Raw genomic sequence first — 108,690 nt, forward strand, 5'->3', positions numbered from 1 at the left:
AGTTTATTAATCGTGGACGAGTTAAAGCTTCTCGTTTCATGTTTCCTCGTACATGTGACTTTTAATCAGCAGGATTTTCTCAGTCAGGAAGCCCTGTGTCGATTCGTGTTCTGCTGACAGATATCGTGTCGAACTAATATGTCGCCTTAAATCTGCCGCCGCTCACGTTTTTCCATCAGCGAACGCTCAGACTCTCGTCTCCTCAAACGAGGGCACGTTTCCCAGCTTCAGTGTTGATGGAGGGATTTCCAGCCAAATGTTTCCTCTGCAGCAGCCGGAGCAAACACTCTGAAACCTAATCACATCATCCCAATGTTGATTTCCATCAGACCAGGCCGCCGTTTCTATCCCGTATTTATTTGTTTTATTCCCTGAAACTCCAAATCCTGTCCACAGAGGAGGCCGACTGCCGGATCAGGTTTTATTTGTTCTCCTGGTTTCTGGGCTTTAAATCTCATGTGGTTGTTTCTGCTCGGTGGCCTTCAGTCGGCCGGCGGCTCGTGTTCCTCCACGCTGCATGTCCGCTATTATTTGTAATCTTTTGATCTGCAGAGATGATAATAATCCTGCCACATGCCTCCCTGATTACCAATGCATAATGCTGAGGCTTTATTCTGGAGCCTCTCAGCTCCTTTATGCAGCAGATGAAACCACAGGAAGATGTCCTTATAGGAGGTGATTCTGACATATTTAAGTTTAGGGTCTTATTGGTTCTTTTCTTTAAACGTTAAACTGCACAAACTGAAAATGTTCCTCTGGAAAAAAAAAAAAAAAGAATTCAGATTTCCCTCCTTTATATTTACCAATAGATATTTGTTTAGAAAAAAAGTTTTAGTTTTCTACCCAATCAATGCCTTTTGGTTGGAACATTTTAGTTGCAGTACCACATGTGACCACTGGAGGTAAATATTAGCAGCTTTCCAGAACTGAATCCAAAATACCTCAGACATGGAAGCAGCCATCTTGTTTCTATGACGTCATTTCCAGCGTCCATGAAAGTTCATGCCAGCCAATATGGAGGTGAAGGTTTAGGTCAAAGACTGTGCTCGTGTTTTTTCCAGAACTGCAGTTCCTCCTTCGTCCACTAGTGGCTCCACTTATGAGTAAATCAACATCTTTATATCCTGGTGCTAAAAGCGTTCTGGTCTCTAGAGATATGTTTTTCTCTGGAAGCCGGTGAATTTTGGTACTTTAGGCTAACATAGCAGCTAGCATTATCTTGTTTAGGCTAATAGTTTGCTTTGTCATCTTTAGCTTGTGTCTGGCTTCAAGTAGCTTCTTCTAAAATGTCTAAAAGTTTGACTAGTGTCCAGGTTCTGCTCAGATCAGAGGGAATAAACACAGTTATTCTAAAACTACAGTGATGCCATCCTTAAAAACACCTCATATCCACATATTTAAATTTTAATCCTGTTGGTGTCGATCTTCATTTGAATCAGAAGTTGAGAGTTTCCTCCATAGACCGTATATAAATATGGGCCACGTCTCCACGTCTAGACCGTATAGACCATCTGTTTGGAGCCAGAGCCTGATAAGAGCCTCAATATTGATGCCCCGCCCACAATTAATTAATCCTACGCTCTGCTCTGCCTCCATCAGCTACAAGGAAATGTTGGATTATACACTGAATTTATTATTAACTACCTAAATGACAGAAACCATCCTTGAAAAAAAAGTATTTAATGTGTATTTTAATGTTTTAATTTGTCCCAAATCACACACAACATGGAGGAGGTGGAGCTTATGATCTATATTGCAGCCTCCTGCCACCAGGGGGAGCTCTACTAGCTTTGGCATCACTTTAAAGGAGCAGTTCGTCCTCTATGTTTATTTACAGTCTGTGGTTTCTACAGGTTCTGTAGTTACGACACTTAAACTCAGATGTGTTGAGTTTGTTTAGTGAAATCACTGCAACAGAAAAGAAGGACGATGAGGAGATCATTTCAGACCAATCACAGTTGTGGAGGTTTTGTGTTGGGAGGTGGACGTCTAAATAAAACCTAACTTTATTTTAGGCAGCAGAACACTTGTCATGGTAACGAGGGAACGTGTGAAGATTGTGTGTCTCGGTTTGTGATATTTCCTGCTTTTTGTTGTCAACAGGTTCCTTCTTTATTCACACTCTCTCCTCCGCCGGCGAAGGAAAGAGAGGAATCAATACGTTAGTCACCTCATTGATCATCTGATCCTCGGAGGCTGCTTTGAATTACTGGTCGCATCTTTAACACCAATCACACTCTGCTTGTTCTGTCTTTGAGACGACGTTCCCCATCCCTAGAACCTAAAACCCAGGTCTGAACGAGGACAACGTGTCCCGGAGGCATTGGTATTCCTCAACGGTTCAGTCCACTCACACTTTAAAATGTAAACCTGAGAGAATAAAAACCAAATCCAAACAAAAACCAAATAACTTCAAACTACTGCAAATAGAAAGAACAGAACGGTTGTTTCCCCAAACTTAACTTTCCTATTTCTTGCCTGTGTGGATGAAACAATTGATTTTATTGTTTTATTTATTTATTTATTTACTTATCTGCATCCATTTAATGGAGTTGCTGGCTTTTTTTATATTCAGATTGTTTATCATTTTGTTGTGGGAAAACATCTAAAAGTAAACTCGGAATAGTTTCAAAATGAGGCCATGAATTTGATTTTATTTATCAAGTTATTTCTTACAAAGAATAATAAGAATAGAAGAAACTTTAAAACGGCATCTTGAAGATTCAGCAACTTGTTAAGAGGAGCTACTGTTAGCTGGGAGGCTAGGAAGAGCTACTGGTAGCTGGGAGGCTAGGAGGAGCTACTGTTAGCTGGGAGGCTAGGAGGAGCTACTGGTAGCTGGGAGGCTAGGAGGAGCTACTGTTAGCTGGGAGGCTAGGAGGAGCTACTGTTAGCTGGGAGGCTAGGAAGAGCTACTGTTAGCTGGGAGGCTAGGAGGAGCTACTGTTAGCTGGGAGGCTAGGAGGAGCTACTGTTAGCTGGGAGGCTAGGAGGAGTTACTATTAGTCGTCCAAATAATTGTGGTTACTTTAAATCGCTGGACTTTTAAAACCAAGTACATAAACAGAGACTGGTTCACTAGAAGTTTGGTTAATGAATCAACGTGCAGTGACTCCTTGATTGCTGCCGTCGTGGTCCTGGTGCGGAGGTAAACGTGGTGTCCAGAGAAGCAGAGTGACGTCTCTGCTAAGAGGCTTATCTCATGCAGCTTGTAACAGAGAACAACAAGCAGCCAGAGGCAAAATGAAACACCAATCTGGACTGAGTCAGAGTCAGAGACACAGAAACCATGGAAACGTGGACACATGGCACGTAAACACAGGCTGCACCACATCGCCACAAGTTTATGGACACCTGAGCCACAGATTCTGCTCTGGTTCTCTCAGGCTTTCATGGGCTGACAGGTGTTCACGCTATCATTAGCTTCATTAGGCTAACGTAGCTGCGTATGTTTTGCTTTCCGGGATTATTTAGGCTACTTGTTGAAGTTTAGGCGACTTGCTTAGTTTAATTAGGCCAGTTGCTTGTGTTTAGTCTTTCAGGCTATCGTTAGCTTATTAATGCTAGTTCCTTGTGTTTAGTTTTGCAGGCTATCGTTAGCTTATTAATGCTAGTTGCTTAAGTTCAGTCTTTCAGGCTATCGTTAGCTTATTAATGCTAGTTGCTTGTGTTTAGTTTTGCAGGCTATCGTTAGCTTATTAATGCTAGTTGCTTAAGTTCAGTCTTTCAGGCTATCGTTAGCTTATTAATGCTAGTTACTTGTGTTTAGTTTTGCAGGCTATCGTTAGCTTATTAATGCTAGTTGTTAGGCAAGTTTAGTTAGTTTTCAGGCTATCGTTAGCTTGTGGAGGCTAATATCGCTGAAAAATAAAACTTAAACTTAATAAAACTACATTAGCCGTTATTGTTCTTGTCGATCTTTAATTTAAAAGCAATTTCCAGGATAGAATTTAATTAAAGGGAAGCAGTTAGTTTTAATAGCAGGATGTTAAACATTTAACATAATAATAATAATTGTTATTATTATTATAATTGTTATTACAATTTTACATAACCGAAGACAGAGAACTCAATAATAATAATAATAATAATAATAATAATAATAATAATAATAATAATAGATCCATGAGGTGAGATGCAGGGAGGGAGGAGGGAGGAGGGAGATGAACCAGACTGAGGCAGAAATCAGCCGCTGGTTAAACTCCTCTCACTTTCTGAGCAGCAGGAGATCAGCCTCCTCCTCCTCCTCCTCCTCCTCCGCCTCCTCCTGCATCCATCCATCCTCCGGTCCTCCTCTCCATGCCGGCGGAGGTCCGCTCGGGGCTGCCATGGCGAAAATCCGGGTGTCGTACGAGTACTCCGAGGCCGAGGACAAGAGCATCAGACTGGGCTTGTTCCTGATCGCCTGCGGGATCCTCAGCCTCTTCATCCTGGGCTTCTGCTGGCTCAGCCCGACCCTGCAGAGCCTCCAGAGCAAACCGGCCAACTGCACGGTAAGAGCCCCGGGGACGAGCTCCGAGCGCCGGCTGCAGGAGGCAGCGCGGTCCGGGAGGTGGTGGTGGGACCGGACAGGGTCAGAACCGCTGCATCGGTCCACTTTCATTTTACATTTACAGTGTTTTAAACTCCCGGGGAACTTATTACAAGGATGCATCTGTGTCTGTGGCTCTAACATAAGAAGATTTGCCAACAATAAAACACAGTTAATGCACCAGATATTATTAAAGCATGAAAGTAAATCCACTTATGTTTTAATATTTAGACCAACATCTATAAATATTAGTATTTTTTGGATGTTTATGAGGTAAAATGAGTTAATCAGCAGATAATTCATTGAAATTTGTTTGTTTTTTTGCCTCTAGGACTTTTTATCATTATTATTATTATTATTATTATTATTATTATTATTATTTGTCACATTCACACATTTATTTGCGTTTTTCAGATAAATTTAGACAAACTGCATCTTTGGTTTAATCTTCTAGTGTTTTAAAGTGTCGTGGAACTTATTTCATCCATTTGTGTCTTTAACGTCAGAATAAACTCATATTTCTAAACCAAACATACTATTAGAGTGTAGCATTAAAACAAAATTTGTGAGTGTTAGTATTTTTTTGGATGTTTATGAGTAAAAAAATGTTGATTAGTGATGAAACTATCAGATAATCAGTGGTTAATTAATCGGTTCTTGCCTCTAGCACCGATGTTTTTATTATATTTATTATTATTATTTCTCACATTGAACTTTTCTCACACTTTAGACCAAACTCAATTTTCATGTATAAATAACAGTAATGATGAGCTCTTATGATGTGAAGTTATTGAATTATTTGTTCTAAATGAGTTCCTCTAAACTTTGATTCTTTTACAATCAATAATAATAATTTATTTAAACCCAGACGGTGCTTTTAAAAACACATTATGCTGCAGAAACAGTCGATCGATACTGAGAGTTGAGAATGAGCTCGTCTGTGTTTATCTCCTCCGAAGGTTAAAGTGTTCGCTCATAAATCAGGATGGACGTTAAAGCAGATCAGTCCCAGATCAGCTGATCTGATCTGATCTGATGAGACAGGATCAATCATCTGTCACCGAAACGTCAGTTCAGACTTTATTTTAGTTATAGTTTTCATCCATGATGACAAAAGAACCACAAAGTGTTTAGACTAGACGAAAATCATACGAACGTTATATAGTTTGACTTCAACAGGAGGTCCGTCGCCCCTAAGGGGCCATGCAGGTACTGCAGGAGGGTCGTAAAGTCTTTGGTTGATTAGACATTTTTTATACAGTTTTCCTGTGTATCATTTGAATAGCTTAGCATTGAATGCAAAAGGATAATAAGAGTGTGGAGTTTAATATAGACACATATAGCAGGTGCGGGGAAAGACGCTGTTGATTGTTGAATGAGATGCTAAAGTTAGCACTTAAAACTTCAACACATGAGAAAATTTACTATTTATTTATGTTTAAGTTTTACTTCACCCACACTCATACAAACCGATGCACTTTGCTAATTACAGTTAGTTAATTATGTGGCTAGTTAGCCAGAAATGCTAATGATTATATTGTATGAATTTGTCTTTGTTTGTTGTTTCATTCCTGGGATTCGCGCCACTTTAGGTTTTTATTTATAGTTGTGATCTCATTTCACCTCTAAACACTGGAGGGGAACTGGTCCTGCAGGTTTTTGGAGAGAATCTGCTCCTAAATTAAGACGTGGGAGATGTAGAGAAACAGTTTCTTTGCAGGATTTTCACAGCTACCATTTCCTAAAACCTGCAGCTGCAGAGAAACTGAACCGTGAACAAAGTCCTGGTTTTGTGAAACTCTGTCGACTCATTTGTGACGATGCTCTGCAGACGAAGGTTAATGTTTTGTAGCGTTGCAGTGAATTAATTAAACCTGAATTCATTGGCAGCTGTTTGGAAAAATCAGAACACGTGACTGGATGAGCTCTAGATGGTCAAATGTAGCTGTATCTTATTGTATTTGGAGCTGCTGTACAAAACTACACATGTATAACATTTAAACCACTGCAGGAGCATTTTGCAAAGAGTGAAATCGTGGCAGAAGAAAAACACGACCTTTATTTTCTGACAGAACGTCCAGCAGCTTAGTAGGAATCTGAAACAGACCTCGGGCCGATCTCTGGTTCCCTCATTTATTTAAATCTTGGTGTGTTTTGGTTGTGATTATGAAGCAGATTTGTCCGACTCCAGCTCCTTCGCCTCCTTCCCAACGTTGTGCATCATTAAAAGTGTCTGCACAGCGTTTTGAAGCCACCGAGAGTTTTCATGATTTAAATTACGCTCGGCCGCAGCCCGTTCACTGCGGATGATGAATTCATACCGGCCTGATTTATTCGGCTGTTAGCTTATTGCATCATCTTGAAATAACGTTCATGCATTAAAGAGAGTGGAAGCTTTCTGGGTTATTTTGTTTTTTGTTTTTTTTTTTAAGTCACAGTCCAGAGTCATGTGGCTGAGTCTAATCCACGGCTCCAGAAAACATAAATCACACGACTCTGACTTTATTGCATCTCACCAACCTCTTGACTGATGAAGGAAAGTTTGACTCTGATCTAATCATCATGGATTGATTGTGTATTTTCCACCTATTCATATTTATTCACTTGCCGGCGGTTGTAATTTCAGTCTAATAATGAGCAGTCGTCACTCGACGCCCACTCACCACGTTATGACTCATGACTCCTGGGAAACAACGTAGTCGAGACTGTTGCTAATCCAGTTTGAACATATATGATGTATAATAATAATACTGGCAGGTTTACTTTGGAAATACATTTATTTTTATTCCAAATACATAAAAACAACTTTTTATTTCCATCCAGCAACTGTTACTGTCACATTTTACGAGCTATAGCTAGCTCATTAAGCTAACGTTAGCTTAAACTGGATTTATTTTTTTTTTTTTAATGAAAACTTTTTGTTTTATTATTTACTTTATTTCTTACAGGAACTATGTACGAAACACTTCAATAACACGGTTCAAAGAGATCATTTCCTGTTAGTACTTATTAAAACATTTCAAAAGAGTTTAAATGTGCAGCTACATGTAATCATGCTAAAAACAAGAAGCCAGGAGCTAATATTTTATAGTCACATTTATGTGTGTTTTTATTTTTAACATCACCAGGAAAAAATGCGTTTAAGATGTGATATTATATTGAGTTAATTTTAGCTGCTGGGGTGGTTGTAGCATCAATTAGCTGCTAATGTTAGCATCCAGAGCCGAATGTACTTTATTGTGGAAGTACTTTGTGTATTTTTTTAATAATGCCTCCTCCTCCTGCAGGTGGTGTCGGTGCTGCGTCCTGAGGAGATGTTTGAATGTGTCTTTACCTGCGGTGCTGACTGTAAGGGGACGTCTCTCTATCCTTGTCTCCAGATCTTCGTCAACAACTCAGAGTCCAACTCAGTAGCTCTGCTGCATTTTGATGAGCAGCAGCTGGTCCTCAACCCCAAGGTACAAATTTTTTTAATGAGGGTTTCTGCCATTTCAGGTAGTTAATATAATGTTGATGAATGTTCAAGTCAGTTTTTTGGGTAAATTTAGTTTTAGCTCGTTATTTGACGCTATAGAAACAGGATGTGACACACCGCTACGTAAAAACGTACTGTGGAACCGTGAGAGCTGAAAATTAAATTCAGTTTATAATCCAACTTGTCCTTGTAGCAGGTGGAGGTAGAGCAAATTAATTAAAAACACCAGTGAGTCTGGGGGAAGTGTGGGTGGGGCATAGATATCCTGGCTCCGCCCTCAGATCGCACTGATCAGGCTCCAAACTCACAAGATGGCCCCGCCCACATCCCCAGGAAAATAGCTTCACTTGTGACCAAAATAGCTTCAGTTTGAAAATATCGCAGGACCACCAGCGATATTTTCTTTTCCAATAGAAGAAGAGCTAGCTCCGCCCACACACACCAGACATATTCATGATTCACTAAAGCAGCTCCACAACATGATGCTGTCACCTCCATGCTTCACCATGGAGACGGAGATGAGTCGACTCTGCTCCAAACGTGACAAACCAAGATTTATACGTACTGCTTGTTTCACAAAATATATGGTAGGGTTACCGTAGCAACCAGGGTCTGGGATGTCCACTAGAGGCTGGACAATAAATGTTGAGGGTAGATACGTCAAAATAAGAGATCATCACTGACAGGTTCAGCTACGCGATGAAACAGGGTCATGTGTGAACTCAGAAGTTAAATGGTTGAAATATGCAAAGATAAAAATGGAAGCATCAATTATGTCAATTGCCCTTTGCTGCTTTATTTATTTATTTTTTTTTTTCCGTCTGAGCGTCGGCAGAGTTTGAGTGAGACCGGTTTTTGTATCGCAGCTGTCTGAAGTCATGAGTCCAACAGGAATAGATGTAGTGGGACACAACACACCATTAAGAAGCAGCTGATGGTAAACACTCCACAGCTGTGAGCGTCCAAGAGTCTCTATAAAACCACAAGCATGGCCAAAAGTTTGTAGACACGTGAAGACTCCTGTTTCTTCCTCATGGTTTGTTTGGGTCTCGTAGCTTCAGTGTTATATTTGATATGGGCTTTAAGGGTTTAAGAGAAGATTCATTTGGTGTTTCTCTACAAACTGCATGTGTTAGTAGTGTTAAAAGGCTTCCCTACACTAGCCTCCATGCTAATATCACCTCTTCCTGTTGAAGAACCTTTAGTTTTCTACTCTTTTCTCTCAGTAAGTCGCAACCCTTTACAGACACAGTCATTAAAATACTTCAGATGTCAGCTCTAGAGTGTTATTGTGTTATTGTAGGACATCAGAAGACTTTAAGGACACTTGTTCTTCTTCGTGGTTCCTAATAAACCAGTTCAGAGGGGGGACCTTGTAGACCACATTAGACCCTGATTAGACCTGACAATGTTTCCTTGATCTTCTCTGATTGGCTGAATGAAAACCACATGACGATAAACCTCACTGAGAGGAACCAGGAACCAAGTTACCACACATGGTTCCTGGGCCCTATAAAGGGTTAATTATCTGTATAACTAATAAACACTTGACCTTATTTTTCAAACTGGACACTGACACAGAGCAGATGATGCTGTTAAAACAATCACACATGGGTGTAATGTTCAGTTGTCCACATACTTTTGACCAGAAGGAGGAGATTAATGGTTCAAAATAATAGAAAAAAGGCAGAGACAAACCCAGATGTCCACTCCTCCTCCTCCTCCTCCTCTTCTTCTTCTTCTTCTTCTTCTTAAGTGCACATCTGAGTCGTCGCTACAGCAACAGAGTAAATATAGAGGAGAGAGTCAGGAGGCGTGTCATCGATGCCGCTGCGTCGCCATGGTGACAGATGATGTGGAGACTGAAGCAGAGAGAGAGAAACGAGTCACGCTTCATTCAGAAATCCTTTTAATGTCTCGCAGGAGTAGGGTTGAACTATGTGTTGATGGATGATGGATGATGGATGATGGATGGATGGTATGAGGATGAATGGATGATGGATGGAGGATGGATGGATGGATGGCATGGATGCCGTGTGCGTGCCATGGTGACAGATGATGATGGAGATGAAGATGGAGATGAGAAACGAGATCATGCTGATGATGCATGGAATGGTTTAATGTTCGCATGAGATGGTGTGATAACTGATGGAATGGATGGATGGATGATGGATGGATGGATGGATGGATGGATGGATGGATGGATGGATGGATGGATGGATGGATGGATGGATGGATGGATGGATGGATGGATGACACCGGGTGTCGCTCGTTGGCTCTGTGACCTTTTATATATACGACCAATGGAATGGATTCAAAAAGAAAAGATTTATCAACCGGGTGGAAACGAGATATGATCCTCAGCATGTCTCAAATAAAGAGACTATAGAAGATTTAAAAACATATAAAATACATTTTCTAATAATGTTCATTACGACTGATATGGACAAAGACAGAAAACTGGGTGGTCTGGATAATCTACCAACAAATCAGACATTTTAGTTGCAGTACCACAAGTGACCACTGGGGAAGTGATGCCAAAATATCTCAGCAATGGAAGCGGCCATCTTCTTTTTGTGATGTCATTTCCAGAGTGTTCAGGTGCAGAGTCCTCAGCCATGGAGACTAGCAGCAGGCAGGACATTGATACCAGGTCTCTACACCTGGACACTGTGGAAATGACATCACAAAAAGAAGATGGCCGCTTCCATGGCTGAGATGTTTTGGCTTCACTTCTGGAAAGCTGATAGTTTTCCCTGAGTCGTCAATAGAAATCAGACTATTTGTTGTGGAAAATGACATTTAGAACAATTTAGTTGCAGTACGAAAGTTTACAACAACCAAGATGGAGGTGAAGGTTTAGTCCAAAGAGTGTTTTCTAGAACTGCAGCTCCTCTATTGTCCACTAGAGGCTCCACTAGTGAGTCAATCCCCATAGATCTCCATGTTAAATGAACAACTCTACATCCTGGTACTAAAACAGTTCAGTTCTCTGGAGATAATTTCTTGCCTGAAAGCCAGTGAACTTTGGGACTCAGTTTAGGCTAACATAGCAGCTAACATTATATCATTTAAACTAATAGAGTTTCTTCGTTTTCTCATCATTAGTTTGTTTCTGCTTCTTCTGGTTTCATTGATAAAGTGATTATAGGATTCAACCAACACATTTTTTTCAGGTGAACCCAACAACTGACACATTAATTTATATACAGCAACAACTTTTTAGCTAAAGTGTCTTTAGCTTTTTGAACCAATCAGAGCTAAATGAGTAAATGCTGCATGATGTAATACGTCCTTTTCTTCTGGTTTCACTGATAAAAGTCATTTATAGGATTCAACCAACACATTTTCTTCAGGTGAACCCAACAACTTGTTATTTTTTAACTGTGTTCCAACTTTGATTCTTCCAGAACTAAACCACTTAGAGAGATTCTGACTTTTGTGATAGAAACTTCAGAGTTTTGTCTTTAAAAAGAGACCGAGACCATGAATGAGCTCCAACATGTTCATGAGCAGCGTTCAGTTACTTATGAATACTTACTTTATGTCCTATAAAGGAATGATGAGAGGTTAATTCATATAACTGAGAGGCATCATGAACCATTTGCGTTACAGACCAAGTGGTAAATTGAACTAATAATTATCAGCTGTGTGAACTCCTGGGATCTGACCTCCTGACTCTGTAGATAACGGACGCCAGGTTATAAAAACATATCATTTTCCTTCCAAGCAGCTCAAAGCGCTGGTAACCTTTTAGGGACTCGTGAGGGATGTTAATTGCAGTTGTGTCTAAACTTGACGTTGAGGCAACAGAACAGCTGACAGAGAGACAGATGAAGAGAGAGCTCTGAGTTAATTGGTGTTGTGTCTATAGGGGGCGATTAGTTAATGGAGCCGCCTGTGGACCAGATGACTGACATGACATTAAGATCAACAGCAGCATGACTAACTGTCTGTTTATGAACGTCTCTGAGCTGAAGCACCAACGCTCTTATTCATCATGTAATCCAGACTAAAGGATCTCAAACGAACTCGTTGGATTCTTAAAGATAAATCCACATTTCATCAAATCCCAAAATAATTCAGAATAAATCCACCTGACATTGTTTGTTGTTCTTTTTTTCACACAGTGCTTCTTCTATCAGCTGTGAACCACGTGGTGACTGGACTGATAGAATCTGAACCCTCTGCCTCAGTGTTATACATGGTTGCATCCACCTAGTGGACTAATGGTGCTACTACAGATAATAAACTGTCATCCTGTAGTGAAAGGTAGCTTAGCATTGCTATGTAGCATGTAGCCTTGGTGGCTGGTAGCTTAGCATTGCTATGTAGCATGTAGCCTTGGTGGCTGGGGTCCTGGGGAGTTCCATGTGTAAATCTCCATCTTCTTCTGGATCGTATAATGAGCTCAATGGTAGAATGTGATGACGTCCGGGAGAAATAAAATGTCCAAAGGTTGAATTGTGTGAACGTTGCCTCCTGTAGTGAATCAGTAGCATTTTGGAGCCAGATTCACTTTAAAAGGTAAAAACCCAACGTGGAGGAACTTTGGTTCTTTGGTTTGATCCTAATGTCCAGATGGAGAGGGACCTGGTTTGTTTCACTAGAACCTTGGAGAACAGTGACTCTGTGGTGTTCTAAGACTCTGGTCCAGGTCTGTCGGTCTGGTCCAGGTTTAGGTCTGTCAGGTCTGGTCCAGGTCTGGTCCAGGTCTGGTCCAGGTTTAGGTCTGGTCCAGGTCTAGTCCAGGTCTGGTCCAAGTCTGGGTCCAGGTCTGGTCCAGGTCTGGTCCAGGTTTAGGTCTGGTCCAAGTCTAGTCCAGGTCTGGTCCAGGTCTGGTCCAGGTTTAGGTCTGGTCCAGGTCTGGTCCAGGTCTGGTCCAGGTCTGGTCCAGGTCTGGTCCAGGTTTAGGTCTGGTCCAGGTCTAGTCCAGGTCTGGTCCAGGGGCTGGTGGATAATCAGGATGATGTCGTTACTATCAGGGTGGTTTCTAGCCTCTGATCTAGAAGATATTTTAATTCATCACTGATTAATCAGACACTGTGTTACTGACCTATACACAGAGACCAGGATCCATAGAGACCAGGATCAGGAACATGGGTCAGATGGTTCTGGTTTATTTGGTCCTTTTTGTTGAGTTTCACCGTGGACCTGACAGAGGTTGAGAAAATGTCCTCACAAACATAGACGTCCCTCCACGGCTCAGCCATGTGTAAAAACTCTCTCTGGTCCATTTATTACGTTATTTTTTTTTCTCAAAGCAATTTTCTTTACTCTTGTCTCCACACCTTCATTTTTGTTCCTGCAAAAATGAATTGAACTCCTGACCCCAATAAACCCGGGTGGTTCAGGAGGCGTGAGGGAGGAGGCGATGAAACATGTTGACGTGTCCATGTGACTCGTCTCAGGTCCAGCAAACGAATGTGTTTCTTATTAAAAGACTGGTTAATTGGCTAATTAGTTTTTAAAGATGATTTACAGAATCTGCCTCGTATAGTTTAGTTTTGTCTGATGGTCTATTCATCCAGGACCATCTGAGGTGGGTTCAGGTCTGGAGGTGATTGTTTTAACTATATTTCTTTAATGTCTGAAACAAACTCATCTTCAGAGATTTTTAGTTGCTCACATCCAGGAAGGTGGAATATTTCCGTCTCATTTATCACATACATCCACCTCCACACTGTTCCAGGATCCAAATAGAAGCAAAACGTGGTGATAAGTTCCCAGAATGCAACGTTTCTGACCACCTACAGACAAGTAGCCTCTGTTGATGAATCTGAGGCCAAAGATAAAAACGTGTGTTGGACTAGTTTAGTTTCCAAACAGAAAACTGATCAGGTCACAGGAGAATGATGTTTATCTAGTTCCCAGGTCATTAACAGAAATATGACGCCACGTCTCTACTTCCTGTCATTGGCCAAACTAACGTTATTTAGGGGCCGTGATGTTGATGCCCCGCCCACACTTCCTCTAGATCACGACTCTGTTCTACCTGCACCAGTCAGAAGCAAGTGTTGGATTATACACTGAGTTCACACGTGACCCTGTTTCATCACTGAACTTATTTTTTAAAAATTGTTTTCACAACTGACACACTTTACAACGCGGTTGTCATGGCAACTGGCGGTCGCCATTATGTCACATCCCGTTTCCATAGCGTCAAATAATGAAATAAAACGAAACGTATCCAAAAACATTATATTAACTACCTGAAATGACTGAAACCATCCTTGAAAATAAACGATTCAATGTGTATTTTAGTGTTTTAGCTTGGTTCAAGCCCCGCCCACTACCATGGAGGAGGTGGAGCTTATGAGCTGTACTGCAGCCTCCAGTCACCAGGGGGAGCTCTGCTGGCTTTGACTTAGAACCAGTTCCATCTTTATAAACCGTCTACGGATGAAACGTCTTGAAGGAACCAGACAGAAACACGTCGTCCAGTTGTTTCGGTTTTATGTTTTGTTCTCGGTCGTGTTTGAACCACATGAGTTTGTGTTTGTTTGTTGAAGCTGAAACTCAAACCGACGCCTCCAGACTGAAAAGTTCACGGAGCCATAAGTCATCAGGCGGTGACGCCGATTAATGGACATGTTGGATTCACGTCTCTGTTTAGTCTCTGTTTGCTCTTTATTGGTCTGAGATCATGACGCTGCTCTTGGCTTCTTATCAGAATAACTCACCGGTTCACACACACTTTAATGTTTCCTGGCTCCATTAAAGCGTCTGCTCTCACTGTCGCTTTTTCCCAAAGTGCATCTCAGCCCAAAGGTGTGTGCTCTGGTTTTTATCGATGTCTGCTGAGGGGAAAAGCCTTGGCTTCAGTTTGGATCAGAGTTTCCATCTTATTATTTATTCCATAAGAGCTGAAATCCTCAGAACTCAGAATAACAAACTAAAGCTGCTTTGGCAGAGATCTGGAATATCTCCGGATTAATCGACATGTTTTTATGAGCCGCTTGAAACGTCCCAGACGTCCGTGTCCACACTTAACTCAAATAAAACCGTTTTCCAAAATAACAGCGCGTCCGACCATGATATAATCGACGATGAGTCTGTGAAATCTGCCTCTGATTTATCCCCGACTCGTTCCTCCCCTTCCTGTTGACGGGTGATCTGGAGTAAAGAGACGGAGATGGAGGGCAGGTGGGTGGCGTCAATTACCCGGCCAGTAATTTCCTCGTTTATGACTTAATTAGATTTAAATGTAAACGACAGGAGGAACCAGAAGGCAACGCCGAGCAACACACACTCACACACTCTGCATTAACTTGCCCTGGTTTTAATATTAACGACGACCTTAAACCCCAGACTAATCTGTTACAGACGGATCTTATTAGTTTCAGGGCGATTAAATGTGAGCATCGATCCGTGCGGTTTAAAAATGAATCACTGAGTCGAAGCGTGAACCGGTTCCTCAGAGGAAACGTCTTTAAATGTACGTTTTGTTGTTGAAGAGCAGATAGAGGAGCCGTGATGTCTCCGTCCCCGCAATGTCTCCGTCCCCGTGAGGTCTCTGTCCCCGCGATGTCTCCGTCCCCGTGAGGACGTCGCCAGCTCGTTAGTTTAGAGAAGCAGCCGCAGCCAGAAAGGTCAGACGTGGGGAACCAGAACTATTCATTTATAAAAGCTTCAGGCAGCGAGAAGAGAAAAAGCTCCTAATGTAATCACAGAGGAATGACGACAGCAGTAATGATGTGTGTGTGTCATGCTAACTTTAGCTAATTAACAGTGATGAAGAAGAGTGGAGCAGGGAGGGGGGGGGGGATCAGAGACTCTCTACCCAGCCAGGAGCCTCCATCTCTGGGGACGATGCTGCCTCCCTCCCTCCTCCCTCTGGAGCTCAGATTCACCTGGAGATATTTCACGTTTTAGATCGTCCTGTTATTTGTGGAGCGTTCGGATGAAGATGAAGAATGAAGACGTCCTCTCTGTGACCTTTGCTGTTTTGTTTACATTCATCACTTCCTCCTTCTCTGATCTCATCGGCCAATAACAAACGAGAACAAAAGTCACAGACGTCACCAGGCACCTTGAAGCTGAGTTAATATACATATATACATATAAATATATATACAGGAGGACAGACTGTGTGTGTATATATATATATATATATACACATATATATATATATATATATATATATATAAGTCTGGATAAATACAGATGAACATGGACGCCTCCTCCATAGACTGTATATAAATATGGACGCCACATCTCCACTTCCCCTCATTGGTCCAAACTGATGCTATTTTCCCGGTGGCACCATCTTGTGAGTTTGATCTGGAGTCTGATCAGTACGAGTCCGAGGGCGGAGCCACAATATTGATGCCCCGCCCACACTTCCTCTATTTAAATTCGCGCTAAGTTGCTTCTAAGTTTTTAAACCGTGGTGTGTTTCGTTAGATTTGATGGATGGTTCTGTAACATTTAATTAATTCTGAGTTATGATCACGTCATCTCTTCCTCAGCCCTGGATACACGAAGGTCACTTCCTCATTAACAACCAATCAAAGAACACTTTGACAGATCCAATCAGGATGGACGGTGTTTGTCAGGTTGTCAGGACGTGATTGATGAACTCGCTCTTAATTATTTGTGGGGAGGTGGGAAGGTCTCGTTGGGACACTTTGAATCATTAATTAAACCAAAGCAGAAAAACTGCAGTTCCTCTAACGTCCACTAGAGACAGTTGGACATATAGACACGGTGTTAGCGTCGCGTTAGCTGTTAGCAGACTGTTAACAGCAACTTTATGAGTTTGTCACTGTCTTTTAGCTCTGTGGTGTTTTAGTCTCCACCTAGCATGGAAGCTAACACAGCAACACATGCTGTAGTGGAACTAGCTGTTTTTTGTTTGCAGCTGCTAAATGATGCTAATGCTTTATTAACTGACATTTATCCCATCAGGGCAAGTCATCACTCACAGTCAGCGAGACCAGGAAACAATAATAATAATCAATAACACAATCAGTGCTCATTAAGATCAATCCAATAAATAATAGATAAATAGATTCAATAAATTAATTGATAAAACATGAAAAAGTTTCATCTAAAATCAGCGTCTGTGTTTAAAAGCTTATTAGCAGAAGGAATAATAGCTACGTTAGCTTTGGGTCATGTTATTGGACTAAGTGGATTAAAGCTCTTTTATTAGCATGCTAATGTTGTGCTAATTTTATGCCAGACCTTTAATCTATTATCTAAGTTACAGGTTTTGTTCATGAGAGTTTGAATTTGCTCAGAAAAACACAGAAAAGACTAAACTGAGACGTAGAACATCTTCAAATCGACATTAAATCACGTAAACCAGAAACAAGGTTTAAATGCATCGTTTTCATCCTGCAGACACGACATCACATACACACACACACACACACACACATCCAGCTCATTCAGTTTACTCGTTTACTGCAAACACACTCAGGTTTAATTGTAACCTCGGCCCGTTGGCATGGCAACCGCAATCATCCAGCCTGTGGGATGAATGAATGAATGGACGGAGTTCATTAGCTGCACTATTCTAACAGATATACTGTATATATCTATTATTAGTGGAGTTGACCAAAGGGATATTCTGCTGTGATGGAGACCACCTCCCTCCCCTCGCCTCCCCTCGCCTCCCTCGCCTCAGTACCAATCACGCCGTCGTCACGGCAACCGTCTGATCCACAGTTACCAGCCAAGGCACCAATCAACCTCCTGCTATTCAGATCTGTGTGTCTGTGTGTGAGGTTAATCCCGGCCTCTGAAACTGAGACCCAGCATTTAGCAGAGAGCTCGTCACAGCACCCCCTGCTGGACAGTCAACGAATCCCATCATTTATTTCATTATTTATTTATTTGATCCTTGTTTTGGAATAAAAACACTCGTGAGACTCGTGGGTTATGGATTATTACAGCTAATGAATAATTTACTCTAGACTTTTTAAACCTGGAACACTGACGTTAAAATCAGATTAGTCTCAGAGTTGCTGTGGATTAATTTCGATTAATCGCGATTAAATCTCATTAATTTTTTTCATTAATGATGATGTTGGATTAATTAATGTTAACAAGTTAATTTTGACAGTTGTAATTGGCAGCACCATCACTAGCGCTGGTTAGATTTCACCCGATAAAAAATAATTCTCATCAAAATAAACTGAAGTGCAACGATAAATGGTGAATCCAGCTACTTTTCTTTCATTTCTAAGTATAAAACATCTCATACAACAAATGAAGAGACCACACGGAGCTCATATAAAAAGGCTCTAAAACTTGAGACATGTGAAGACCAAATAAATTCCGTTGGAAATTACCACTAAATGATATTTATTACACTAAATAAGATTTACATGCAGCAGCAACAGCTCTAGTGTCAAAGAATAAATATGTGTAGCTGAAGCTTTAGTTGTGTTTTATTGACTTATTGACCAGAAACCTGTGGCGTTATGTTGACATGTGTCCGTCCTCTGTGTGTCTCAGTGCTCGTACGTCCCCCCCTGTGAGAGGGACAACCAGAAGAACAAGGACAGCGTTCTGTGGTGGGAGGATTATTTCACCAGGGAGGTCAGCAGCCAGCCCTTCACTTGCTTCTTCAACCAGCAGAGGAGGTGAGACTTCCCTCCACAGCCGACTCCATCTCCAGGTGTTAAATTGGAAAAAGCTGAGACGTGTGATGCTGTGAAGTTTCCACCGTGTCTCTGTCTCCTTCTGATTGGTTTCCTGTTGACCTCTGACCTTCGTTTAATGGTCCTCGAGCTACGTTTACTGACGTACGATCAGGTTTCAGAGATGATGATCCAGATGAAGAATAGCATCTAAGCTAACTTTTACATTTATACCAACTGATAAAAGTTCAGGTCACATTAGACCAAATAACCTGCTGCTATGAAGAAAACCAGGAGGTTATTTGGTCTTTGTTCTGCGTTCAAGAGCAACTGTTTGATCCAGAGCGTTTTATGTTTTTCAGTTTGATGTGACTTTAATAGTAGTTCTTCATAGCTTCCTAGCCTTCCAGCTAACAATAGCTCATCCTAGCCTCCTAGCTAATAGTAGCTCTTCCTAGTCTTAAAACTAATAGTAGCTCTTCTTAGCCTCCTAGCTACTAGCAGTTCTACCTAGCATTCCAGCTAACAATAGCTCATCCCAGTCTCCCAGCTAATAGCAGCTCTTCCTAGCCTCCCAGCTGATGGTTGTTGGGTCAGAGCATCACTAACGTTATTAAAGAGGAACATAAAAATAAATAAATCAGGTCAAACGAGATCAAACTCTGTTCATTACAACATAATTCTGACTAATTCAAACGTGTCAGTTTCATCATATCAGACTAGATTTATTTATTTATTTATTTAAAACCAGACACTGTGACTTTCTCTAAGAAGCTGTTCTCTCCTTTCTGTTCTTGTCCAGAGCTTATTTTTATGCTGTAACCAAAATAAAAAAATAAAAAAATAAAAATTGATGAGACAAAGAAAAGCGTCTCGGTGGTGTCAGCGTATAATCCTCCTGTTACTCAGAGACAGTGCTTACCTGTGACCTTGGATGCTTTTATTTTTACCTCAGAACGAGGAAACTCTGGTTGTTAAATGAGGACCCAGAGGGAGCTCAGCACATTCACAGGAGGAGGGAATTAAAACTGGAGCAGTCACATAAAATACTGGCTCATGAACACAGATGGTCTCTGGGTTCAAACCCGGTGTCAGGGGACTGAAACCAAGAAGTTGGTTTATACACGTCTGATATAGTCATGAAAATACCCAGCGTGGTTCAACCAGAGGTTCCTGTTCTGTTCTGGAAACTTCTTCATGAATCAGGATCCATGAAGATCCGTCTTGGCTTCCGTTCGTTTCCATTCATGCTGCTCATTGTTTCATCGTTGCTCTTCATCCATGTGGTATTAACCAGGTAAAATGATTCCTGCTCCATCCAATCATTCAGTGTTTGGAGAATATCTCTCCTCCTCTTCTTTCCACCATGTTCTCCTCTCTAAGCCTCTTAAAGTTCTCCTCCCTGCTCTCAGCACATCTCACTGCAGAACCTTCTTTAGGAACCTTTCACCTCTGCCTCCATCCAGGAACAACTCTGAGGAAACATCTGAGCCCAGGTTTATTTCTTCTTCTTCTTCTTCTTGTGTTTTCAGACCTGACGACGTGTTGTGGCGCCGTTCCCATGACACCAGCGTCCTGCTTCACTGCGTCCTCTGGCCAATGGTGTCGCTGCTTCTGGGCACGCTCATTGTGCTGCTGACGGTGTGCGCCCGCTCGCTGGCCGTCCGGGCCGAGGCGCTCCAGAAGAGGAAGTGCTCCTACGAGGTTTGCCAGGACCTGTCCGCCTCGTCCTCCGATCGCCGCGGCAACAAGGCCGGCGACCCCCTGGCGACGAACTCTGACCCCGAGCTGTCGTCGCCGTCAAGGACCCTGCCGCTGTTCGCGGTGCCGGTGCGACGCCGCGATCGGGAACATTAGGACAGAAAAACTGTTTCCACGACGACGCGAAGTCGGAGAAGACGTCGACGAAGCCGGTGGTCGACTGACGAACTGGAGGCGCCACTGACGAACCGCGGTGGAGAGGAGGGTTGATGAGGCGAAACCCGGACGGATGCCTGTAGATTTCAGCAGAAACTGTAGAGAAACTTTCCTGATTTTATCGTAAACAGATCAGAAACGAAGGATCGTCCGGACCGATCTGGTTCTTAGCAGATTTACTAACTCCACAAATCTCTTATTGGACCTATATTCTTTATCTTTATTAGAGGGACTTTAAACCTGCAGCTTACGGTAGCATCTAACGGTAGCAGGAGTTGCTAACATTAGGCGGTCATTAGGCGCGGCTAACATAAGCAGCTGTTAGCCAGTGCTAACTTTAGGCGGTTGTTGGGCGTCACTAACGTGTTTACAACTTTCTGTTTTGTACATTAAGCTAGCTTCTTGTTAGCTTGCTGTTAGCCTTGGAGGCGTCTAGATGCTAACAGTCGCTTAGCATCTGTGTTCTTTTACAGACTCAGTACGTAGTTTACGTTGGTGTGAGTCTATGTTCTACGTGCGTCAGTAACTCCACCCAAACACTAGGTGGCGCTGTGTGTTTTTACCACTTTTTTTTTCTACTTTCTGACTGAAACTTTTGGCCAAACTAGAGTCGTACAAACGTCTGTGTGTCCAAACCTCAGTTGCCGATTCTTGATTGATCCAAAATAATCGATTAGAAAATGGTGGCGATGAGGAATCAGCTGGAAACACGTTACTATTAGACGTCGTAACCAAGATCTCTTTGACTGAACGGATCAAAGTTTTTACTGAGATTCAGTCAGAGATTCCAGAGCCAATAAAACGCCGCCACATCCCGACAGGACGACAGGATGATGGGACGATGGGATGATGGGATGATGGGACGATGCTCCTTCTTCACCATAGCGCTTCACGTCGTGTCGTTTCCAGTAGCCACAGATGTTTCTGAGCAGAGATCAGCCAACAGACTAAACTAAAGATTAAGATTAATAAAACCTTTATTTGTAGCTCAATGGGGAAATTGCAGTTTACAAAAGAAGAGAGTAAAAAAAAGAAGAGAGTATAGAAAATAATTAATAAAATAAAATAAAAACACAGAACTCAACTCAATCTTTATTTATAAAGCTCCTTTAGGACGATCAGGTCTCTGTACGGAGGACGACTCAGGAGACAGACAGAGACAGACAGAGACATATATACAGAGACATATATACAGAGACATATATAAAGAGACAGACAGAGACATATAGACAGAGACATATATACAGAGACATATATAAAGAGACATATATACAGAGACATATATAAAGAGACATACAGAGACATATATACAGAGACATATAGACAGAGACATATAGAGACATATATACCGGGAGGAGGACGGTTCTCATAACGTTGGTCTCACAGCAGAATGGAAAGTTTTCAGAAAACAACATTTGTCCCAAACACGTTGATATTTTTATTGGTGAAATGACGACGTAGGTAATTATCAGACTAACGATGTCACACAGTGTTAAAGTGTTCAGCTTTAAAAACAGTGTAATAAGTATGAAGAGTGTTGATTTAAAGTGTACGACCTGATAAATGTGGAGGATCTTTATAAAACACGTAACTGGAGGTGAATTTAAATAATTGAACCCGACTTTTATTATTTATTTATTAGTCATTAGTGGCTCCTGCTGCTCCTGGAGCCTCCTCCTCGTTAGCGCCGCTCTTTGATCCGAGGAGGCGTCGGCAAATGTTACGAGGAGGAAGAAGGATGTTTTCATCTGAATGTGAACGGATGAGAAAAGGAGGTGAAACAGGAAGGAAGCAAAGAGTTTCACTGATGTTGATGGTTTCCTGCCTCCGGTCTGAGTCCTGGTTCACTCATTTCACCTTTTAACTCCTTCCTTCCTTCCTTCCTTCCTTCCTTCCCTTTTTCTTTCCTTCCTTCCTTCCTTCCTTCCCTTTTTCTTTCCTTCCTTCCTTCCTTCCTTCCTGACTCTTCCTTTTCTCATCAGGTTGATTTAGTTCATGTTTCTGTGTTTGATTTGAGTTTGATGATATTTTTAGGACGAACTACAGTCGTTATTAATTCCTCTCTAGACGTCGTTTACAGAAACACAGATTTCAGACTTTATAGAAGTTTTTTTTGTTCAAACCTGCGACAGATTGAAGATGAACCGGTGTTTCCTGACGCTCTTTGAAACGTCGTCTGTAGCCGCTAAAGGAGGCGACGTCGTCCAGTTTCATTTTAGACGCTAACGTCGTCTCTAGATGAGACGTCGAGATGTAGCTTCTCACAAACACTGTCAGTGCCTGAATCAAACTCAGTCCACTGTCCTCCTCCTCCTCCTCCTCCTCCTCCTTCCTCCTCCTCCTCCCCCTCCTCCTCTCCTCCTCCTCCTCCTCCTCCTCTCTCCTCCTCCTCCTCCTCCTCCTCCTCCTCCTCCTCTCCTCCTCCTCCTCCTCCTCCTCCTCCTCCTCCTCTCCTCCTCCTCCTCTCCTCCTCCTCCTCTCCTCCTCCTCCTCCTCCTCTTCCTCCTCCTCCTCCTGCTTCTCCTCCTCCTCTTCCTCCTGCTCCTCCTCCTCCTGTTTTGTCAGTTGTGTTTTTCAGTCAGTTCTCTCCAAAGAAACAAAGCGTAGCATCATCGTAGCATTTCTGAGCTGTCGGTGTCTTTCAGATTTCTAGATGTTTCTATCTGAAGCCATAACGAGCTGAACAGTAGCAAATAAACGGGGCCTGTTTTACTGCTTTTATTTTATTGTATTTTATGTTTTCATCTCTGGTGTGTTTGCAGTGTCTGAGCTAATTGTGTTTCCTCTCGTCTCTGAATTGTTCCGTCCTCCTTTCGTTTGTTTCTGATCCTCAGCTCTGCTCCATGTAGCCGCTTCACCGAGTTTTAGACATGAAACTATTGTGCCTGATAGAGTTTAAATAAAAAATACTTTTATCTTCAAACTCAGAGTCCTTCCATCCTTCCTTCCTTCCTTCCTTCCTTCCTAATATTGTTGAAGCCATGTTTTCCTCACTTCATGTTCATCCAAAAATTAAATCTGCCGCGAGTCTCAACTATTTCATTTAACGTCATTAAAGCTAATTCACTGTCATACCAGCTGTGGCCACCAGAGGGCGCTGTGTTAAAATCTAATATCTGGTCTATGATTAAACTCTTCTGGCCTGAACCACAGATCGTGGCAGTTTCAATAATTAAAAAAAATAAAGTGATATTACAAAGTGTGAAAATTATTTTGTGAGCAAACGGAGCTAAAACACGACCCAGAGAAGAAAAGAAGAAACGAAGGTAGATTTAAATGCGTGTCCTTCCTTTCATCCTTCATGTCCTCATTTCATTCAGGGATCCCATCAACGTGGAGGCGGATGAAGAGCGTCTGAATATTCAATGACTCGTAGTGACACGCGTTGACCCGACTCACCTTGGACGTTAATAACAAACCTCTCATGTCCCTGGAGCTTCGCTGGAATAAATCAAATGTTCAGGATCAAAATAGACGAATGTGATCGTTTCTAACGTGAGATGAACAGGAAGTCTCTAATGTTAAAACCCATTCATCCACCCCAACATCCTCCCAGTTGTAACTACCATTTACTGCCATTTTGTCATAATTACTAGTGAGTTTCCCAGAGAACGGCCGCGTCTTCTCATTGGCTAAACTGACGCTATCGAACTAAATTAAACTTATCCAAAAAAACTGACACTTGAACATTCATCAACATTATTAACCAGCTAAAATGACAGAGACCGTCACTGAAAAAAGAAAATATTTGACGTTTATTTTAGTGTTTTAGTTTAGAGGAGCAGTTAGACCATATTTATATACGTTCTATGGTCTAAAGACATGAAGAAGTTTTCTGACATTTACATTAATAGAGTTTTTACAGAAATGTGAACGAGATGTAAAGTTTTTTTGTTTTTTTTTTGGTTTTAAATAAGAAAGAGTACATTGGTGTTTCTGTTTCCAACAGCGCCCTCTGGATTGTTAACGTGATTCATACTAGCTAATCTGCGGTCAAACTAGGTATTACACTTACGTACAGTTTCTTGTGAATATACATTTGTATTTTAGTTTTATTTCTTTTTCATTCCACTCTCGATTTTTAGCGTTTAATGAGCATAAAGAGGCTTTTAAGAGTAATTTAATTGAGTGTTTTATTTTATTATTAGAATCCGTTTCGGTCCAGGAAGCGCCGGTTTGTTGAACAGGTGCAGGTTGTTACTTGTTAATTAGGATGTTTTCAGTCAGTTTGTGGATATTTTCTCCTGGAGACCGAGGAATAAATCACCGAAATGAATTTAATACATCGGGATGTTTTAACGGAGAGTTTTACGGAACATTTTGAGCTAGTTTTTCCAGCTTTGCTAACGTAACATGTTTAGCTAACGGCTGGAAAACAACAACAAAAACGTGTCTTTTACGATAAAACTATGTTTGACATCGATGAGGAAATAACCGATGGACTTTATCTTCAACCTCGGTGAGTAAAGTAAAAAGTCTTTCTTTGTGTTTGTCTCTTTGAGTCTGTGTTTGGTGTGAAGCTTAAATCGAGTGATTTCTGAATGGAGTTTGGTTCAGTAAAAGTTTGTTGTTTAAGTTTATGTCAGAAAACCGCGCAGTAAAGATCGTATCAGATTTGACTGTTTTTAAGCATTTGAACATATACAAAAACTAAAAACACAATAATTTATTTAAAACAATGAAAAACGTAAAATAAATCCTGTTTCATCCATTAAACCTGTTTGATGAATAAAGCGCCAGTTACTCATTTTAAGTCCCATTAAAAACCAGAGGAAACGCTGAAAACTTTTAAAATTAATCATTAAAATAATTCTGTTAATGTGAAGTTTATTTCTAAAATCCATTTAACAACAACACATGAAAAACTACACAAACAGGAAGTTAGAATTAAAAACATTTAATTTGTTAGTTTAGATCTGAAAGATAAAACTTTAAATATTTAAAGTATTTCTCTTGTTTCAGACTCAGATTCTTCTTCTTTTTCTCGTCCTCGTGGAGTTTTTAGAGGAAATCAAAGAGGTTTTTGTCTCTTTCCAGTTTTCCTCTTAATCTACAGCCTCATGTTTTCAGTGTTTTCTCCTTCTGTCTCTGCCTCATTCATTCATTCATTCATTCATTCATTCATTTATTCATATATTCATTCATTCATTCATTCATCGCTGTAAAGATCATTTGTTGGAGTTAAATGTGTCAGAAGTCAAAGAACTGAACTCCTCTAAATAACTCACAGCTCAGATGATGTAATGAGTGAAGTTCTTTTACCGTCTCATTCTGTTCATTTATCTTTATCTTTATCGCTGGTTAGTTCTCAGAGAACAAAAATCAACCAGGTCACATTTAATCCACTTAAGGTTTTATTGCTGATATAAAGTCTTTTATTCAGTTTCACTCTTAAACACAAACCCACTCATTTTACACGTTTTAAGGCTTCATGTATTTATTTATTGGATTTTAATCATGTTTCCTTGACGCCTTTATTTATTTATTTATTTGATGAATGTGGAAAAACTGCACATATATTATCGTCCTGTCGATCTGATCTTCTTCCTCTTTTCCTCTTCTCGTTTTATTTCTTCTTTGATTCAGTTTCCATGGAAACAGTTGAGATAAAATATAAATAAAACAGTTTAGTCTTAAATTAAATGGAATGAATTAACTGCATTGATATAAATGTTCACGTTATAAATTACAGTTAATTAAATGAAAAGTTATTTATTATAAATATTAGTGTTTATAATAAATAAAGGTTTAATTTTAAACAATTTATTTCCATAAAAAACTTCTTAACATTTAAAACTTTAAAGAGAAGAAACAAACAAACAAATGTGGTTTATTGAGTTTTTATTAAAACTTTGGGGTAGAAACGAGTCACAAATCTAAAAATATATTCCTGAATATTTCACAATATCACAAATTAAATAATTCAACAGTTTTTATGTGTCGGGGCAAAAAGACTCATTCATCAATCAGCTGATAATTAATAAACCAATGAAACGTGATTAAACAGAAACAAACATCAGGTAAATACTCAGATTTTAAAGCTGTGAAAGTTTAAATGTTTATTATAAAACTGAAATGTCACCAGCATGAAACGTGTTGATATTTATATTCATATATTCATATATATATATAAAGAGTATTACATCAATATTTACATACAGCATATGTGGAAGGTTTTAAATAAACAGTTTAATATGAGCAGTGACAGTGGAGGCTAGAAAAATAGAGTCATTTATAACGGAAATGTGGTTTATATTTGATCCATTTATTCACCTTCTCAGTCTGTAGTTTAGCTTTATTAGCTCGCTGCGTTGGAAGTGTTGGATGCTACTGTACGTGGCTAATGCTAACTAGCGTCTGTCTGTTTGTGTCCAGAAAGAAAACGACGACGTTGGAGGACGAGTCAGATTTTCATTGGCTCTAAATCAGGATGAAGATCTGGAGTCGGTTCAACGTCCGGGGAAGATGAAATCTGAGGAGGAGACGAAGGAGAGTTTAATACAACACGTAAAAATATAAGAGGAGGAGGAGGAGGAGCAGTGCTAACGCTAACGCTACCTGAGCCGAACTCTCTGGGGCTGAAGTTCTCGTAGATGGGGTACAGCGGGTTCTCCTGCTCTCTGAGGTGTTTCCTGGCTCTGAGGACGTCTCGGACGCACTGATGGAGGAACGAGTACTGGCACTGGAACACAGACACACCAGGACCAGGTTACAGGAGGTCTGCAGGTCCAGACCAGGTTACAGGGGGTCTACAGGGTGGGTCTGGGTGTTGTGGGGGGGGGCGTACCCCGGTCTAGGGTCAGGTCTGGGTGTTGTGTTGTGTTGTGTTGTGGGGAGGGGGGGGGTTACCTCGGTCTGGACCATGTGCTGGCGGTGCAGGCGGAGGTCGAAGACGCAGCCGTACAGGTCGATGGTTCCTTTAGAGTCCAGCTGCTGCAGGACCCGGTCCAGCGCGATGAAGGTCCCCGTACGTCCCACTCCAGCACTGCAGAGGACCAGAACCAATCAGTGGACTGGAGGTCAGACCCCCTACCCCCCTACCCCCCCACCCCACCCCCCCCCACCCCACCCCGCCCCGCCCCGCCCCGTCTCTGACTAAGGGTCCTACCTGCAGTGGACCACCGTGGCCCCCGTACTCGGAGACCGGTCCACGTAGTCCCGCACGGTCCTGACGAACTGGATCAGGGACTGGGAGCTTTCTGGGACCCCGTGGTCCGGCCACACGGTGTAATGGAAGTGACGCAAGACCCGGGGGTAAGAACGGCTGCTCTCCTGGGGGGTGATGGAGAGGGATGAAGAGTTATGAAGAGTAGTAAAGTGGAGGAGGTGATGAAGAGTTATGAAGAGTGATGAAGAGTGAGGAGGAGGAGGAGGAGGAGGAGGAGGAGGCGGCGGAGGAGGCGGTGGCGGTGGCGGCGGCGGCGGCGGTTACCGAGGTGATCCTGAACTCTCTGATGGTCCACTCCGGGAGGACGGACTCTGACATCATCTGCAGGACCAGGTCTCCGTAGTAGAGCGGTTCTCTGTCTGGAGGCCAGTACTGGTCACACTTCACCTGGCAACACAATTAATTAACCAATTCATTAATCAAAGCTCGTTAACGTCCAACCAATCAGCATCAGTCATTAGAAGAAGAAGAATTATAATTAATCCATTTGATTTATTGTTCACATGTTTAGAGTCTAAACCAACGGAGGAAGAGGAGGCAAAGGATGAAGATTCCTCACCCGTCCTTTCTCCACACACTGCGTCACCATGACGACGTTGTGGACGCCATGCTCCCAGACCATCCTCCAGAAGTCGTCCTTGGTGCCGGGCAGCGGCCCCTGGGTGGCGATGTACTCCCTCCTGAAGTTGTTACCCTGGTGACGGAGAAGAGGAGGAGGAGTCAGAGGGTCCGGGACCAACCCGGCAACTGTCGTCAATGGTAACCGTCACCACGTCACATTATAAGGTCTGATATGCAGCCTCCAGACACCAGGGGGAGCCGTCCTGGCTGAGGTTTAGTAATGTTAGCGTTAGCGTTAGCTCTTACAGGGACGTAGCTGGCGTTGATGTAGTCGGAGCAGGGGTCGTCCTCCAGGTACGACAGCTTGACTCTGGTGGAATCATCTGGAAAAGGAAACGAAGCAGGAAGTGATGTAATACTTTAAAAACAAAACGGAGTTTCTAAATGTCTCTGGTTGAATGTGACAAAGAGGGAAATCAAATTCTCACTGATTTATTTTCATCTGTTCAAAACTTTAATTATGTTCTGAAGCGTTTTATTAAACTCAACAGGGAAAAAAAATAATTATTTAAAAAAACAAATTATTGTTTCAGTGCAACTGCTGATAAATGAAAAATAAGATTTAAAGTAGATTAAATTTAAAATGATTTGTTTCTATCAATTAATATTTGTGTGTTTTCCAGCAATTAGTGTCTAATATGTGGATGTTTAATATTTATTTATGATAATAAGGACGTCTGAGTCACAGTAAAAACAGATAAACTTAATTAGGTTTTTAGAGTTTAACTAAAGTCATTAAGGAGTTTGTAGCTGACGCCAGATATTTTAAAACAGACGTTTAAGTTACATAGAAAGATAATGATGCGTTTTGAACTTTTAGGTCAAATATGTCGAGACATTTTTTATAAAATAATGATAAATAGCTAAAGTCACAGGATGAAGCTCAGAGACTCTGTTTCGTTTGGTTTCATGTGTGTGAACACGTTGGAGCTAAAACCAGACTAGAACCATCAGATCCAGGAGGAACCAGTTAGAAAACCACAAACATGTTGAACCAACCATTTCTAGAACTTAGAATGTAAATCTAACCTGGACATTTCTAAAGCTCATCAACACATTTAGTTATTTACAACTATTTCCACTAAAACTATTTAGGACCATGTCCACAACTATCAGGTGTCCAACCAGTAATAATGTCTGAATGTCTCTAAACTGTCTCCTGTCTCCTCCTCTTAGCGTTTTCCTCCATGAACCAGGTCGTCCAGATACTCACATGGGAGGATGTTGTTGTATCGGTTCTTCCCTCGGTTCTCTGGGACTCGGGCCACGTCCATCGTCTGGTTGCGTCCCACGTCCTTCAAGTCCTGAAACACCAGAGAGATTCATTCAGAGCCTCCTGGTTCCTGGTTCTAGCCTCATTGTTCTTCACTACTGGTTCTAGGTTCCTGGTTCCTGGTTCTTACCTCAAACTCCTCAGAGAGCAGGTAGTTGGAGTCGGCCTGGAGTTTACTGAGGTGGGACTCGAAGTGAGCGGCTTTGACGGGACTGAACAGAGAAACAGACTCATCAGTTCTTCTGTTCGTATTAACCCGACGTTAGATCGATAAATGCGATAAACTCACCTGGTGATGCGACGGTTGCTGCAACAAAAGAAAGAGACACAGTGAATAAAAGCGTCTCAGGGTCTTTGTGTCTCCGGGTTCTAGTCAAACCTGAACCTGAAATATTCCTGATTCGTTCTAACTGAGCTTTAACTTCCTGGATGACGTCTTTATATTTTGTGCTTCCTGGTTCTGACTGAGGCTACGAGTTATTTATTCATCCTGTGGATTTAATGTAGATTTACTTCTGGCTCTATTTCTTAGTAAAAGCAAAAAATACACAGATTTTACAGTATTTATTTAATTGTCCCTTGTGGCAGTTTCATGGTGTGTGAACTAGTTGTTTAGTCGTAAACTGTCTCCGGCCGTTTTTCCTCCTCGATGGTTTTAATGTGACAAACTGTTCGTGGGAGTTTATTGGAAACTGATCCTCTCTTTCGGTGTGAACAGGACTAATTTTAGATCTCACCTCCTGACGCCCATGTACATCCCTGCAGCCGGGACTTCTTTCCACATGCTCATCCTGGCCACCGGGTTTTCCTGCACCGCTCTGCAAACACAACACAACACAACACAACACAAAGCAGCGTTTACACCTTCAGACCTCACACCTCATTCTGAACCCACTACAAACACAACCTGTCACAGGATCTTTAATCCACTTCAGCCCTGATGAGAAATATTACAAGTTTCATACAGTGTAAACATGGAGGTTTAAATGGTTTGAGTTTTAACAGAATATATAATATAAACCTTTGACAAATATTAAAAATAAAACTTTATTTTCTAATAACAGACGTGTTGTTCAGTTTAATCAAAATAAAACTAAATGTCTGTGTTTGTGGACGAGGAGCTGAGGGACGTGTCCAAACAAGTTGGACTGTGTATTTATCTATTTATTTATTTATCTTAGTTTTTCTCTTATTGCATGAAATATAAGAGCATTTATTTATAAGTACTATTTAAAATTTATTCTACCGGAGTTTTATTCTAGATTTTTTTACTCACTGTTTCTACTATTTTATGTTACTGGATTTTTATCATTTTTATTTAATTTAATTGTATTTTATTTTATTCTACTGGACTTTTCCAATATTAATTTTATATTACTCAGTTTGTACTGACAGTTTTTTTAAGTAATAATTATTCTGACAATTTTTACTGAGGAAGCTGATAACTAATTAAATTCTATTATTTATGGAGATTAAATATGTTTTTAACTTTAGTCCTTTTCAGGCATGTGAACTTAAACCTGCAGGATTTAGTTTTATTTATATTTGTGTACATGTTGATTTTCCTTGTTTCTTTACTCTTAACATGTTTGAAATAAAGTCTCAATCATTTCAGGTGTGTTTTTATTTTGTAGTTAATTATTATTAATTTTTATTATTAATTATTATTAATAATTAACTGGATCTCCATCAGTTTTAAACACGTCGATAATCTTTTAATATAAAAAGTAACTCACACTTTTCTGAGCCGCTGCCTGTAGACGAGCAGCGAGACGACGGCCACCATCATCCCGATGAGGAACATGCCGGCGCTCAGACCCTCCACTACGCCACCTAGAGGCTCTGACACAGAACAACACCTCACTTTATTTTTCACGGACGTCGTCACATTCTAACATTAGTCCAAAGAGCCAAAGAACCACGGATGAAACTGAGGCTCAGATTCTATCAGTCCAGTCACCGTGTGGTTCATAGCGGATGGATCGACTCAAAAAAAGGAAATAAAAACATTCTAAAACACAGCTGATCACACTTGTTTCCACACTGACGCGTCTTAATGAACCAAAATCAGGACCCGAACACAAGGAAATGACGTCATTAATTACTGGTTAAAGGTTTTAAAGGTTCGTTAGCTGCAGGTGTGTGGACGCTCTCACCTGAGTGAGTCCTGAGCGGTGACGACAGGAAGGTGTCGGTGAAGAGCGGCTCAGAAAACTCTCTGTGGTTTTCATCCAACAACTTGGTAAAAGCTCTCACACTCAACCTTCACACAAAGAAGCAAACACATACAATCAGTGTTAAACACCAGAGATGAAACACAACTATTTCACAACTCAACCTTTTTAATTCATCCTGGACATCGTCACATTCTACCACTGAGCTCATTATTCGATCCAGAAGAAGATGGAGATTTTTCTTTTTGGAAAAAGTGTCGCTGTAGTTCCACCACTAGACCACCAGGTGGACAGATTAGTGTTTGTTACCTGTAGGACGTCTTAGCTTTCAGAGGCCCGTCACAGAAGCCGCCATATCTGTCACTCAGGAAGAGGTCGTCGTCATGGTAATGGTCGCAGGCTCCGCCCAGCCGGTCTCCTCCCGCCCCCAGGTTCATCTCCATCACCTGGTCGGTTTGAAACACATTCATGTTGTCAACGTCTGCTATTGGTCAGAAACAAGTAGCGTTAGCGTTAGCACCAGCTGATCCGGTAGTGACAGGCAGCAGAACCAACCCATAAAGATGGAAGACGCTAAACAGCACGTTGGTCCTCTCCATGGGACATTTGAGGACAAAGACACCAAGAGGGACCAGTGGAAACACATAAAGTATCATCACAGTTTTCTTTCCAGCTTCAAACAGCACATGAACCAAGCCAAGCATACGTTAGCCGGGGATTCTGCTAGCACTTGGGCTAACGCGGCTAACAGCTGGAGACAAACCAAGACAAACCAAGACAAAGACAAGCTGCCAATGCTGCTGCTAATATGTGTCCACTCCTGCAGCCACTGTTCACTGGGAGAGACTGTTCTCAATAAGAAGCGTCAGCTCTCCTCTGGTTGGACAATGTCCACAAGTTAGTTTGTCTCCGTAGCAACAGGGACACACTCATGTGGACACATGGTGGACAAAGAAAGACACTAAAAGTTCAGATATATTTCCTTCTTCCTGGAGTCTGTGTGTAAACTGAAATGTGATTAACCTAGATTAAAATCGCGATTAATCGAAATTAATCCAGAGATTAATGTGATAACCAATTTTAATCATTTGACACCACTAATAGTTTTTATCATCCGGTAAAACGTAGTAAATACGAACAAATAATAGAGAAATAAGTTAAATATTAAGATGAATATTTATTGATTAATTCTTTATTTTTAAACCCACCTGCCCCGCTGAGCTCTCTGTGTCCTGACGACATCGGCTGGGGAAGTAGGCGGTCTGGTAGGCCCGGACCGAGGAGTTACTGATGTAGTCGCGGTACGAGGGCAGAGGGTGGCGCTGTTCCGGCTGCAGCATCTCATTGGCTGCAGGACGAGAAATGACGGTTTAACTTCCTGGTTTCCCCTGGTTACCTGTGTGTTGTTGTTGTTTGTGTTTGTGTTTGTGTTTGTGTCGTACCGTCGGACTCGGTCACGATGATGGCGAAGTATCGCACGGCTCCGTTAGCGTCGCTGAACCAGGAGCAGTTGAAGCGAAACAAGATGGAGGACGCTGTGACCTTTGACCTCTCACTGACACGTACGCTGGGAGGAGGGACGGGAGGACCTGACGGGACGAGGACACGTTAAACATCAACACTCAAGAAAGACAACATCATTGTTTTCAGGATTTTTGCCAATTAAGTTTTTTTTTTTTACTATAATTTTTTTAAAAAAATAGGTTTAGAACGTCATAATTATGACTAATTATCCTTTTCATCTCCTAAATTAAAATGCCCAGTTTTAGATTTTACTCATTTTTTAAATGTACATCAAGTTTTTAATTGTTTTGATTTTATTTGAGATGAAAATCAAAGGCGTTATTATAAGTTTTGAGATTAAAGTAAAGTCGGAAAATGTGGTTTTATAATTATTAAAGTATCTCATCATTTATTATTTTAAAACTATGAGACAAAGAAGAATTATGACAAACTAGGACAAAATTTAAATATCACAATAAGGTCAAAATTCAGACTTATTGTCTGACATCTTAGGTAATTGTAATTAATTAATTACATAATACAAGAAAAAGAACATTTTAGATAAGTATGAGGTTGTGTATAAATATTGTCGTTAATGAGCCTCCACAGAAACAGACCTGAGGAGAATATTTCCTTCTTGGGGATTTTCCAGAGTCATCGTCTCATTTTATTTATTTTTATTCTTGGTCTTTTTCCAGTCTGCTCGTGTCAGGATGATTTATTACGTAACGCTGGCAGAGAGAGGAGCAACGGGAAAGGTTGAAGAAGAAGAAAGTTTTCAGACTGAGTTCTGGGTCACGCCGACTTTTTCAAAAAGTGACATCAAAGATTAAGAGACGGGAGAGTTTCACTTCAGCAGCTGTTAAACGTGACCTGGTTAGAAGGAAGCGGAGGATTCAGGGAACCAGTGGCGCCCTCCAGTGGTGAGAACCACACAGAACTTCTAAGTCGTAAAGAATTTTGTAGAAGATGTCGATACCTCAAAGAACTCGTCCTCTCATGACTTGTAATCAGCCGTCGTTTTAAAGGTTTCATGATTAGTTCCATTTGAAAACGAGAGAATAAAAACGTGTGTTGCATTGTGGGAATTTTAGCAGGATAGAAACTACTACTGACTCAAATACACACAAATGAACCTGGACATCAACACATTCTATCATTGAGCTCATCATAGGATCCAGGAGAAGATGGAGATTCACACATGGAACTCCCCAGAGACACGAGGCCTGTTAGATGTCAATGCTAAGCTAACGTTCGCTACAACATGGCTACGATTAGTAACTTTAGTACCAACGTTAATCCACTAGAACCAAAGGCTCAGATTCTATCAGGTGTCACCGTGTGGTGAATAGATGATGGATCGACTCCAAAGTTCATTGAAACTCCATAAAGATTTAAAACGCGATGTATAAACATCGAGGGACGAAACCAATGACACAGTTTGAGTGTTTTTTTTTCTCAGCGTGTGAGATGAACGTTTATAGATGCAAATATATCTGTGGTGAAGTTTAGTTGAGTCGCTGCGGAGGAGGAGGAGGAGGAGGAGGAGGAGGAGTTAAAGATGAATCTGCTCCTGGTCGTTTCCCTGGTGTTGAGTCCTATTTAAACCTGTTTCCTTCAGTTACACTTTTTATTATATGTGTGAAATGTAAATGTGACAATTTAAAGATGTGTCGGGTTCTTTGTGTTTCTTTGCTGACTACATAAATAGCTCTTTAAAGAAATAAAGGGGGGGCTGTGTGGGTGGAGGGGTTGCTATGGGGGGGGCTATGGGGGGGCTATGGGGGTGGAGGAGGTCCAGACTCACGGTCGATCATGGTGGTGGTGGCGTGCGTGGTCGGAGGACTCGTCTGTCCGGCCGACGACACCCTGACGGTGACCCGGTACTTCCTGAAGGCCTCCAGGTGGTCCAGCGTTACCCTGGTGACGCCCCCCATCAGCCTCAGCGCCGAGGTCAGCTCCCCGTCGTCGTGGCGACGGCACTCGACCTCGTAGGAGTCGAAGTCGGCGAGCGGCGGCGACCAGGAGCAGGAGAGGGAGGACGAGGAGAGGGGGAAGCAGTGGATGGACTTCAGGGGGGACGGACCTGGAGGAGGAGGAGGAGGAGGAGGAGGAAGGAGGAGGAAGGAAAGGAGGAGGAGGAAGGAGGAGAAGTTAGAGGAAACAGTTGTGTCTGTTTCTCCTCTGAGTTAAGGATAAATATAAACTTCATGAATAGTTCAGAGGCTGTGATCAGAAACTGGGTCGTTCTCATAAATATGTGCGACCTGGATTTATTTTAATCCTTTTTTTTTTTTTATTAGAGTCGATCAGTTCTGATCCAAATAAATAAATAAATAAAACCTGATGAACTGATTAAAACTTGACACATGGAGCCCTAGTTTTTATATTCAGGGCCTTTGTTCTGCTGCCACCTAGTGGTTCAAATGATGAATGCATCTAAAATATCCCCTTTAACTAAACTTTATTAGTCGCTGTGCAGGACAAACAGAGGAGAGAGAGGAACCAGGTGGTGAGTAGAAAATAGGTGGTAAATAGTTTTGCAGCTTAAATGTGTCACCTTCTAAAATTCTGATAAGAACTTGTCAAACGAATTAATCATCTTGACGTTTTAGGCTCCACCTACTTGTCCTGACGCTCCTCTGGATTGGCTGGCTCCTGGCCGTGGGTGCGGCCTTGGCCCCGCCCCCTCCTCCGCTCACGGTCGTCACGGTGAAGTTGTACAGTCGCCCTGGAAACATCCCGCCCACGATGCGGCTGGTGGTCCTGGTCTCTCTGACCGTCAGCTGATCCGTCGGCGTCCACTCCAGGCTGAAGCTGTCGAAGTCTCCGGAGGCGGGGCCAGACCACAGCAGCTCTATCGTGTCATTGGTCGGGCCCTGTTTGACGGACAGGTGGGTGGGCGGCTCCGGGGCTGGAAGACGACGGGTTAATTTAATAAAAATTTAAATTTAATGTGTTTATTTGTGTTTTTTTCTGTACTTACAGGTGCGTCCAAATGCTGCGACGGCATTGGTCAGCTCGCCGCTGTGTGTGATGACCTCAGCGCGGTACCGCCTACCAGCCGTCAGCCTGGGGAAGGCGTGGTCTGTGCTCCCCTCCCCCAGCGTCTGAGACCCCAGGACGGCTCCAGAGACATTGTACAATACCACCTTAAATCACGGGGGGAAAACCATTCAAAACTCCATTCACATTCCGTCTAAATTAAGAAGGAGATTAATTTGCATCCTGTCGCAGTGGGTGGTGACGGCGTTTTACCTGGTAGCCGCTGTAGTGTCCCTCCCCCGGCTGCCAGCTGATCACCAGACGGTCCGTCCATCCTGAACTCTGGACCTGAAGGGACGAGACAGGAGACGGGACTGGACGGAGAGAAAAGACGTAGTTTAATGATAAATAAGGAGAAGATTTCTTTAACCTCATTATGTTACTATGAAAAGACGAGTCTCCTCTTTTACATAAATGTTTTAAATAAATACAGTGATTCATGTCTGACTTTTAACTCTTTCTATGCCAGTGTTCTTTATTTGTGAAGTTTAAATGTTTTCAATAATCTAAACAGTGGATTTTTCTTTGGGGGATTGTTAGAAACTTGGACGTGTTCACGATTACAACCAACATTGATTTTGATGAATTTTAGTTTTGTTTGTGTCAGATTTTCAAAAATTGTTTAACATTAAGGGACAAAAGTGTCCTCCCTAAAAATACCACATGTTCATGTTTTTCTTCTTCTTTTATAGAATAGAATAGAATAGAAGGTCTTTATTGTCCAGTATTTACAGAGAAGTGCAAAAGGTTCTAGTATTTACAAGATAAAGTTAAAACAATAAATACTAAAAAATATTGAAAATATACAAAAAAATATATAAATATATAGAAATAGTTCCATTAAAGGAACAACTATAACATAACTGTATCATTTATTATTATTGAATGTAAGTTTTAAATATAGATAAAGAATCAGTCAGAATATGTCACAGGCTTCACTAAGCTGCTCTTTATGTAGACGGTTACATTATTACTGCTGCATTATTTACATTTTTTAATATTTTTATTTATTTATAAGTGTTTTATTTAAATGTCTGTGTATTATTATGTTTTGATTCTTAAAAATTTGTTTAAAAAAACGTTATCAAGAAGAATAATCCTGTTTGTCTGTGCCTGGTTTTGTTATGGTCTGTTGTGTGATTTGTAGTTGTGAGGTCTTAAAGTCGTCTGTTTGTGCTGTTTGTGCTGTTTGTGCTGTTTGTGTTGTTTGTGTTGTTTGTGTTGTGTACCTGCCTCGGGACTAAGTGTTGATTAATGTGCATTGTCTGTATTCAATAGATATATAAAATAAATGAACTAAAGATGCGGACTGACCGGTTCTGGCCAGCACTGAGGAGTTGCTGCTCATCCGTCGGCTCCGGCTCACGACCTGCAGCCGGTACAGGAATCCTGGCGTGAGGCCGGAGAAAACGGCGCCGTCTGCAGTCGAGCCGACTTCCTGGACGTCCACCCGCTGCTCTTTAGCCTGGAGGGACAGAGCGACGTTACAGAGACAACACGGTTCATCAGAGGCACCGTCACTCGTCTGGACGTCGATCAAACAACCTGCTGCTTCTCTGTGGCCTCGGTGACTCTGAAGAGCGACAGGTTGTAGGCGTCGACGTGGCCGTCGGACGGACGCCAGGAGAAGGAGATGGACGAGGTGTTGACCCGCGTGACCGTTAGGTTACTGACTGCAGCCGGACCTGGACCACAGAGGAAGAACTAACAGGTTAAATGACCACACGGAGGCGCTATAGACTCTTTATGAGAGACTAACAGGATGTTCAAACTACGACCGACTGCATCGTACTATTTTGGTCCTGTTCACACAGGGACTAGTTTAGTCTGAGGTCAGAGGTCGTCTGTGTCCATGTCTGTGACTAATAAAGGAAATATTAGACCATAAATGAGCTGAACTCTGGTTCTGGTACCACACAGGTCCTGGATAAACCATTAAATCCACCATTAATGTGTTCATCTGGCTTAAATACTGACAGGTCCTTGGATCAATAGACTCAAATGTAGATTTATTTTTCTCCATTAGAATTTGCAAAGTAACTAAAACTGTCAGAAACTGTAAATTGTCTTCAGGCACTAGAGGACAACACAGAGTTTTTATCCCGTGTGAATACATGAACCTCAGCGGGAGGAGGTAACATCTGAATCACAGGTAAAACTAGTCCCGTGTGAACAGGGGCTGTGGTTTTACTGGTAGGAGGAGCTAATGATGAACAATATTAATGAAGAAGACTTCAAGCACTGGTGAAACCAAATATATCAAATGTGAAGAAACTAAAGAAAGTCTGTATTTGTTTGTTAATAACTGGAGTTACTTGATGAACTCAGTTGAGGAGGGCGGTGCCCCGGCTATCACCATGTTTTAGGACCAGGACTCACGTGTTTGACCCTCTGCTGTGACGGCGAGCGACGGGACGCCGCCGCTCAGCGTGACCAGCTTCACCTGAAACCACTTCCCAGAGGTCAGGCCCTCCAGCCGCTCGCTTTGACTGTCGGCGGCGACCGACCGGTTCTTCAGAACGACGCCGGCCTCGTCCAGCAGCTGCAGCCTGAAGCCGTCGTACTCGCCCATCGGCCTCTCCCAGGTCACGCTCAGGCTGTGGGTGGTGCGGCCGTTGTCGGCCTGCAGGGCCGTGACTCTGGCCGGAGCTGGACACAAACACAGCGATTAGTTACACAAACCTCCGTCAGGTCTGAAGTTAAACGAGTCGCCCGGAGTCTCACCTGTCCTGCCGGTGGCTGTGATGTTATTGGTCAGCTTCCCGCTCAGTGACTGGACTGTGATGACGTAGGATTTGCCAGGACATAGACTGATAAAGTCCAAGGAGGTGACGTGTTTGGGGACGGGGCGAGTCTCGATGACGGCTCCGTCCTAAAGACAGGAAGTGACGGCAGAATTCTCAAACATCCATCATTTAACCAAATTAATGTCACCAAACCAAAGCCAGCAACCAGCTCCTAGTTGAATATAAGTAGAAATATTTGAATTGAGGTCAGTAATTATTCATCGGACACTGTGTGTGGCGGTGTACCTCAGGGATATGTTCTGGGTCCTCTTATATTTCACATTTAACCACTGATCCTGAGTGAATAATTGACTTGTAGTGAAATAAATGGATTTTAAATGATTTTTATATTTATATAAAATACTGCAGGTGAGCTTTAGAATAGAACATAGAATATAATACAAATGAAGACAGACTTTATCTCAGCATACAACAAAATCGTGTAAGAACAAGAACAAGAATCTAGAATATATAAATAAAGTAGATTTAAAAAAACAATAACTAAGTGGTTAAACTTGTATTTGTAGCGTAGAAGCTGCTAATAGTTCTTGGCTGTAGGAGGCTGGATTTACATGAACGTGAGAAAGAATTGGCATTTTCTACTAAAATGTTGCACAGAATTGGAATATGTGAATACATGTAGTAGCTGGACCTACCGCGGTGGACAGGGACACGGCGTACATGTCCAGGTCTCCGTCTCCAGGCGTCCAGAAGACCGTCAGCTGACCAGCGGAGTCCATCGCACCGGGCGGAGGAGCCAGACGGAGGTTTCTTACAGTGCTGGGAACTGGAGACGAGACGGGATGTGAAACTGTGAAGCCTATAAAATCCTATAAAATCTCTAAAAGCTGAAGCCTGACGCATGTTCGTCCTACCTGTCCGTCCCTCGATGTACTGGGCCCTCTGGTTCGTGCCGCTGAACGACGAAACCACAATCTTATAAAGGCGGCCGGGAGTCAGAGAGGTGAGCTGGTGATGACGAACTTCGCTGCCCAACGTGACCGGAGGGAAAACACGAGTGTCGTTGAAGAGCAGAGTGACCTGGAAGTTAAATACAAATGAATCAAAGGAAACGGATCCAGGACTGAAATCCAGATGTTTATATGCAAACAGTCAAAAATAAACTTCTGGTTGATGTTTAGCGAGCCTTTACCACCCACAAAATATTTAAGGTTGAAATTCATGTGGACCATTTAAATCATGGCTTTAATTGGTGCTAACAATGAAACGATGTCGTCGTCAGGAGAGAGTGGCCGGTTCTTAAATGATCCTCGACTTTGTCTAAATACGTAAAACAACCCTAGAACAAGGTTAATATCTGAGCTGAAACACACCTCGTAGTGGTCCACGTCTCCAGGGGCGGGGCTCCAGGTCACATTCAGATCACCTGTTCCTGCGTTGCCAAGCGACAGATTGCGCACAGCTGCAGGAACTGTTAAAATAAATTAATTAATTAATTAAAATATACAGATCAAGACACCAAATTGCAACTAAAAACCTGTTTTGATAGCTAACGGTGGTACACAGTAGTAGTTTAGTTTAGTTCTTCTTCAACATTATTTTATTTCTGCTCCAGGGAGGAGACAGTTGTATCAACCAGAGGGGACGAGGCAAATCCTTTTAAAGAACCGGTTCTCGATGCCCATCCATAGCCATACGCTTATTAGGAGCATTTTAAATTGACAAAAGAAAAGTGTAAAAATGCCAGAAAGCTAAGATTTGCTTTCACCCACAGGTTCGTCCGTTGGTGGAGATGCTGCTGATTAAGTCTCCGCTCCAGGTTTCCACGGTGACCGTGTACAGCCTCCCCGGAGTCAGGGACGAGAAGACGCACTCGTTGTGTCCGGCGGAGACGTTCTTGCTCTGGAGGACGCTGTTGTTGTAGCTGATCAAAACCACGTAGCGGTCCAGGTCTCCGGCCGCGTGGCGCCAGTACACCTGAACACAACACCGATAAATAACACTTAACTTAATATTAATACACCTGAACACAACACCGATAAATAACACTTAACTTAATATTAATACACCTGAACACAACACCGATAAATAACACTTAACTTAATATTAATACACCTGAACACCTGAGGTCTGCTCATAATGTCGGTATTTTTCACTGCAGCATTCCCACAATTTTATTACATTACTCCTTTTAATCATTCTAATTTTTCCACTATTCTCAATGTGCTTTCAGCTTCATTTTAAATTTGAACTTTGTGAAGCACTTTGAATTGCCTTGTGTATGAATGGAGCTATAAATGAATAAACAAGGACAAATACAAAACAGACCCTGCTTGAAATAAAAAAAATAAAATAAAATAAATAAATAAATGAAAACAAACAAAAAAAACAATAGAAATGTCTGAAATGTTCTGATGATTTATTTTTGTTCTAAATTAATATTAAGGTCAGCATATTTATATTTAAAGGTCATACAAACACTTATATTTCAAAATACTATAGGGCACAAACCAACACCATCCCACTGGAAACGTTTTTATTGTTGTATATACACACACATATATATATATATATATATATATATATATATATATATATATATATATATATATATAATATATATATATACATTATATGTATACATATATATAATATATATATATATATATATATATATATATATATATATATATATATACATATATATATATACATAGTGGATATAGTTTTTGTACATGTATTTTACTTTATTTGTATCTCTTATGCAACAAACACCAGGCAAAGTATTTTCTGATTCTAATATAATTTTCTGATAATCATCTCATTGTTCAGATAATTTTTAATGCTACACATCAGTATCTGCCTCTACGCAGACGATACACAACTCTAGTTCTGACTCCAACACTTTTAATTAGATTTTCTCAGCATTTTATAAATCTAGGTTTTATTTGTGTTTTAACCCGTTTTACAGACTCACCCTGAGGAAGTCGTCTCTTGCCGAGTGAACAGCTGTTGGATTTTGCACGGTGGCAGGTTCTGCCAGGAGAAAAACAAACAAACAAAAAAATATATGAATATTGATTAAACATTTTTATATTGACAGCACTGATTTGATCATGATATGTGAAGTGGAGCATCCTTACGTGTCCGGGCCTGGACCGTGGTGGCGTTCTCCAGGCTGCCGCTCCTCGTTACTATGACGACCGAGTAGAGGTGGCCGGCGACCAGCGAGCTGAAGGAGCATTCGAGCGGCGACGAGTGAGGCACCGCCAGCGTGTCGATGATTTTCGTCCCGTCCTGGAGGCGGACCAGGTAGCTGTCGACCACGCCCTCCACCGGTCGCCATGACACCCGCAGAGTGTCCGTCCTCCTGCCGTTAGTGACGGTTACCTCGGAGACCGAGGCCGGGGCTGAAAGTGGAGGATAGTTGTGGTTATAGAACCAGGTTATTTTGTTACTGGTGGCGTTAAAGATCCAGGTTAACGTCCAGGTGTGAACTCAGAGGTGAACAGGTGAGAGTTCAACAGGTTCATGAAGATTTTATTTACCTTCATATTTCACCTTAAAAATGGTTTTCATTGCCTTGTTTGGTTTCATTATTTTCAGCACAACTTTATCTATATCATTTTACAGTTATTTTTTCATTCTGACAAACTGCACTAACAAATTGGACCTGACCAGACGAAAACCATCAAATCCCAGGAGGAAAAAATTAGAAAACCACAAACACGTTGAACCAACCATTTTTAGAACTTAGAATGTAAATCTAACCTGGACATTTCAAAAGCTTTATTTTTTTTTTTGGGTGGTGGATTTTTTTTGGGGATGCATTTTCCCATGAGGAAAGGGTCTGTCATGTTTTTATTTTTTTATTTGTCTTTCTGTTTTTGAGCATTTGAAGCTGGGTAGCAATCTCCGCTAGCACTTTGCTTTTCACAGTTTCTCCCGTGCACCAGACGTGCATCAACATGACGACGTTATAGGCAATATTCAGGAAGAAATGCTCCATCAATTATTTAAAATAAGTCTAAGTCTTAAAATAAGACTTGGCCTATCAACACAATTTAAAAACTGGTCAAAAGTTTGAAGTCAGCACTCTACAAAAGCTGAAACAGAGTTTCAGTGATGCTGTGTCTTGCTGCTACGTGGTTTTAGTTCATTAACAGCAGGTAGATGATATTAATAGACGTTAATGTGAAGTCTGGTTCTCTCAGGGTTGTGGTTTGTTTTTAATTTTGAACTGAATTCTGATTGGTCGGCGGTGGAATAACACACACGGTGTCCTGAAAATAACTTACACAATAGGTGGTCTGAACAGGATGTGTGTACGTGTTGGTGTTTCTAGCGTTGTGAGGACAAGTGAGGTTTGAACCTAACGAGGACATTTCTTGTCTCATCTTCAGAGGCTCATTTAAGGAGTCGAGTTTAGTTTTTTTTTTGGTGTTTTTATTTTTGTGGTGGTCTGAGAACCTGGCGAGTCTCAATACGTGTCCTCAGAAAGTTGGACGTCCAGATGTGTGTGTGCTCAGGAAGCCTTTGAGGACTGGGAGTGTCTTTGTGGCATTTCAGCCATTGTTCTAGAAAATATGCGATGTTATCACACACCTAGCGACCCCCCGACCCCCCGAGCTCAACAATGAGTCCCAACACCAGGACCAGACGAAATGTTCTCACAGTCTAGAAATGTCATCAATGCTCCAGAAAAAAAAAAAAAGCAATCTTAACGTTCAAGGGTTTTAGAGACTTATCATCAGATCAGATTTTTTTTTACTTCTGCATTACATTCTTGCTTAAATGTAAAATGTTGAGTTTTTCTTTTAGAAGCTGAAGGTAGGAGGACTAAACTGTGGCGACCGTACATAAAGACATACAGAATGTCTTTATATTAATATTTCTCTTTATTTTTGTAATATTCTTGTCAAATTCTGCACGACTGTGACAAAGAAATGTCCCATATGTGGGATAAATGAATTACGTGTCATGTCTTATGTAAGTATCTGGTAATTAACCTCTCATCATTCCATCTTATTTAGGTCACAGCCAAAGTAACTGAAGCTGTTGAACATGTTGGAGCTCATTCATGGTCTCGTCTCTTTTTAAAGACGAGACTCTGAAGTTTCTATCACTACAGTCAGAATCTCTCTAAGTGGTTTAGTTCTGAAGGAAACAAAGTTGGAACACAGTTAAAAACTAACAAATAGTTGAGTTTATCAGTGAAACCAGAAGAAAATGACATATTGCATCATTGTGTCCAGAGCTCTGATTGGTTCATGAAGCTGCCGCTGTCCCATAAACCACCAGAGAAACGATGGAGGCTTAAAAAAAACAAGTCAACTTTCTGATGGTTTCACCCACAGAGTTTACAAAGCTCATTTCATTGGTAGGAATTTGAATTAATGGTTATTTATTTGATTGTTGCTGTAGAATAAGAAGTGAAAGGACTCGTGATTCGTGTCCAACGTTGTCGGCTGTGATTGACGTCCCGAGACATATTTCTAAAAATTGTCCTGAGAACGTCTCCAGACACTTTGTGAATGTTCCTGTTGTGTTTCAGGTCACTGAGTTTGTTCCTGTTAACAGGAGCTGAATGAATCCTCTGTGGGAATAATCATCTTTACACAATAAGACCGGCGATCAAACACTCACACACAAACTTACATAAGACGTGTGTTTGTGTGGCGCAACAGTTTTTTGGCCTCTTGAACAAAAACAACAGTTCAGTCTCTGCAGAAACAATCAAGTTTGTCAATCCCCTTGTTCTCGAAACACAAAGAAGAAGAAGCGGAGAAACCAGAACAACTTCCTCCGACTGCTGATGTTTATCTGACGGGCCAATCAGATCATTTGGGGGCGGAGTTTAATGTGGTGATGGATGTTAATTAATTAAATAATGTGAGCTTCACTTCTATAACAAAGAACAACGTTAACACGTGAGAGACTTTCCAGATTGTTCCTAAATCGGGATCAGCTCCCCTAGTAGAGCTCCCCCTGGTGGCAGGAGACTGTATTATAGGTCCTAAGCTCCACCCCCCTCCATGTTAGTGGGTGGGACTTGGCCCAAACTAAAACACTACAATATCAATACATCACATATTTTATAATTTTAGGTCGTTAAAATAATGTTGATGAATCTTCAAGCATCAATGTTTTGATAATTTCATTTTATTCCGTTATTTGTCTCCATAGAAACAGGATGGGACATAAGGGCGGACAACAGTTGCCATGCCAACCGCTACGTAAAGCTAAGTTGTAAAAACTATTTTTTTAAAATAAGTTCACCAGAAAAACCCCCGTGAGTCTGGAGGAAGTGTGGGCGGGGCATCAATATCTTGGCTCCGCCCTCAGACCACACTGATCAGACTCTGGCTCCTTATCCCCGAGTGAGAGGAAGTGGAGACGTGATGTTCATATTTATATACGGTCTATGGACGAAATACTAGAAGAAACTAGATTCAGGTTAAAGACAGAAGTCTTAAACTAACATGTGGCGCTTTCAGCTGTAACAAATAATAAAACGTTTACAGATGAAGAGATGACTTTAGGTTTTATTATCTGACCTGTTCCCGTCTCCAGACTGGTAACTTTAGACTGAAGCTCCCCGCTGACAGTGACGGCCTGCAGGCTGTAGAGGGCGCCAGGAGTCAAACCAGTCATCAGCAGAGAAGAAGAAGAAGCCGGGACACTGTGGTTCTGGACGAGGACACTGCGGAAAGAAAAGGAGACGACTCATCCTGTCAAAATAAAAGCCTCTGAGGAAAAACTGGATGGATGGATGAATCACCAGCTAACAGCGTTTATGCTAAGCTAGGCTAACCGTGTCCACACCTGTCTCTCAGCAGGGTCAGAGTGTACGAGTCCACGTCTCCTGGAGGTTTTTCCCATGATGCCTTGAGGCTGTCGACCCCTGAGCTGCTCAGGTTGATGGTGCCCAGCGCCATCGGGACTACGGACGAAAAAACATTCCTCGTTTAGTTTTTATTCCTTAACGTCTGACTCATGAGACGCTGAGCTCAAAACAATGAAACCACAGAAGAGTCAGACTGTGGAGGGTGAAACAAACAGACCTGTCCTCCCCTCTATGGACACTGATGTGTTCAGTGTCCCGCTCCTGGTCGTCACGGTGATGGTGTAGCGTCTCCCGGGGGTCAGGACGTTGAAGGTGCACTCCCTCATGTTCGGCTCCACCTCCCTCGTGTCCTCGGTGACGTCATCTGTGAAAATAAAAACCGTTTCACCCTCAGCTCTTCTGGTTTTAATAAAACACAGAAACCCACAGACCGACCATTTCATCTGTTCATTTATTTATTAAACTCTTTTATTGTTTTAGCCGTCGTCATTTTTATTAATGTCACCTTTTCAGTTTAAGTCTTTGTGTTTTTTTCTTTTTCTGTTGTGCTATTACATTTTATTGACTGATTTTACCTTTGATAACTCTTCCACAGTAGTGGCTCTTGTTTTAATGAATTGTGTGTCTGTGTTGGAGGAGGGGGAAGGTTAGGGAGGGATGGATGGATGGATGGATGATGGATGGATGATGGATGGATGGATGGGTGGATGGATGGATGGATGGATGGATGGATGGATGATGGATGGATGATGGATGGAGGATGGAGGATGGATGGATGGATGGATGGATGATGGATGATGGATGGATGATGGATGGATGGATGGATGATGGATGGATGGATGGATGGATGGATGATGGATGGATGATGGATGGAGGATGGAGGATGGATGGATGGATGATGGATGGACTGTTACCGTGGCTGATGGTGAGGAAGTAGCTGTCACGTGACCCGGAGGGGGCGTGGCTCCACATGGCGCTGAGTGAGGTCTCGTCTGAGTGTCGGATGTGGAGGTCCATCACTGGGGCGGGAGCTGAGGGAGGAACCAAAGGGGGCGGGGTTAACTGAGGTGAGGTCATTTTTACTAATATAAGATCAACATTATTTTAACTTAGATTTCTGTTTAACCCTCAGACCCTGACAGGGACAGAGGTAGATGGTAGAGTCCTTTTCCAGTTTACTTTTCAAATCAACGTTGACATGTTCAACACTCTTTTTTTCTTAATGTTATGTAATATGTATTTTATTCTGACCTGTGGATCCGTCACAGCTGCTCTCAGCCGTCATTCCTCCGCTCTCCACTCTCAGCACAGCTCTGTACATCGTCCCAGGAGTTAGTCCCGTCCCAGGGAAGCTGTAGTTCACAGCCCCCGGGTCCAGAGCGGTTCTGACTAACTCCTGGGAGCCGTCAAACAGGAGCAGGGTGTAGTTCTCCCAGCGGCCACCGGGGGGAGACCAGGTGAGGAGCAGGCCCCCGGACGAGGAAGGGGACAAAGAGAGGTGGGACGCCGGCAATGGAGCTGGAGACGAGATGAAGACATGATGAAGGAAAGACAAAAAAGAGAGAAAAAGATAAAGAGAGAATGATGTGTCTTCATCTCACCGGTCCTGACAGTGATCTCCTCTGATTGGTTCCTCAGGACGCCGCTCCGGGTCGTCACTGTGACCTGATAGGACGAGCCGGGAGTCAGCTGATGGACGGGGACCTCTGTGGCGTCCTGGGGCAGCGTCGTCTCCTGGAGGCGGGAGCCGGAGGACGAGAGGACGAAGACGATCTCGTCCAGGTCGCCCTCGGGCCGTTGCCATGACAACAGCAAGCTGGTGGCGTTGCTGAAGTCGACGGTGACGTTGGAGACAGACGAAGGCGCTAGATAAGATAATATTATAAAAATGAACTCATTAATGTGGATTAATCCATCATCGTGATTAATCTTATTAATAATTTGAACCCAGTGAACAAACATAAACAAATGTGCAGCTGATCCGGTAGTGACAGGCAGCAGAACCAACCCATAAAGATGGAAGACGCTAAACAGCACGTTGGTCCTCTCCATGGGACATTTGAGGACAAAGACACCAAGAGGGACCAGTGGAGACACATAAAGTATCATCACACTCTGCAGGAAGGAGTTTTCTTTCCAGGTTCAAACAGCACATTAACCAAGCCAAGCATACGTTAGCCGGGGATTCTGCTAGCACTTGGGCTAACGCGGCTAACAGCTGGAGACAAACCAAGACAAACCAAGACAAAGACAAGCTGCCAATGCTGCTGCTAATATGTGTCCACTCCTGCAGCCACTGTTCACTGGGAGAGACTGTTCTCAGCTGCAGCAACATTGGAAATAAATGAAACAGCATTGATCTAGATTAAAAATTAATGATATTTAATCGCGATTAATCAAAATTAATCAACATCAACCCTGAGATTAATCTGATTAAAGGTTTCAATCATTTAATAGCACTATTAATAGCAACAATAATAATCAGATGACATCCTTCTTCTTCTTCTTCTTTATTTTTACCTGTCTGAGCCTCGATGCTGCTGCTGTTCTCCAGGTTACCAGACTCTGTCACCACGGTAACGTCATACATCCGCCCGGGCGTCAGACCATCGAGTTTGCGTTGTGTTGTTGTGCTTTCCAGCGTCTCGTTCTTCAAGAGTCCTGCAGGACAGAAAGACCACGTGACCTCTGACGTTCTCATCTTATGGAGCTAGATCACTGCAAGCTAACAAGCTAACATGCTAACAGGCTAATATTTGTAAACAAACGATTAAAAGAAAAACTCTTCTCCTGTGACTCTGAAGTTCAAACATTTCCAGAAGCTGCTCGTGTTGTTGGAGATAAACTGTTCGTACCGTTTGACCCGTTGGGACTCTGGGCTCGTTCCCAGACCTGCAGCCTGAAACGCTGCGTCCTCCCGGGGCCGGCCTGCCAGGAAAGGCCCAGGCTGCTGCAGGTCCTGGAGGTTAAGGCCAGGTCCAGAACAGCCGACGGTCCTGAGACAGAGACACACACAAGGACACACAAAAAAAGACACAATTAAGACTCGACTGGAGGTTAAAAACAACCATCACAAACCCAGTCAATAATGTTAAAAATAAAATATTTAAATAAAAATATTTATTTTGCAACAGCATAAATAAACCAACAACAGCTGTTGATATACAATAAATACGAGCTAAAATATGCAATAAAACATCAAATGAAGCAAATTAAAACAGTTTGCAGAGTAAAACCCAAGAAGAAATGCCCGGCCATTCAGATCCTTAAAAACTAATACATTTTTAACTTCACTGCTTCACTAATACATTTGCTTTATTTATTTAGGTTTCTAAATGATCTGAAGTGTCTGAGTGTGGAACGGCTGTAACAGCCTGATAATATAGTTTGACCTCAGACACTTAACCCTTAGAGAGAGGAATTGTGGGAAACCCAACCCAGCGAACCCCCCTTATCCCCCATCTACCCCTCCTACCCCCCCATAGCGCTAAGATCCTCTTCCTGCTGACCCCGATACATCAATCACCTCAAAGGAACAATCCCACTCTTTGGTTTATGAACCGAGGCTTCATGAATCCTTATGCTGCTCGTGAATTCTTTTGGTCTTATTTTACAAACAAACACCCAAAAAAACTTTCAGTTTAAAGTGCTGAGTTGGAAAAACTCATTATTTTCAAAAACACCTGGTTCTGCTCGTCCTCCACTATCTGCTTTCATTAATTTTAAATCTACTGCCATAAAAATGGTTTAAAGTTAATGTGAACGAATGACTTCATACCCAAAAATGTCAATAGTGTTTGAGTGTGGATTCATTTTATTGTTACCGCAGCAGGTAATTAATAATTTTATTGTTGTCTTGTGTGAATGATATAGGTTAGTTATGTTATTTTTATTTATTCTGAAGTGACTGCAGATTTATGTCGTCAAATATGCAAAGAAAGAAAGGATTCAAATCGAAGATCTGGAAGATTTTCAGCCAAAAACACCCAAAAAGGGGGCGGAGCTAGCAGCGCTCCATAGAACACAGCTGGACACTGATTGGATGATAAGAAACCAGCACATAAGTGGAACATTTAGCAGCTAAACGACCAAATATTTCCCTCGGGAGCTGGTGGAGACCAAACCTGGAGCTAAAAGAGTCTGATAACATTTCTGCGTCAGAAAACTTAGGATGAAACATGAATGTTTGTTTTTAAAAATGCTATTTATTATTTAATTATTATCGACCTGAGACCTTTTGAGGGATGTGACCCAGACTCTTTGACTATATGAGGTGGTTTTTAAATGAGGTAAAAACATGTAACTGTGAAACTAAAGGTCAGTGTGGATGCAGCAGCCAGCGTGCCGCCTAAGATAAGAAACCACAAACAGTACAAGTGTTTTGCGTTGCTGAGAAGGTTACTGTCGGGACTCGGCTAACACAAATACGCATGTACACATATGTAGATGTACACACCTTCACGCCCTTTCCCAGAGCTTCCCACAGAACAAAGAAACAATGGAGGCAGGAAATGGCTGAACCCTGAGCTCTGCCCGCGATGGAAATACACACCGAGGGTCCAACTTCTGTTCTGGACGCCCGCCAGCGTTGGAGACACAACACAACACCACATAAATGTAGCTTAGCGGCTCTATCACTCTCTCTCAGCAGGGTCGAGGTTCCTGTAGCTAATCACAGAGAGGGGAAGCTTCACCACATTAACTCTGAGACACACAAACACTTGGAGGTCACGTCGTTGTTCCTTCACTTCAAACGGCGAGAGGTCAGAGGAGACGGAAACAACACAACACGACACAAGAGAGGACATGTTCGACTTGATGAGAGTCACTAAGAGCCTGAGAGAAGGTGCTACAGCAGCTAGCTTGAGCTAAACTAGCTGATTAAAGCTAAAGCATCCTGACGTCTTTATTCATGTTATAATTCTAAATGCATTCATTGGCGGACGTCTCCTCTGTTTTTAGCCTATGCTATGCTAAGCTAAGCTACATATTCACTAAATTGGGTATCTGGGTTAGCATGCTGTGCCAACCAGTGTTCTTTGTTTTAAACTTTGGAGAGAAATCTAAAAAAACAAGCATCTTACACAAAAATGCAATGTTCAAACTGATTCTTTAAAACTCTACAATGCTAAAGGTTCGGCCAAACAGAAAGAGGCTAGTAGCAACAAGAGACGCTGATGCTAATGTCATAGATCCAGTCCCCAAAACGTTTCCCTGAAGGAAACATCGTCCGCCATTTTAGTTCATACCATCACATCCACCATGTTGGTAGCGACTAGGAAGAAGAAAAGCTAGCTAACCCTCTAAAGCCGGATTTCCATACACGGTCTATGTCTACGCTCTGCACCGTCCACTTTAAACCTTATTTCCATCGCTAGAAGGGGGACGAAGCCAAAGGGAAACTTTTCTGGGGGGTCACTCCTAAGCAATGGAAAATGTAGTTAAAATAAGCTGGGGCAGTGTAGAGGTAGGACGTCTATGGAAATCCACCTTAAATAAACCCTCTATAGGAACCAGGAACCATATTTGGTAACTTGGTGTCCTGGTTTCTCTCAGTGAGGTTTATTGTCATGTGGTTTTCATTGAGCCAATCAGAGAAGATCCAGGAAACATTGTCAGGTCTAATCAGGGTCTAATGTGGTCTACAAGGTCCCCCCTCTGATCTGGTTTATTAGGGACCATGAAGAAGAACAAGTGTCCTCATGTTTCTAATGTGATGATGTTGATGATGTTCTAATGTGACAAATACATGTTTACATTAGTTTAAGGACCAGGAACCAGATATGAGACCAGGAACCAGATATAAGACATTCATTCATCTGAATTTAACTCAGGAACATAAAAGATATTTGAATCATTTCACACAAGCCTTATAAAGGTTTAAAACAGCCCAAGGAACATTAATTACTTAGCTTACTACTTAGCCTCAGCTTTAGCTTAAGTTTGCTTTAACAGTCCAGATAACATTAGCACTTATCGTCACAACTGATCTGGTTTGAAACAAGTCATTAAAAAACAAGATGGCTGCCTCCAGAACAATCTTTCAGAACACAGTAGGATTTTTCCTCATTAGCAACGCTAGCGCTATTTTCTTTTCCGGTTCAAGAAGAGCTAGCTCCGCCCACACATTAGACATATTCATGATTCACTAAAGCAGCTCCACAACATGATGCTGTTACCTCCGTGCTTCACCTGGAGATCGAGTTCTTTTCTTGCCTTATAGGTTTTATTTTCATGTATTTATAGTTGTTTGGTGAGGTTTTATTGTGTGTGGGCTGTGTTTGTTACTTACTGGTGTGGATGGTGACGTTTTCTGACTCGTTGCCTCTTTGTGACTGAACCTGGAGCTCGTAGACGCTCCCGGCCTCCAGCTGATCCAACACACAGCTGAAAACATCTGGCGCATCCTTTTTTCTTCCATCCTCGACTCCGAGCTGGTTGCTTCCCAGATAGTTTGTTCCTCTCTCCTCCTTCCCTTCCTCATGACTTTCTTCTTCTCCTCCTCTTGCTTTTCCTCCAATCTCATTCGTCTCCAGCTCCTCCTCTCCTCTTATTCTTCGTGTACAGTTGGTGGCGTCTATTTCACCGTCCAATGGCGTCACAGTGAAGGAGCAGCCCTGTCCAGGTGTGGTCACAGTAAATGATATGGAGTCCAGACTGGAGACAGGGTCTGAGACGGAGATGCTACATGGGACGGATGCTAGGTGGTCTTCAGAGAGAGGGACAGCGCTCACATCCTGATGGGGAGATAAACCGAGAAACCAATAAACCACTTCATTTCATTTCTATTTATTTTTTTGGTTTGAATTGTATCTTGGGAATTTTATTCATTTATTATTATTATTTAATTATTTTATTTTAGTTTATTATTTAATTTAATTTAATTATTTTATTTTAATTTATTATTTTATTTTATTTTATTATTTTATTTTATTTTATTATTTTATTTTATTTTATTATTTTATTTTAGTTTATTATTTTATTTTATTATTAGCACTATCATTATTTTACTGCTCATTGTGTTGGTGGCTGCTGTTTTTTTAATTTAAATTCTTTGTAAATTGATTCTTGGGGTAAAGGTTGAGATTATATCAGGTTCTTCTTCTTTCTCCACCTTTTCATTCAGATGTGGGAATGTTTGTGTTTACATTGAAATGTTTTGTTTTTAGTCAGTGATCATTTTCTGCAGCGCCCCCTACTGAGTGAGTATCAGATCAAACATTAACATCCTTCCTTCTTAATCTCACCTGGTCCAGATGCTGGCTGAGGACCAGGTGAGACCAGATCTGGACTCGCTGGTTTTGTTAGAGACGCTGGACGTGTCCCTATAAGAGGTGAGTTGTCCTTGTCTCAGACACTGTTGGCTTCTGTTTTTTGTTTTTTCATGACAAGGAGGAAACAACTCTTAAAGCTTTCAAGTCGACAGGAGACACGAGTCCTAAAATCTGGAGTCCGGGTGGAGCTGCACTTTGATGCTATTGTCCTAAAAACTGTTTCCTGACTCAAAGGACTCCCCCTGGTTTAGTTTGACCAGCTGCTAAAGAATCGTTAGGTCTTTATTCAAATGTTCATGCATTCAGACGTCTTAAATCTTTACCAAACTCAAAGAATGTCAGTGCATCTTAAGGACTAACTGTTTACTCCTCTGCTTATAACCTATGTTAAGCTAAGCTAAGCTAAGCTAAGCTAAGCTAAGCTACATATTTACTAAACTGGGTAATTGGGTTAGATTGTTGTACCAACAAGTCGAGTTTTCTTTGTTTTAAACTTATTTTTTTTTAGATTTCTTTCCAAACGTCTAACGAAAAGGAATTATTTAAAACTCTACGACTCAGTCAGAAATCTGTCTTTATAGTTTAGTCAGGTCATATTTATAATATAATAACTATAAATATTTTATCTCCTCAGAACAGTTCATCTGTTGAGACGTTTCCTCGGCTGCAGATACTGAAGGAGGGAAAACACTCGGCTGAACTCTGACCTCTGACCTCTGACTCGGGCCCAAATCAAACTTTTTGTGACTGATAACGAAGTTGAGTGAGTTCAGCGAGAGCCGGGCGGACAGGAAGAGCAGGAAGTGAGGCTGTATAAATATAAACGTCCACATGTCTCTTCCAGCTCGTTATTCTGTGGATGGAGACCTGGACGAACATTCAGACAAACTTGATCCAATTTAAATATGAACCCAACCCTTTTATATTTGGCAAAGATGTGTATTTTTCTTTTTAGTAAATTTCAAATCCACATAATATTTCAAACTCAAATCCCATAATTCTCCATGTTTAGAGTGTGTAACCTAAATATTTGTTACCAAAAAAACTCCCTAAAAAGAGCAAATGTTTCCATCTAGTCCAAATGTGCATTAATGCTTTAAAAGATTTATGTAAAAAGTAAAATATTAACGCATCGTTAGCATAATAGCATCATTGCTGAAGTCGTTTGAAGTTTTTTGACTGTTCACATTATCAGTAAAATACCAACGTGTGGTTTTCCAAAAAACATTGAAATGTGATTTAGGTGATGATGCTACGAGGCTAATAAAATGCTATTTTAGGGGTTTTAGAAGAGGTGGTAACAACGTAGCCATTTTAAAATGTGGCATGAGAATTAAATGATGATATAAACATAGAAAACAGCAGTTTCTTCTTCTTTATTTTTGGTTTAGTTAAAAAAAAAAAAAAAAAAAGACGTGTCATAATTTCTGCAGAGCTTCCGTTAAAATCTTTGTCTGCAGACATGAAGCCTCTAATGAACAAGCTGTAAGATGAGCAGACTGAAAAACGAAAACGTGTTTGAGTTCTAGAAATAAGTGACATGAAAGGCTGAACAGCCTTGTTCAGGTGTCTCTTGAAGACCTGATGAAACGTCTTGTGAAAACACAACAAGGCCAGATGTCGTCGTCTCAGACGAGTTATTCGGGGTAAAGTGAGTGAAGACATCAAAGCGGAACTGAGACCAGTTGATGCAAAGCTGAGCTAAACATAGACGCAAAGATCTGAACTTTAAATAAAACTCAACATGGCACAGTGAGCAGAGACGTCAAACTAGGTTTTATCTCTTCATCTTCATCTGAATCTAAAATAAAAGTGAAACAATAGTGTGACCACAGTATCCTGATGCAGTCATTTTAATCTCAGGCCCAACATCTAAACCAGATATTACACATTTAATGCTGATTTTTATCATTTAATCCAGATATATTAGACATTTAATGCTGATTTTAACCATTTAATCCAGATATATTACACATTTAATGCTGATTTTAACCATTTAAGCCAGATATTAGACATTTAATGCTGATTTTAACCATTTAATCCAGATATATTAGACATTTAATGCTGATTTTAACCATTTAATCCAGATATATTAGACATTTAATGCAGATTTTAACCATTTTATCCAGATATTAGACATTTAATGCTGATTTTAACCTGTGACTGACCTGGAGCAGCAGCAGCATGGAGGTGAACCACAGGGTCCAGACGCAAACGTCCACTTTATATTTCAGCATTTTGATCCACATTCAGATCCTCAGGGGAAACATGCACCAACATAATCCTGAGGCTGAGGTAGGGGGCGTCGCTCGATGCTTCGCTTCAGAAGACGATGTCCTCCACGTCGCTTCGTCTGAAGAATTAAAAGTCTCTAAAGTCTCTGGGTTTGAATTGGTCGTCTCCGCTCGGTCTCACGTCCATCCTCCACTCAGACCTCTTCAAACTGAGCCCGTCCTCTGTTTCCTCCCCGTCTCACCAACTCCTCCCCCCCCGCCTCTCTTTTCCTGTCCAACTTCCTCCATCGAGACGGCGATGTAACAAATGCTGGATGGATGGATGGATGGATGGATGGATGGATGGATGGATGAACGGATGGATACTACACCTACCTACAACAGAACAGGTGAAGGAAACTAAAGTACTTGGTGTAACAGTACTGAGCCCTCATTTGATCAGACCTTGGTTTCATGTCATCTGTGACTCTGTTCAGGGATAATTGTGGTTCTGCAGCAGCTAAGAAACAAAGACATGAATTGGACCTGGTTAGAAACAGAGCAGTCAGACTGGACTTCACCACTCTCATATTCTCATATTATATTGATTTCCTAACTAATCTGCTCAAACGCTCTGTTACCTACCGTTCAATAACATCCTGGAACTCTTCACCTTCTCACATATCTCACTCACAAAACAAATGAACTCTTAAAAAAGACTGAGCTCATGCAGCCGACTGGAAATTCATTATAATAATTATTATTATTATGTATGTACATGTATTGGATCAGTGTAATTGCGTGTTGAAACTTTTTGTGCTGCCATTCTTGGCCTGGTCTCATTGGGACAAACCTGTTAAATAAAGGTTATAATGATAAAAAGTGAGAGTAGTCGACCAGCGTATGGTTAAAATCTGGTGCTACTGTGGTAGAATTATACAACTCTAATGTTAATGTGTTATATTATGCACATACAGTGTGTGTGCATGTAGGTGCATCATTATAATTGTTATTATTCTTATGTGAGGAATGTAGATGTTTTAAAATTAAGTTTTTTCTGAACCTGTAGCTCTTTGAGATGTTTGGATGAAAATGGCACCATAAATGACATTTATTTATTTATTATTAGTGAGCGCAACAGCTAATGGGGATCCATCCAGTAAATGATAAACATAGCTAGCCACGCTAACAGCCTGGTTAATGCCATTTAAAAGTTTGGAGACAGTTTCTCATGGAACTGGATGAGGAGTTGTCTCCAAACCTTTGTACGTCCAGACTTCCTTTCTGGAGGGGGTCACTCTGTATCCTGGTAAACCACTTTTTACTGACTCCTTTTATTTACTTATTTATTCTTTGTCTCTTTTCTTTCCCTCCTCCCTTTTCTTAAATAAATGCATCTTGTTCCTAAATCTGGATGTTGATGTTTCTGATCCAGTTGTTGGTAGATATAGATGGTAATATACTGTGTATATATATTTACTCTACTACAGTATCTTGTCCTGTTGCTGTAAGTCTCATGACTAATGTGATTAACTAGTATTTCTTAATTAATACAGGTTATGTATTAATAGGAGCACAGGTCAGGTCCTGTGAGCAGTGAAAGGCCAGAACCGACTCTTCTATGCAGCGACATTAGCAGTTAAAGGCCAAACTGCTTTTGTTTGAGTTGGTCTGAGCCACATTTAGTCGTCCACACCTCTTCCTTCCTTCCTTTCTCTCGTTCTCTTTGTCTCATAGTTTCTAGGAACAAAAGTTTCGCCCTGACATTATCTCACCGTCCAGTCACTACGAGTATGAGCAGCCTGACGCTTTAACCAGATCACTGACGAGGCGTCACCGCGTCACATTCATCATGTCCAGTGTTTTTAATGTACAGGTTAACAGGTAACAGTAAATATGCAGGTAGAGTAGATAAGGAGGTTACAGCACTACTCAGTGGCTAAGTCTGGACTATTACAACATTCAAGTTGATAAGTAGCACATTAAAAACCCACTAACATATGTAGAATATGTCGTACACCGGCGTTAGCATCGAGCGCACTCAATGATCTGTGATGTTCACCCTGGAGGAGCTTAAAGGAACCTTTAGAACTTTAACACCGTTTCCTTCTTCTCGATCGGGACCTCCTGTTATAATTAGGATCCAGTTGTGTTCTGAGTCAGTTTTCTTATTTTAGCTCAGGAAGTTTAATGTGGACACTCATTTCTATCCTTTGTTGAGCCTCCTTCTCCTTAATCTGCTGACATCACTGTAAAACAGGTGAAAAAACTCCATTTCCAAGTTAATTAATTAAGTTCTAAGTACAAAGACTGGAGGACCTTCATCAGAAAGTTCTCATCATTAACCCTCCAGGAACCAGGAGCCATATGTGGTAACTTGGTTCCTGGTTCCTCTCAACCATGAAGAAAAACAAGTGTCCTAATGTTTCTAATGTGATGATGTTGACAAGTGTCTGAATCAGCTCTTATGTTCTAATGTGACAAATACATGTTTACATTAGTTTAAGGACCAGGAACCAGATATGAGACCAGGAACCAGATATGAGACCAAGAACCAGATATGAGACATTCATTCATCTGGATTCTATATGAGGAACACTCTGGGGTTTATGTTTAGAGGGTATGAAAATGAGTACGAATCCCAAACCAGCCTAATTGAGAAACTCTGAGAAGATGAAAATGCTATAATAAACATGATGTCATCCTGGTCTAATGAGTCAGAGACGTCTCCACTTTACTCCCTAACATCTGTCCACACTTTGATTCATCAAACATCCTTCATGATTCTGAAGAGGCGGAAAAACGCCGGATAACCAACGCGTTTTGACTCATGAACACATTAATCAAGAATGAATGTGTTCATGAGTGAAGGCGGAGCTGGTTTAAATACTGACCGGTCTTTGGTCATTTCCTCCCTGGGATCAATAGACTCATTTATATATATTTTATGATTCATTATAATTTGGAAAGTAATTAGAGCTGGGTCTGACACAAAGTGAATTGAGTTGGAAAGTAGCAGAGCCATAACTATGGATCATAAATTAGTTTATCTGTTCCAGGTAAAACTCGTCCAGTGTGAATAGTGTTGATGTGTCTAATAAAAAGTGAATGAGAAGATATATAAAGATAAAAAGGTCCCTTTAAGCTCCACCAACGATAAAGTACATGAACCACATCCCACTGTTGATACACAATACGACGTCAGAGGCAGTCTGTGTGTGTGTGTGTGTGTGTGTGTGTGTGTGTGTGTGTGTGTGTGTTGTCGTAGCTGTTGCAGCAGAGGGAATGAGGCTAAACTTTTCACTTCCTATAACATATTATCACCAGTGAACTCTGGTGTGTTGACAATGGTCCCGAGTCCCATGGGTTGAACCATGTGTAGAAAATAAAAACTTCTCGGTGCGTAGAAAAAGTCGTGTCGTTTATTGTCCGTCGACGCTCTCCCGGCTCGTAGCAGCAAGGTTTGTGTTTGTGGCGTGGACATTAATAGCACTTTGAACATGTCGCGTACGCTGTTCATTCACATGGAGATGATTGGGGGAGGAGTTCAATGTTCTTCGTTACTGGCATCGCCTCTACAACACTGGACACAGGAACTAAAGAAAAATAAAAACACCTCCGCGTTTAAACTTCCATTTTATTCTAAAATATTTATACGAAATATAAAAACCAACCTTCTTCCTCCTCTTCTTGACTCGCACGTTTCGTTTGATTTGTTTTTGTTTTGAGGCAGTTATTGCTCCAGCGTTTAGTTCGAGAAGCTTGAACGGGGCTCAGTTTAGAGGTCACATCCGAATGTTCTTCAAACTACGATTTTTCTGTCAACTAAAAGCCAATTATTGATTCTGCTAAAAGACACTGAAACCATGTAAAAAACACTATAAAAATAAAGATATTATTACTCTCATACACCAAAAATAACAACTCGTTTACAGATTTACAACATAGTGACTTAAATTATTTCACATTTTTTGGTTTAAAGCAACAAATCACACGATAAAAGGGGAGACATTGATGTAGGAGTGAGATTATAACGAGCGATAATCCAGCAAGACTCATTTTAATTGTTGGCCAAAAGTGCCATCGTACCTCGTTTTCCATCATCTTCTATTAATTAATAAATTTCATTCATTGGTCTTTCTAAGAGTTTTAGTTGTGGGATTTCCATCTCCTAAGATAATAATTACAACGCCCATAATCCTCCCTGTTAAACCTTCATCTGAGCTGCATTTATTCAACGGTACAAAAATAAAACTTGTCTTAGCAGCACAACAACAAAATACTGCGTTAGCATAGCGTGCTAGCTTATAGGTTAGAATCTATCTATTAGCATTAAAGCAACACTGACCTACTAAAGCTAGAATTAACCTCAAATTGCTTTGTTGTTCTACAAGACTTAGCTTAGCATGAGCTTACTGGTCACTAGATTGATGTGTTAGCTTTTAACATGTGTAGCATGTATGGCTAATGTGTCTGTGAAGGTTTTCTGTCATCTAGGTCATGGTTTATATCCAAACATTGTTTAAAAAAATGTTTTTTTTTAGATGACTCTTAACTCAACAGGTGCAGTGGCTTTTTTAAACTATTTTTGGACATTTGTACGGCTAATGCTATCGATCGGATATGGAATGTCTTTACGTATCAGGAAGTAACGTTAACATCTGGCTAGTTAGCAAAGTAGCATCTTAACTGAGCCGAACTTTAAGGATTTATTCTTAAAATTTAGTTGTGTGGTTTTAATTTCATAACATTTTCTCTTCATCTGTAAATATTTTCATTATGACTTCACAATTCCTACATTAAGTAAAGCCACTTGTTTCTAGCTGTTCCTCATACACATTAATTAATTTCATTCATTGGTCTTTGTAAAAGTTTTAAAATAGTTGTGGGGTTTCCATCTACTAAGATAATAACTACAACTCCCATAATTCTTCCTGTTAAACTCTCGTCTGAGCTGCATTTGTTCAACAGTACAAAAATAAATATTAGCTAATACTGTGAGGTTTAACCGGATATCAAACGTGGTAACATATCAGGAAGTAATGTTAGCATCTGGCTAGTTAGGCAAAGTAGCATCTCAACTGAGCTGAACTTTTAGGATTTATAATATTTGGTTCTTTTGCCTTAACGTTAGCGGTGTGGCTAAACTACAGAGTGATATTTGGCGTGCTGACGTCACAAACCAAGCCGAGGTGTAAACCGAGGGTGTGACCAGCTAACAGTCATATTCCAAAGAACACCACGTTTAAAAAAAAAAAAAAAAGAAGAAGAAGAAGAAGAAGAAGAGCTTTAAAATCATGTAAGACACAGAAACCACTGACTCCAGTCAAACTACTTCTACGTCTCTGAGACAGAGAAGAAGAGGTAACAGGACAGTCTGGTTAGTTCAGAAACAACACGACGACGATGATGGTCGGCCGGTTTAAGAGACGTGAAGTGGGCGGGTCTGAGTTGAGTTCCATCATCGCCCGCCGACAACACGTGAAGAAGAAGCAGAGAAGAAGAAGAAGATACATTCCCACTCTCTGAAAGTTACCTTCCTTCTTTTCTTCATGCTCACAATAGTCCTGATTGGTTGTCCATCAAACTCAAAGCTCCTCCCTCCAGAGGAACTCGCCGTGTTCGCTCACTTCCTGCTTGAAGCCGTGGAAGCTCTCATTGGCCGGTTTCTGCAGAGAGGCGGGCCTCGTACAGGCTCAAGGCGTGATGGACGAACTCGTACTGCTCACCTGTCTGGATCATACCCCCTCTGCACAGGAACAAACATGAAAGGTCAAAGACACGTTTGTGGCCGGTTCATCCAAGAAACTAAAAGCTGAAACAAGAACATGTGAACTGCAAAAAAAACGTTTCCTCCAAGTCTTCGGCTCTGAGTCCCATTGTTGATACCTAAAAAATGTTATTGTTACTGTAGTGGGTACCGAATGTTGTCATTGTTCTCTTGTGTAAACAATCTACGTTATTTCTGTTTATGTTATTTTTATTTACTCTAAAATATCATAAACGTCTGGCTGAGGGACTGATGATGAAAATGAGACTTTCAGATAACTCAAAATGTTTATTATTGTCCCATCAAATAAAGAAATTTAAAAATTTTAAATTGTGGATGGAGTCCACCTGAAGGTCACATGACTAAAGTCTGATAATGACCTGGACCTTCTAAAAAACTAAATTAATCAGTTCAATTTAACTAGAAAACCTGGCTGATTTCATAATATATAAAGTAGGAAGTAATTATAGGTTGGTTGAATTAGGTAAATATTCATAATTAAATATTAAATACGCAAATATATTGAAAATCAATAACAACATATTGATAATTTTCAAAAATATTCAAAATTTAATTTAGAAAATTTCAATATCTTAATTTTTTGTTGTTGTTGTTGTTTTTTATTTATTATAATTTCAAAAAAATGAAGCCCAAAGAAACTTCATGGCGGCGGCCATTTTGGAAACGGCTCCTAGATCTTGGATAAATCCAACAGGGGGCAGATGACATTTATTTAAATTTTTTACAACAGGTTTTTCAGGATTTTTAGGTCTGGTTATGGGGCAGGAGAAGAGTTTACAGTTTATGTTGTTATTTTTTTTTATTTATTCATAGTTTTGTCGTGAAGGGGAAAACAAAGACTCAGACAGAAAAAGGACCATAAAGTGTTTTATAAATTGTGATTTCTTCTTTTAGACTAATATTCAGATCCTTTACGGACTAAAATATGCATTTTGATGAGTATATAGCTACAGCTTATGTTACCTGTCGGCTCGGAGCTGGCAGGTGATGCTCAGGACGTCAACAACTCCCTCCAGCTGCAGCTGTCGACAGCCGATCGTCGTGGCGATGAAGCATCCCGTCCGTCCGATGCCGGCGCTGCGAGTATCACAGCGTTAGAGTCACTTCAGGTGTTTGTTTCCGTTAGAGGTGAAAGGTCGCAGTGATTCCTACCTGCAGTGGACGATGACCGGACCCATGGTCGGGGCCGTATGTCGGTCCGACTCCACGTCCGTCATCAGCTGCAGCAGAGGCAGCGCCGAGTCGGGGGTTTTGTGGTCGGGCCACGATGTGTACCAGTAATGCTGCAGGACGCGGGTTTGATTCCCACACTGGAAACAACAAGACACAAGTATAAGACACAAACCTGGACTCTTCGAATAACCCGATACAGAGGGAATGTACGTGACGTCATCTGGTAGTTCTATGAATCTTTGTTGAGTCAAATTGTCCTTAATTTGATCTGATAATCCACATGTTTCATTTACGCCATGTTTTTACCACCCGGGGGGGAAGTGATGTTAACGTAAACCCTGTATAAACCAGATGTAGGGGTGTGGTGGTGATGTGCTGGAATAAATCTATATTTCTGAATCAGTGATCGCTGTTCAGATGTGAACTCATTTGATTGCGTCTCCATGGAAACGGTTCATCACTACATTCACACCACTGATCAGCGTGAACGTACCTTGAGCGTGAGGCTGCGGGTGGTGTAGTGTTCACACTCTCTGATGCTGTTCACCAACACCTCCACCTTCCCATAGATCCCTCTCTTCTCCGGCCAGTAGAGGACGCACTTCTACGGAGACAAAGATCGAAATGTCTTCTAGATTAGAGAGTAGAAAACAACCTGATAGCAACTAGACCTGAACCCAGAGTTTCTAGAAACACCACAGAGTTCACATGTTCTCCAAAGTAAAATACAACCAGGTCCACTCTGTTACTCTAGTGAATCTGGCTCCAAAATGCTACTGATTCACTACAGGAGGCAACGTACACACAATTCAACCTTTGGACATTTTATTTCTCCTGGACGTCATCACATTCTACCACTGAACTCATTATACGATCCAGAAGAAGATGGAGATTTACACATGGAACTCCCCAGGACCCCAGCCACCAAGGCTACATGCTACATAGCAATGCTAAGCTACCAGCCACCAAGGCTACATGCTACATATCTATTCTAAGCTAACTTTCACTACAAGATGGCTGACTGATATCTGTAGTACCATCACTAGATGAGTGCAATGGAAAAACAGTGTGAAATATTGAGGCTCAGATTCTATGAGTCCAGTCTCCATGTGGTTCATAGTCGATGTAGAATCATGTCAATAGACTCTAAAGGACCCAGAAGATGATAAAAACTAGATCAGTTAGATCTTGTTTTTGGATTTAACGAAATATTGAGACATCGGAAGAAATTCTGATGTGATGACTTAAGTGTTTTCTCTGTTAGCTGAGGCTAGCTGGTTAGCTGTAGCTATGTGATGCTTGGTACAATGCAAACTGTAGCTTAAGATGGCAGTTAGCATGGCCAAGTGAAGCGGAGAGGATTGTGGGTAATGTCCCCCACCTCGTTCTTCTCCTTGAGTTTGGTGATCATGACGATGACCGGCGCCTCCTCTTGCCACGCCATCTGCCAGAAGTCGTTGACCGTGTTCACCATGGGACCCTGAGTGGCGATGAACGCCTTGTCGTCGCCAAGGTAACCCTAGGACAGGAGCCAATCACACGGCAGGGTCAGTAGGGAGGATTTAAGACCTACCAGCATCCTCTGTGATATTTTCTCCAACAGAAGTGAAGTTATTTGGGTTTTATGGGGGGGAGACACCACATATCCACCTCCTTCCCTTTCATGTGATGGATGCTTGTTTCCACTCTAAACTTGGCACAGTGTCGTAGGTACAGTAGGACAGGGAATTTAAATACCGCCTCTGTTCTCCCAGGACAGTTTCTACCGTTTCCTGGCAGGAAGAAAGTCCATTGTGTGAGAGTCCGAGAGCGACATTACAGACTCCTGCAGGAGTTTAGTTGAGTCAATGAGGGAAAGGGCTGCCGTCGCCCCAGACGTCTAATAAAGTGTCCAGAGTTTAGTTTGGAGGTGGTTTAACAAAACAAAGTGACAGCATGTGTCACTACTCACCCGTATGTAGTTAGCGTTGATGTAGGAGCTCAGCTGGTCGTTGCAGCTCTTTGACTTCAGGATCACTCTGGAATGAGGGTCTACGACAAAAAAAAGAAAGTTTAGATTTGACATTTGAATTTAGAAAGACGGAAACTGGATCAGCTGCGTATATGATGACACCTGCACAATGCATTCTGGGATACCTGGCTGTACTGAGTGTACACTCTTGAGTTACAGTCAAAGACTAAAAGTTGGACTTTAAAGCCATTAAGTGTTCGTCTCGACTTGCTTTGGAGCTCATTTTGGACTTCATTTAACTCACTGGAGGTGGCAACTGACCATACATGAAGAGGTTAAGTTTTGAAGCTCAGTGTGGCGTCTCCAGGCGTCGCCATCTTGGCAGCGGCTGACTCCACCAAACTCAAAGCAGCCACGCCATTTAATTCTGCAGAACTTTAAGCCTGGATACCGTTTAAACTGATCTCCTGTACAGTTGAAGGCCTTGAACGCCACATGCCTGGAGGAGGCCGAGGTGTCCTTCAGACAAACTACCCTCAGACACAGTGACCCAGGGGCAAATACAATGATGGACATTTAAACTGAGCTTTTTTCATTCACTTATTTGACTCAATACCCCCCCCCCCCCCCCCTCATTGTTGGCTTCACCCAACGAATGATTGATAATCCAACGACCGTAATGTCCCGGGCAGTGACGACCAAGTTGCATCTTTTGTCTCTCATAAGCACCTGAACTCAGACTCAATAAACACTTCTGCGATGAAACTGGAACACGGGAAGGAGTTTGACCGACAGCGGCGCTAAGAGAGCATTCCTTTCTCTTGATTGGCCGGACGGAAGGAAGGAAGGAACACCTCCCGCCAACTCCCCGCACTGATAACCCCGCCCACCTGCAAAACAAGGTCGCCCAAAGCCAAAACTGTGACTGTCCCGTTACATAACACCTTGAGAACAGACTGTGCTCTGAGGAGGATGTATTGTTCGCCAGTGGAAGAGGGCGGCGTCATATTAGCCGTCCTTGGGGGCTGTTGGCCTTTGACATCAAACCCCTCCTACACAATTAAATAACTTCCTGGTGTTTTGGAGGTGTTGATGATTCTTAGCAACGACAAAGACAGAGGGAGAACTCACTGGGGAGTATGGTCTTGTATCTGTTCTTGGTCCCGTGGTTTGGGACGTCCAGCTCCTTGGGATCAATGAAGTTCATCGGAATTTCCTGAAAAAAAATGAGGGAAACACAAGATTTATAGTATATTAATGTCGATCTATATGTCCATATACACAGGCTGGCCAAAAAAACTAAAGCCTGAGCTCAAAATCCAGCACCCCCTGGTGGATCATTAGTTCATCTTATTATTAGTTCATCTTCATTATCTTCAACAAGTTCTTTAAGACCAACTGATGCAACGAGGAGCTTCTCATTTCTCCAACCACAATGTGTAAAGACACATCCTGTGGTGGGGGAGGAGATGTTAGTCTGGTGGAGGAGATGTTAGTCTGGTGGGGGAGGAGATGTTAGTCTGGTGGAGGAGATGTTAGTCTGGTGGAGAAGATGTTAGTCTGGTGGAGGAGATGTTAGTCTGGTGGAGGAGATGTTAGTCTGGTGGAGGAGGAGATGTTAGTCTGGAGGAGAAGGGTCAAATCATTGGCTGCATCAAGCAGAGGAAACATCTAGAAACTACTGAAACTGGCTTAAGACCTTTATTCCAGACTGGAAGGATAGTGGAGAACCATGTTCTACCAGGAAGAAATAAATCCTGATTGATAGAGAAACGTTTGGAAGAAAAGCAGCAGTAGAACTCAGGGCTGTGTTTAATAGTGGAAGGAAGAACATTTCACACCAGGGACAATGTGAAGGGAACTCAAGGGACTGAACAGAAAACCACTGATCAGGGAGGACAACCGGGATAAAAGGCTCCAGTCTGACAGGGAGCAGCACAAAGACTCTGGAGACATGGGGGGAGGTCATGAGGTCTGAGGAGTCCAGACTGGACCTGGTCCAGAGTGATGGGGGGCAGCAGGGGAAGAATTCCACCAGGATTCATGGGTTTCAGATAGAGAAAGAGGTTCAGGGAGCATGAGACCAGACCAGAGTCCAGACCAGAGTCCAGACCAGAGTCCAGACCAGAGTCCAGACCAGAGTCCAGACCTGAACCCCAGAGAGAAGGTTTGGGATGAGCTGGAGACTCAGACTCTGACATCATCAATACAAGATCTGTACTAAAAACACTGGAGGAAATAAATGTAGGAGCTTCTTATTGAAACAGCCACTAAAGTAGCTCCATCCAGATATCAGAGCGTGACCTTTGTTTCTGGCCAGACTGTGTATATTTATTTATAATCCGTTAAAGTACGAGGGAGACAAGGTGCATGATGGGAGGGATGTAAACCCGTGACCTCCGGCAGTAACTCACTGCGAACTCGGCGTGCAGCCTGTGCGTGTTGTTGACGATGTCTCTGAGCTGTTGCCGGGTCAACGGTCGCCCGGCCGACAGCAGGTACTCCCTGGCCGCTGCCTCCCTGGGGGTTACCACGGCAACGCTGAGGGGCTCGACAGCCCCGAGGGCCGACATGTCCAGAACCAGAGAGACGTTGGATCCACGTCTGCAGAGGAAGGATGGGAGAGAAGGAAGGAGGGAGGAAAAAAGATTTAGAGCTGGAAAAGGCTGAACAGAGAGTTACTCTTCCTTCCTCAAATCTGAATCTGACACAAGCTACAATAAATCCCTGAGAAAACAAGAAAGAAAGAAAGAAAGAAAGAAAGAAAGAAAAGGAGTATGGAAGAAATGAAGGAAGGAAAAAAGGAAATGAGGTAGTAGGATGGAAGAAGAAAGGACATGGATAAGGAAGGAAGGAAGAAAGTTGTACGGAAGAAATGAAGGATGGAAAGAAGCAAATAATAAGTAAGGAGGAAAAGAAGGAAGGAAGGAAGGAGGAAAGATGGATGAAGGAAATGAAAGGAAGGAAATAAGGAATGTAGGAAGGAAGGAAGGAATGTAGGAAGGACATGAAAAGAAGGAAGGAAGGAAGGATGGATGAAGGAAATGAAAGGAAGAAAATAAGGAATGTAGAAAGGAAGGAAGGAAGGAAAGATGGATGAAGGAAATGAAAGGAAGGAAATAATGAAGGAAGGAAGGAAGGAAGGAAGGAAGGAATGAAAGAAGGAAGGAAGGAAGGAAGGAAGGAAGGAAGGAAATGAAAAGAAGGAAGGAAGGAGGAAAGATGGATGAAGGAAATGAAAGGAAAGAAATAAGGAATGTAGAAAGGAAGGAAGGAAGGAAAGATGGATGAAGGAAATGAAAGGAAGGAAATAATGAAGGAAGGAAGGAAGGAAGGAAGGAAGGGAATGAAAAGAAGGAAGGAAGGAGGAAAGATGGATGAAGGAAAGGAAAGGAAGGAAATAAGGAATGTAGGAAGGAAGGAAGGAAGGAAGGAAATGAAAGGAAGGAAATAAGGAATGTAGGAAGGAAGGAAGGAAGGAAGGAAGGAAGGAAGGAAATGAAAAGAAGGAAGGAAGGAAAGGCAAGAAGGAAGGAAGGAAGGAAGGAAGGAAGGAAGGAAGGAAGGAAGGAAAGAAACATGCATCCATCAACCAATCAGGACATGATGTGTCAGTGGTTGCTAAGCAACAGTGAGGCTATATTCAGTCTATGGAGACAGGAGACAGTTTAGAGACATTGAGACATTATTACTGGTTGGACACCTGATAGTTTTGGTCCTAAATAGTTTTAATGGAAATAGTTGTAAATAAGTAAATGTGTTGATCAGCTTTAAAAATGTCCAGGATAGATTTACATTCTAAGTTCTAGAAATGTTTGGTTCAACATGTTTGTGGTTTTAGCTCCAACGTGTTCACACAGTTTGACAGAATGAAACAAGTGTAAAGTAGAAAGTTAGAGGGTTAAATGTTGTCACGTATTGTTTTATTGTTTTAATTTAAATTCCAGTTGTGCTGCTGATTAGATTTTCTTGTGTGGTGAAAGTGGGCGGAGCCTGTGTGTCTGGCTACGTGTCGGGACGTTTCCTGCGTCTGATTAACGTCTGGCCGCCGTCCAGCGTGGACAACAACAGAAGAGACACAGACACCAAGAAAAACATCCTGTTCTCACTCTGAGCCTCGGATCTTCCTTCCTCGTTCTACCTCAACCAGCTCTCACACTAGGAACCGGGACAAAATGGCCGCCGGGCTCTGAACCTGTGGACGTGCCGCGAGTCGGACGATGTGACGCATCGTTTTCACATCCACAGACTGAGTCTCTATGAGACTGAAGAGAATAAACAGCAGGTCCACTTTAAACTGTCTCAGTGTTCACAGTGTTGGATCCGTTTGGTTTTAAAAAATTCCGGCTCCATCAACACATTCAGTCCATACATTCACTTTAACCAGACGCTGCAGGTGAACAGAGTCAAATATTTAACTAATACAAATCCCCATGAAACTTCTCCAGCTGATTATTAACAGAAACACAATATTCTGTGATTTATAATTAAATATGCACTAATTTGCATACGTTTCCAGAACAGAAATCTGAATAATGGATAAAATGAGGTTCCAGCCTCTTTATTACATTTCCAGGTATTTTGTATTTCTCTTTATATTTCTCCATAAATCACAGATAAATCTATTTTCACCATGTTTTTAGCAGTAAAATGTTCCATAAATGAGGCTCTGAATGATTCATGATGAATCCGTCTGTAAATACCTGCAGGACGTCGTTAGGAATAAATGTGGAAGGTTTCTGGCTCATTTTAAAGGTTCACATTGTGAAATCATGGATATTTTTATTGGAAACCACCATGAACCAGAACCAGATCTACTCAGATCCTTCTAAACGCATCATATCATCACATCAACATATATAATATGAAAATATCAGATCATTCCAGTGTGAAACATGAATGATGATCGTCTCCTTTAACAATCCTGGACGTCCTCTCTCGTCTCCTTCATCTGCCTTTTCTTTCTAATCTGAGCTGTAATTTTCTTCTTATATCAGACGTCACATTATATTTAAAAGTCGCTCTCAGATAAACTCAGACTAGAGGCAGAATATCAGGTCACATGACGCTTTTGAACCAATCACGTCCAATGAGAGTTTAGCTTCAGATCAACCTTCCTACACTAATAGACAGGATACGACCATATTTGGACCTGACTGATTCTGCAGCAGATAAAGAGCTTCACAACGGTTCCTCATAGACCAGATAGAGACGAGGCGACAGCACAAAGACGACTTTAGACAATTTAGGAGGAAATTAGAGGATAAACATGAGAAATTAACTGGTTTGATAGACGACGTGTTAATGAAATAGACCAGTGGGTGTTTTCACCTGGAAGCGTTTGAAGATACTCGAGAGATATTTTATTTTGACGCTTTGAAATCTCTCGTTTTGTTTGATCACGGAAGAAAAAAGAAAAAAACAGAATTACAGTGAAATCTGTCTGAAAACTTAAACATATTTAAATAAATTTAACTGGATTAAATGTGAACAGCTGGACACTAACAACATGTTGCAACGTATTCCTTCAGTGAAACGTTTTAATCTGGGTTGTGTTTTTTACCGTATCTACCGACCACATGGTGGCGCTGCTGCTTATTTACAAGCAAACTCACCTTTCCTGAAGTCCTGCAGCAGGTTTCATCTTGAAGGGGGAGGGGCAGGGCTTTAGCTCGTAACTGGCGGTTGCTGGGGCAACACTGGCGGGAGGGGCGTGGTCTTCACAACTGATGACACGGACAGGGGCGGGGCTACAAGGAGATTAATTAATGAATTAATTAATTAAAACTAACAATAGCGAGTAAAAGCGTTTATGAAACTGAATCTCAGTTGTTTTTGTCGTAAACTGACCTCGGCAAAGGGACGACAGGAGGAGCGAGGCGGCGGCAGGCTGTGATTGGCTGCTGCTGGGGAATGGGCGTGGCTACAGCTGGAGGGAGCTCAGCCTGGACCATGCTTCCTGACGTCACAGCCTGCGCAACAAGGACGCGTCAGAGACTCAGGCCATACTTTATTTATTAAACACTGAATCAGATTAATCTCAGTGTTTTGCTGTGGATTCATTTCCATTAATCGCGATTAAATATCAGGTTCAGAGTCTTTTTGCTGCAGATGCTTCACTGGGTTCAAATTATTAATCACATTAATCATGATGATGGATTAATCTGAGTTATTTTTTTAAAGTTTACCTTGGTGCCCTTTGACCTCTGGGCGGAGTCTGGGGGGACGGTCGGGCTCAGGTGGACGTCAGGGGGCGGAGTTTTGAGCTGTCTGTCAGAAACCTGAACCTTCTCCTTGAGTCGGAACAAAACCTGGAAATGAAATAAGACAAAAGTATTAAAATAAAACATCTTAACCTCAGTAACTATTCAAATATGAATTTATCGCCATGTAAATGTAAATATTGCCACAGTGTTGATTAACATTTACAGAAAATGTTCAAAATATTATTATTACGAAACTAAATGTTACAAATCTGGGAAAAATAAAAAGAATAAAGAACAAAGAAACAGATTGTGAAGCTGACTCTGGTTTCTGTGACCTATGGCGCCCACATGTGGACAACACATCACACTGCAACTTAGACAAGAACAAATACTGAAGGAATTTACTTTTTTTTTTATTATTTAATTCTAGGTAATTTACCATCAGTATTTTAAATTGAATGAATTTCACACTAATAGTTGATTCTTCTTCTAGTGTTTTGTTTTCATTTATTTATTTATGTGTTTTACCATCAAGCAGGTGATGACGATGATGAAGACGGTGAAGAAGAGGACGACGGCGTAGAAACCTTCTCTGCTCCACACGTGGTCCCTCTGTTCACCCTGCAGCACGTTCTTCTGCACAAACACAAAGACGAACCGATGTGATTATAAGACCAGAGCTGTCACATATTCCTCATCTATCAGGGTCCGAGCGGATTTATTTGATTTATGTGGCGTGTTCCTTTAGAGCTTCCTGCTGTAATAACACCACAGAAGAAGAGAAATGATGTTAGCGGCTGATCGATGGGACTTTAATCGTCCTATTAAACTTTCAGCAGCAGCACTTTGCTCTCTAATAATCCAGAATTCATCCTCTCTGTCTCCACGGCAACATGTGAGGCTGCGGTTACCACGGAGACCGGGGAGCAGTCACACACACACACACACAGACACACACACACACACACACACACCTCGGTGGAGACCTCGGTGATGCCGAAGTGTCCCAGGTGGCGATGAAGAACCCGGACGTTCAGTGATTGGATGACCTCCTCAGCGGGGCGGGGCTCCGAGACACCCGGCCTATCAGAGGACACAAAGAGCTCGATGCCATTCTTCTTCTCCTGCAGGAAGAGACGCCTCGTTAACCACTCAACCAATTAATCAATTAATCAGCCCGTTAACGAGTCCTCGGAGGAGACTGTGTGATCCTCATAGACCGACTGACTTCAGTCAATTAAAGGATTTTCTGTGAGAACTTCTGAACAATGAACAACAGGAATAAAATATCTACTGATTTAAGAAATGATTTAGTTTCCACCTGAAGGACTGAACATCATCGGCTGCTCTGGTCTCTGTGTTTGTTTTAGCTTTGAGCCTAATGGCTGATGCAGATTGTTCAGGTGAGATCAGAAACTCTGGGTTTTATAGAATTAATCTCAGCATTAATAGAAAATGGGTTTAGTTTAGTTTATTGGTTTAACATAAATTAAGTTACAAATATGTGCAGAGTGAGAACGAAGCCTTCACATAATAATGATAATAATAATAATAATAATAATAATAATAATGATAATAATAATAAATGATAATAATAATAGAGCTGAGAATGATCCAGTCCGCTAACACTGGCATATTTACTCTGAAGCTGATTAATTTGAAATAAATAAATGAAATGAAAAATGAAGAAGAGTTCTTACATTCAGCTGGTTGATGTGAACGTGTCCTGCAGGAACGCCCAGCGCCGCCGCTACGCCCTCCCGAAACCAACGAAGAAGACTGACGTTCAGCCTCCTCACATCCACGGCCAGAGACTGAGGACAGAGACAGAGACAGAGACAGAGACAGAGACAGTTTGTGTTTCCTGTCCGTTACACTGGGAAGATTTCTCATGACAAAAGCAGAGGGGAAAAATAAATAATGAATAAAATAATAATAATAAACACATAATAAAAAGTAGAAAAATTCCCCAAATGACAAGATTAAAAAAAAAAGGAAAAACAAAATGATATAGAAGAAAATTAATAAGTAAAAATGAATAATTAAACAAAATAACTAAAATAAAAAAGTCCATAAAATAAAATAAAATAAAATAGTATGGGCAAGTGAAATCAACCATTATAGAAAAAATTAAAAAAATTAAAAGTTAATTAAATGTAATTTAAAAAAAAACTGAAAATTAAAAACTAAAGTTATATAAAATAAAAATGAATAACTAACCAAAATAACAAAATAAAATAATATGACCAGTAAAATTGGGGAAAAGAGGAAATAAAAAATGAACAATAAAATGGACATGAACGTGTCTGTTTTTTGTCAAAGCACTAATGTAGACAGCAACGTATTAAATAACAGGTTTGATGTTAATCACAGAGAGAACGGACCCATAGACGCCTCAATCAGCTGATTGTCAGAAATAAATCATCCTGAAACTCTTCATCCGACGGCTCCTTTAAACACAATTAGAGCAACGATTGAGGGTTAAAACCTGCTTAGACTCATCAGGGCTGAGGTTTGTCTTAGTTTAGATGTTCAGGGTCCTCACAAAGGCAGAAACAGGAGCGTGTGTGTGTGTGTGTGTAGGCGTCTGTTTGCTAATGGCTGCAACAACAACATGTTCTGCAGCAACTTAATTCAATATCAGCAACAACAACCACAGGCAGACGGACTCATGATGTTATTATCAGCCTGCGTCTGGTCAGCGGCGGCTCTGTGGAAACACACCAAGCTCCTCAGGTGGAAATAAAACCACGAAGACGGAACAAAAGACGGATAAATAACCAATCAGCATCAAACTATTTATCAATAAACTGGCAATAGACCATAAACCGCAACAGATGTAAAACATAAACCGTTTAAAGTCGGAAAACAGGGAATAACGCTGTTAATCAAAGAGCTGTAAAGTGTAAACAGACATTTTAAATCACACAGTGAATCAATAATGAGAATAGTCTGAGTGGAAGTAGATCAGCCGGGTCAAATAACATCGATGAACATGTGATCAGATCCAGAGCTGCAGGAAATCAAACCAGAAGCAGCTTCTTACCCAGCGAACATGGAAACATGTTGATCCTCCGGCCGAACGCAGCGACCGGTGCCTGTCAGTCACAGCACGGGGACGTTTCGCTCCATTTCCTGATCTTAGTCATTCCGTGATCTCTGATTGGTTTAGAGGGGGAGGGGGGGGCTCAACCTGCCGCCTGATTGGCCGTTGTCCAGGTAATGCCATTATCCCGCTGTGCTTCCTGTCGGGATCAGGTGCTATTTCTGTCCCACACACACACTCCTGGTAATAAGTGCTAATTAGCCGTTAGCCCTCGGGTCAGTTTGGGGGAGTGGGATCAATTCTGAGGGGGGGGGGGGGGGGGGGGGGGGGGGGGGGGTGGGGATCAAAACTCTACAAAAACAAAGATATTAGCTGAGCTCAACTCATTTATATCCACTATGTTTTATATTTTTACTTTTTTAAGAACAAAAACAATAGTTCTTGTAAATTTCTAAACATAAAGACTTAAATGTTTTCAATTTAAGGCGTTTAGAAAAACGCAACTGGAAATGTAGAATTTTGAGAAGTCACAGTTAGCTAGGAACAGCTGGGAGGCTAGGAAGCTAGGAGGAGCTATTGTTAAGTGGGAGACGAGGAAGCTAGGAAAACTAGTGTTAGCTGAGATGCTAAGAAGCTAGGAGGAGCTGTTATTAGCCGGGAGACTAGGACAAGCTACTATTAGCCAGGAAGCTACAAAGGGAAACTATTAGCTGGAAGGCTAGGAAGCTAGGAGGAGCTAACGTTAGCTGGGAGGCTAGGAAGAACTACAATTAGCCGGGAGACTAAGAAACAAGGAGGAGCTGTTATTCACTGGGAGGCTAAGAGTTACTATTAGCATGGAGGGTAGGAAGAGCCAAGCTAATCCAGTCCAGTTGCCTTTTTAAATTATTTTTGACCTGAAAGACCTGATTCTTCATTATACACAACATGAAACTAAACTTCTTTGGGTTCTGGACACATGATCAGCTGTTTCTTTGTTTAGCTGTGTTTTTTTTTCTTCATTCGCTGGCGGGAGAAACGTGAGTGTCACGTGCAGCATGAATGAGATCACACACAGCTGAATGAACGTGGACATGAGGTCACATTATTTACGCTGCTGTTGTTTCCTTTGAGAAAAATAATAAACGAGAGCAGCTCAGACAAACCTCTGTGTCTACTTTTATTTATGTCTGTTTTAATCTTCCATACATACGACACCCGGCTGAGACCAATCATCCATCACACGGACGAGTCCTCAGACCTCGATGTGTCAGAAGAGATTTAAACGGAGACGTTACAGGAAATAAAACATTTCAAGCTTTTTAAAATCAGCTGATGAGAAGAAAAAGAAGAAGGAAACTAAATCATATCCTCAAATACACAACGACTGAGAATAAATAAAGAGTAGAGCAACCAACCCAATATCAGATCTTCCTAGCCTCCCAGCTAACAGTAGCTCCTCCTAGCCTCCCAGCTAACAGTAGCTCCTCCTAGCCTCCCAGCTAACAGTAGCTCCTCCTAGCCTCCCAGCTAACAGTAGCTCCTCCTAGCCTCCCAGCTAACAGTAGCTCCTCCTAGCCTCCCAGCTAATAGAAGCTCTTCTTAGCCTCTCAGCTAATAGAAGCTCTTCCTAGCCTCTCAGCTAACAGTAGCTCCTCCTAGCCTCTCAGCTAACAGTAGCTCCTCCTAGCCTCCCAGCTAATAGAAGCTCCTCCTAGCCTCCCAGCTAATAGAAGCTCTTCCTAGCCTCTCAGCTAATAGAAGCTCTTCCTAGCCTCTCAGCTAATAGCAGCTCCTCCTAGCCTCCCAGTTAAGGAAGCCCAAACATTTTATATTTATATATGTCTATGAAGGAGATGTGGCGTCCATGTTTATATACGGTTTATGGTTAAAACTATTTGTTACACGAAGGAGACGAAACCGAATTGTTCAAACTATGTTTTTTTCCAGATAAATGACCTTGTGTGTAAACTCTCAGCGTCTCCGTCTGTCTTTTGGTTTCCACCGGAGGGTTCTCCAGATTGCCTTCACTCCCACAATGCATCTGTTCTGGCAGAGGATCGTGATGCTGGAAAGACTTCAGCTTAGAATAATAATAACAATAATAATAATAATAATAATAATAATAATAATAATAATAATGATACTAAAGAGAACCTGATATTTGTTTTTAGAAGCGAGACTTTTATATTTTGTGCGTCCGACTGTGTCTCAAAGTCGCCCTGAAGGTCGCTGCCGTTTATCTAAAGAGTTATGCAACCGCCCTTTGTGTAGGTAAGTGGGATGGCGTTACCATAGCAACAGGGAGAGCGCAGCATCTCTCCTCCTTTTTTCTCTTCCTCCTCACCCTCCCCGTCCTCTTCTTCCCCCTTTTCTTCCTACTTATCCTCCTCCTCATCCTCCTCTTCCTCCTCTTCGCCCGTTTGCTTTGACCTCTGACCTCGGCTGATTCAACATTTAGCTCGTTTAGAACCTAGAAGATTATAACCTCTGCAACAGCCAAGGCTGCAAACAGCACCCAGGCCCCGCCCCCCTCGCCCGTTACTCACCACGGTAACCAGATGGCGTGCGGACACGGCGCCGTGTTCTGGACCCGCCCCCTGGGGAGCAGGTCGAGCCAGCAGGTCCAGGCTGGGATGAGCTCTGCTGGGCTCCTGGAGGAACCTGGACTCCAGGACGGCGTCGGGGGTCGGAGGGGCCGAGGGGGTCGGGATGGAGCTGGGGAGGGGCTGATGGTGGACACGGTGATGATGATGATGGTGATGGTGAAGATGATGATGAAGATGATGGGGGCGGGGCTTCGGCAGGGCGTCCACATCATACTGAGATGGAGGGAAGAGACTTCCACCAGAAGATTCTAAGGAGAAGAAGAAGAAGATGAAACTAAACCACTGTTTGTTAACGTGAACAGGAAGAAGAGACTGAAAACTCTCTCATGTGTGATGAATGTGAACGCTGCATAATTGATTCTCAGGCTTTATTTATCCAGACTACAGAGGGAGAAGCCTCCTGCTCCACAACCACAGATGGACCTCGTCTATTTACAGCTGCTTTAGAAACATCTGTACGTTTGGTTCATGTTTGTTACTGGGTTAGCTTAGCATTAAAACGCATGGTTCTTACAAAAGAGGAGAAAAAAGGTGAAAAGACTGGAATTTGTACAATGTTTGCACACGTTAGCATGGTAGCTAGCGTTAGCCGTCTCTCATCTTCCTCCTTTTTCATTCATAATCTTCCACCTTCTTCATTTTCTCTTCTTTCCTCCTCTTCATCGCCCTCCTTCTCCTGCTCCTTTTTCATCATCTTTCTTCGTCTTCCTTCATCCCATGGACCAGACTGGATCTCCCTGGTCAGTTTCAGTCTGAGGAGTTCGTCCAGAAACATGTAGACTAATGAGGAGTTTTCCATGTGACCAGGACCTCCTCCGTTTCTCTGGGCTGGTCCTTGGAGACGGAGGCTGCTGAGCTTCTCCTGTCTGACTCCTCGTCTCCCTAGCGACAGCGTCCTGGTTGCCATGCGTGATGCTGAGCTGAGCTGCGCTCTGATTGGCCGAGGCGGCTCAGCTCAGCATCTCCTCTGAGGGAGACGGCAGCAAATCACAGGTGAAATTAGAGCGATGGTGAAACGTTCAGGCTGATGTAGGTGTGTGTGTTCATGAGCACCGAGGGGAGAAAAGGTTGTTTTAGCTTTTACACATGAGGAGGAGATGATGTGTTAGAGGTGGAGAGAAGCTCCCGGTTGTGTCTCTCAGGATGTTTGATGTGGTTTGATTCATTCATTTTAAAGGAGGATGAAACGTCCTGGTACCTTTAACTTTAACGTAGATTTAAACATGTTTATTTTGGTAATTTCCACCTAGTTCTCGAGCCACTGAGTCGCCATTTTGAAGTGAGGTTGTTTGGATCCTTCAGCTGCTGGAGACAGTGAAGCATCTCTGATAAAAAATAAAGTGGAAACACGTTATAAATCGTCATGAATCCACTACACAACCGATGAACGAGTGGAAGTTGTGGTGGAGGAGCCAGAGCATCACCTGTGTCTGTGTCAGTTTAGAAAAATAATGAATTATCACATCCAGGAGTAGAGACGGGTCTGGGTCAGGTTTTATCTGAGACCACGCTGGTGTTGGTGCTTAAAGATTTTTATTTTTTGTGACATTTTGTGACGTTCAAGTTAAACAATATTAATTTAAATAATATAAACACAACTAACACTAGGAAATAACTGAACCAATATAATAATAATAATAATAATAATAATAATAATAGTAATAATAATGAACCAGTGTCGTGGGGTCTGTCAGGCATCAGAGATGCTACATCTCTGCTCTCTAATAAAATGCTACGCTAATGCTAATGCTATGTGTGGTCAGATGTTGAGTCTAATTCCAGGTGTTTCTTCCTCGTTGCAACTTTAGAGGTGAAGTCCAGACAAACTTTAACAAACGTTTGGTCTCAGACGTGTTGAAGTTTCACTTCCATCCATGCAGCTATAGAGCTAAGGATGCTAAGCTAATTAAACACTCTCTGGTACCAGATCAGTCTGGTTACTACCGTTAGCATCATGGTCCCAGTATCAGGACCCGTCTCTTTCCAGGATGAACACAATCATTGTTGACTTGACTGAGTTTCATTTCCTCTTTAAATCAAGAATCCAGAGAAAACGATGCACGTCAATTAGTTAAGGTTGTGATTCACCTGCTTGTTCTGGAGGATGGAGGTTATTTAGCCGAGCTCACTGACTACAATGGCAAAATAACAGGGACACATGTCACAACATCACCAGGAAAACTGAAAAATTACCAAAAAAAGGTCTTAAAACCAAGAAACAAGAAGCAAAAAAGAAAAGAAAATATCACGACACCTCAACAAAAAGGTTCTGTCAGCTTTACCACCTCAAAACCTTTTCCACTCATCACTTCCTGTTTCTCTCGTTCGGCTCGTTCAGATTTAACATGAAGATTCATTCAGGACGCAGATAAAAGTCTGACTGGAGGAGACGACCACAAAGTCACTGTGGAGCTTTATGGGGAAGGAAGGAAGGAAGGAAGGAAGGAAGGAAGGAAGGGACAAAGAAGGAAGTAAGGAAAGGAAGGAAGGAAGGAAAGGAAAGGAAAGGACAAAGAAGGAAGGAAGGAAGGAAGGAAGGAAGGAAGGACCTGGGTAGGTCTGTTTGCTTCCATGTTTAGTTGGACGTGGACAACTTTAAGTAAACTGTATTAAGAAATAATGTGTCTGTAAAGAGGAGGAGGAGGAGGAAGAGGAGGAGGAGGAGGAAGAGGAGGAGGAGGAAGAAGAGGAGGAGGAGGAAGAAGAGGAGGAGGAGGAAGAGGAGGAGGAGGAAAAGGAGGAAGAGGAAGAGGAGGAAGAGGAAGAGGAGGAGTCTGTGAGGAGGAGGAAGAGGAGGAGGAGGAGAAGGAGGAAGAGGAGGAGGAGGAGGAGGAGGAAGAGGAGGAGTCTGTGAGGAGGAGGAGGAAGAGGAGAAGGAGAAGGAGGAGGAGGAGGACACAAAGATCCAACCGAATCTCCTAACGAACACAGATGATTTAGTAAAAGCTGGAACTTGTTGATCTCTGTGTTTCTGGTTCTCGTTGCGTTCGCAGCGTTTCTGAGTTGCTGAGGAGGTGAAAGCGGTGGAAGCCTCTCGTAAATTAAAGAGCTGTCACGCTGCCAATTAAGCACTAAGTTCAGTGGTTTATTCTGACCTAGATTCAATTATTTGATTTGATTTTTTTTTTTTTTTGCCTCCACACAGGAAACGCATCGTTAAAGTCAGAGAGGACAAAGACGTTTTCTTCTTCTGCTGCTGCAGCTTTTAAATCACTGTGTTAAATAAATCTGGTTTTAATTTATTTACTCTGCTCCTGTCAGATCAATGCACAGTTTGACCTCAGGGAGCAGAAAATATTAGACGACACCAAAGCGTGCAGAGGGAGTAAATCAAGCAGCCTAATGACGACGTATGCGCATCACAGGCTATTTTTACAGTAAATCATGTACAGTCGTCCCTGCAGGAGATTCTCAGCGTGGAATAAACACACTCCTCTAATGTCAGAGACTGGAACCTTCCTCTTCATAACGTGGAAAGGACACATGCACAATGTTCAATTATTGGGACAGATTCATTCACAACTTATGTATTATTATATTTTGATTAATTGATCAGTGCATAAGGAGGAGGCCTGATTAATTACCAATGAAGACCAGTAAATGAGAGGATGAATAAATGTCAGCTGCAGGTATTTGTGTCCTACCTGAGATCAGCAGCTGTGTCCATGTTAGACACAAGGAAAGAAACATGGTGAGGAATCCTCCTCCTCCTCCTCCTCTCCTTCCTCCTCCTTTGCAGCTCATCCTTCCTTCCTGGGGTAGATTTCCTGGAGCTTGTGTTCTCTGCAGCTCCTGTAACCAAGCATCAAGGGGAAGCAGCCGCTCGGTGTTTATTCGCACCGAGCCGCCGGAGCTTCCTTCCCCCGCCCCGGAGCCTCCTACAGCGGCCTGGCAGATGGACGAGCAGCCGCTTCTTCTAAACCAGCAGCAGCAGCAGCGGATCCGATCCGACCCGATGAGGAGGTGATTTCCATCTGAGGAGGTTCAGGTGAAGACTGGCGAGGAAAAGAGAGACAGAGGAGGGAGAGGAAGAGGAGGGGGAGGGAGCAGGAAGACGCTCGTTTTATTTTATTTTTTAAAAATATATTAAATAATTTACTTTTTACCACAGTCAGATAAGAACGACTAAAATTAAATGTTTGAGTAATAATTTATCATTCTTATTTATTTATTTTTAATCTGACTGTATTGACCTACATTAACTAGCTGCTACGGTTACGCCAATACAAAATTAGCATGCTACATTAATACTTTTTTTTTTTTACCATAATCAAATAAGAACGATTAAAATAAAATATTTGAATAATAAGTCATGATTTATATTTATTTTTTTTAGTCTGACTGTACTGAAATACTTAAGCTAGCTGCTGTGGTTATGCTAGTAACGTTACGTCACGGAAGTTAGCACGCTACATTAATACTTTTTTTTTTTTTTTTTTACCATAATCAAATAAGAACGATTAAAATAAAATATTTGAATAATAAGTCATGATTTATATTTATTTTTTTTAGTCTGACTGTACTGAAATACTTAAGCTAGCTGCTGTGGTTATGCTAGTAACGTTACGTCACGGAAGTTAGCACGCTACATTAATACTTTTTTTTTTTTACCATAATCAAATAAGAACGATTAAAATAAAATATTTGATATGATATATGATATAGTTGATGATTTAATAAGTCATGATTTATATATATTTTTGTTAGTCTGACTATACTGAAATACTTAAGCTAGCTGCTGTGGTTATGCTAGTAACGTTACGTCACGGAAGTTAGCACGCTACATTAATACCTTTTACCTAATCAAATAACAATGACTGAAATAACTTATTTAAGTAATAATTTATTATTTATATTGCGTATGTATTTTTTAATCTGACTGTATTAGCCTACTTTACCTAGCTGCTATGTTATATTAATACATCACGAAGTTAGCGTGCTACCATAATGCTTTTTACCGTAATCAAATGAGAACGACTAAATCGATTACATCAAGAAAGTTAGCATGTTAGCATGCTACATTAATACTTTTTTTACCATAATCAAAAAGGAATGACTAAAATAAAATATTTGAGTAATAATCCATGATTTATAGTTCATATTTTATTGTTTTTAGTCTGACTGTATTGACCAATAGATACAGTCATTGACCTACTTGCATCGGTTATGCTAGAACATCAAGAACATTAGCATGCTACATTAATACGTAGCATTTAACAAACTGAATACTTAATAAAAAGCCATAAACGTGAGTCTCATACTTACAACACTATTCGTAATGGAGTCATTAAGTTACTATTTAAAATTTAACGCTACATTAGCGTTAGCATGGGGTTCCTACCGTTACCATGGTGACGACGTGGCAGGACGATCTGTATTTAGTTTAAATATTTTAAAAAATATATTTAATTCTGTTATGTGAAAAAAAGAGAGTTTAAGGCCGCAAGGAACATTTTCTTTGACTATATTAGCTGTGAGAAGTTTTTAAAACTTTTATGTGTAACTGCTAACAGCCTTAGCTAACGGCTAGTAGCAATTAAGCTAATAATACTAAAAATTATTAAAATTATTGTCATAAATTGTCATAGTTACACAATAAATGCCGTTTTTATTACATTCAAAATGCTAATATAACATAAGTATAGATTTTTTTATTTAAAAGTACAGTTGTGTGCCAAAAAAATCATAAAATTTTCTCTAAAACAAAAACAAATAGTTTTTATATTAATAAAATTTTAACAGCAGTTTGTAATCAATAATAAGATTGTGATACTATACGGCCAAATTATTTCAAACATACATAATGCAAAATGTTTGAGATTTTATTGGACGAATTAAGAGTTTTGCTAGATTTTATTATAAAGAAATCTATATTAATTAAATATTCAGGTATTATTTTACCTGAAAACAATTGTTGACACGTCCAGTTGGACTTTTAAAAACTTCTAAAACACTGTTAAAGTGGATTTTTTATTATTATCATTATTAATATTTTGCAGCGTGAAGCATGTTTAGTTTTCCATATGAATAATAATCACAGGGGATTTTCTGCTCCTCCCATCTTCTTACAGGAAACTCTTCCCACCATCTGACTTCACTTTCAGCAGCTGCTGTGAATCCTGCAGCTCAGCATGTCTGGGGTCAGTCCTCGCCTCAGGTGCCTCTTCTTCAGCTTCAACGTCGTCTTTGTGGTGAGTTACTGGGTTTAAAAGCAGAAAAACAGAAGATGTAAAGAGAGAAGAGGAGGATGAAGATGATGAGAATAGAAAAGAAGTGAGCGTCCTCTGCTGGTGAAGAGGCTCAGGTGCATTCATGAGTCAGGCCTTTAAAAACGTGTTGAATTTGTGTTTTGATGATTGTTTTGTAGATTTATTAGGTTTATTTTAGATTTATTCTGAATGGATGGAGTGTTTAATGTCCCGGTGTCCAGTCGCTCATCAGCGCTGAGACTTCAGGGGAAACGAAACTCTTCTTTTATTTATTTATTTATCAGTTAACTGTTTCATGGATGTCGTGTCTTTAAGTTTAACGTGATATTTAACCCAAAGAGGTCACGTCTGTTTATTATAAAGAATAAAAAGATTTTCTATCTGAGACATTTTCAGTTCATCTCATTAATAAAGCGAATAAAAGACGTTAAGAGACAAACTGTCCAGTTCATTAGGTTCACTAGTGAGGAAGGAAGGAAGGGAGGGAAGGGAGGAAGGGAGGAAGGGAGGGAAGGGAGGAAGGGAGGGAGGAAGGGAGGGAGGAAGGAAGGAAGGAAGGAAGGAAGGAAGGAAGGAAGGAAGGGAGGGAGGGAGGGAGGGAGGGAGGAAGGACGGAAGGAAGGGAGGGAGGGAGGAAGGAATAAAGAAAGGAATTAAGACGAAGGAAGAAAGGAAGGAAGGGAGGAAGGAAAGAAGGAAGGGAGGGAGGAAGAGGGGAAGGAAGGAGGGAGGAAGGAAGGAAGGAAGGAAGGAAGGAAGGAGGGAGGGAGGGAGTGGTGGTTCCTGGTGTGTTGTGGATGAGCTGGTTCCTGTGTTCCAGGTCGGGGGCGGACTCCTCGTCCTCACCGCTGTGTCGGGTTTGTCTCCCTCTGAGGACACTTTACATGGAGGAGGACACGAAGACGTAAGTAACGGACTGAGACGGGACCCAGTGGCTGTTGCTGATAACGTAACCGTCCGTCTTTCTTCCAGACGACCGTCCACATGGTCCTGTACGTCTACGGCTCCGTTACCATGGCGATCAGCATCCTCGGGGCCTTCGGGGCTCATCGGCTGAACCTGACGGCTCTGGTGGTGGTGAGTAGAGGAGACCCGACCCGGTCCTGGTTCTGGTTCTGCTTCTGATGATGTGGGAACTAAATACGTGGACTGAGACCGGGACATGTCTTCTGTCCAGTGCCTGCTCTGCACCGTGACCACGGGTCTGCTCACGCTCAGAGACGGAATCACCGCGGCAACGGCCCGACCACAGGTACACACCTGGTCCTGGTTCTAATCATGTGGCTGGATCGGGTCCTACACCCCCTCCACCTGGAAGGAAGGGAGGAAGGAAGGAAGGAAGGAAGGGAAGCAGACAAGAGGGAGGAAGGAAGGGAGAAAAGAACAAAGGATGGAAGGAAAGTAGTGAGCAAGGAAGGAAAGGATAAAAGGAGGGAGGAGAGGAAGGAAGGAAAGGAAGGAAGTAACAAAGGAAGGAAGGAAAGCAGTGAGCAAGGAAGGAAAGGATAAAAGGAGGGAGGAGAGGAAGGAAGGAAAGGAAGGAAATAACAAAGGAAGGAAGGAAAGAAGTGAGGAAGGAAGGAAGGAAGGAAGGAAGGAAGGAAGGAAGGAAAGCAGACAAGAAGGGAGGAATGATGTAAGAAATGGAGAAAAGAACAAAGGATGGAAGGAAAGTAGTGAGCAAGGAAGGAAAGGATAAAAGGAGGGAGGAGAGGAAGGAAGGAGAGCAAGGAACAAAGGAAGGAAGGAAAGAAGTGAGTAAGGAAGGAAAGGATAAAAGGAGGGAGGAGAGGAAGGAAGGAGAGCAAGGAACAAAGGAAGGAAGGAAAGAAGTGAGTAAGGAAGGAAAGGATAAAAGGAGGGAGGAGAGGAAGGAAGGAGAGCAAGGAACAAAGGAAGGAAGGAAAGAAGTGAGTAAGGAAGGAAAGGATAAAAGGAGGGAGGAGAGGAAGGAAGGAAAGGAAGGAAATAACAAAGGAAGGAAGGAAAGAAGTGAGTAAGGAAGGGAAGGAAGGAAGGGAGGGAGGAGGAAAGCAAGGAAAGGAAGGAAGGAAGGAAGGAAGGAAGGAAGGAAGGAAGGAAGGAAGGAAGGAAGGAAGGAATAATAATGATTGTGATTCTTTATTTCTGTGGTTCCTGGAGGTTCCTGGGTCTTGGTTCCTGGTTGTTGGTTGTTGGTTGTTGGTTCTCGGTTGTTGGTGGTTGGTTCCTGGAGGTTGTTGGTTCTTGGTTCCTGGTTGTTGATTCTTGGTTCTTGGTTCTGGTTCCTGGTTCCTGGGTCTGAGCGTCTGTGTCTCTCAGTTGCAGCGTAGGATGGAGCTGAGCTGGCGCCTCCTCCTGCCTCTGGACGGAGCCTCAGACGACAGGAAGCAGCGAGTGGAGACGCTGCAGACGTCGGTAAGAACCACATCTGGTTTCTGTCACATCTGGAGCAGGAGCCTCGAACAGGAAGGAGACGGAGACGTTAAATCGTGTCTTCTGTCCAGACGGAGACGAGGATCTGAATCTTCTTCTCAGGACAAACACTCGTATACTTTCTTTAAGTGTCACTCCTTCGTCTTCCTGTTCTCCTTCTTCTTCTTCTCCTGTGCCTTTAGCTGCGGTGCTGTGGCCTGTTTGGACATGAGGACTGGGAGGACCACGTCCCCGACTCGTGTCTCTGCAGCCGCGGGGAGGACGAGTGTCAGGAGGTCGACTACAGAGTGAGTCTGAACCGTGACGCAAACAAACGTTAAAGGTGATGGATGTTTGAGTTTGTTCTTCGTTTGCAGAACTTCCTGTCGAACCTCCTCTGGCAGAAGAAGTGGGTTCACAAGCAGGTCAGAAAAACCTTCATCACCATCATCATCATCATCATCATCATCATCATCGTAGACTAATAACATGAAGGAAGACGTTAATGATGGATGTTGTTTGTCTCAGTCCTGCTTCCCTCTCGTCCTCCGCGACGTTAAAACCAACTCAGACGTGACTTTGGCCGTGAGCTTCACGCTGAGTTTCCTGGCGGTGAGTTCGTTATCGCAAATATCACCATAAATACGTCTCATCTCATCTCAGCTCATCTCAGGACTGTCCCGTCATCTCACCTCGTCTTTCACATCTCATCCTCTCATCCTCCCCTAACTCACCTCATCTCATTATTTACGTTTTTGTTTGTTCACTTGTTCAGTAATGATCCATCCTACAGCTAAACACATCCTGGACTAACCAAGCTACATGCTACGCTACATGCTATGCTACATGCTACGCTTCATGCTACACTAGATGCTACGCTATATGCTACACTACATGCTACGCTACATGCTACACTAGATGCTACGCTATATGCTACGCTGCATGCTACACTTCATGCTACACTATATTCTACGCTATATGCTACGTTACATGCTACGTTACATGCTACACTAGATGCTACACTGCATGCTACGCTACATGCTACGCTACATGCTACACTAGATGCTACGTTATATGCTACGTTACATGCTACACTAGATGCTACGCTGCATGCTACGCTACATGCTACGTTACATGCTACACTAGATGCTACGCTGCATGCTACGCTACATGCTATGTTACATGCTACAATAGATGCTACGCTACATGCTACACTAGATGCTACACTATATGCTACGCTGCATGCTATGCTACATGCTACGTTACATGCTACGCTACATGCTACACTAGATGCTACGCTATATGCTACGCTACATGCTACACTAGATGCTATGCTGCATGCTATGCTACATGCTATGCTACATGCTACGTTACATGCTACACTAGATGCTACGTTACATGTTTCTCTACATGCTACGCTACATGCTACACAGTGCTAACCTTCCCCCGTGTCTGTGCTTCAGCTGCTGGGGGCGCTGTTGTCGTCTCTGATGATCTACCAGACGTTTAACCGGCCGTTAGCGGTGTTTCCCGAGCAGCCGCCCTCCTACCAGCAGCTCTACAACCTCCCGGAGTAGGAGGACACGACGGTTCGCTAGTGATTCTGTACTTATTTAAGGTTTGTCCTCTGAGGAGGAGGCTTGTTGCTGCTACGTTCCTGCCACGACTGGACGCATGCGTCCTAAATATCATCAACACAGTTTATCAGGGAGCTTCATCACCGCATCCTGAACCATCATCATTCATTCATCACACATCTGTATTTACAGCTTCTAACATCCTACCTGCACTTTAAACCACGTCTCAGTGCTGCCTTCAGCTGCTTCTGCCTGGAACATGTTGATCTGAGATGATCTAAACCCTGAGACTGATTTAAACTTAACCGTCTGATCATGTTTCAGTGTTTACGTTGTTTCTCTGTGAGTAACGTTGTGTTGTGGATGTACGGCTGCATGACTCAGTGTAGCTTTTCCTGGTTAATTAAAGGCTAAATAAAGTAAAACCATATTTGGAATTAAGCCTTTAAATATGAGCAGCCAGGTTATTTAAGGGCTCTGGTTTAACTGAAATATAAAAGACTGGTCATTGGGTGGAAACTCAACTAGAGAAGGCAACTTCAAAAAGACACAAAAATGCCACTGGGAGGCGCTAGAAACTAAAAACCTACTATAAAATGTCCTTTGTGTTTCACCTTCAACACAGTGGAAATGAAGATGACAAAAGAAAAGTCCCATTTTTAAAATATCGAGATGAGACATGACATTAGATCATAGGGGGTCAACAGGGGGTCCCTGCCCCCTAGGGGTCCACAAAGGTACTGCAGGGGGAAATCTTTGGTTGATTATATATTTACATATGTTTTTATTTTTTAATTTACACCCACAAACTTAAAGAGTGTCCTCAGGTGAAACGCTATGTATGTGTTTATGTTTATGGCAGGTGAATAAACCACCTGTTACACATGTTTGAAATAAAAATAAAATGAATATCGGAACCTGTGCAATATGTGAATATGTGAACAGCTTAATATTGAATGCAACATGTTTATAATCATGTATATCTATAAATATCACTAGGAAGAGTTTAATATAGATGTAGTAGGTGGGGCTGGCTCATATTTTTAGGTTGTTTGATGTCCTGTGAACACGTTGCTGAGATTAAATAAGATTCATTTATAGCTGAACTCCTGGTTGGTTCATTCAACCCAACTCTTATAATAGCTTCTAACTTAATATAATTCACAATCATGGTTCATAAGTAGGTTTTATTTTACTTTTTTTATTATTATTCTTTGACATTTATTAGTTAGCAATTGTTTTACTAGCTAAATTAAGCTAACGTTCTCTAGCTAACTGTAACATTAGCTCTTTGGTGGTTCAGGCTGAAGTCTTCATTCTTCTTTACTGCAAATAATCACATAAACTTCACCGTAGCTTTTAATAAACAGTTCACGTTAGCTAGAGCTAGAGCTAGCTAAACAACATTACATCTGTCATGTGATCCCAGTAGAAATGAGGAATAAGAGGACGAGTAAAGCGGAAGAGGAGGATTACAAATCACTGAAACTAAAGAATGTGGCCTTTAACGGAATGAGAAATGTTGTTTTGATCTAAATAAGAATATATTTGTTTCATTTATTTACATGTTTTAATTTTCTTTAGTTCTGGATTTGACTTCACTGTGTTTTAATGCCTTTAAATGAAAGTTAACAGTGACAAGTAATGTCATTTTGATTTTTAAATATAAAAGTAGTAATGTAATGAGACGACCCAGTGACCGTTAGCGTTAGATATGAGATGAGATGAGATGAGATCAGGACATAACGTTCCAGCGACATGAGGCTGGAATAAAAGTGTAAAAGCAGCAGAAATGACCATTAAAGGCAGAAAAAGTTTAGATTTAACAGCTTATAATCATCAGCTTCTACTTCTTCCAGTGTTTTTCATCATCTCGCTGCAAATTCAGCTGAAATAATTAAAAAAAAACTACAGCAGTCACTTCCCAAACCTCTGTTGACCTCAAACCTCTGTGAATTCATGTTGTTGAGGAATTTAACCTGACTCCAGTTTCCATAGAAGCTCTGGTTGTGACAACGGGAATTTTCCACTCGTTCTTCCCGGAATGAAACCTCCCCTCTTTCTCTTTCTCCCGCCTCTAATTGGCTGCGTCTGCCTCCGTCTCGTGTTTCTTTTTAAGTGAGTCCACCCCTGACGCTCCATAAGAGGAGTCTCTTTAACCCGGCGGTTACGGGAAGTCCGTCCTCTCCGTGGAGAAACGTCTGAGAGCGAGTGTTTGGTGGCGAATCAGAGGAGCTGAACAGACGACTCCTCACGGCGCTTTGCTCCTTTTTCACATTTAGCTCGTTCGTCTTTGTTTGAGTGGAGATGTGGACAGAAACGAGCTGTAATGGACACGACACGAGGACAAAAACATGTTAGGACTTAATCCAAACCTTCATCATCATCATCATCATCATCATCATCATCACTGAGACCGGATGTGGATGAAAAGCAGAGAAATGGAAACAAGGACGTTCACACTGTTTGGAGTTTGGTTGTTTTTAATGTGTAATGATTTGATTGTAGTATTAGTAATATATATAATTTATATATATTTATATATATAGCTTTAAGTCCATGGGATGTATGTTGCATCCACTTTTATTAAAATCAAATGCTTTGATGTTCATTATGATCACGTCTTTACAAAATCTATAATTATTTATTACAGAAACAATCACTTGTTAATAAAAAATGACTTAAATGAAACTGAATAAATATCAACCACCTTCAAACAATAATAAAATGAGCTCATTCAAAAATAGTTTTGATTCTGTTCTATTTGTTAAGTTGAGATAATCATGTCAGATGTTTATTTTTTGGGAATATATCAAATCTTAAAAAGCACATGATCTGCTCCAACGTTTCTACTTCCTCCTCTTTATTAGTTATTTAATATAAAGTAGTGAAGCTTTTATTGTAGTGTTACAATATAGATTTATAAGTAAGTTTCAATTCAGTTTACTCAATTCTTTATATAATATTTACAGGAATCGTTCTGTAAAAATGTCATGTGGTGACTGGTTACAGGCGGCCGTGATAAACTCAGGAAGTTATATACAAAATTATACATGAAGCCATTAGTTTGAATGCAAAAACACACAAACCACATGTATTTACTGGGTTTGGTTAAAATTAGTGATGTCAAACTAAACTTTTAATCAGATTAATCTCAGCGTTGGTGTGAATTAATTTTGATTAAACACATTTAAATATCATTTATTTTTTAATGGTATTTATGTGATTGTTTTAAGCATTGGCAGCTTGTCTTTGTCTTGGTTTGTCTTGGTTTGTCTCCAGCTGTTAGCCGCGTTAGCCCAAGTGCTAGCAGAATCCCCGGCTAACGTATGCTTGGCTTGGTTCATGTGCTGTTTGAAGCTGGAAAGAAAACTCCTTCCTGCAGAGTGTGATGATACTTTATGCTATAATCAGATTAATCAACATAATGGTTTATTTAATGTTAATGTTTGACTTCCTGGTTAAATTATCAGGATATAAATGATTCCGAATAAAGAGCCGTTTGGCGGCGGAAAGAGTCGACTCTCGTTAAGGAGCGGTGGCTAAGGAATCGACTCCCACGAAAGAGCCGAACCTCCCACCTCCCGTTTCTATAAAAAGCTCCGTCTTCGTCTCGCTTCACTTCTCTTCGCTGCAGCCGAAGCTGAGCTGGACCTGAACTTTACTCTCAAACGTTTCTGAGCTTTTATTTTTGCCCGTTTCTCCTTCGCAAACATGGCGCAGATCAACACCTGCCTCAAACTGACCTTCATCATCTTCAACCTCCTGTTTGCGGTGAGTCCGATTTAAAAAAGAAAGGAAAACTCTTAAAATGGCCGCCGGTGCTTTTCTGACCAGTCTGCATTTAAAAGTGCGTAGTTCAGGGGGAACATGAATATTAATAAATTATTATTATGATTATTTTACATGTATTTACCTTTAAATCAGTGAGTGAGTTAACTCAGAACAGATGTTGAAAAAGTAAAGAAGTAAAAGTTGTTTTCTTTTGGTTTTTGGTTTTGGTTTTTAACACGGGAAACAATAGAAAAGTAAGAACAGAATAGAAGAATATATATATATATATATACATATATGTGTATATATATATATACACACATATATATATATATATATATATATATATATATGTAACCATAGCAGCTATAATATGATCTATACAAAGAGCACAGAAGTGAATGTAATTGGTCCAATGAGGAGGAAAAGTAGCAGCATTTAAAACGTTAATAATTAAACAATAGTGCAAATATTATCTGTGTAATATGTAAAATGATCTATTATTAAAATTAATTCTCGTTTATCCACCTGGAAACAGCAACGAGTTTGTTTTTAATGTTTTAATGTCAGCGAAGCTTTTCAGACTTTTCTTCAGTTTTTTTATTTAAATGTGTAAAAATGTGAGATATATTTAACTTTCAGCTCATTATGAACTGTACAAAAGAAGGAATATTAAAGTTTTACATTGTTCATTCTGTGGTAATGTAATATTTATGGGGGGGGGGTTCAGAAGTTACTTAACTCTTTAAACTGAACAGAAAGTGAACTAAAGTGAACTATCACCTCCCGTTCTGACGGATCAGTTTCTCGTTGCAGATCATCGGTGGCATCATCATCGGCCTCGCTCTGATGTCTCAGGTCATGACCAACGCCAACGGAGGAGAGGAGGTGAGACTCTTCTTTTTTTAATTTAATCCCTGTGAATAAATGAGCAGATGCTAATGTGTCCTGGGCTGTGGCTGCAGATGGAGGGTCGGACCACCGGCCTCATCGTCCTCTACATCATGGGCTTCTTCACCATGGTGATCGCCAGCCTGGGCGCCTACGGGGCCTACAAGGAGAGCCGAGTCTGCCTCATCGTGGTGAGTCCTGCCGCCGCAAACTCTCAGCTTCGCACGCTGACGCAACTGGTTGCGTCACAGGGGAAAATCCGGGATTTCTGTGGTCAGGAGCAAACGTACATGAAGATCATTAACAGATATAATAAACTTCTGTAATAATACGCTACAACTGGTATCATGTGCAGTAAAAAGGAGGTTTCATGAAGCTAAGCGCTAGTTTATCGGACTTAAACCTTCCTCATCCTGTTCTAAAGACACAAAGCTAGGAACAGCTACAGTTAGCTGGGAGGCTAGGAACAGCTACAGTTAGCTGGGAGGCTAGGAGAAGCTACTATTACCTGGGAGGCTAGGAACAGCTACAGTTAGCTGGGAGGCTAGGAACAGCTACTATTACCTGGGAGGCTAGGAGAAGCTACTATTACCTGGGAGGCTAGGAACAGCTACTATTACCTGGGAGGCTAGTAGAAGCTACAGTTAGCTGGGAGGCTAGGAACAGCTACTATTAGCTGAGAGGTTAGGAACAGCTACTATTACCTGGGAGGCTAGGAGAAGCTACTATTACCTGGGAGGCTAGGAACAGCTACTATTACCTGGGAGGCTAGGAACAGCTACTATTACCTGGGAGGCTAGGAACAGCTACTGTTACCTGGGAGGCTAGGAGAAGCTACTATTACCTGGGAGGCTAGGAGAAGCTACTATTACCTGGGAGGCTAGTAGTAGCTACTATTACCTGGGAGGCTAGGAACATCTACAGTTAGCTGGGAAGCTAGGAACAGCTACTATTAGTTGGGAGGCTAGTAGTAGCTTGTGGCGTCAGATGTCTGTTGTTCTAAGTGTTGTTCTGTTTTCTGGTCCAGTTCCTGGTCTGCATGGTGGTCGGGAGCCTGTTGATGCTCAGAGCTGGATTCTCTGCCGCCATCACTCACTCTCAGGTAAACGCTCCTCACATTTAAAAATAGCCCAGAGGGAAACGTCGGAGAATATCTGACATCTGTTCACTTTTTAGTTTATCTCAACTGTGTTTGTGCATCAGCTGAAACAGTGACACAAACCACAGCAACATCTCAGTCAGACTGAAACCACCAATGAGTTTTTATCTTTCACAAGCGCATGTGTCGCCTACACTTACGTTATTTTTCATATTACACAAGACTAAAAAACACCAACAACTTAACCTTTATTTAACTCTGACACTTCCCCCTCTTCTTTTGCAACCATTGACACATCATTTCCTGATGGGATGGAAAAAAAAAGGGGGGATGTCCTGTTTTTTTTCTTTCTATCGTTTGAAGCCGTTTCTTTTCCTCCGTGAACCAAACATGACGACAATATTCAGTTATTTAGAATCAGCGTTGGTTTTACTTGGTCTAAGCAGCACTAGTTAAAAACCCAATAAGCTAGTCCGCTCTGGTTTAGGCAAACAAAGAGCTAGCACAGTCTAGCTTCCGCTAACGGAGCAGCCACCTCCATCTTTATAGGCTAATGTAGCGCCTTGGCTAATACCATCTGGTTTAAGCTAAATCTAACTTGTTTTTAAATCATATTATCCTGCTTTCAGGTTAAAAAAACAGGGGCTAATGCTACCTGGTTTATGCTAACTTTATCTGGTGTAGGCTACCATACGTTTTCCTGAAGCTAAAGAAGCAGCTAATGTTATCTTTCTCAGGATAATATTGGGCTAGCGCTATGTAATTTAGGTTAAAGTACCATTGCAAATGTGAGAGCTGATGAAATAAGCTAAGAAACAAGCTAGCCCAGTCTTGCTTAGGCTAACAAGAAGCTAGCACTATCTAGATTAAGCTACTTTTGTAGGCTAATACTACAAAGTAGCCTCGACGCTACGTCGTCTTTAACTGGTCATGTGACTCCAGAGGTTTAAAGTTATTTTTCCTCAGATTTTCTTCCTTATTTTGAATCTTCTTTGTATATTTTCGAGCTCTAAACCGTTTGTGTCGCGTTTGTAGATTGTGCCGACGCTGGAGTCCAAGTTCCACGACCTTGTTCCTCTCGACAACAACGGAGAAAACCTGAAGCACATGATGGAGCTTCTGCAGGAGAAGGTGAGACCTGGTTCTGATTCAGCCGGATTCTTTACTTCTGTCTCTGTGTTGAGGAGCGAAACCGGATCGACTGCACGAGCTCAGACATATTTTAGAACTGGTTTGTGCTTTGAGCCGTGTGATTGGCTGGATCGCTGACAGGTGTTTGTCACCTCAGGTTGTCATTTAGTTATTTATTTTTTTGTTTTGTTTTGCTGTCGTCTCACGAGCGTCCGCAGGTTTCACAATGTCACCACATCCTGTTTTTACGAAAGTCCTATGAACTAGTTTCCTACTTTCTCACAGTTTGTTACCTTGTAAATTCTAATTGATAATAAAAACTCTATTTTTGAGTCTATTGATCCCGAATAAATAAAATGACCAGCGTCCTGTCAGTATTTAAACCAGATGAACACATTAATGTTTGATTTAATGATTCTCAAGAGTCAAGAGGCAGAAAAAAAGACTTTAAAAACGTAGCCTCTAAATCCCAGAGACGCTGGTTCTCTTCTATTTCTCAGGACGTCTGGGAAATAATAAGTAATAATAAGTCGTTTATAGTGTAGTTTTAACTTAATAAAAGACAAACATGAAAGATTGTCCCGGGTGAGAACAGAGTCCTGATTGAATCTGATTTAAGAGGCGACTGGATGTTTGTGTTCACACAGAACCTCTGGTTCTTTATTTAGAACTCTGAGCGAAAACAGAGCGTTTCCGTTTCACCAGAATAAAACCACGGCCTGGTTTCATGTCCTGCTCTCACACGAACATCCTGTTTGACTTTTAACTCTCACTTCCTGTCACTGACTGGATGACGTTCTCACCTGAGCGTTATCGCTTCCATAAAGTCATAAAGTTTAGAAACAGGAAGTGGGTGAAGCTCTGGAGTCTGGCAGACACGCAGGTTATAATTTAACCTGGTCGCTGTTTATTCAGCTACATAGAGACGCTGCTCTGTGTTCTCCAAAGGTTCTAGTAACAACAGAACCAGACCCATTCTCCATCTGACACTTTATTTATCCTGGACATCGTCACATTCTGCCTTTGAGCTCATTCAACGTGGAGATTCATACGTGACCTGACTAACAGGAACCTACAGGATCCTCACAGGCGCTAGAACTAAACTGGTTCTTGTTGTGTTGTTGTTGTTGTTGACGTTGTGTTGTTGTTGTGTTGTTGTAGGCTCAGTGCTGTGGTCTGTTCAGCTACAGTGACTGGAAAACTATCCCCAAGTCCTGCAACTGTGAGTCCGAGGACCAGAGTCAGTGCACTTCACCGAGGGTGAGTATCATCAGTGGATCGGGAGGAATCTGATCGTACACTGATCGTACATTTATCGAACATTTATCATACACTGATCGTACATTTATCGGACACTGATCGTACACTGATCGTACATTCGACATGATCGTACACTGATCGTACATTTATCGTACACTGATCGTACATTTATCATACATTTATCGTACACTGATCGTACACTGATCGTACATTTATCGTACACTGATCGTACACTGATCGTACATTGATCGTACACTGATCGTACACTGATCGTACATTTATCGTACACTGATCGTACATTGATCGTACACTGATCGTACATTGATCGTACATTGATCGTACTGATCGTACACTGATCGTACATTTATCGTACACTGATCGTACATTGATCGTACACTGATCGTACACTGATCGTACACTTATCTTACACTGATCGTACATTTATCGTACACTGATCGTACATTTATCGTACATTTATCGTACACTGATCGTACACTGATCGTACACTGATCGTACACTTATCGTACACTGATCGTACATTTATCGTACACTGATCGTACATTTATCATACATTTATCGTACACTGATCGTACACTGATCGTACATTTATCGTACACTGATCGTACACTGATCGTACATTGATCGTACACTGATCGTACATTGATCGTACACTGATCGTACATTTATCGTACACTGATCGTACATTGATCGTACACTGATCGTACATTGATCGTACACTGATCGTACATTTATCGTACACTGATCGTACATTGATCGTACACTGATTGTACATTTATCGTACACTGATTGTACACAATTTACACCAACAACAATCCACATGATGAGAATTTACCGTCTCACCATAAATGGTAAACACAAGTTGATGACGTACGTTCTAGATTAACTCAACGTGTTTAACGTGTACTCGATGTACTCAAAGTACTCAGCTTTCTAGACAGTCTTGATGTTGTGGACGTAGTCGCTGTAGCTGTTTCTTAAGTAAACGTTAATAATGCAGAACCGTACGCTGAGGATAACGTGCAGAGTAGAATAAGGAATATTAGTTACTGACGTTTCTTCTCGTTTGTTTCCAGTACGACGGCAGATACATCTACAAGCAGGTGAGTGGAGATTCGTTAAGTCTTTAAAAAGCTGGAACATCTGCTGCTGATGTAGAAACTAACGTTCCCTCCCGTCCTCAGCCCTGCTTCCCCATCATCGTGCACTACATGCTGATGTTCTCCAACATCGGACTCGGGGTCGTCTTCACCATGGCTGCTCTGGGGGTGAGCGACAGATTTATTAAAACCTCCGAAACTCTAATAAACCACAACCCTGGTCTCACGTATTCTACAAAGGTTCTAGTAAAAATAGAACCATGCCCAGTTTCCATTAGGAAAACCTAAGAACCCAAAGTGTTCCTCCATGTTCCAATATACAAACCAGAAGGTTGGAGTATTTTGGAAACGAGTCACACAGGCAGGAATGGTGCATATTGTTGTAAAGCTGGAAAAGTGTTGCTGTAATGTAATAACACCATTTGTCCACTAGATGGAGACAAAGGATCATATTTTTACTTTTTGATTTTGATGAATATTTTCTGACTGAATTCCAAAGTTTAGCTGCTTGTTCTCCATTAGCTGAGGCTAACCGTTAGCTCCAGCTATAAGACGCTCTAGTTTCAAATGAAAATATTAAACGCAGGCCTTGGTTTGAGATTAATAATGATAGATTCTTTGTTTTGGGGTTTTATTAACGTGTTTGTCCTTGTTTGGCTGCAGCTGCTCGGTATGGTCCTGTCCTCCATCATGATCCACCAGCTCCGCTACAGAACCAGTCCCACCGTCATGCTCAGCGTTCCCACCATCTTCACCGCGTCGCCACCAAAATACCAGGAGCTGCAGAACCCGCCGCCGTACTAGAGGAACCCACAGCGCCCCCTTCCTGCTGCCGCTGTCGTAGCTTCACGTTTGCTTGATGTGTTCGGCTTAAAGTGCCTTAAGTCGCTGTGGAAATGTGTTTATGAGGAGTTTACACACCACTGGGTTTGTTTGTCTGCGATTCTCTGACGTTTCTAAAGTTTGTTTTTTCTTAGGTGAGACGAAAGCTTTGAGATTTTACTGTTACAAAACATTTTACAGGACGAAGAAGCTGAAGTCGAGACTGCAAATTATGATTTAGAAGGAAGCTTTTAATCTCGAAACTCAGATTGTTTCCTGAGAACTGTGGCTCGTCTGATTCTTTCCAGCGTTTTTATTTCACGAATGAACCGAGCATCTGTTTTTCTTCTGATCGTTGGCGTCTTGACTTCAGTTTCTTTTTGTTTGATGCAAAACGAAGCACTTTAAAAAAAATAAAAAATAACCATAACTGATGCACATTGCCAAAAATCTCAAAGCTTAGAATTTAATTAATGTCCTTTATCAGCAGCTTTTAAGAAGACGCCACTCTTGCCTCCTTTAATCTATTTTTATATTCCACGTATAAAGGTTTCACTGAAGGTTTAAGCCGTTCCTTTTTTTGATAAACGGTTAAAGGAAACTCACTGAATGTAGGAGAAAAGAAAAGCCACATTCCTTTCCTGGTCTTTTATTCTGTAAAGGGAACTTTGTTTGTTTCTGTTTGTTTTTAAATGTACTGTTATTGAAAACATTTGAAAAAGGGAAAGTGTTTGAATCTTGTGCCTCAAACCAAAGGGATGTGAAAAAAAAATTAAAACGAAAGTAAAATGTGTGAAATTGTGTCGTCATTTGCCGACAAAATCCTGCAACGAACACACAATTCAACCTCAGGACATTTTATTTATTCTACAGTTGTGCACATTATAGAATATTGAGACTTAAACAGCGCGTTACATGGAAAGTGGCGCTGTAGTACCACCACTAGGCCACTAGATGGAAGCAAAACATCATGTTTGAAACAGATGGTTCAGATTCAATCAGGAAGTTTAAAACTGGGTTTGATTTAAATATTTATAACTTCTAGACCCGACTGAGGTATTTAGATTAAATAGGACCCAATAAATATAAAGACTGAGCATCATCTCTGAACAAGTAGAAGTTTTTGAGGAAAAATTAACATATTACAATACCTGAACAGAGCTGTGTAAAACTACACAACAATGAAACGAGTCCTTGATAATTAGCGACGCTGTAGCTCGTTTGTGCATCATATCCGACTAGATAAGTCAAATTTGAAGATTTGAACCTTAATGTCCTCACATGAGGACGAAGCTTCTCAGTAGGATTCATATAATCGTACACGTTAATGTTTAAGGACACTTTAGTTGCTTTTATTGGATAATTAATGAGCTTTAATCTTGGTTCCACTGGACAAATAAATCGCTAGAAACCTGGGAGGACACTCACCTGTCAATCAACGAAGCCACGCCTCTTAATTTTGCAGAACTTGATTTAAATTAAACCATTTGTTATAAACTCTAGAAACCAAAACTGTTTTAGTCGCAGGCTCTAGTGAAGCCTCTAGTGGGCGTTAGTGGAACTGCATCTACTTGATTTATTCTTTTCACTTTTGGGGCTTCGTATGAAAAAACGTGAAAAACTACACGATAATGCTTAAATCCTTATAATTGTTCTATTATTTTTTTTTTTTTACAAAACACCTTTGACACTCGCAGTTTAAAACAATGACTCGTTTTCTTTCTTCTTCTTTCCAAGCGTTTGATTTTCTCCATAAAGAACAAGACACAGTTCATGGTTTAGTTTTCTTCTTCTATGTGCAGCAGATAAAACCTCCACTGTGTTTCCTTGTACAGTATATATACAGATATATAATATATATATGTTTTTATTTCTTTTTTTATCAGTAAGCAGATTAATGGAGGAAAAACAACAGTAAAATCACACAGAGAGGAAACGTGGGTTCATGTACAGACTTCCATCACCTGAATATAACTTATTAAATAATCGCTGCTCGGTTATTTTGTTGTTGTTTTTTGTCATTTTTTAATTTCTTTTAAAAGTAAGACAAACAAAGCAGTTTTACAATAAATCAAACATGCACAGTATTATTCCTCTCGTTTGTTTGTGTGTTAGAAAAACCCCGTTGAGTCGTGGAAGAGGAGCAGAGCTGAGACGCACAATTCACCAATGAACAGAAATTAATGTCATTTAATTCGCTCTAGTCTGAAGCTTTTCTTCAACCGATATTAATAGAATATATCTGAGAAACATTTATTTATTTTTACTATTTTTAAATATATTCATAACATAATACAATTTAAAACTTCAAACTTTAATGTAGTTTTATTATTTTATCCATTCATTAAAATCTATATTTTAAGTTTAATTTACATTTGTTTTAAATGCAGATATTTAGAATTTTTTTTCTTTATTCACATTTTAATATTTTACAATTTCCAAATAGTTTTTATATCTAATTTTTATTTATCTGCAAATTTTAACTATTTTTATTTTTTTTTTGCTGTTGCTTCTCCTATTTCGCCATTAATATAAACTTCTTTTTTTTTTGGAACAATTTAATTTAGATTTTAATTTAAAGTGTTTTAATTTTTTTATTACTTTGTGTAGCTCTGACTGATGTTCTGCTGGACGTCTTTGAGATCAGATTTTTTTTTATTATTTCCTAATTTCTATTAATAAATACTCACTACCGCCCTGCGAGCCAAGATGGCGTCCGTGCATCTTCAGGCGTCCACAGAGCATGCTCAGTAGAGTCCTAAACCTTCCTGACTCCCTGCACACACGACAGAATAATAAACTCTTTCCTGTTCATCCTTTTATTTTATTTTAATTTATTTTACTAGTTTTTTGTATTAAAATAAAACTTTTAAAAACCTGAACTCTGCAGTTTGACTTGTGTCCAGCAGGTGGCGTCGCTGCAGCGTCAGTCTGCTCCTCTGGGTTCGACGGAGATTAATGTGTGTGTGTGTGTGCGTTTCCCCCATAAACCCAAACTAAACCTCTGCTGAAGCCCGAGCCGCCATTTTGTGTCTTCAGAGTGAATCTTTCATTTTTAAGTTAATCACTGAAATTCACACTCGGGGACTTCAGTTGTTTTTATTTTCGAGGGATTCAACAAATTTAAATATGATTTCCCATGATCCTTAGCAGCAGAGGCGGCGCTGGACGAACACAGCAGCTGATAGATGTGTGTGTGTTTGTGTTGGTGGATGTTGTGTTTGCGAGCGTGAGCGACGCACTGAAGGCGTTGTCGTTGTTGTCGTTGTTGTTGTTGTTGTTGTCGTTGTTGTTGTTATCCGGAGGAGCAGCATCCTCCGGCCGGCGTAGCCTGCGGTTCGTCATCCACGATCTGTACGCCCCGCCTACTCGATGCTGATTGGCTGGCCCCGTTACCCTTCAGCCTCTCCTCCACCTGAGCCGTCTCCATCATCCCTGGAACAACACAACGGCCGTTTGTGTTGACGCTTCCTTAGGGACCACAATGCTAACGGCGCTAATGCTAATGGAAGTAACCAGACTGAAAGGCAGCTCAGATTTGGGGGAAACTTCATTTTTTAGAAGTAAAGTGAAAGTTCAACGCGTCTGAGACCAAACATTTGTCTAAAGTTTGACTGGACTTCACCTCTAAAGACGCAACAAGGAGGAAACACCTGGAATTAGATCCAACATCTGGCCACACATAGCATTAGCATTAGCATTAGCATTTATTAAAGGGCCAGAGATGTAGCGTCTCTGATGCCTGACAGACCCAACGACCCAACATTATTATTATTATTATTGGTTCATTTAAGTTAAATTTATATTATTTAAATTAATATAGTTTAACTAACACGTCACTAAACGCCTTAAAAATTGAAAGTTTGCATGTTTTCTGAGTAGCTACGACGTAGCATCAGGACGAAACTTCAGCTTCTAGATCAGGTTTTAACTAGTGAAACGTTTCGTTTCCAGTTTATTATTGAGTTACTTAGATTTGGCTCATTTCTAGAGGAAATTGATGTTTCTACTCAAACCTTCCCTCAGTCTCTTAGAAATGAAACGTCTCCTCCACATTTTTTTATTTGTAAAATAAACCGCGACCTGGATGAACCGTCCCAGAGCGTCTGATGATAAATGAGTCTTACTTTTACAGAGGTCCAGGAAAAGCTCCTCGATGCCTTTATTTAACTTGGCTGATGTGTGGTAGTGTCTGGCTCCCACCGACTCCGCGTAACTAAACAAAAACAAGAGGAAACGTCACCGTCTGCAGGAACCATGACTCAGCTACTGCTGGAGACGAAGAGAAGAAGAAGAAAAACAAGAAGCTACAGAAGAAGACAAGTAAGAAGAAGAGAAAGAGAGGAAACGTTCGAAAGAAGAATAAAAGCAGAAGGAAGGAAGGAAATAAAAGCACTAAAGAGAAAAAGGGAAGTAGAAGAAGCATAAGAGGAAAGAGGAAGCAGAAGTAGAAAAAATAAGAGAAAGAAGACGTGGAAGTAGAAAAAGTAGAAGGAAGGAGAAACATGAGGGAGAATAAACAGAAGAAGGAAATAGAAAAAGAAGAAGAAAGAAACAGGAAGCAGACATGGAAGTAGAAAAAGTGAGAGGAAGCAGGAGGAAAATAAACAACCAGCAGAAGAAGAAACAGGAAGCTGAGGTGGAAGTAAAAAAAAAATAGGAGGAAGCAGGAGGAGGAAATATGTGAAAGAGGAAAAAAGCAGAGGGAAGTAAAAGGAAGAAAAGGGAAGTAGAAGAAGAAGCAGAAGAGGAAACAGGAAGTAGAAAAGAAGTAGAAAAGGGAGAGGAAGCAGAAGGAAAATAAACAACCAGTAGAAGAAGAAAAGAGTAAAAAGTTGAGGAGGAAATAAGTCGAAGAAGAAGCAGATGAAAAAGGAAACGGGAAGAAAAGGAGAAGGAAGCAGAAGAAGAAAAAGAAACTTTTTTATTAAATTAATATTATTAAGGCGTCGTTACCTCTCGGCCTCCTCCACTGAAACGTGTCTGTCTTTGTCCAAATCTATTTTATTACCTGTAGAAGAAGAAAACAATCAATCAATCAATCACCAGTAATTATTCATCATCACATTAAGAAATAAGCAACAACATGTTCTTAAACTAAAGCTCACGTCAGTTTAAATTAAAAGGACTTTAACTCTGCACTGATGTTAATTAACAGTTTTTCCTTCGTCAGACTTTACGTTAATGTAACGAGATCTTAAAACTTTAAACTAAATTGAACATTCTTCTCTTTTAGCTCCATGTTTGTTCTCCTCCTCCTCAGGGAGGAAACACTCGGCCGCTAATTACAGCAAAAACTCCACAAACAAACACATGACGACCACGACGTCGTCGCACACTTAATCCAATCACAACGTTCTTTCTCACGCCAACAAATAATTTGGTATTTAGCAGCTATGGCAACAAGAGACAAACACAACAGAGACACACAGGAAGTCATGAGCCACTGGTTTTATTTCTGGGATGTTTTTAGTTAGAATTTAAATTCAGATTCGAGCGGAATCTTCTTTTAGCTCCACTTACCTACTATACATAAACAAATCTCGTTCCCCAACATTTTCCTCAACTCCTTCACCCAGTTCTTCACCTGCAACGCAAGAAAGGTTAAATGGTTTTAAAAGTTAAGAAGATGAAAGAGAGGAAGCGGAGGAGGAAAAGAAAAGGAGGAAGAAGCGGAATAAATAAAAGTAGAGATGTGACAAAATAAGAGTTTTATTTAGCTCTGAAGATGTTAAGTTGGAAAAAAGCTACTATTAGCTGGAAGCTAGTAGGAGCTACTAGTAGCTGGGAGGCTAGGAAGTACTAGTAGTAGCTGGGAGGCTAGGAGGAGCTGCTAGTAGCTGGGAGGCAAGGAGAAGCTACTAGTAGCTGGTATGCTAGGAAGTACTAGTATTAGCTGGCAGGCTAGGAGGAGCTACTATTAGCTGGGAGGCTAAGAGGAGTTACTAGTAGCTGGGAGACTAGGAGGAGCTACCAGTAGCTGGGAGGCTAGGAGGAGCTACTACTAGTAGCTGGGAGGCCAGGAGGAGCTACAAGTAGCTGGGAGGCTAGGAGGAGCTACTCGTAGCTGGGAGGCTAGGAGGAGCTACTAGTAGCTGGGAGGCTAGGAGGAGCTACTATTAGCTGGTATGCTAGGAGGAGCTACTATTAGCCGGGAGGCTAGGAGGAGCTGCTAGTAGCCGGGAGACTAGGAGGAGCTACTAGTAGCTGGGAGGCTAGGAGGAGCTGCTAGTAGCTGGGAGGCTAGGAGGAGCTACTATTAGCTGGTATGCTAGGGGGAGCTACTAGTAGCTGGATGAAGATGATATCTTGTTACCTTCTGGAAGGAGTCTTCGTCTGTAATGTCGTACACTAGAATGGCTCCATTGGAGTCTCTGTAGTAGATGGGACCTAACGCATGAAAACGCTCCTGTCCTGCTGTGTCCTGTGGACGTATGAATAAAGTTTAGCTTAGAAAACAGTCTGATGACGACATGAGGACGGGATGAACGGCTGAGAGGAGCTCACCCATATGGCCAAGTTCACTCTCTTCCCTGTGATGTTGAGCTTCTTTGTGAGGAAGGACGCCTGCAGAGGAAGAGGAGGACAGGACGATTAATGGATGGAGACGTTAACGAGTTACAGGACGATTAATGGATGAAGACGTTAACGAGTTACAGGACGATTAATGGATGGAGACGTTAACGAGTTACAGGACGATTAATGGATGAAGACGTTAACGAGTTACAGGATGATTAATGGATGGAGACGTTAACGAGTTACTGGACAATTAATGGAAGGAGACATTAACGAGTTACAGGACGATTAATGGATGAAGACGTTAACGAGTTACTAGGTTATTATTGGAGACGTTAACGAGTTACTAGACGATTAATGGAGATGTTAACGAGTTACTAGGTTATTAATGGAGACGTTGACAATTTACTGGGTTACTGTTAACGAGTTACAGGACGATTAATGGATGGAGACGTTAACGAGTTACAGGACAATTAATGGACGAAGATGTCAACGAGTTACTGAGTTACTGTTAACGAGTTACTGGATGATTAATGGAGACGTTAACGAGTTACCGGGTTATTAACGGAGATGTTACTGAGTCACTGATGGATTTGATGAAGACCTAGCTACACTCTCACCACATCGACCTCCAGGTTTTAACGGAGACGTGTCCTGTGTTTGTGGATTGTTGTTGGGTCGTGACCCACCAGCTGATTTACATGATGTGGAGGACGGAGCGTGAAGCGGAGGTCGATCAGCTGATCAGCTGACTGACATGTTTGACCTCCAACTAACGAGGCTGAAGAAATTTATGACTCTTTATGCAACAGGCGAAGTTTCCACCAGGGAAAAAAACACATATTTAATGTTTCTTCACTGTGTTTTAACCGTTTGAATTATTGATGTTTGGAAACTCTCTGGGTTTATATTCTTCTTCTTATACCTCTCTCTTTTTATTTCTCTTTTCTTTTTCCTCCTATTGTCTTCTCTTTCTCCTTCTCTTCATCATTTCTTTCCTTCTACTTCGTCCTCCCTTGTTACTTTCTCCTCTTTTATCTCCTCCTTCTTCTCCTTCTTCTTCTGTCCTATTTCCAGTAGATGTGATGTTCTTCTTCTATTATTTCAGATTATATTTAAGTTGAGTTAAATAGTAGAAACATATTAATATTTATGGGACTGATGCTTTAAATGGTTTAAATGGTTTCATATGATCATTGATGGTGTTAATGAGAATCATGTGACGGAAACGAGTCTGGACCATGTGACCCTGAACAGACCTGGAGGCGTCACATCATGCCCCCCCCCCACCCACAGACACTGTCATTCATTAAAACAAAGAAAGAAATCATGTTTATTTATTCGTTATTTACTCTGGAATTCTTTTATTTGTTGTCAGGGTTAAAGAGAAACTATTAAAATATTTATTAAACTTCTGTCTCACCTACTTTATAGCTACGTTTTATTTCTTTAGCTACTTTTTCCTCTGTATTTTATAGAGTTTGTTTGTAGCTCAGACACGATAATAAAGACATTAATGGATCATTTTCATTATTATTATTGGAATTATTTTTATTACTTTTCGTTTTTATTCACGCATTCAGACCAGGGATGAAATCATGAAATCAGCCGTTGTTTATATCAATATTTCATCCATTAGAGACACAACTGTTGATATTTTGTGAGTAATTTGATTTGAGTCAAACACATTTAGTTTGTTTTTCCAGTTCGATGCTGCACATGAAGCCCAGATGTTGAGGGAACATCTGCACGTCACAGGTAAAACTAATGACGTACAAATAGAGCTTCTGCTTAAATTTATTGGGGATATTAATAAAAATGAGGTGAACTCCTGTAAATCAAAGCTGCTCCGTGACCTGATCCATGAACCTGGCTGAAACCAAACCGGCCGTGAGCTGATCTCAAGTTTCAGACTCGAGCTTCGACACCAGAAGCTGCGCAAGATCAGCAGGAGTGATGCAACTCAAATACTCTGAGGTGTTAAAACCTGAAATTACACAATCTCACTTTCTTTTCCTGGAAATGTGAGTGTTAAGTCACAACCACAGCGACTTTATCTTCCTGTGTAAAGTTAAAAAGCTTTCTGCTCCAGAAATAAGATACCGATTATTTCCTGGTATAAATTCTAGTAATAAACTTTTACAGGTGTCCTCTCTGGTCAGGTGACACTGGAAGGTGAGAACCGGCCAATCAGACGGCTACTACCATAGTTACCGTTGCTAAGGGGCCTCAGGTTATAAATAACCTGAGCAGGTAAAAGGAGAAATGGTGAGAAGATGTTCAAAGTTAACTTGGTTTTTATTTTACTCCCTAAACCCAAAATAAAACCGGATTGAAATGTGAGGACGACCACGTCTGGGAAAAAGTTTCTAAACGTTCCAGTAACGTTTGCTTCCTACTTTGCATTTATACACTTTGCTATAAACATCACGCCATGAAAATAAGGTCCCTGGAAACGTTGGCTAACATGGAGGTGACCTACATCTGGTTTTTATTGTATTGAACGTTTACTTCTTATCTGCTGTGTGCAACAGGCAAATAAATAAAATGCTTCTTATCTTAGCTTATCTTAGCTTAGCATGCTAACATTGGCAAACATCCTAAAAAAATGGTCGTCATTTCATCAACTTTTAGGTTTTATGTTTAGTTATTTCCTCCATGGTGCTCACATGAGTTTAAGCGCTAACTGAGGCTAACGTTTTGTAAGCGAATTGAGCTTCAACTGGCTAATACTTGGCTATGCCTACACAACAGTAACACAAGGGGGCGGGGCTTGATGAATGTGTAGTTAAAAGGTTACATTTAGGTATTATTTTACTACAACAAATATCAAAACACGCAGAAATAATCTAAGGTTCTTTGAGTTTTACATCCAGACGTGTTGCTTAAGGTTTTGAATTGAGCTTTAACTAGCTTATATTTAGCTTTGCCTAGCTAACAGTAACACGGGGGCAGGGCTTGATAAAGGGGTAGTTTTGGTTTTATTTTTCTACAAAAACATTCCCAAAACGAAGAAATCATTAAACGTTCCTGGGGCTTTAGGTGCAGACATGTTATCTAAGGTGTTTAAAGGGTTCTGGGCTTTGACAAGCTAATATTTAGCTAACCTTAGCTAACAGGAGGGGCGGGGCTTCATGAAGGGTAACAAAATTGTATTATTTTAGTAGAATAAACTATTTAAAAAGCCAGAAATAGTTTAAGGTCCTTGGGGCTTTATGTCCAGACGTGTGGTCGGAGGTGTCCGTCCCGAGCTCCGGGCCCCGGGCCCCGGTGGAGCTCTGCCCGGCCCTGCTGACAGCCCCTCCGGACAGGCACCTGACTTTCACCCGGGATCATCCCGGCGAGCTCCGGACACCCTGGTTAAGCACTAACCCCGGTCTCCCGGGACACCCCGGGCTAAAACTCACGCGTCCACACACACCAGAACCAGCCACGGAAACCCGGAGCCGGAGCCCTGGTTTCCACACCGAGTCGCCCCGGCTGACGCGGCTCGGCTCGGCTCGGCTCCCCGGCTCCTCCCCGGCCCCCTCACCTGAAGAGTTGTGATGTGTTTGTCGTTGAATTTGTTCTCGCAGTATCGCAGCACCAGGGACGTCTTCCCCACGCAGCCTTCCCCCAGTAGCACCACCTTGAAGGAGTAGGTTTTTCCGCTGCTTCCGGCCGCCATGGCTGGAGGTCTTCGTATCGAGCTCGGAACTCAGGTCCTGCGCAGCTCACATCGGCTTTTTTTTATTTTTTTATTTTTTAAAAAATGAGCTAAAATCACCTCGACAGCGCACGGGGACCCGGTTCTTAAGAGCGCGGAGACGCGACTGTGAGGAAATCTGGTCTAAACGGGACCAAGTTCCCGTTTTAACCTGGTGCGAAATCCTGGTTTTCACCCAACTAATGGCGTCTCTCAGAGCTAGCAGTTAGCCGCCTAGCTCAGCCCAAGATCGTCTGTGATAGGAGGGATGTCTCACCCCCCGTCAATAATCAACAGTCTGTGTTTTCATCATGAGATAAACTTTTGGAGAGAATCACGACTTAAAAGGCTTAAAAGGCTTAAAAAGCTACATATAATACACAGACATTTAAATAAAACACTTGAGAAAAAATACATAAAGTGCAGCTTAGTGCATCTGTGTAAACAAACAATATTCCACCCCTCCTATAAAACTTATTTTTCCAAGAAAAGACAGAAAAGATGTATAACTGAGAAAAATAAAATTAAATACAACTGTGTGAAATATAAATATATTTAATTTAGTTATTGTTTGAAATAAAAGATATTCCCATCATTAGATAAAATAATAATAATGAAATTATTTGTATTTTAGAGTCAGATTATTAAAACAAATTCTTGTGATTAAGCTAATCATGAAATTAAATTTCCAAATTTTAAGGGGAAAAATTGCTCAATCGTGTAGAAAGTATAAATTATGAGATGGAATTTTATAAAATAAAATGTAAGACTAAATAATGAATCAGCTTAAGGAGACAGGGTTTGTAAAAATATAATAATGATGATACAGAATGTCTTTATATTTCTATTTTTCACTATTTTTTCAGTGTTGTTATTTTTTGTATATTTTTATTATAATACTTCCTGTTGAATTTGTTATTGTTTCTTATAAATATTCTTGTCAAATTGTGTGCTACTGTGATAAGGACATTTCCCAGTGAACACACTTCATTAAATAGATTGAATAAACTTCTTATTTTATTTTATATTGTCTCTTCCCCTTTATACACATAAAAATATATATAAACATGAATTCGTTTTGGTTTGACCAGGACTCATGGAGAAGAGCTGGTCCTCAGAAGTGGCAGCAGAGTGAGACGTCGCGTAACGTCTGAGGACTCCTCTCTGCAGCGTCACATGATGATGACGTCAGCGGCTGCTCAACAACAAACAGGCTCCGACTAAAAAAACAATAAAATAAATAATTAATTCAGTAAATGATTAGAACAGTTTATTAAAAGAACTCACACGAAGACTTGATTAAAAAAAATAAAGTAATTAGAACACAGGAAATAACTTCAAAATAATAATAAATAAATTAAATAAATGATTAGAAGAATATATTAAAGATACACACGAAGACAAGTTCCCCATAAAATAAATTAAAATAAAATAAAATACACACAAAAGACACAAAAAAGACTAAAAAAAAACTACATATCACAGATTCCAGCAATAATAATAGTAACTCTCTCTCTCTCTCTCTTGAGGTCAGATTGGGCTGAAAGTGGCCGAGTTTGACCCCCAGCTCTAAATATATATATGTATATATGAACTATCCCCTTTTAAGTTTACATTTCAAGTAAAATAAAGGTTCATATATTATATTATATTATATTATATTATATTATATTATATTATATTATATTATATTATATTATATTATATTATATTATGTATAACTGTGCATGTGACAAATAAAACTCAAATCTAATCTTAAACAGTGACTGTAGTGCAGCTGCTCCGCCACTAGAGGTCAGGATGTCACTGAAAATAAAAACATGTCAAGTTCAAGAAGCAGAAAACCAGAGAAGTTAGAATATAAAAGTCAGGAGCCGCAATTATATTTATATATAATTCTGCTGTTTAATCCCGAAAAAATGTCTTTGGTGTGTAAAAAAATAAAATAATAATAATAATAATAATAATAAAAAGTCAAATCAATGTCATTTATATTATTGTGATGAAACAAGAAACTGAAAAGACAAAAGACAGAAAAGGAAAAAATCAAATCAATAAAAAATCATTAAAACAAACTAA

The 108,690-nt window shown here is 41.2% G+C and overlaps 6 protein-coding genes across 10 annotated transcripts; 3 read left to right on the plus strand and 3 right to left on the minus strand.

The window, feature by feature from the left end:
- The first annotated feature begins 4,175 nt into the window (after positions 1-4,175).
- LOC125000150 (calcium-activated potassium channel subunit beta-4-like) lies at positions 4,176-22,857 on the plus strand. The gene is made up of 4 exons (XM_047575545.1): positions 4,176-4,493; positions 7,819-7,989; positions 18,474-18,601; positions 20,131-22,857. The coding sequence occupies exons 1-4, from the start codon at positions 4,329-4,331 to the stop codon at positions 20,453-20,455; spliced, it is 789 nt and encodes a 262-aa protein (XP_047431501.1). The 5' UTR covers positions 4,176-4,328; the 3' UTR covers positions 20,456-22,857.
- A 3,482-nt stretch (positions 22,858-26,339) lies between these two features.
- On the minus strand, positions 26,340-55,618 carry ptprb (protein tyrosine phosphatase receptor type b). Its single transcript, XM_047575056.1, has 40 exons — positions 55,336-55,618; positions 52,186-52,630; positions 48,749-48,889; positions 48,414-48,554; positions 47,495-47,758; positions 47,145-47,411; positions 46,808-46,924; positions 46,111-46,257; positions 45,872-45,989; positions 45,604-45,749; positions 42,190-42,456; positions 42,024-42,082; positions 40,819-41,023; positions 40,420-40,517; positions 39,961-40,126; positions 39,742-39,872; positions 39,024-39,171; positions 38,679-38,948; positions 37,845-37,984; positions 37,614-37,764; positions 36,513-36,613; positions 36,241-36,406; positions 35,881-36,168; positions 35,062-35,340; positions 33,194-33,340; positions 32,960-33,099; positions 32,061-32,197; positions 31,734-31,840; positions 31,314-31,419; positions 30,315-30,395; positions 29,867-29,884; positions 29,708-29,789; positions 29,518-29,608; positions 28,551-28,627; positions 28,243-28,377; positions 27,948-28,070; positions 27,624-27,787; positions 27,365-27,500; positions 27,074-27,197; positions 26,340-26,987 (listed from the first exon to the last, which is right to left on the minus strand). Exons 1-40 carry the CDS (start codon positions 55,414-55,416, stop codon positions 26,965-26,967), a joined length of 6,027 nt encoding a protein of 2,008 aa, XP_047431012.1. The 5' UTR covers positions 55,417-55,618; the 3' UTR covers positions 26,340-26,964.
- Positions 55,619-57,230: 1,612 nt separating this feature from the next.
- Positions 57,231-80,093, minus strand: ptprr (protein tyrosine phosphatase receptor type R). Its single transcript, XM_047575057.1, has 16 exons — positions 79,780-80,093; positions 76,076-76,383; positions 72,202-72,315; positions 71,476-71,625; positions 71,030-71,137; positions 70,484-70,606; positions 70,146-70,267; positions 69,911-70,045; positions 66,710-66,899; positions 65,427-65,511; positions 64,296-64,375; positions 63,726-63,863; positions 62,838-62,948; positions 62,324-62,481; positions 62,135-62,248; positions 57,231-61,129 (listed from the first exon to the last, which is right to left on the minus strand). Exons 1-16 carry the CDS (start codon positions 79,877-79,879, stop codon positions 61,036-61,038), a joined length of 2,130 nt encoding a protein of 709 aa, XP_047431013.1. The 5' UTR covers positions 79,880-80,093; the 3' UTR covers positions 57,231-61,035.
- Positions 80,000-89,043, plus strand: LOC124999868 (23 kDa integral membrane protein-like). Of its 5 annotated transcripts, XM_047575060.1 has the most exons (10): positions 81,791-82,326; positions 83,165-83,248; positions 83,317-83,421; positions 83,522-83,596; positions 84,646-84,741; positions 84,942-85,046; positions 85,116-85,163; positions 85,267-85,350; positions 86,202-86,356; positions 88,435-89,043. In XM_047575060.1, exons 1-9 carry the CDS (start codon positions 82,267-82,269, stop codon positions 86,313-86,315), a joined length of 771 nt encoding a protein of 256 aa, XP_047431016.1. In that variant the 5' UTR covers positions 81,791-82,266; the 3' UTR covers positions 86,316-86,356; positions 88,435-89,043. The 5 variants fall into 5 exon arrangements, 3 of the variants coding, with proteins under 3 accessions (XP_047431016.1, XP_047431015.1, XP_047431014.1); XM_047575059.1 differs by lacking the exon at positions 88,435-89,043 and having other exon boundaries at positions 86,202-87,232; XR_007111240.1 differs by lacking the exon at positions 88,435-89,043 and adding an exon at positions 80,000-80,123 and having other exon boundaries at positions 82,207-82,326; positions 84,646-85,046; positions 85,116-85,350; positions 86,202-86,267.
- Positions 89,044-89,917: 874 nt separating this feature from the next.
- LOC124999870 (tetraspanin-8-like) lies at positions 89,918-97,203 on the plus strand. Its single transcript, XM_047575061.1, has 9 exons — positions 89,918-90,089; positions 90,906-90,977; positions 91,055-91,171; positions 92,008-92,082; positions 93,115-93,210; positions 94,372-94,470; positions 95,565-95,591; positions 95,673-95,756; positions 96,252-97,203. The coding sequence occupies exons 1-9, from the start codon at positions 90,030-90,032 to the stop codon at positions 96,390-96,392; spliced, it is 771 nt and encodes a 256-aa protein (XP_047431017.1). The 5' UTR covers positions 89,918-90,029; the 3' UTR covers positions 96,393-97,203.
- Positions 97,204-98,863: 1,660 nt separating this feature from the next.
- rab21 (RAB21, member RAS oncogene family) lies at positions 98,864-106,863 on the minus strand. The gene is made up of 7 exons (XM_047575062.1): positions 106,459-106,863; positions 102,918-102,977; positions 102,727-102,834; positions 101,934-101,997; positions 101,367-101,421; positions 100,538-100,626; positions 98,864-99,845 (listed from the first exon to the last, which is right to left on the minus strand). The coding sequence occupies exons 1-7, from the start codon at positions 106,591-106,593 to the stop codon at positions 99,706-99,708; spliced, it is 651 nt and encodes a 216-aa protein (XP_047431018.1). The 5' UTR covers positions 106,594-106,863; the 3' UTR covers positions 98,864-99,705.
- Between the last annotated feature and the right edge of the window lie 1,827 nt (positions 106,864-108,690).

Source organism: Mugil cephalus, chromosome 22 (assembly GCF_022458985.1).
Source record: "Mugil cephalus isolate CIBA_MC_2020 chromosome 22, CIBA_Mcephalus_1.1, whole genome shotgun sequence".
Classification (NCBI taxonomy): Eukaryota; Metazoa; Chordata; class Actinopteri; order Mugiliformes; family Mugilidae; genus Mugil; species Mugil cephalus.

Bases quoted from the DNA above. Each gene is read 5' to 3' on its own strand.
- LOC125000150 (XM_047575545.1), top strand. From the start codon at position 4,329: ATGGCGAAAATCCGGGTGTCGTACGAGTACTCCGAGGCCGAGGACAAG. The intron at 4,494-7,818 runs GTAAGAGCCCCG...CTCCTCCTGCAG, and splicing joins GCAAACCGGCCAACTGCACG to GTGGTGTCGGTGCTGCGTCC. The intron at 18,602-20,130 runs GTGAGACTTCCC...TTGTGTTTTCAG, and splicing joins TTCTTCAACCAGCAGAGGAG to ACCTGACGACGTGTTGTGGC.
- ptprb (XM_047575056.1), bottom strand. From the start codon at position 55,416: ATGTGGATCAAAATGCTGAAATATAAAGTGGACGTTTGCGTCTGGACC. The intron at 28,628-29,517 runs GTGAGTATCTGG...TTCCTTTTCCAG, and splicing joins ATACAACAACATCCTCCCAT to ATGATTCCACCAGAGTCAAG. The intron at 27,198-27,364 runs GTAACCCCCCCC...TCTGTGTTCCAG, and splicing joins AGCACATGGTCCAGACCGAG to TGCCAGTACTCGTTCCTCCA.
- ptprr (XM_047575057.1), bottom strand. From the start codon at position 79,879: ATGAGCTGCAAAGGAGGAGGAAGGAGAGGAGGAGGAGGAGGAGGATTC. The intron at 76,384-79,779 runs GTAGGACACAAA...TCTTCTCCTTAG, and splicing joins GACACAGCTGCTGATCTCAG to AATCTTCTGGTGGAAGTCTC. The intron at 64,376-65,426 runs GTGAGTTCTCCC...TTTTTGTCGTAG, and splicing joins ATACAAGACCATACTCCCCA to ACCCTCATTCCAGAGTGATC.
- LOC124999868 (XM_047575058.1), top strand. From the start codon at position 82,267: ATGTCTGGGGTCAGTCCTCGCCTCAGGTGCCTCTTCTTCAGCTTCAAC. The intron at 83,249-83,316 runs GTAAGTAACGGA...TCTTTCTTCCAG, and splicing joins ATGGAGGAGGACACGAAGAC to ACGACCGTCCACATGGTCCT. The intron at 83,597-84,645 runs GTACACACCTGG...TGTGTCTCTCAG, and splicing joins CGGCAACGGCCCGACCACAG to TTGCAGCGTAGGATGGAGCT.
- LOC124999870 (XM_047575061.1), top strand. From the start codon at position 90,030: ATGGCGCAGATCAACACCTGCCTCAAACTGACCTTCATCATCTTCAAC. The intron at 93,211-94,371 runs GTGAGACCTGGT...GTGTTGTTGTAG, and splicing joins TGGAGCTTCTGCAGGAGAAG to GCTCAGTGCTGTGGTCTGTT. The intron at 95,592-95,672 runs GTGAGTGGAGAT...TCCCGTCCTCAG, and splicing joins GCAGATACATCTACAAGCAG to CCCTGCTTCCCCATCATCGT.
- rab21 (XM_047575062.1), bottom strand. From the start codon at position 106,593: ATGGCGGCCGGAAGCAGCGGAAAAACCTACTCCTTCAAGGTGGTGCTA. The intron at 101,998-102,726 runs GTAACAAGATAT...CTTGCGTTGCAG, and splicing joins ACGAAGACTCCTTCCAGAAG to GTGAAGAACTGGGTGAAGGA. The intron at 100,627-101,366 runs GTAACGACGCCT...GTTTTTGTTTAG, and splicing joins TCAGTGGAGGAGGCCGAGAG to TTACGCGGAGTCGGTGGGAG.